We start from the raw sequence: 128,678 nt of genomic DNA, 5'->3' as shown, positions 1-128,678 counted from the left end.
TCTTTGGACATGCCACAACACCACCCCGCATGTATGAGGGCGCGGTACGACGCTCCGGTGGCATTGCTACCCCAGGGCCCCCGTCCCGCCTAACCCTGGAGCGGTTGACCACGAGATCTAGCCCTTTGACTTCCCACGGACGGGCTTTGACCAGTGGACCTCTCCACCCGGTTGTGTCAGGTCGGCCCAGAGGGACACCGGGGAGCAACATCCGGGCCAAACCCACAGCTAAATTCACTCCATGTACACCCGACGCGTCCGTTCCCCCCCTCCAGGTGCCGGCGGCGGCGCCGTCCGTGGCGGGGCCACACCCCGGAGATGCGTGCCGCCTCTTCGGACATGCCATAACACCATCCGGTTGTGGTAGGTCATCCGATATATATATAAACACTTGGAGCAAAGTCCCCTTCGTATAGACCCGATGCGGTTGTTCCCCATTCCAGTTGCCGGCTGGCGGCGGAACCGTTCGTGAGGGGGGTCACAACGCTCTGTACAGAACCGAAAAATAATGTATGTATGCTTATTAACACATACTGTATGTAAGTTAGTTAAATAAAAATAATAAATAAAACAGTGAAGAAAAAGAAAAAAAACTATATGTATGCTTATTAACACATACTATATGCTTATTAACATACTATATGCTTATTAACACATACTATATGTATGCTTATTAACACAATCTATATGTATGCTTATTAACACATACTGTATGCTTAATAATAATAATAATAATATATGGAAAAAAAGAAAAAAAAGAAACTATGCCGACGGCAAAGCCGTCGGCATAGGTGCGGCCAGGGCAGATGGACAGCGCCGCGGATCGATGACGTGTCGGCTATGCCGACGGCCGCCGTCGGCATAGCTCCTGATCGGTGCGCTCTCGATCGGTGACGTGTCACCCGTATCTATGCCGACGGCCACCGTCACGGCCATCGGCATAGATTTGACGTCGTTAGCCGGCCGTGATGACAGTTGTCAGCGGGCCCGCATCTATGCCGACGGCCTATATATGCCGACGGCAGCTGTAGGCGTAGTCTGGGATAAGCCGACGACCTATATATGCCGACGGCTGCTGTCGGCCTAGACGCGGATAGCCCGACGGCCATTGTACGCCGACAGCCAGGAGCTAGCTGTCGGCATAGCTCGGACTAGGCCGACGGTAACCGTCGGCATATATTTGGCTGTCGGTGTAAAGCCCTGTTCCGGTAGTGCATGTCCGCCGTCGGACCGTTCTGCCGCAGGTAGGATCGCCCAGAAGGATGGCCATGCCTGAATCTGACAATGTCTCTTACAAGGACGACCATGGTGGCTCTGCCGCTGGCTTGGATCACGTAAACCTGATCACATGCTCCAAGAACTGGTGGCTCTGCCGCACATGATGCCTGGAGGAAGAGAACAAGGAGGAGGCCAGGAGGATGGCTGGATTAGACAGCCGCAATGATAGGAAAATGGGTGCAGCAGTGATCCAAGACTTGACGCAGTGCTTGACATGCACGCTTTCCTCTTCGAGTCCGACTCCACCTCAGCGACCTTCCGCTGGATATAAGCCTAGGGGCGGCTCCCTCAGGGCACTCGCAACACAAGAAACATCCTCGCCGAGCCCTCGTCTCGCTCCTCCGCGCAGCCTTCAGCACGCCCGCTCTCATGGCGCAGTGCTCTTCCTCGGCGTTGCGCGACCAGATCCGTCGTGACCTTGAGCGCCGCAGGACGGTCCTCAACGTGGCCAAGGAGAGAGTTGCAAGGAAGTCCTTTGCGTCGCCCTCGCCGTCGCCACGCCAATCGGCGCTGATCTCCTCCACATCAGACGGCGCTGTCATCATGAACCGGACCAAGGCTACGAAGGAAGGGGTAGCAAACAAACGCTCTGCACCGCAGCCGCGGCCGCACCGACCCGCGCTTATCCCGTTCGCTAGAATCGCCACAACCAATGCTGCCGGCAAGAAGATCGCTTACTTGGACCTAGGAGAAGCTCCGAAGAGGACGATGAGGACCTTGACCTCGTCCACCATGAAGGTTTCCGGCATAGCGAGCGTGAGAATTCCCGACAAGTCATCTGCCTCTCTGTCAGCATGCCGATCCGCGATGATCTCTTCCATCTCAAACGGCCCTGCAGCCGTCAAGTCCGCGGCAAACGGTACCAAGGAAGCGGTTGGAAAGAAACGCTCTGCTCCGCCGCCGTCGCTGACGCACCAATTCGTTGCAACGACCAATGCAACAGTTGTCCAGGAGAGCAATCAGCTCTACACTGATACAACAGTTGTCCAACACCAAATTTACAAAATTTGACATTCCTAGGCCAAGTCTACTCCATCAGGAAGCATGGAGTCTTCTCCAAAGGTTTCCTCAGCACCTGTTTTGTTGCAGTATTGTACTTGAGGGTCTTAGTCCAGCGGAGCGTGGCTGCTGAACGAGTATGTGTTCGCTCTTTGTTCCCTCGTCCCTCACGGTCGTGGATTTGACAATTTCTCCTTGAAGTCTGCCACAAGCTTTTATACATGAAGCTGCTCCAAGATAGTAAAGGACATGCACAGAATGTGAGTTTGGTCATGTACGTACTTGACACACAGCAGAAAAATCATTGGAATTGTATATACTATAAGCAGGCAAGGTTCATATAAACAAATACAATAATCAGATACGAGGCATTGAACTTTTCCCCTTATGCTTCCTCTGTTTATTCTATCATGCAGTCGAGTTACAGAACAAGAATTTGTGTTCACTGCCCAACAAATGAATACGGAGCACATCTCATACAAGGTAATTGAATCATTCGGATTGTTGTCTATTTGTTTCGCTCAAAATCCGAATAAATTTTGAAGTTGTCTTTTATATAAGAAAAAACTTTCATTGGACAATGAACGGCATTGTGGCAGCGTGCTCCAGATTCAGTGCTGTTTGTAAATTGGTGGTCTGCATTGGTGAACACTATGCATGATTTCCTGAATCAAATGCTATCTAAGGCTCTGCGCAAGAAAAAAAATACTGCTATCTATGGCTGTCTTATACACTCTGACTATTTTCAGTAACAATGCAAGCGCAGCAGGAGTCACCACCGGATAAGCAATTGAAGGAAAAATTTCAATGTTCAGAGTGCCATAATGAATCAGGACAACGATATCAGCCCATGTTATGTACAGAACCACCAATAGAATCGACAGTTTGTAAACCACAATTCACTATCTAACAACCGTGCCAACCTTGGAACAGCACATATACTTAAATAAGACCTTTTTTTATAAGATTTGTGGTCAATTGGGGTGTTTAGGGAGGGGGATTGCCAGTTTTGGGTGAGATGCATTAGGTGCCCGTGGTGGAGTGAGAGGCCGCCGCCTGAGGCGGAGAAGGAGGGGGCGAGCGGCGAGGCCATCAATCATTTGAGGAAGCCACCTACTTGATACGGGTTCGCTCGGGATCGGGCGCGTCCTGTCCTCCATCGTGGCGCACGAGGCGGCGGGGCAGGGGACTCCGGCGGCTGGGAGAGAAAGGAAAGGGATGCCCTGAGCCGACTCGGCTGCGTGGGCCTCGTCTCGTCAAGGAGCCGGGATCGCATGTAGTTTGGAGCCGAGCGTTTGTTTCCGAGCCGAGAGAAGCCACGAAGGGAGCGGAGGAGCAGATATCGTCAGATGGGGAGGTGGGACACGTGGGAGCATCTGGGAGAGGGTATGCACAAGATTGAGTTTACAAACGATAACGGGGACCTCAGGCCCTGTTTGGTTCATAAGTCCTAGGACTTTTTTTAGTCCCAACTTACAAGTCACAAGTCTCTAAAAAGTCCCTACTTGTTTGGTTCCTGGGACTTATAAGTCCCTATAAGACCACATTACAACTATAAGTCCATATAAGACTTTTCTTGAGAGTCTTATTTCATAAGTCTCAAATGCCCACTTTAAGTCCCTATAAGTCTCTCCTGTTTGGTTTAGATGGGACTTATAGGAACTTTTTTAAGTCCCTAAACCAATAAATCCCTGAAAACAAACACCCTCTCAATACCATTAGTCTTGAGCTGAGTAATAAGGTACCAAGGTCTGTCCAACCAGCAAACACTTTGAATGATTGCCAGGCAGAAATTTCTGCGATCACGCAACAACATATCTTGTGCTAAATCTAGCTTTCCAGCTAGCTAGTTTGTGATTTGGTGAGAAGAAGTTGCATGGTAGCTATAGGCTATAGCTGCTGGGACTTAACCCGAGGTCGGCATCCGCTTTCCACCACTGCTGCAGCTCGTGCGCGTGGAACCGCCGGTGGAGCCAGTTGACGTCCTTGTCCATGCTTGAGTTCCTCCACAGCGTCGCCGACGGCAGAAGGTGCGGCAGCTCCTTCTCCTTGGAACGCACGAACGAGTAGAGCATGTCACGGTACGAAAGCTTTACGGCGGACCCGGCGAGACCGTGGAAGCTCTTATCGAGCTGCCTCCGCTGCTCGAAGTGGTCGATAAAGCCCTGGCACACGATGTCCTTGTCATGGACGTACAGACTGGGCACCCACGGCGACAGCTTCTGGAAGACCTCCTCCATGTGCCTCCGGTGGGGACTCAGGACCAGCCCGAGACCAGCCTTCAGGAGGTTGTTGGCGTCATGCAGCTTCGTCTTCACCGGCTCCGACAGGAGCAGCTTGTTGATCACCGGAGCCAGCGACACCTGAGGCGGGTTGAAGAGGAAGGTCGGCAGGTTGCGCCCTTGCTTGCTGTCCAGCATCATAGCCCGCCCCACGTCTAGTGCCACCGAGGCGCCGAGAGAGTGGCCCGTGAGCCAGACGTCGGAGTCGGCGGGCAGGTCCGGTCCTGAGATTTTGGGGGCCCGGGGCGAACTAAAAATTGGGGGCCCTTAATATATATACACTCATTGTAATATATGTATATTTATGTATTTTTTTCTCAAAAATGTATATATAAATTATTACCAGTAACACTTAAATGCATCCAAAATTAGTATATGCATGAAATAATTTATACATATTACCTTGAAATTTCTTCTAACATTCCTCGATGCAAAGTCACATATGATGGGGTCGATGTTAATCCCATCCAATAATTTCTTCTCGATGCATAATGTAGCCAAGCCATTTAATCTCTTTTGAGTTATTGTTGACCTCAAATAATTCTTCAATAATTTAACTTTGAAAAGCTTCTTTCGGCCGATGCGACCGTCACAAGCACAGTAAGTAAGATGTGATAGACAATGGAGATATTGGGATAACAATCAACTTCTCTGGCATGCCCGAAAATCTCCATAGCAGACATTACACCATCTGACAAAGTGAATCTTATAATCATCAATTCAAAAATAAGATTGTTTTTTTTAGGGAAAAAGCAGGTGTACTGCTATTGCATTCAGAAATAAGATTGTATACCTCAACATTAGATGAACCATTAAGAGAAAGTTTCTGCAAATTTTATGCAACATTCTTCAAGTTCATTGTCACTTAATGACATCAGGTTGCCCGATAAAAATCAGAATATATCTTTAAACACCATGAATTATTTGAATCTATCATTCAAATAAGTGATCGCCGTATCAGTCAAAAACATTAAAATATTTCCTCTTACTGGAGGACGTCATAATAACACACACAATGCTGAAAACAAAACAATTTGTTCTATCAGTTATTGAACAGTGCCGGCTATGCATCAAAGAAATTTTTTTTTTGTATCAATATTATATGAATATATCGCAATACCTGACGGAGTGCTGATCAAACTTCAGTGCGTGTGTGTATACAGTACACAGGGGGTCTGCACAGCGCCTAGAGTCTACAGACGATTGAGGGAGAACAATTGAGCAAATGCCAAACAGGGCCCGGAATTGAAATCAGGGGCGAACATACACAAATTAGGAAGGATATTACCATGGGGTTGGGGGCGGCGAGGCGGCCAGGCGGGAGTGCGTGCGTGTGTGCACGGCGGCGTCGGCGGCCTGCAGCTAGGCTGGGACCCGGGAATCGTTGCGTGATCGACCCTACCTGATGGAATGGTCGAACAGAATAGGAAGGAAATCACCCGTGCAGCTAATTGGTCGCTCTTTTTTTTACGTTAAAGGAAATTCCGCTGATCTCTCTATCAAACACTCGATCGTTGGGATCGGGAGATCGAGCTGCTGCTCCCTAGCGCGCGTCTGCCTAGTATGGGCCATAGGCCTATAACCTAACTATCGGGGGGGCCCCTGGATTTTGGGGGCCCGGGGCGGCCGCCCCCCCTGCCCCTCCCCAGGGCCGGCCCTGTCGGCGGGGATGGTGGCGAGGAGGCTCTCCACCCCGAGGCGCGCGCGCTTGCAGCGCTTTGAGTCGGGCAGCGTGTTGAAGATGACCTTGAAGTCGAGGCAGAAGTCATGCACCGCCTTGGGATGCAGCGGCATGGTTCCTCGGAAGGCGACGATGTAGCGCGGAGCGGATGGGTGGCGAGGAGCCGGGGCCACGTGCTCAAAGATGGCGCCGAAGATGAATTGATCACGCCTATGCATGAACGAGCGGTCTGTGAGCACGTCCACCAGGTCGAAGTGGAAGCTCTTCCACCACGCCGGCGCCAGCGCTTTCGGCTCTATCCTGCACAGTGTCCTGTCGTTCTCGAGCACGTACGTCCCTTTGACAAGGCAGGCGGCGATGCAGCGCCGGTGCTCCTCCCTGTCCCTGTGAGCATACACACACGATATATATGGATCAGTTTGATTGATTACGACTCATAAAATGATGAGTTCTGTATGTAACTAAAACATGCTACCTCTGCCCTGATATACTAGTCTATGGTATTTTAGGTCATATTTTGATCATGATTTTAACTAATAATATTAAATTATATATAGAAAAAATAATATCATTAAGAAATATGTTCGAATAAAGATCCAATAGTATGATTTCTGATTAAATGCATTAATGTGGTCAAACTTTAACAAAAATACGATGAACACTAATGATCCTAGACGGAGGTAGTACCAGTCGATCCTAGTTCCCGGAGAAATCATACGCATCGGCACGGAGACATCGAAGCGGTCGGCGTCGGCGGGGTGAACGTGTGAAGCCATTGGTCAATGCTCCGCTCTGGATCTGGATCGAGCTAGCTAGCTAGCTAGACGAATTAAGCACAAGGTAGCTTACAAGTTGAGCTTGCTTTTGCTTTTTGTTCTCTTGCTGCGTAAACTTGCTACAACAAGACGCACATATATAGGTGGGCTTGAACTCCTAGTAGTAGTTTACGAGTAGTGGAACCTGCTAATGATGCTTCCCGCAATGGTTTAGTTATGTCCACTTGGTTTAATAAAATTAACCATCGACTTTTCTCCGCAAAAAGAAAAACATCGGCTTAATTCAGTCCAATCGAGGTCCACCGCATATGGACCCAGTCGAGTGGTACGTAGGACGTACCCGTTGCAATTGTATAACACCATACGCGCACGAGATAACACCCCTTGCAATTGTATAACACCATACGCGCACGAGAGATAACGTCAATACGAGACCCGGTCGAGTGCATGTGTTTGGTTAATTGACTCTGCTCTGTGCTCTCAAAGACTTTCAGGCCCCCGATACTCGGCCGGCCGACCCGATCAAATGGCTGGCGCACTCGCACAGACTCACGTTGGTCACTCAAGCTTTATTAAGGTTCCATATGTTCATTAGATTTTTCTAAAAAACACGCTATAGAATAATCCAAGACGCGTAGCACAAGACACGATACCGAGATTTGTTAATGAGGTTCATCGATATGGCTACATCTCGAGGGCCTGACTACAGATGCTCCTTCCCGTGACACCATCACAATATCGCATACCAGTCACCCGGGCACCGGCAGACGCCGCCGGCTCCCCTGCAAGCCTATGCTATTATGTTGGCATATGTTACATCATTGTCTACCCCTGCATTATATAAGAGGTTTATAATACAAGTGTCCTAATAGAACAATACATCATACCCTGTCTATACACTGTACGACTCCAAGTCCAACTGTTACCTACCTTGTACAAATATATTCGACACAATTCTAACAAACTTCATCTCGGCGAATATTCTCCACCACCTTTTATGTTGAATCTTCATGTATATTGGATTTGAGATTAGACCATGCACACCGCTGCTACTCACAGACTCCATGTGACTCCATCTGCAACTATAGTCCCTTCTCGTCTTCTTCACAGTCAACATTCCAGGAAAATTAAGTTACTCCTTTACTCTAGATTACGCTCCCAACTTCCAGAATATCCATTCAACGCCATCACATACTGATCGTGAAAATAAACAACTCACATATTGGACGCATATAAGAGTTACTCGAACTCAACATCCTCGCCCGTCTTGACTGTTTGTCTCAAATACCCAAACCCACATATGGCTCCCTTGGTTGGGACCAAGCATCATCATCTTCGTCACCATGTGCACTACCGCCAAGAGCACCTACTCTGAGTTCAATCTCGGTAGGTCCAGTAGCAGCTCTCCAAGTGTCTATGTCAGTTAGAGTATGACTCTTTGACTGCACAAAAACAATTGGTTCAACGGGCGATAGTAGGGACAGATGACACCCCTACAACACGACCACCATATATAGAAATCCTTCGAGGATCCGGTTGTGTGAAACAAAAAGGCGGCACATAATCTCCACCGTCGACAAGGAGAGCTTCCGATGTTTCATCGTGTGGCGGCTCATTGAGACTGCGAGTTACCTCATTTAGGTCAGGATGCAGCTTGTTGAGATCAGTCATTTTTTCTCCACCTGCATATATAACAGAGGAAGGAGAACAAACACACCAATCAGCACTAGGGGAGCTACAGCCAAGCCAAATGGGACATGGCCCGCCCAAACCTTAGCTAAAACAATGAGGGATTAAGACCAGACTGGATCATGAGAGAACAAGTAGTGGGCTTTGCTTTGTAGTGGCTCACCCAGGTTTAGTATTGTAGCTCAGTTGCTACCAAAAAGTAGCGAGTTTGCAACTAATAAAACGGAAACAAATTTCAAAGCACTTGTTATTATGTATACCTACTAATAAAGTATGGAGCGCTTATGCCCGTCCGTCGTCATATGTTCTACAAAAAAGCCACTGATTTTTTCTTCGAATAACCCACGGACCAACATCAAGTGCCCTTTCTCTATTGGGCTTTGGCCCAACTGCGGCAGCCGCTATCACGCGCGCCTGGGCGCCATTTAGTATTCAGTGTTCAGCTGCAGTAGGCCCAGTTCGCTACGTTTTCAGCCTGTTATGTCCCTGACTTTTTTATTTACATAGAATATGTTAAACATGATTATACTATAACTTTGCAACCGTAAATCGGATTAAAATAATTTGTATATGTAATTTGGTCAAAAAAATGTGTAGTTTTCAATTATGCTATTGTTTGTTCCTGTTAACCACTTTAAAGTTCAGTTCAGGCCATAAAATCGATTATCCTAATTAATTATTATGGTGTATTTTGGGAAATGCTAACACATAATATAACTTTTATATCATCTTTATATGTATGAAATACGTTATGAGGGACTATATGGATCGGAGGGAGTATGAATGATCGATTTCAAGAGAGCAGCGATATGGCTCGTACTTGCATATAGTATCATTATCTGGACCGTTGGATGGGCCTCTTTAAGGAGGCCTCTACACAGGTTACATCGAAATAACTTTTACAATTTGATTCACAATTATGGGTTCAAAAATCCTCCTCGTGTGCACCTGCTTCGTCCAAGAGAAAGTGATGGAGGGACAAACTCATGGGGACCAGAGAATAAACATATTATGGCCGAAGTAGAGAAGAACACTGAGTTACTTCACCGAGCTCTTCGAGAGATTCAAAGCTTGAAGGAGGTACTCGTGAATTTATTGGAGAATAAGGCAACACCACCATCATCATCATCTTCACCACCAAAGGAGATTTGAGTATATATCAGGTATGGCCACTGCCCTTGGCTTGTGCCAAGCTTGGGGGAGGTACCCCGGTATCATATCATCACCACTTTCTTTGCCTTTATCTATTTTAGTCCGATCTTTAGTTATCCTATGATTTAGTTAAATAAAAGTTTAGTTTGATCTATCTTCAAGTGCTTGCTTAGTGATCTTTTCTTTCTATGTAATCGTGTGCGAGATATATAATAATGAGCAGTTTGAGTTTTGTTTCTTTACTTTTTTGTTTCAATAAAAGGAAAATAAAATGAAAAATATCATATGCTAGTCTTATGGTAAGTAATGACATCACATAAGGAAAAGTATAAGTAATAAAATTATTGAAGATTGACAAACATAGCATTGGTCAATGATGCAATTCATGACAGAATTAATAAGGAGGAAGAGAAGATTCACATGAAATACACTATATTGGATGTCTTCTATGATTGTGAGCCCCATTAAATATGCCAAAATTGTTGACGTTGGACAAGGAAGACAATGTAATGGTTTATGTTTGTTCATATTCACATAGAAGTTATATTGTCATAGATCCTTCAACATGTGGTGCTTGCTCAAAATCTTTGCTAACCAAAAATTCCGCACTAAGTACTACTTGTGCATCCAAAAGCCCTTAACCCAAAATTTTATTTTAAGAGTTCACCATACCTACCTATGGATTGAGTAAGATCCTTCAAGTAAGTTGTCATCGGTGCAATAGGGTAATAAAAATTGCTTCTAGATGTGTTGGATCATTAAGTGTAAGAGAAAAGTGAGCGTTGTACGAACTTGTGATGGCAAAGTAATAAAAGCGACGGACTGCATAATAAAGGTTGCTATCATAAGGGGCAATATAATGTGACATTCTTTTGCATTAAGGGATTTGGCATACAAACAAAAAGCGCATGGCAACCTCTGCTTCCCTCTGCAAAGTGCCTATCTTTTACTTTTATGTATTTACTTTTATGCAAGAGTCAAAGTATTCTTCCCTATTTCTTTTTATTTTCTCTTTTTGCAAGCATCATGTGGTGAGGAAAGATCTAGGAACATATATCTAGTTGGATATGAGTGAGCATGAGTTATTATTGTTGGCATCACTCTTGAGGTGAATACGTTGGGAGGCGAAACCATAACCCCCCTATCTTTCTATGTGTCTGGTTGAAACTTTTTGCTCATTGGTATGCTGTGAGTGTTAGCAATCATAGAAGATTAAAAGATGGTTGAGTATGTGGACTTGCCAAAAGGCTCCGATACGTGACCCTTCCTGAAAATATGATGAATTGTAGTTGCAAAGTTGACTGAGAACATAGTTTGTTGATTTTCAATAGAGTTTATGTTTTATACTTCAATGTTGTGATGAATTGTTACTTGTTCATTAGTAGTTATATGATAAAAGTTATATGATAAAAATTAGGTGATAAAAGTTTTATGATAAAGTTTGTTGCTGTTATAATAATATGCATGATGCTTCTATGTCAGTATTTTGTTTTTATCGACTCCTCTCTCTCTCTAAGCATGTGGGCATGCTTTTCGATTTCGGTTTTCGCTTGAGGACAAGCAAGGTCTAAGCTTGAGGGAGTTTATACGTCCATTTTGCATCATGTTTTCCTACTGTTATTTATACTGTTTTTATGCATAATGAAGCTTTATGGAGTAATTCTAATGCCTTTTCTCTCATCACACACATTAACGTGCGAGAGAATGGCTGCGAGCCAGCACGGCCACGTGGTGCATGATGGTTGGCCGCGGTGAGAGACTTTTCAATTCTTTTTGGTGATCTTCCTGAAGAATGATGTCCTGATGATCCCCGAGGCCATCATGATCGATGGAATTGCGGGCGTCGTCTTTGATTATATTGATGGGCTTAGTTTGTTGTGGTATTTGATTAACTTCTTCGAGAATTGTGGTAAACAGTTTAGCTTGCTTTGGTAGTATGATTGCCTGAGTTGGTAACCATGCCTTGGTATTATGATTTGTAATATGCGTTGTTGTGATGTGTATCATCCTTGACCTGCATTAATTACATGAATTCCTAAATCCCAAAGAGCTCAATGAATGAATTTCTGAGTGGCTTTCATGTTTGATTAGCTTTATCAACTAACAGGAGCAAGCTCTCATGTTGCCATGTCCTGAGTTGTCGGTTATTCTTGTCTTGGACGCATAAATACTTGGTACGCATACATACTTGCATAAGCTCTCATGTTGCCATGTAAATCCACACTCATTCCCGTGGATATTAACTTCATGTAGCACATTTATTTATTTTATCGGATGTTTGATGGATACAAGGATACAAGTTGTACTAAATGAAAGACGTTTATTTAGAGATCGAGAGAGTACTTAGTTGTGTTGGCACATTTTGTTTTATTGTATGTCTTGTGGCATGGCACCAAATTGAATTAATGTCCAAATAATTAGACAATCATCTGATATGGTCGTCCACCCCAAGGGTTGTAAAACTATAGCCATTATGACATCAAATGTGAGCAACCTCGCCTTGGGTTTGCTCAAATTATATATATTTGCCAAATCCTCAAATCTGGCCGACCCAAATCAACACAGAAAAGAAATGCTAGGATCATCATAGCTCACATCAAATCATAGATGCCAGCAAGTACTAGTAGACAAAATGTGAAAAGGAAGAAAGAAGTGACAACAACAACAAGCCGGCAGCAAAAGGGGGAAAAGAGGAAGGAAAGGAGCATATAGTGCAGTGCCAGACATTTTTACCAATTTGATTTGTGTTGCCAAAAACATAGGCCTGATCAGGACTTGTTTGATAATGTGTCGGTCATATCCCATACGATCTCATCACAGCACCACTCTTATGAGATCATAGACAATACTCTCTCTCTATAGGTATACTGTTGGATCGTGACGGAATTTTTTCTAGATATGATTCATTTGCTTGCTGCTTATTAGGAGTAGTATACCTACTCCCTCCGTCAGTATTAATTAGGATTGATTAACAATTAACAGGATTGATTAGGGCGCCTGCATGAAAACTCTGGCTGGCGATATTTTAGGGAGTCTCACCTCGTAGTTGCTTAGACTAGCCACAATGGGCAGTAACATAGAGTAGTAACATGCCCATGTTACTATTCTATGTTACTACCTCTATAGTGGGGAGTAACATATGTGTGATAACATGCAACACTTCATTTATTATGCTATAGACTCATCTTGCCTTGATATGTGTGATGTTACTCATACTAGTAGTAACTAGCTATGTTACTACATGCCTCTCTTTCTTCATTTATTGCTTGCCACATCATCTATTTTATCTAGATATATGTGTGATGTTACTACCTATGTTACTCCCATTGTGGGTAGTCTTATTAGTAGGAAACTTAACAGACCGTCTTTCATCTTCCTTTTCTTGGAAGATGATTACCCGTAGCACGAGGCACATCTTCATCAATTATCTCATAATTGAACCATTGGCTCCCTTCCTCCCCGTAGTTTATCCGCGATCCAATCTACTATTGGCCCTTCCTCGCCTCACGCGGATCAGGCTCAGATCCGACGCCTCCCCTCGTTCCTTGCCCGCTCCTCTCGGTGTTGCGCTTCCTCCTCTCTCTCTATAAATGGCCTTGCTCTCCACCCCCCTACTCCTTTCTCCTCAATCCAACGCCTTGCGCGCCTCATCTACAACACCAACTACAGCCGGCCGAGGGGAGATGGAAACTCCCCATGTAGCTAAGAGCATCTCCAGCCGCGCCCCCAACAGGCCTCCCCAGGCGACTTTTTTGGCGCAGGCGCCAAAAAAATGCCCCAGTCGCGCCCCCGGGACGACGGAAAGCGCCGGTTCGGACCTTTTTTATGCCCGGCGGGCGCAGGCCGAACCCGGCGCGCTCAGAGCGCTTGGGGGCTCCGTCGCAAGGGAAAAGCGCGGCTGGCCCATGTCGTCAGGTGAAAAGTCAAGATTTTATTCCCCGACTCGCCTCCCACCCCCCGCGCTCTCGGCCGCCACTAGCTATATCCCGGCGCCGCCCGCCGCCCTTCACCGGTAGATAGCCATTCGTCGCCGGAAAAATAGTAGAGGTTCACCGCGGCAGCTCCTCGGACAGCAGCTGGGCGTTTTCGGCCGCCGTTTCCGGACGCGGAGGGGCAGTTTAGCGGCGGGTGCATGCCCACCGGGCGCAAGGTGTTCGGTGATTTGCCTGCCTCGGCGATGGAATCGGATGACGGGGAAGTGCTCGCCGCGCTGCTGGAGGAGGAAGCCGAGGCCGACGTCCAGGAAGAAGAGCATCTCATGGTGCTCGCCGCCCTCGCCCAGCTGCTGGCGAGCAATGAAAAGCCACGGCGAGGTGGCTCGGCGCCGGGGTGGGTGAAAGAAAAGAACCAGCAACTCGAAGGCTACTGCATGCTCTACGCCGACTACTTCGCCGATGCTCCACTTCACGGCGACAGAACATTTCGGCGCTGATACGCCCATTTTGCATCATGCTTTTATATCAATATTTAGTGCATTATGGGCTGTTATTACGCATTATATCTCAATACTTATGGATATTCTCTCTTATTTTACAATGTTTACCATGAAGAGGAGGAATGCCGGAAGCTGGAATTCTAGCTGGAAAAGGAGCGAACATTGGAAACCTATTCTGCACAGCTCCAAAAATCCTGAAACTCCACGAAACATGTTTTTGGAATTAATAAGAATTATTGAGCGAAAGAAATACATGAGGGGCCCACACCCTAGCCAGGAGGGTGGGGGGCGCGCCCACCCCTACTGGACGCACCCCCTGTCTCCTGGGCCCCCTGGTGGCCCCACGGTGTCCATCTTCTGCTATATGAAGGCTTTTACACTGGAAAAAATTGTGGGCAAGCTTATGGGACGAAACTCCGCCGCCACAAGGCGGAACCTTGGCGGAACCAATCTAGGGCTCCGACGGAGCTGTTCTGTCGGGGACACTTCCCTCCGGGAGGGGGAAATCATCACCATCGTCATCACCAATGATCCTCTCATCGGGAGGGGGTCAATCTCCATCAACATCTTCACCAGCACCATCTCCTCTCAAAACCCTAGTTCATCTCTTGTATCCAATCTTGTATCAAAACCACAAATTGGTACCTGTGGGTTGCTAGTAGTGTTGATTACTCCTTGTAGTTGATGCTAATTGGTTTACTTGATGGAAGATCATATGGTCAGATCCTTGATGCATATTATTACTCCTATTATTATGAACATGAATATGCTTTGTGAGTAGTTACGTTTGTTCCTGAGGACATGGGTGAAGTCTTGCTATTAGTAGTCATGTGAATTTGGTATTCGTTCGATATTTTGATAAGATGTATGTTGTCTTTTCCTCTATTGGTGTTATGTGAATGTCGACTACATAACACTTCACCATTATTTGGGCCTAGAGGAAGGCATAGGGAAGTAATAAGTAGATGACGGGTTGCTAGAGTGATAGAAGCTTAAACCCTAGTTTACGCGTTGCTTCGTTAAGGGCTGATTTGGATCCATATGTTTAATGTTGTGGTTAGGTTTACCTTAATACTTCTTTTGTAGTTGCGGAGGCTTGCAATAGGGGTTAATCATAAGTGGGATACTTGTCCAAGTAAGGGCAGTACCCAAGCACCGGTCCACCCACATATCAAATTATCAAAGTACCGAATGTGAATCATATGAGCGTGATGAAAACTAGCTTGACGATAATTCCCATGTGTCCTCGAGAGCTCCTTTCTCATTATAAGAAATTGTCCAGGCATATCCTTTGCTACATAAAGGATTGGGCCACCTGGCTGCACTTAATTTACTTTATTTACTTGTTACTTGTACAATTTATCTTATCACAAAACTATCTATCACCTACAATTTCAGTGCTTGCAGAGAAAACCTTACTGAAAACCGCTTATCATTTCCTTCTGCTCCTCGTTGGGTTCGACACTCTTACTTATCGAAGGGACTACGATAGATCCCCTACACTTGTGGGTCATCAAGACTCTTTTCTGGTGCCGTTGTCGGGGAGTGTAGTGCTTTTGGTGAGTGGAACTTGGTAAGTAAACATTTATATAGTGTGCTGAAATTTTCCGTTGCTTGTCACTATGGAAACTAATCATTTGAGGGGCTTGTTTGGGGTATCTTCACCCCGACCAGAAAAGCAAAGAGTTGCTCCTCAACCTACTGAACTTTTTGAAAATATTTACTTTGAGATTCCTTCGGGTATGATAGAGAAACTGCTAGCTAATCCATTTGCAGGAGATGGAACATTGCATCCCGATTTACACCTTATCTTTGTGGATGAAGTTTGTGGATTATTTAAGCTTGTAGGTATTCCCGATGATGTTGTCAAAAGGAAGGTATTCCCTTTATCTTTGAAGGGAGATGCATTGACATGGTATAGGCTATGTGATGATACGAGATCTTGGAATTATAAACGATTGAAGTTGGAATTTCACCAGAAGTTATATCCTATGCATCTTGTTCATCGTGATCGTAATTACATATGTAATTTCTGGCCTCGCAAAGGAGAAAGCATCGCTCAAGCTTGGGGGAAGCTTAAATCAATGTTATATTCATGCCCCAATCATGAGCTCTCCCGGGAAATGATTATTCAAAAATTTTATGCTCGACTTTCTCTTAATGATCGCAACCTGCTCGATACTTCCTGTGCTGGTTCTTATATGCTTAAGACTATTGATTTCAAATGGGACTTATTGGAAAGAATTAAACTCAACTTTGAAGATTGCGGTTCCGACGACAGTAAGGAGTCAGGTATAACACCTAAGTTCGATTGTGTTAAATCTTTTATGGATACCGATGCTTTTCATGGATTTAGCGCTAAGTATGGACTTGACTCTGAGATAGTAGCTTCCTTCTGTGAATGTTTTGCTACCCACGTTGATCTCCCTAAAGAGAAGTGGTTTAAATATAATCCTCCCGTTGAAGTAAAAGTAGTTGCACCTATTACAGTTGAAGAAAAGACTATCACCTATAGTGATCCTATTGTTCCTACTACTTATGTTGAGAAACCTCCTTTTCCTGTTAGGATAAAGGATCATGCTAAAACTTCGACTATTGTTCGTAAGAGTAATACTAGGACTTATACACCTGCTGAGCAAATGAAAGTTGAACCTAGTATTGCTATGGTTAAAGATCTCTTGGATGATGATTTAGATGGGCATGTTATTTATTTCTGTGATGAGATTGCTAATATTGCTAGACCAGATACTAAGATACATAGACCTGTCGTAGGCATGCCTGTTATTTCTGTTAAAATAGGAGATCATTGTTATCATGGCTTATGTTATATAGGTGCTAGTGCAAGTGCAATAGCGTATGACTTATATAAAGAGATTATGCACGACATTTCACCCGTTGAATTGGAAGACATTGATGTTACCATTAAGCTCGCTAATAGGGATACCATTAAACCAGTTGGGATAATTAGAGATGTTGGAGTCATGTGTGGAAAGGTTAAATATCCTGCTGATTTTCTTGTTCTTGGTTCCCCACAAGATGACTTTTGTCCCATTATTTTTGGTAGACCCTTCTTAAATACAGCTAGTGCTAGGATTGATTGTGAAAAAGATACTGTCACCATTGGCTTAGATGGTATGTCTCATGAGTTTAATTTTGCTAAGTTTTGTAGACAACCTCGTGATAGGGAACCACCTAGTAAAGATGATATTATTGGTCTTGCTTCCATTGTCGTGCCTCCTACTGATCCGTTAGAACAATATTTGCTAGACCATGAAAATGATATGTTTATGAAGGAAAGAAGGGAAATAGATGAAATGTTCCTTAAACAGGAACCTGTGCTGAAACATAGCCTTCCCATTGAAATTCTTGGGGATCCCCCTCCACCCAAGGGTGATCCCGTGTTTGAACTCAAACCATTGCCTGATAATCTTAAGTATGCTTATCTTGATGAAAAGAAAATATATCCTGTTATTATTAGTGCTAACCTTTCAAAGCAAGAAGAAGAAAGATTATTGAAAACTCTGAAGAAGCACCGAGCTGCTATTGGATATACTCTAGATAATCTTAAGGGCATTAGTCCCACGTTATGCCAACACAAATTACAATGGAGAAAGATGCCAAACCAGTTAGAGATCCTCAACGACGACTGAATCCCAAAATGAAAGAAGTGGTAAGAAAGGAGATACTAAAGCTCCTTGAGGCAGGTATAATTTATCCTGTTGCTGATAGTGATTGGGTAAGCCCTGTCCATTGTGTTCCTAAAAAGGGAGGCATTACCGTTGTTCCTAATGATAAAGATGAATTGATCCCGCAAAGAATTATTGCAGGTTATAGGATGGTAATTGATTTTCGTAAATTAAATAAAGCTACTAAGAAAGATCATTACCCTTTACCTTTTATTGATCAAATGCTAGAAAGACTATCCAAACACACACATTTCTGCTTTCTAGATGGTTATTCTTGTTTCTCTCAGATACCTGTGTTAGTGGGGGATCAATCAAAAACTACCTTTACTTGCCCTTTCGATACTTTTGCTTATAGACGTATGCATTTTGGTTTATGTAATGCACCTGCTACCTTTCAAAGATGCATGATCGCTATATTCTCTGATTTTTGTGAAAAGATTTGTGAGGTATTCATGGATGACTTCTCCGTTTATGGATCCTCTTTTGATGATTGTTTGAGCAACCTTGATCGAGTTTTGTAGAGATGCGAAGACACTAGTCTCGTCCTGAATTGGGAAAAGTGTCACTTTATGGTTAATGAAGGCATTGTCTTAGGACATAAGATTTCCGAGAGAGGTATTGAAGTTGATAAAGCCAAAGTTGATGCTATTGAAAAGATGCCATGTCCCAAGGACATAAAAAGGTATAAGAAGTTTCCTTGGTCATGCCGGTTTTTATAGGAGGTTTATTAAGGACTTTTCTAAAATCTCTAGGCCTCTGACTAATTTATTGCAAAAAGATATTCCTTTTGTCTTTGATGATGATTGTGTAGAAGCATTTGAAATACTTAAGAAAGCTTTGATCACTGCACCTATTGTTCAGCCACCTGATTGGAATTTACCTTTTCAAATTATGTGTGATGATAGTGATTATGCTGTAGGTGTTGTTCTAGGGAAAAGAGTTGATAAGAAATTGAATGTTATCCAGTATGGTAGTAAGACTCTTGATACTGCCCAGAGAAATTATGCTACTACTGAAAAAGAATTCTTAGCAGTTGTATTTGCATCTGATAAGTTTAGACCTTATATTGTTGATTCCAAAGTTACTATTCACATTGATCATGCTGCTATTAAATATCTCATGGAAAAGAAAGATGCTAAGCCTAGGCTCATTAGATGGGTTCTCCTGCTCCAAGAATTTGATTTGCATATTATTGATAGAAAAGGAGTTGAGAACCCCGTTGCAGACAACTTGTCTAGGTTCGAAAAATAACTTATTTAAGCATCTTAATAGAGGACACCACGCTGGAGATAGAACTGCACACAAGGTACTGCAATCTGGTTTTTATTGGCCTACTCTCTTCAAAGATGCTCGTAAGTTTGCCTTATCTTGTGATGAATGTCAAAGAATAGGTAATATTAGTAGAAGTCAAGAAATGCCTATGAATTACTCTCTTGTTATTGAACCGTTTGATGTTTGGGGCTTTGATTATATGGGACCTTTTCCCGCCTCTATTGGTTATACACATATTTTAGTTGCTGTTGTGTCAGGACCCCGACTCAATGTCACATCGATCTAGCCTGTAACACCTCATATCACTTTGCGGCCTCACGCACGGTATTCCCACGGGTGTCGCCTTACCTTTGCCCGGGACCGTTTGCGCCTTTTGGCTCACGTATATGATGATGTCGCTAGCATCCATATGATAAGGAGTCCGGGCTGACATGACTAGTTGTAAACCCAAAGTGGCACAGACCTACAGGGACAGGCATCCATGACCCAGCATCGAACGTGTCGGTCATCAGCAAGTGGGTCCGGGCTGTAGCACTGGGCTAGCAGGACTTCGGTAAACCGGGCTGTAGCGGGCTAACAGGGCTTCGGTACTCAATGCGTGACATTTCCCCGAAGGGACAGGCACAGGAACGAAGAAGGACACATGCCGGCCAGCCTAAGTGTTCCGGAGCAGTAGCAAGCTACCATGGCTCAATGGAAACACTAGGAGACATTTCCCGGTAAGAGAGGCTACTAAAGATAAACAACTAGATAGTCAGATCCCACACATACCAAGCATTTCAATCATACACACAATATGCTCGATATGTGCAAATACAACAAGGCATCACAACACGACTCTACAACACAAGTACTTTATTTAAGGCTCAGAGAGCCATACATAACATACACATAAGTATGGGTCACACGACCCAGCATTCAAGTCATACAGTCATACAAACCAGCAGCGGAAGTAACTTGTCTGAGTACAGACAACTAGTAAAATAAAAGAGGCTTGGAAAGCCTAGCTATACTACGTGGTCCTTCACAAGCTCAGGATTACCACCTGGGCCTCAGTCTACTCATCGATGTCAATGTCTACGAAGGACCCATCAGAAGGGGTTGCAGCGTCTTCTGTAAAATGTAAATTATAGCAACATGAGTACAAAGGTACCCAGCAAGCCTTACATCAGATCCTACATACATGCACATTATCAAGAAGGGTTGGTGGAGTTATTGCAGCAAGCCAGCTTTGACTCTTGGCTAAGCTAACTTACGAGACACCAACTTGAAATGGTTTTGCGCACACGAGTCCACTACTCACCACTTCAATACACTACCGAGAATCCACCTCCGTCTTCCTACGGAGGAGCCATCCTCGGCACTCACGCTTATCTTGAGGCTTTTAGTAGTTTCCAGTTTACTTGTCTATGAACTGTATAGGCAACCAAGTAGTCCTTTAACGCGGACGCGGCTATTCGAATAGATCATGTTAACCCTTCAGGGGTGTACTTCTTCATACATGTTTCCACCACTTAGCGTCTGCACACAACATGTGCTCGGCAGACTTCAAGCGAAAGCCGACGTGGGTGTAGACCACGACCTACCTAAACACCTAAGTCTCTAGTCCAGGTTTATCGCCTATCCAGGTTCCATCCGCAGGGAGTCCGGCCGAAGTTTCCCATACGGCCCCGAACGATGTGTACAGGGTTCCCGAGATACCTAACGGGTATTCGGTACACCGTGCCACGTACCTACCGCATCACAGCCCACCTCGCGGTCAGCGCTGTCCACGACCTCCAGTAAGCTACAAACACCAGAGACTACTTGCAACTCCTGGACAGAGGACTAGGGTGAATAAGAAGTCGAGCGGGGTCATATTTCAGGGCCCAATGCATGGTAGTAGCTGAATCTTAAATCACGCATACAGATCTCAGTTCTTAAGGTCGGCTTCAATGAAACAACCCACCATGTACTCCTACATGGCCTCCCATCGATACCTTTACCAAATCGTGTTCACCACATCACTCTCATTACCGAAATGATCATTTCACTCTAGCCCATCACCCAGATGAACCAAACCTGACACGACTCTAAGCATAGCAGGCATAGCAAGGTAGGAACAACACATACATATGGCTCAATCAATTCCTACACATGCTAGTGGGTTTCATCTAATTACTGTGGCAATGACAGGTCATGCAGAGGAAATGGGTTCAACTACCGTAGCACACAGCAGTTTGAAACGCGTTGTCTTAATGCAGTAAAAGAGAGCAAGAGTGAGAACATGGGATTGTATCGATATGATCAAATGGTTTGTTGCTTGCCTGATGGATCGATGCACGGATACGGTTCTTCGCTAGGGTAATCACGGTACTCCTCGGAGGCAGAACCTGCCGCAAAGAACACCGATACACAACCATCACCAAACAATGTGCGACAATATGATGCATGCATGAAACATGGCAATATGAGTGTGTTGGGCTAATGCAACTAAAACCAGATGGGTTTGAATCAATTTGAACCAAAGATTCAAATTTCAAACTCATAAATGGCCCTTTAAAGTGTTTTATCTTGTTCTGCACTAAACCTCAAGTTAGCTAGTTTAAACATGCATGAAACTAGTACAAATGGATAGATTGGATTTTTCTGATCATTTTTCATATATAATTTGTTTGATTTGGAGCTACGGTTGAATTTATATGAATTTTTAAAGTTTGGGTTATTTTCTGGAATTTATAAATCATTTTAGATTTATTTTAATTTCAGAAAAGGTTTACTACGTCAGCATGAGGTCATGCTGACCTCAGCAAGTCAACAGACCGGCCCAGGTCAAACTGACCAGTGGGTCCAGGGTGTCAGTGGATAATTAACTAATTTAATTTAGTTTAAACTAATCTGGATAATTAGCAGAAGGGGGCCCCACCTGTCATTGACTCAACAGAGTCAACCAGGGCCCACTCGTGGTCAAAGTAAAAACGGCTGCACCGGCGTTTAGCCGCCAGCGAGCCCGACGCGGCGGCGGAAGTGGTTTTGGCCGTTCCGGACACCAAATGGGGTGCGGAAGGCATCTACGTGGAGCTGGGGACGAACCGCAGCTCTTGGTGGAGCGAGTTGAGGTCGGGGTGGCCGGAGTTGGCGCCGGCGATGACCTAGGCGGTCACCGGAGTTCGGGTGAAGGCGAACTTGGGGCTAGGGTGTGCGATGAGGTGCGGGGAGTGCACGGTTGGACTCAACGCAACGTGGTGAGTGCGTTGGACACCGTGAGTTGGCCGGGAGCACGTCGGCGACGAGATCCGCGGCGGTGCATGCGGGTGATCTTCGTGCGGTGGCTACACGGCTCGGGGCGAGAGAGGAAGGGTAGGAGGGGTAGCTAGGCTCACAGAGCACCCGTAGAGGCCACCGGCGGGGTCGGGGACGAGCTGATGCGGCGACGGCGTTGAAGGGGATCTCCGGCGATGGCGAACTCGGCGAGGTCGGTGTGGTGGACTCGGGCCACACGAGCACACGGGGCTCGGCTTGCTCGAAGGAGAGGAGGGTGGCGGAGCTCGTGGACACGGTGGCGCGGCGTGGGGTTGACGGAGAGCGCGTCTACGGCGTAGGCACGGCGGCGGTGACGTCGGCCACGGCGTGGAAGAGCGAGGGAGAGGAGCTGGAGAGGAGAGGAGGTGTTTGGGGGGTTCGGGAGGGCGAGGGGGAGCGATCCACGTCGTTAGCCGGGCGAGTGGAGCGGCGAGGCGGCGAGCAGGTGCGTGGCACCCATGCGGTGCTCGTCATCGAGCACCTGCATGCCTGCCTGGCCGAGCCAAGCAGCTCGCTGGCGCAGCAGCTGGGCTGGGCCGGCAGGTGGGCCGGTTAGTAGGCGCCAGGTAAGTTTTTCCCCTGTTCTTCTGTTTTTTATTTATTCTGTAAGTTTGTTGAATTATTAAAAATACTTAGGCAAGTCCTAAAATCACCAAACTGCTCCTGGTCCATAGTTGCATTATTTCCAACATGAAACATTTTAGTTTGGAGATATTTGAGCATTTGAAATATTTTATAAATTTAAAATGCCCAAATTCAAATAATTATGAATTAACTCAAAGACCTTAGGATGACCTAGAAAACTGTGCATCACTTTTGGCAGAGGTTCTGAACGAGGACAAAAATGATGGACATTTTAGAAGGGCATTTCAGGTTCATTGAAATTATTTTTAGTAAACCCTAGTTGTTTCAGAGGGGGCTGGGGGTTCTGACATCCCCATTTCAGGTTTCTGTTGAAAGAATAAACATGATGCAACACTCTAATGCATGAACTAGCTAGGGTGTGACAACTCACCCCCACTTAAAAGAATCTCGTCCCGAGATTTGGGTTCCTCCGGGAAGAAGGCGGGATACTCGAGTCGAAGACGATCCTCCCTTTCCCAAGTTGCTTCATTCTCAGAATGGTGCGACCATTGAACCTTGAGAAACTTGATATTATGACGTCGAGTGGTACGCTCAGCTTGATCGAGGATACGAACGGGGTACTCTTGATACGTGAGATTATCTTGGAGATCAAGCGTTTCGTGGTCTACTCCACGGATAGGATCCGAGAAGCAACGCCTGAGTTGAGAAACGTGGAAGATGTCGTGGACTCTGGAGAGATGCGGAGGTAGTTCCAATTGGTAGGCAACTTCTCCTCGTTTTGCGAGAATGCGAAAGGGTCCAATGTAACGAGGAGCCAATTTGCCCTTGATACCGAAGCGATGGGTTCCCTTCAGAGGAGTAACCCGAAGGTAAGCCTTCTCGTCAACCTCAAAAGTCATAGCCTTATGTTTTCGGTCGTATTGACTCTTTTGACGAGATTGGGCTATTTTCAACTTTTCACGAACAATGCGAACTTGCTCTTCCGCTTCCTGGATCATGTCCGGGCCAAAGAATTGTCTTTCCCCGGTCTCTGACCAGTTAAGAGGCGTTCGACACCTTCGTCCATAGAGAACTTCAAAAGGGGCTTTACCCAAGCTAGATTGATAGCTGTTGTTATAAGTGAATTCGGCAAATGGAAGGCACTTCTCCCAATCCATTCCGAATGAGATAACAGAGGCTCGAAGCATGTCTTCTAGAATCTGGTTGACGCGTTCCACTTGACCACTTGATTGAGGGTGGAAAGCGGTACTAAAAGAAAGGCGGGTTCCCATAGCATTTTGGAAACTTTCCCAAAATCGAGAGGTGAAAAGACTTCCTCGATCCGAGTTAATTTCCAAAGGAACACCATGGAGAGACACTATTCGAGAGATGTACAAGTATGCTAACTGACTAGCAGTTATACTCTCACGAACAGGCAGGAAATGGGCCACTTTGGAAAGACGATCGATAACGACGAAGATAGCATTATTCCCTCTCTTGGTCCTGGGAAAACCGGTGATGAAGTCCATACCAATTTTATCCCATTTCCATTCAGGGATAGCTAGAGGTTGAAGGGTGCCAGCAGGCCGTTGATGCTCTGCTTTTACACGACGGCAGACGTCGCAATTAGCAATATACTGAGCAATTTCTCTCTTCATCCTAGTCCACCAGAACCTCTGGCGTAGGTCCTGATACATCTTGGTACTACCGGGATGAATGGTGAGAGGAGATTCATGAGCCTCCTTAAGGATCAACTGCCGTAGATGCTGGTTCTTGGGAACCACTAAACGGTTCTCAAAGTACACAACACCATGATCATTTGTGGAGAAACATCTAGCACCTCCGCTAGCAATGTTCTCCTTGATCTTAGATATTCCCTTATCTCGCTTTTGGGCAGCGATGATTTGATCCGTAAGAGTAGGTTTCGCCACCAAGGTGGAAAGAAATCCTTGAGGAACAATGTGAAGGTTAAGCTTCCGAAATTCCTCATGGAGAAGCGGTTGACTTTGTTGTAACATCAGGTTGTTACAATAAGATTTACGACTTAGCGCATCAGCCATGACGTTGGCTTTCCCTGGGGTGTAAGTTATTCCTAAGTCAAAATCTGTGATCAACTCGACCCAACGTCTTTGCCTGAGATTCAAATCCGGTTGGGTGAAGATGTACTTTAGACTTTGGTGATCAGTGAATATTTCGCAACGATTACCGAGGAGGTAATGTCGCCGGGTTTTAAGTGCATAGACTACAGCTGCAAGCTCTAGATCATGAGTAGGATAATTCTCCTCATGTGGGTGTAATTGCCGTGAAGCGTAAGCAATTACGTGTCGATCTTGCATGAGAATGCAACCTAGTCCTTGTCGCGAGGCGTCGCAGTAGATAACAAAGTCCTTAGAGAAATCTGGCGGTACCAATACGGGAGCAGATGTCAGGCGTCTTTTCAGTTCCTGAAAGTTGTGCTCACATTGTGGAGTCCACTCAAACTTTTTATCTTTCTTGAGGAGTTCGGTTAGAGGTTTTGCAACTTTGGAGAAGTTCTCGACAAAGCGACGACAATAGCTCGCTAGGCCAAGGAAACTCCGAACTTGCTTGACCGATTCAGGTGGAGTCCAATTAAGGACGGCTTGAACTCGCTAAAGGTTAACAACAATACCTTTACCAGAAATTACATGTCCAAGGTAGGTCACTTCTGACAACCAGAATTCACATTTAGAAAATTTGGCATAAAGGCGATGCTCTCGAAGTTTCTTCAACACTAGCCTTAGGTGTTCGGCATGTTCTTCCTCGTTCTTGGAGTAGATGAGTATATCATCGAGGTAAACCATGACGAATTTATCCAAATACTCCATGAAGATTGAGTTCATCAGCCGAGAGAAGGTGGCTGGAGCGTTGGTTAAACCAAAGGACATGACGGTGTACTCGTATTGGCCATAACGAGTAACAAAGGCCATTTTCGAAATGTCCCCGTTCCTGATTTTCATTTGATGGTAGCCCAACCTCAAATCCATTTTAGAGAAGACTGAGGATCCAGCGAGCTGATCATACAGGTCGTTGATCCTGGGGAGCGGATATTTGTTCTTAATTGTGACCAAGTTGACAGGTCGATAATCTACAACCATCCGGGCCGTACCATCCTTCTTCTTGACGAAGAGGACGGGGCAAGCCCAAGGAGATGAACTAGGTCGGATGAAACCCTTTTTCAAGGACTCATCGAGTTGTTTCTTAAGCTCGGCTAGTTCAAAAGGTGCCATCTTGTAGGGTCTTCTGGAAATCGGGACAGTTCCTGGAATGAGATCTATCACGAATTTGACATCTCTGTCAAGTGGAACACCTGGCAATTCCTCTGGGAAGACATCCGGAAAGTCACGGACTACCGGAACGTCCTCAAGGTCTGGCAAAGGGCTGGCGTTAAGAGAATATAACTGTCGCTTGGCTATTCGGGTCAAGACATTGACTATCTTCCCCGAAGGATGGGTGAGTTGAACAGTCCTAGAGAAGCAATCAATTTTGGCATGATGGGCTGACATCCAGTCCATACCCAAGATGATATTAATATCCGAAGATTTGAGGGCTATCAAAGATGCGAGAAAAACAAGTCTGTCGACTTGAATTTCATTTCCATGGCTTACTCTAGAAGTTTGCCATTTGGATCCCGGAGTTTGAATTACCATAGAGGTGGGCATCTCACAGAATGTGGTGTTATGCAGACGAGCATAGCTCTCGGATATAAATGAATGAGATGCTCCTGTATCGAAAAGAACAGATGCCGGGTGGCAATTAACAAGGAGCGTACCGAGAACGACGTTGGGATCTTCTTGAGCCTCTTCCGCAGAAACACAATTAACATGGCCACGGGCAGTGGTGGCCGGCTTGGCGTAGAACACTTTCCCTGTTGGCTTGCCGCGGCCAATAGTTTTTGCTGTCTGGTTGGGGTTGGTTTGGGGACACTCGCGCATATAGTGGCCTGATTCCCCACACTTGAAGCACGTCACGGAACTGGTGCGTGGGGGAGCATTGTTGGTTGGACCACCATAGGGCTTGGCTGGTGCATATTGCTGAGCTGGGCGAGGCGCCTGATAGGATGGCCTCGGTGTAAACCTAGGTGGAAGGGCAATGTTAGGCACCCATACACGGCGCTTCTGTGGTCCAGCACCGGATGAGGAACCCAAGTCACGGCCATGCTTGCGTGATGCGTCGAAATCAGTCTGTCCCGTCTCAGCACTGATGGCTTTATTCACAAGCTTCTGAAAAGAGGTGCACTCATGCAGACGGAGGTCACAACGGAGCTCAGGACTAAGCCCCTTACGGAACCTTGCCTGCTTCTTGGCATCAGTAGAAACTTCCTCCGTTGCATAACGAGCAAGGTTACCAAACTCCCTGCTGTAAGCGTCAACAGAGAGTCGACCTTGAGTGAAACTACAGAACTCCTCACGTTTACGGTCCATGAGACCCTACGAAATGTGATGTTCACGGAAAGCCTCGCTGAATTCAGCCCAAGTAGTGACGTGGCCCGCTGGGCGCATAGCTTCATAATTCTCCCACCAGAGACTGGCGGGGCCTTCGAGATGATATGCAGCAAAGGTGACCCTATCAGCCTCAGCTACGAGTGCAGAACGCAGTTTGTGAGTAATACTGCGAAGCCAGTCATCGGCGTCGAGAGGCTCGACGGAGTGGTGGAAGGTAGGTGGATGTAACTTGATGAAATCACTGAGTGACACCAAGTTAGTCCTCTGATGGTGTGCTGTGTTCTGTTCAATACGCTCCAACAAATGGTTGGTCTCCCGCTTGTTTCTCTCATCCTCTAGCATAACTTCTGCCAGAGAGGGAGGGTGAGGCAGATTTCCATTCCCGACTTCACTGCCTTCGGCCTGCTCTTGGGGAACAGGGTTATTGCGCGTGTTGACCATCCTAGGAGAACAAGACAATGGTTAAGTCCAAAATGATAAGATTCCGACATAGAATGTAGAATGTAATGGACAACTCAGAATGCAAGATGATCATCCGTATGACATGGCAGATACAGAACTACTTCATTTATTCCATCGTCATACACACCATACAAGGTTTAGTACAGAACCAAACAAAGTACTACTACGGTGAAAAGAGGATTACAGCTCATCGGAGGCATCCCAAGCTTCTATACATTATTTTTCCTACACCCCCGGAATTACTACACGCTAAGTCCTATTCCACAAGTCACGCAGGACGGTGGAAATACAACTATTACAATACCTAGTGGAACTACTACTATCTCAGTCATCTCCGTAGTAGTTCTCATAGAAGTCTCCTCCATAGCCTGGAAGTTCAACGTGAGCATCCGAAAACAAACGGTCCTGAGGAGCCTGTGGACCAAAAGGGCTAGGGTGAGGTCTTGGACCAACAAACGGTGGCCTGCGAGGACCACGAGGTGGGGTGATGCCTCCCACATCACGCCAATTCATCATGTCCGGCAGAGCAGACCTAACAGAATACAGATCTCTCATATCCATGCATCCAGCTTGCACAGCCGGTGCAAACCGAGTCAAGGTGGCCCAATGATCGGCGCGGGTGTTGAAAAGCTCCATTCTCAAGGCCCGATTCTCTCGGTCCTTATCCTCGAGAAACTCAGCAGTGGAGCGGGTTAGTGAGTCCTCCTGATTGGAGTCAGCATAGATAGCCCGGAGATAACCGTGCGCTCCAGGAAGTGAAGCTCGCATATACCGAAAGTCGGTGTTGCGAAGTAGGCCAGTCCTGACTCGCATGATGGTCATCATAGAATAAGCCGCATCTTGCACGGCCATCTCAATAGTAACACCGAGCCCATAGGAGCAGTGAAGAGCCTCGGTAGAACCAGGATAAGAGGGAAATATCCGGACGGTGCAAAGATACTGGCTTTGGTTAAAATCTCGAAACTGCTCTTCGACCGTGTATTCGGGATACCAACGGTAACCCGTCTCGATCATCACTCGGACTAACATGGCCGTATGACCGGTCACAACAATGCATCGGGTCAGGCGAACCACTTGATTTTGGTCGCGAGTGGCCATCTGAAAGCACAACCATAATGCAAAGGCATTAGAATTTCTAGCAATTCGACAGCATAACGGCTGTAAATGCTCAAGAAGGGTTTGAGACATTTATCAAAAAAATTGCATAGACACTCAACAATATCTTATCAAGGTTCTGGGTCCAACTTATCAGCATAACAAGGTAGTAGAACTGAACTAGGCTTGTAGTCATCAAACCTATAAGGTACTACTGATTAGTAACACATGAACCTAATAGAGAGAGAAGATCCTAATCCTTAATCCCCGGTAGAAGAATGGACTGACTCAGATCAGAATGCCATGAGATAAAGAAGTAAAAAGAGCCTTACGTACCATCCCACAATCGATTCCCCTACATATAACTAAAGCATTTCTAGACTCAACATCGACCAGTTTGGCTTGGAGAACCTACAGGCAGTCCAGCTCTGATACCAACGCTGTCAGGACCCCGACTCAATGTCACATCGATCTAGCCTGTAACACCTCATATCACTTTGCGGCCTCACGCACGGTATTCCCACGGGTGTCGCCTTACCTTTGCCCGGGACCGTTTGCGCCTTTTGGCTCACGTATATGAGGATGTCGCTAGCATCCATATGATAAGGAGTCCGGGCTGACATGACTAGTTGTAAACCCAAAGTGGCACAGACCTATAGGGACATGCATCCATGACCCAGCATCGAACGTGTCGGTCATCAGCAAGTGGGTCCGGGCTATAGCACTGGGCTAGCAGGACTCCGGTAAACCGGGCTGTAGCGGGCTAACAGGGCTCCGGTACTCAATGCGTGAAATTTCCCCGAAGGGACAGACACAGGAACGAAGAAGGACACATGCCGGCCAGCCTAAGTGTTCCGGAGCAGTAGCAAGCTACCATGGCTCAATGAAAACACTAGGAGACATTTCCCGGTAAGAGAGGCTACTAAAGATAAACAACTAGATAGTCAGATCCCACACATACCAAGCATTTCAATCATACACACAATATGCTCGATATGTGCAAATACAACAAGGCATCACAACACGACTCTACAACACAAGTACTTTATTTAAGGCTCAGAGAGCCATACATAACATACACATAAGTACGGGTCACACGACCCAGCATTCAAGTCATACAGTCATACAAACCAGCGGCGGAAGTAACTTGTCTGAGTACAGACAACTAGTAAAATAAAAGAGGCTTGGAAAGCCTAGCTATACTACGTGGTCCTTCACAAGCTCAGGATTACCACCTGGGCCTCAGTCTACTCATCGATGTCAATGTCTACGAAGAACCCATCAGAAGGGGTTGCAGCGTCTTCTGTAAAATGTAAATTATAGCAACATGAGTACAAAGGTACCCGGCAAGACTTACATCAGATCCTACATACATGCACATTATCAAGAAGGGTTGGTGGAGTTATTGCAGCAAGCCAGCTTTGACTCTTGGCTAAGCTAACTTACGAGACACCAACTTGAAATGGTTTTGTGCACACGAGTCCACTACTCACCACTTCAATACACTACCGAGAATCCACCTCCGTCTTCCTACGGAGGAGCCATCCTCGGCACTCACGCTTATCTTGAGGCTTTTAGTAGTTTCCAGTTTACTTGTCTATGAACTGTATAGGCAACCAAGTAGCCCTTTACCACGGACGCGGCTATTCGAATAGATCATGTTAACCCTGCAGGGGTGTACTTCTTCATACATGTTTCCACCACTTAGCGTCTGCACACGACATGTGCTCGGCAGACTTCAAGCGAAAGCCGACGTGGGTGTAGACCACGACCTACCTAAACACCTAAGTCTCTAGTCCAGGTTTATCGCCTATCCAGGTTCCATCCGCACGGAGTCCGGCCGAGGTTTCCCATACGGCCCCGAACGATGTGTACAGGGTTCCCGAGATACCTAACGGGTATTCGGTACACCGTGCCACGTACCTACCGCATCACAGCCCACCCCGCGGTCAGCGCTGTCCACGGCCTCCAGTAAGCTACAAACACCAGAAACTACTTGCAACTCCTGGACAGAGGACTAGGGTGAATAAGAAGTCGAGCGGGGTCATATTTCAGGGCCCAATGCATGGTAGTAGCTGAATCTTAAATCACGCATACAGATCTCAGTTCTTAAGGTCGGCTTCAATGAAACAACCCACCATGTACTCCTACATGGCCTCCCATCGATACCTTTACCAAATCGTGTTCACCACATCACTCTCATTACCGACATGATCATTTCACTCTAGCCCATCACCCAGATGAATCAGACCTGACACGACTCTAAGCATAGCAGGCATAGCAAGGTAGGAACAACACATACATATGGCTCAATCAATTCCTACACATGCTAGTGGGTTTCATCTAATTACTGTGGCAATGACAGGTCATGCAGAGGAAATGGGTTCAACTACCGTAGCACACAGCAGTTTGAAACGCGTTGTCTTAATGCAGTAAAAGAGAGCAAGAGTGAGAACATGGGATTGTATCGATATGATCAAATGGTTGGTTGCTTGCCTGATGGATCGATGCACGGATACGGTTCTTCGCTAGGGTAATCACGGTACTCCTCGGAGGCAGAACCTGCCGCAAAGAACACCGATACACAACCATCACTAAACAATGTGCGACAATATGATGCATGCATGAAACATGGCAATATGAGTGTGTTGGGCTAATGCAACTAAAAGCAGATGGGTTTGAATCAATTTGAACCAAAGATTCAAATTTCAAACTCATAAATGGCCCTTTAAAGTGTTTTATCTTGTTCTGCACTAAACCGCAAGTTAGCTTGTTTAAACATGCGTGAAACTAGTACAGATGGATAGGTTGGATTTTTCTGATCATTTTTCATATATAATTTGTTTGATTTGGAGCTACGGTTGAATTTATATGAATTTTTAAAGTTTGGGTTATTTTCTGGAATTTATAAATCATTTTAGATTTATTTTAATTTCAGAAAAGGTTTACTGCGTCAGCATGAGGTCATGCTGACCTCAGCAAGTCAACAGACCGGCCCAGGTCAAACTGACCAGTGGCTCCAGGGTGTCAGTGGATAATTAACTAATTTAATTTAGTTTAAACTAATCTGGATAATTAGCAGAAGGGGGCCCCACCTGTCATTGACTCAACAGAGTCAACCAGGGCCCACCCGTGGTCAAAGTCAAAACGGCTGCACCGGCGTTTAGCCGCCGGCGAGCCCGACGCGGCGGCGGAAGTGGTTTTGGCCGTTCCGGCCACCAAATGGGGCGCGGAAGGCATCTACGTGGAGCTGGGGACGAACCGTAGCTCTTGGTGGAGCGAGTTGAGGTCGGGGTGGCTGGAGTTGGCGCCAGCGACGACCTAGGCGGTCACCGGAGTTCGGGTGAAGGCGAACTCGGGGCTAGGGTGTGCGGTGAGGTGCGGGGAGTGCACGGTTGGACTCAACGCAACGTGGTGAGTGCGTTGGACACCGTGAGTTGGCCGGAGGATGGCCGGGAGCACGTCGGCGACGAGATCCGCAGCGGTGCGTGTGGGTGATCTTCGTGCGGTGGCTACACGGCTCGGGGCGAGAGAGGAAGGGTAGGAGGGGTAGCTAGGCTCACAGAGCACCCGTAGAGGCCACCGGCGGGGTCGGGGACGAGCTGAGGCGGCGACGGTGTTGAAGGGGATCTCCGGCGACGGCGAACTCGGCGAGGTCGGTGCGGTGGACTCGGGCCACACGAGCACACGGGGCTCGGCTTGTTCGAAGGAGAGGAGGGTGGCGGAGCTCGTGGACACGGTGGCGCGGCGTGGGGTTGACGGAGAGCGCGTCTACGGCGTAGGCACGGCGGCGGTGGCGTCGGCCACGGCGTGGGAGAGCGAGGGAGAGGAGCTGGAGAGGAGAGGAGGTGTCTGGGGGGTTCGGGAGAGCGAGGGGGAGCGATCCACGTCGTTAGCCGGGCGAGTGGAGCGGCGAGGCGGCGAGCAGGTGCGTGGCACCCATGCGGTGCTCGCCGTCGAGCACCTGCCTGCCTGCCTGGTCGAGCCAAGCAGCTCGCTGGCGCGGCTGCTGGGCTGGGCCGGCAGGTGGGCCGGTTAGTAGGCGCCAGGTAAGTTTTTCCCCTGTTCTTCTATTTTTTATTTATTCTGTAAGTTTGTTGAATTATTAAAAATACTTAGGCAACTCCTAAAATCACCAAACTGCTCCTGGTCCATAGTTGGATTATTTCCAACATGAAACATTTTAGTTTGGAGATATTTGAGCATTTGAAATATTTTATAAATTTAAAATACCCAAATTCAAATAATTATGAATTAACTCAAAGACCTTAGGATGACCTAGAAAATTGTGCATCACTTTTGGCAGAGGTTCTGAACCAGGACAAAAATGATGGACATTTTAGAAGGGCATTTCAGGTTCATTGAAATTATTTTTAGTAAACCCTAGTTGTTTCAGAGGGGGCTGGGGGTTCTGACATCCCCATTTCAGGTTTCTGTTGAAAGAATAAACATGATGCAACACTCTAATGCATGAACTAGCTAGGGTGTGACATGTTGATTACGTTACTAAGTGGGTAGAAGCTATTCCAACTAGTAGTGCTGATCATAACACTTCTATTAAAATGCTTAAAGAAGTTATTTTTCCGAGGTTTGGAGTCCCTAGATATCTTATGACTGATGGTGGTTCACATTTTATTCATGGTGCTTTCCGTAAGATGCTTGCTAAGTATGATGTCAATCATAGAATCGCATCTCCTTATCATCCGCAGTCTAGTGGTCAAGTAGAGTTGAGCAATAGAGAGCTCAAATTAATTCAGCAAAAGATTGTCAATATATCTAGAAAGAATTGGTCCAAAAAACTTGATGATGCATTATGGGCCTATAGAACTGCATACAAAAATCCTATGGGTATGTCTCCATATAAAATGGTTTATGGAAAAGCGTGTCATTTACCTCTTGAACTTGAACATAAAGCATATTGGGCTATTAAAGAGCTCAACTATGACTTCAAACTTGCCGATGAGAAGAGGTTGTTTGATATTAGCTCACTTGATGAATGGAGAACCCAAGCCTATGAGAATGCCAAGCTATTCAAAGAAAAAGTCAAACGCTGGCATGATAAAAGGATACAAAAGCGTGAGTTTAATGTAGGAGATTATGTGTTATTATTCAACTCTTGTTTAAGATTTTTTGCAGGAAAACTTCTCTCTAAATGGGAAGGTCCTTACGTTATCGAGGAGGTCTATCGTTCTGGTGCCATAAAAATCAACAACTTCGAAGGCACAAGTCCGAGGGTGGTGAATGGTCAAAGAATTAAACATTATATTTCAGGTAATCCTATCAATGTTGAAACTAATATTATTGAAACCGTAACCCCGGAGGAATACATAAGGGACACTTTCCAGAACATTCTAGACTCCGAAAAGGAATAGGTATGTGGTACGGTAAGTAAACCGACTCCAAAACAACTCCAATGGCAATTTTTATCAGTTTTGGAATATTTAAGAATTTTTGGAAGAAAGAAGTAGTCCGAGAGGGACACGAGCCCCCCATGAGAGTGAAGGGTGCACCCACCCTTACTGGGCGCGCCCCCCTGTCTCGTGGGCACCTCGTGTGCCTTCCGGACTCCATTTTCTTGCACGTTACGTATTTTGGTCGGTAAAAATTCATTATATATACTCTCGAAGGTTTTGACCACCGTATCATGCAAATATCCTTTGTTTTCGTTTCGAGCTGTTCTGTTACAGATTTAGAGCAATATGTCGTCTCAGGACTTGGAAGGGGAAAATTATGTGGCTGATTACCTCGGAGACCCTAAGGTCTATGGGGACTTGGAGCATGATGGCTGGACCTCTAAAGAAGAGGAAGACTATGAGCCTAAAGTAAAGGAGGAGACGAGTTCAGACGAAGACGAAGCCCCATTACCTCAGCCTGGGGACATGCATGTGGAGTTTAAAAAGTCAAGCCTCCCATATAGAGCAAAGAAGCCAAAGATCGAGTTTATCCCTTTTCATCTCTTGCAGGAAAATAAACAGGAATTATGCAAAATAGTATTAAGCCTTGAGCAGGAGATCGAGGACCTAAAGAAGCAAAATATTATACTCAAGCGTAAATTGAGGAACAAACCCACATCTGCAACAACTCCTACTTCATCACCTCCGAGGACATAATCACATGGGTATGGGCACTCCCCTTGGCAACTGCCAAGCTTGGGGGAGGTGCCCCGGTATCTATCACCATCACAGTCCTATTTTTTCCGTTTTATTTAGTTCGATCCTTTTAGTAGTATCTTGATCTAGTAGATTGAAGTTTTGATATCAAGTAGTTTTTGAGTTTTGCTTTGTGATCTCTTTTTGTAATCGAGTCCGTAAGCTATCTATAATAAAGATTAGTGTTGAGTAAAGGGCTTTGCTTTGTTGCTATGATCTTGAGAAAGTAGAAAGAATAAAACAGTTCATATTGATCTTATGGTTAGTGATGACTTCACATATAGAAAGTATGAGGCATAAAAGTTGTTGAGAGTTGATAAACGTAGTCTTGGTCATCATTGCAATTTATAGGAAGTGATAAGGAAAGAGAAGCTCACATACAAATATATTATCTTGGACACCTTTTATGATTGGGAGCACTCATTAAGTATGACATGCTAAAAGAGTTGACGTTAGACAAGGAAGACAACGTAATGGTTTATGTTTTCTCACATCTCAGTTAAAGTATATTGTCATTGACCTTCCAAACATGTTGAGCTTGCCTTTCCCCCTCATGCTAGCCAAATTCCTAGCACTAAGTAGAGATACTACTTGTGCTTCCAAATTTCCTTAAACCAGTTTTGCCATGAGAGTCCACCATACCTACCTATGGATTGAGTAAGATCCTTCAAGTAAGTTGTCATGTTGCAGGCAATAAAAATTGCTATCTAAATATGTATGACTTATTAGTGTAGAGAAAATAATCTTTATACGATCTTGTTGTGGAAGTAATAAAAGCGATGGACTGCATAATAAAGGTCCACATACAAGGGGCAATATAAAGTGACGTTCTTTTGCATTAAGATTTTGTGCATCCAACCCTAAACACACATGACAACCTCTACTTCCCTCTGCGAAGGGCCAATCTTTTACTTTATGTTTTTGCTTTATGCTTGAGTCAAGGTGATCCACACCTTTCCCTTTTTCATTTTATCTTTTGGCAAGCTCCTTGTGTTTGAAAGATCATGATATATATATATCCAATTGGATGTAAGTTAGCATGGGTTATTATTGTTGACATCACACAAAGGTGAATATGTTGGGAGGCAACACAATAAGCCCCTATCTTTCTCAGTATCCGGCTGAAACTCCATAACCACAAGTATTGTGTGAGTGCTAGCAATTGTAGAAGACTACAAGATAGTCGAGTATGTGGACTTGCTGAAAAGCTCTATTGTTGACTCTTTCTGATGTTATGATAAATTGCAATTGCTTCAATGACTGAGATCATAGTTTGTTAGTTCTCAATGAAGTTTTTGAACCATACTTGACATTGTGAATTGATTGTTACTTGAGCATAAGAAATCATATGATGAAATCTATTTATGTTGTTGTTATAGGAATGATCATGATGCCCTCATGTCCGTATTTTATTTTTATCGACACCTCTATCTTTAAACATGTGGACATATTTTTCGATATCAGCTTCCGCTTGAGGACAAGCGAGGTCTACGCTTGGGGGAGTTGATACGTCCATTTTGCATCATGCTTTTATATCAATATTTAGTGCATTATGGGCTGTTATTACACATTATATCTCAATACTTATGGCTATTCTCTCTTATTTTACAAGGTTTACCATGAAGAGGGGGAATGCCGGAAGCTGGAATTCTGGCTGGAAAAGGAGCAAACATTGGAAACCTATTCTACACTGCTCCAAAAATCCTGAAACTCCACGAAACATGTTTTTGGAATTAATAAGAATTATTGAGCGAAAGAAATACATCAGGGGGCCCACACCCTGGCCAGGAGGGTGGGGGCGCGCCCACCCCTACTGGGCGCGCCCTCCTGTCTCCTAGGCCCCCTGGTGGCCCCCCGGTGTCCATCTTCTACTATATGAAGGCTTTTACCCTGAAAAAAATCGTGGGTAAGCTTACGGGACGAAACTCCGCCGTCACGAGGTGGAACCTTGGCGGAACCAATCTAGGGCTCCGACGGAGCTGTTCTGTCGGGGACACTTCCCTCCGGGAGGGGGAAATCATTACCATCGTCATCACCAACGATCCTCTCATCAGGAGGGGGTCAATCTCCATCAACATCTTCACCAGCACCATCTCCTCTCAAAACCCTAGTTCATCTCTTGTATCCAATCTTGTATCAAAACCACAAATTGGTACCTGTGGGTTGCTAGTAGTGTTGATTACTCCTTGTAGTTGATGCTAATTGCTTTACTTGGTGGAAGATCATATGTTCAGATCCTTGATGCATATTATTACTCCTCTGATTGTGAACATGAATATGCTTTGTGAGTAGTTACGTTTGTTCCTGAGGACATGAGTGAAGTCTTGCTATTAGTAGTCATGTGAATTTGGTATTCGTTCGATATTTTGATAAGGTGTATGTTGTCTTTTCCTCTAGTGGTGTTATGTGAACGTCGACTACATGACACTTCACCATTATTTGGGCCTAGAGGAAAGCATAGGGAAGTAATAAGTAGATGATGGGTTGCTAGAGTGATAGAAGCTTAAACCCTAGTTTATGTGTTGCTTCGTTAGGGGCTGATTTGGATCCATATGTTTAATGATGTGGTTAGGTTTACATTAATACTTGTTTTGTAGTTGCGGATGCTTGCAATAGGGGTTAATCATAAGTGGGATGCTTGTCCAAGTAAGGGCAGTACCCAAGCACCGGTCCACCCACATATCAAATTATCAAAGTACCGAACGCGAATCATATGAGCGTGATGAAAACTAGCTTGACGATAATTCCCATATGTCCTCGGGAGCTCCTTTCTCATTATAAGAAATTGTCCAGGCTTATCCTTTGCTACATAAAGGATTGGGCCACCTTGCTGCACTTTATTTACTTTATTTACTTGTTACTCGTTACAATTTATCTTATCACAAAACTATCTATCACCTACAATTTAAGTGCGTGCAGAGAAAACCTTACAGAAAACCGCTTATCATTTCCTTCTGCTCCTTGCTGGGTTCGACACTCTTACTTATCGAAAGGACTACGATAGCTCCCCTACACTTGTGGGTCATCAGGCGCCGTTATCGGATGAGCAGAAAGCTTTTCCTCAGGATTGTGAATTCCATTCGGGAGTTCGAGAACTACTTCAAATGCAAGATGGATTGCACCGGCAAACTTAGATTCACCTCGATCCAGAAATGCACGACATCAATGAGGATGCTTGCATACGGAGCTCCCGGTGACTCACAGGACGACTATGGGCGCATGGCCGAGTCCACCAGCATAGAGTGTTTCTACAAGTTCTGTCCGGCAGTGGTGGCAGTGTTTGGACCGCAATACTTGAGAACACCCAATGCAGAAGACACTGCTCAGATCCTAGCACAGAATGCAGCAAGAGGATTTCCTGGGATGCTTGGAAGCATCGACTGTATGCATTGGAAATGGAAGAATTGCCCATTTTCTTGGCAGGGGATGTACAAAGGCGCCAAAGGCAGTTGCAGTGTGGTACTTGAGGCGGTGGCCACACAGGTCCTCTGGATTTGGCACTCCTTCTTTGATATGCCAGGAACTCACAATGACATCAATGTGCTGTAGTGCTCTCCTGTCTTTGCCAAGCTTGTTGAAGGTCATTCTCCTCCAGTGAACTTTGAGATCAATGGGCGGCACTACAACAAGGGGTACTATCTAGCTGATGGCATCTATCCGAGATGGTCGACATTTGTGCAGACCATCAAAAACCATGTGCCTGGAGGCAAGAACGCCTGGTTTGCGAAGATTCAGGAGGCTTGCAGGAAGGATGTCGAGCGGGCATTTGGTGTGCTCCAATCTCGATTTGCTATTGTCCGGTACCCTGCTCAGACCTGGTTGAAAGATCAAATGTGGGAGATCATGACCTACTGTGTCATCTTGCACAACATGATCATTGAGAGCGAGCAGGAAGAGCCAGTGTTTGACACTAAACCATACCACAGGCAGGGTCTTCTTGCCCAAGTTGATCACTAGCTACCGGCAACCTGGACTGCCTACCTCAGTATGCGTCAGGAGATCCGAGATCCACAGGTACATCATCAACTGCAGAAAGATCTGATAGAGCACCTGTGGAGGCTCAAGGGCGACGCCGGGCGCGACGTGTGATGAAATATGAGTTTTTATTTGTTGAACTATATAATTTGTATTGAACTATTTGTTGTTGTACTATTTTGTTGAAGTATTTGATTTTTCTGTGATTAAATATGTGATAAAAAATATTTATGTTGATAATTGAACGCCGAGCCACGGCGAACCACGCCTAATATGGGCCTATTCTCTCCCATATGGGCCCTTTTTGCCGAAATGGGGCTTCAAAAGTGGGCCAACATCGGCGCCTGGGGGCGAGCTGGGGGTGACGACTGGGCGCAAAACCGCCCCCAACGCCGAACGAATCACCGGCTCGCCCCCAGGGGGCGATTTTTATGCATCCTGGGGGGGCAACGACTGGAGATGCTCTAAGCAATCCATCCATATGCTTCCATTCATCCATGTAGAGATCTTTTTTTTTAATTTGGCACAGGGAACTGCTCCCTCTGTATATTCTCCAAGAAGGCCCCCTCTCGCTAGATCCCCCTAATGTCTATTACACAACCTTCTTCTTGTAGACGTTGTTGGGCCTCCAAGTGCAGAGGTTTGGAGGACAGTAGCAAATTTCCCTCAAGTGGATGACCTAAGGTTTATCAATCCGTAGGAGGCGTAGGATGAAGATGGTCTCTCTCAAACAACCCTGCAACCAAATAACAAAGACTCTCTTGTGTCCCCAACACACCCAATACAATGGTAAATTGTATAGGTGCACTAGTTCGGCGAAGAGATGGTAATACAAGTGCAATATGGATGGTAGATATAGGTTTTTATAATCTGAAAATATAAAAACAGCAAGGTAACTAATGATAAAAGTGAGCGTAAATGGTATTGCAATGATAAGAAACAAGGCATAGGGTTCATACTTTCACTAGTGCAAGTTCTCTCAACAATAATAACATAAATAGATCATATAACAATCTCTCAACATGCAACAAAGAGTCACTCCAAAGCCACTAATAGAGGAGAACAAAAGAATAAATTATGGTAGGGTACGAAACCACCTCAAAGATATCCTTTCTGTTCTATCTATTCAAGAGTCCGTAGTAAAATAACATGAAGCTATTCTTTCTGTTCAATCTATCATAGAGTTCATACTAGAATAACACCTTAAGACACAAATCAACCAAAACCCTAGTGTCACCTAGATACTCCATTGTCACCTCAAGTATCCATGGGCATGATTATACGATATGCATCACACAATCTCAGATTCATCTATTCAACCAACACAAAGTACTTCAAAGAGTGCCCCAAAATTTCTACCGGAGAGTCAAGACGAAAACATGTGCCAACCATTATGCATAGGTTCATGGGCGGAACCCGCAAGTTGATCACCAAAACATACATTAAGTGGATCACGTGATATCCCATTGTCACTATAGATAAACATGGCAAGACATACATCAAGTGTTCTCAAATCCTTAAAGACTCAATCCGATAAGATAACTTCAAAGGGAAAACTCAATCCATTACAAGAGAGTAGAGGGGGAGAAACATCATAAGATCCAACTATAATAGCAAAGCTCGCGATACATCAAGATTGTGCCATAGAGAGAACACAAGAGAGAGAGAGAGAGATCAAACACATAGCTACTGGTACATACCCTCAGCCCCGAGGGTGAACTACTCCCTCATCGTCATGGAGAGTGCCGGGATGATGAAGATGGCCACCGGTGAGGGATCCCCCCTCCGGCAGGGTGCCGGAACGGGCTCCCGAGAGGTTTTTGGTGTCTACAGAGGCTTGCGGTGGCGGAACTCCCGATCTATCTTCTATATCGATGTTTTTAGGGTACGTAGGCTTATATAGGCGAAAGAAGTCGGTTGGGGGAGCCTCAAGGGGCCCACGGGAGTGGAGGGCGCGCCCAGGGGGTGGGCGCCCCCCCTATCTCGTGGCTTCCTCGACATTTCCCTGGCTTGCACTCCAAGTTCCTGGGATTGCTTCTGTTCCAAAAATAACTTTTCCGAAGGTTTCATTCCGTTTGGACTCCGTTTGATATTCCTTTTCTTCGAAACACTGAAACAGGCAATAAAACAGCAATATGGACTAGGCCTCCGGTTAATAGGTTAGTCCCAAAAAGTAATATAAAAGTGTATAATAAAGCCCGTAATCATTCAAAACAAATAATAAAATAGCATGAATGCTTCATAAATTATAGATACGTTGGAGACGTATCAGCATCCCCAAGCTTAATTCCTGCTCGTCCTCGAGTAGGTAAATGATAAAAGAAAGAATTTATGAAGTGTGAATGCTAGAAGGTGCACAAGTTTGATCAATGATAATTTCAGTCACCTTTTCTAGCATGATTATATGTCATAACAGTAGTTCATCTCATAAAACTTCTCAAGATCAAGTAACAAGCTATTCACATGTCAAAGCATAGACCATAAACTTTCTTGAAAACTAGCAAACTTCATTCTTAGTCATCAAACAATTACAATTCATCTTATTTTCAGGAAGGGTCTATGTCAGAGCAAACTCCACATACTCAACTATCATATAGTCTTCCACAATTGCTAACACTCACGTGATACTAATGGTTATGGAGTTTTAATCGGACACTGAGAAAGATAGGGGCTTATAGTGTTGCCTCCCAATGTATTCACCTTTGGGTGATGTCAACAATAATAGTTCATGCTAACTTACATCCAATTCGATATATATATCAGGATCTTTCCAACACGAGGTGTGATACGTCTCCAACGTATCTATAATTTTTTATTGTTCCATGTTATTATATTACCCCTTTTCGATGTTTATGGGCTTTATTTTACACATTTATATTATTTTTGGGACTAACCTACTAACCAGAGGCCCAGCCCGTATTGCTGTTTTTTTTGCCTATTTCAGTATTTCGAAGAAAAGGAATATCAAACGGAGTCCAAAGGGAATGAAACCTTTGGGAGCGTGATTTTTGGAACGAACGTGATCCAAAGGACTTGGAGTGCAAGTCAAGAAGCAGCCGAGGCGGCCACAAGAGGGGAGGGCGCACCCACCCTACATGGCGCACCCACCCCTATAGGGCGCGCCCCCTATCTCGTGAGCCCCTCGGGCGGCCACTGACGTACTTCTTCCTCACCCCAAAAACATCCAGGGAGCCAACGAAACACAATTTCTACCAGAGGGGGAATCGACCACGGAGGGCTTCTACATCAACACCATAGCCCCTCCGATGAGTTGTGAGTAGTTTACCACAGACCTTCGGGTCCATAGTTATTAGCTATATGGCTTCTTCTCTCTTTTTGGATCTCAATACAATGTTCTCCCCCTCTCTTATGGAGATCTATTCGATGTAAACTCTTTTTGCGGTGTGTTTGTCGAGATCCGTTGAATTGTGGGTTTATGATCAAGTTTATCTATGAGAAATATTTGAATCTCCTCTGAATTATTTTATGTATGATTGAGTTATCTTTGCAAGTCTCTTCGAATTATCAGTTTGGTTTGGCCTACTAGATTGATCTTTCTTGCCATGGGAGAAGTGCTTAGCTTTGGGTTCCATCTTGCGGTGTCCTTACCCAGTGACAGAAAGGGTTGCAAGGTACGTATTGTATTGTTGCCATCGAGGATAAAAAGATGGGGTTTATATCATATTGCATGAGTTTATCCCTCTACATCATGTCATCTTGCTTAATGTGTTACTCTGTTCTTTATGAACTTAATACTCTAGATGCAGGCAGGAGCAGATCGATGTGTGGAGTAATAGTAGTAGATGCAGGTAGGAGTCGGTCTACTTGTTGCGGACGTGATGCCTATATATATGATCATGCCTAGATAATCTCATAATTATTTGCTTTTCTATCAATTGCTCGACAGTAATTTGTTCACCCACCGTAATACTTATGCTATCTTGAGAGAAGCCTCTAGTGAAACCTATGGCCCCCGGGTCTATCTTTTATCATATTTGCTTTCAATCTACTTTTATTTGCATCTTTACTTTTTGCATCTATATTATAAAATACCAAAAATATATTTATCTTATCATATTATCTCTATCAGATCTCACTTTCGCAAGTGGCCGTGAAGGGATTGACAACCCCTTTATTGCGTTGGGTGCGAGTTCTTTGTTTGTTTGTGTAGGTGCATGGGACTTTTGAGGAGCCTCCTACTGGATTGATAGCTTGGTTCTCAAAAACTGAGGGAAATACTTACGCTACTATTGCTGCATCACCCTTTCCTCTTCAAGGAAAACCAACGCAAGCTCAAGACGTAGCAAGAAGGATTTCTGGCGCCGTTGTCGGGGAGGTCTTCGCTCAAGTCAAGACATACCAAGTACCCATCACAAACCCATCTCCCTCGCATTTATGTTATTTGCCATTTGCCTCTCGTTTTCCTCTCCCCCACTTCACCCTTGCCGTTTTATTCGCCCTCTCTTTCCCAATCTTTTCCTCTCTTTTCCGTTTGCCTTCCTGTTGCCATGGCCGAATCAAAAAGAACTAAGGGCCCTTTCCTAGGTTCTAGTACCTTGGATAACCCCTCTATCCTCTCTAAGCTCATGAATAATGATGCTATAGAAAGACCCTCCAGGGTCACCAATGAGAGCTTAAATAATTTTGATGAGGATGACTTTGGAAGTTTTAGTTATTTACTTGATGAGTCTTTAAAAGATGCTTGGGATAGGTTATTAAGGATTCGGGCCAGCTATGTGCCACAATATCAAATTGAAGTTTACTTAAAAGGTTTCTATGTTGGCTTGCCTGCTTCTTTCAAACAAGTTTGAATTCTATTTTTGAAGAAGGTTTTCTTGAAGGGGATGCTATAGATACTTATGAAAAAATGAAAACCATATTTGGGCACCCTATGAATGATAAGGTTGAATCAACTACTCTCTTGTTCTTTTATCAAAATGAAATTATCAAAGAGATGAAGTCTAGCCTAGATGCAAATTTCCGTAATATGCTTAATCTTACTTCATCCATTAATGGCAATGTGCTTACCCTAAATATAAGAATGAATGCCATTGAAAGGAGATCCTCTTTTTCCTTTCCAAGTGCCAAAGATGGCACTACTTAGATCTATCTTCGCTTTTATGCCTAGCTAGGGGCGTTAAACGATAGCGCTAGTTGGGAGGCAACCCAATTTTTTTTGTTTTTTTGTTTTTGTTCCTGTTTAATAATAAATCTTGCATCTACCTTCTGTTTAGATGTGTTTTTATCTTTTAATTAGTGCTTGTGCCAAGTAGAACCTATAGGATAATCTATGATGTTAGTTGATTTGATTCTGCTGAAAAACAGAAACTTTGCACGCACGAATTTAGTTTTGTTAAATCGTAGAAACGTGCTTTTGCGTTGATTATTTTTGCTGATGATCAATGGCAAATTTTCCAAGACTTACTATTTTGGTAGGAGTTTTGACAGATTCTGTTTTTCGTGTGTTGTTTGCTTATTTTGATGCATCTATGGCTTGTAAAATAGTTTATAAACCATAGAAAAGTTGGAATACAGTAGGTTTAACACAAAAGTAAATAAATAATGAGTTCATTACAGTACCTTATGTGGTGGTTTTGTTTTCTTTCACTAACGGAGCTTATAAGATTTCCTGTTGAGTTTTGTGTTGTGAAGTTTTCAAGTTTTGGGTAAAGCTTTTATGGACTATGGAATAAGGAGTGGCAAAAGCCTAAGCTTGGGGATGCCCATGGCACCACAATATATTCAAGAAGAGCCGAAAGCCTAAGCTTGGGGATGCCCCGGGAAGGCATCCCCTCTTTCGTCTTCATTCATTGGCAACTTTACTTGGAGCTATATTTTTATTCGCCACATGATATGTGTTTTGCTTGGAGCGTCGTGTATTATATTAGTATTTGATTTTTAGTTTACCACAATCATCCTTGCTGTACACACCGTTTGGGAGAAGCCTACTTGATTAGAATTTGCTAGAATACTCTATGTGCGTCACTTATATCTTTTGAGCTTGATTGTTTTTGCTCTAGTGCTTCACTTATATCTTTTAGAGCACGGAGGTGACTTATTTTTGTAGAAATTGCTAGTCTCTCATGCTTCACTTATATTATTTTGAGAGTCTTTTAGAACAGCATGGTATTTGCTATGGTTATAAAATTGGTCCTAGAATGGTAGGCATCCAAGTTGGGTATAATAAAAACTATCATAGAAGTGAATTGGATGCTATGATCAATTTGATACTTGATAATTATTTTGAGATACGGAGGTAGTGATATTAAAGTCATGCTAGTTGGGTGATTATGAATTTAAAGAATGCTTGTGTTGAAGTTAGCAAGTCCCGTAGCATGCACGTATGGTTAAAGTTGTGTAACAAATTTCAAACATGAAGTGTACCTGGCTTGTGCATCCTTATGAGTGGCGGTCGGGGACGAGCGATGGTCTTTTCCTAATCTATCCCCCTAGGAGCATGCGCGTAGTGCTTGATTTTTGATGACTTCTAAATTTTTGCAATAAGTATATGAGTTCTTTTGACTGATGTTGAGTCCATGGATTATACACACTTTTACCTTTCCACCTTTGCTAGCCTCTTTGGTACCGTGCATTGCCCTTTCTCACCTTGAGAGTTGGTGCAAACTTCGCCGGTGCATCCAAACCCCATGATACGATACGCTCTATCACACATAAACCTCTTTATATCTTCCTCAAAACAGCCAACATACCTACCTATTATGGCATTTCCATAGCCATTCCGAGATATATTGCCATGCAAGTTTCCACCGTTTCGTTCATCATCATGACATACTTTAGTTTTGTCATATTGCCATTGGATGATCATGTAGTTGACATCATATTTGTGGCAAAGCCACCATGCATAATTTTTCATACATGTCACTCTTGATTCATTGCACCATCCCGGTACACCGCCGGAGGCATTCATATAGAGTCATATCTTGTTCTAGTTTCGAGTTGTAATTCATATGTTGTAATCAATAGTAGTGTGATGATCATCATTATTAGAGCATTGCCCAAAAAGAAAAAAAGAGAAAAAAGGAAGAAAGGCCAAAAAAGGCCCAAAAAAAGAAAAAAAAAGAAAAGAAAAGAAAAGAAAAAGAAAATAAATAAAAGGGGCAATGTTACTATCTCTTTTTCCACACTTGTGCTTCAAAGTAGCACCATGTTTTTCATATAGTGAGTCTCATAGGTTGTCTTTTTCATACTAGTGGGAATTTTTCATTATAGAACTTGTCTTGTATATTCCTACAATGGGCTTCCTCAAATGCCCTAGGTCTTCGTGAGCAAGCAAGTTGGATGCACACCCACTAGTTTTCTTTTGTTGAGCATTCATTTATAGCTCTAGTGCATACCTTGCATGGCAATCCCTACTCCTCATGTTGACATCATGATGGGCATCTCCATAGCCCGTTGATTATCCTCGTCAATGTGAGACTTTCTCCTTTTTTGTCTTCTCCACACAATCCCCATCATCATATTCTATTCCACCCATAGTGCTATATCCATGGCTCACGCTCATGTATTGCGTGAAGGTTGAAAAAGTTTGAGATTATTTAAGTATAAAAAAATTGCTTGGCTTGTCATCGGGGTATACAAGTTGGGAACATCTTTGTGTGACGAAAATGAAGCATAGCCTAACGATATGATTTTGTAGGGATGAACTTTCTTTTGCCATGTTATTTTGAGAAGAAATGATTACTTTGATTAGTATGCTTGAAGTGTTACTATTTCTTTTATCAATATGAACTTTTATTTTGAATCATTTGGATCTGAACATTCATGCCACAATAAAGAAAATTACATTGAGAATTATGCTAGGTAGCATTCCACATCAAAAATTCTATTTTTATCATTTACCTACTCGAGGACGAGCAGGAATTAAGCTTGGGGATGCTTGATACGTCTCCAATGTATCTATAATTTTTGATTGTTCCATGCTATTATATTACCCCTTTGGATGTTTATGGGCTTTATTTTACACATTTATATCATTTTTGGGACTATCCTACTAACCGGAGGCCCAGCCCGTATTGTTGTTTTTTTGCCTATTTCAGTATTTCAAAGAAAAGGAATATCAAACGGAGTCCAAACGGAATGAAACCTTCGGGAGCGTGATTTTTGGAACGAACGTGATCCAGAGGATTTGGAATGCAAGTCAAGAAGCAGCTGAGGCGGCCACGAGAGGGGAGGGCATGCCCACCCCTACAGGGTGAGCCCCCTGTCTCGTGGGCCCCTCGGGCGGCCACCGACGTACTTCTTCCTCCTATATAAGCCTACGTACCCCGAAAACATCCAGGGAGCCAACAAAACACAATTTCCACCGCCGTAACCTTCTGTATCCGCGAGATCCCATCTTGGATCCTTCGTCGGCGCTCTGCCGAAGGGGGAATCGACCACAGAGGGCTTCTACATCAACACCATAGCCCCTCCGATGAGTTATGAGTAGTTTACCACAGACCTTCAAGTCCATAGTTATTAGCTAGATGGCTTATTCTCTCTTTTTGGATCTCAATACAATGTTCTCCCCCTCTCTTGTGGAGATCTATTCGATGTAAACTCTTTTTGCAGTGTGTTTGCCGAGATCCGATGAATTGTGGGTTTATGATGAAGTTTATCTATGAGAAATATTTGAATCTCCTCTAAATTCTTTTATGTATGATTGAGTTATCTTTGCAAGTCTCTTTGAATTATCAGTTTGGTTTGGCCTACTAGATTGATCCTTCTTGCCATGGGAGAAGTGCTTAGCTTTGGGTTCAATCTTGTGGTGTCCTTACCCAGTGACAGAAAGGGTTGCAAGGCACGTATTGTATTGTTGCCATCAAGGATAAAAATATGGGGTTTATATCAAATTGCATGAGTTTATCCCTCTACATCATGTCATCTTGCTTAATTCGTTACTCTGTTCTTTATGAACTCTAGATGCAGGCAGGAGCCGGTCAATGTGTGGAGTACTAGTAGTAGATGCAGGCAGGAGTCGGTCTACTTGTTGCGGACATGATGCCTATATACATGATCATGCCTAGATAATCTCGTAATTATTTGCTTTTCTATCACTTGCTCGACAGTAATTTGTTCACCCACCGTAATACTTATGCTATCTTGAGAGAAGCCTCTAGTGAAACCTATGGCCCCCAGGTCTATATTTTATCATATTTGCTTTCAATCTACTTTTCTTTGCATCTTTACTTTTTGCATCTATATAATAAAATACCAAAAATATATTTATCTTATCATATTATCTCTATCAGATCTCACTTTCGCAAGTGGCTGTGAAGGGATTGACAACCCCTTTATTGCGTTGGTTGCGAGTTCTTTGTTTGTTTGTGCAGGTGCGTGGGACTTTTGACGAGCCTCCTACTGGATTGATACCTTGGTTCTCAAAAACTGAGGAAAATACTTACGCTACTATTGCTGCATCACCCTTTACTCTTCAAGGAAAACCAACACAAGCTCAAGACGTAGCAAGGTGCTTGCCAAAGGATAAAATGTAAAAGGGAAAGGTGAAGATCACCTTGACTCTTGCATAAAGTAAAAGACATAAAGTAAAAGATAGGCCCTTCACAGAGGAAAGCAGGGATTTGCAGAGGTGCCAGAGCTCAATTTTGAAATAGAGATAAATTATTTTGAGAGGTATGATCTCATTGTCAACATAACAACCAAGAGTTCCCAATATCTTCCATACTACATACATTATAGGCGGTTCCCAAACAGAATGGTAAAAGTTTTTACTCCCCCTCCACTAACAATCATCAATCCATGGCTTGCTCGAAACAACGGGTGCCTCCAACTAACATCAAACCTGGGGGATTTTTGTTTGCAATTATTTTTGATTTGATTTTGATCTTTTGATCATGGGACTGGGCATCCCGGTTACCATCCGTTTTTCTCATGAATGATGAGCGGAGTCCACTCATCTTGAGAATAACCCACCTAGCATGGAAGATACTGACATCCCCTAGTCGCTACATGAGCGATTCAGGCATACAAAACAGATTATTGTTTGAAGCTTTAGAGTTTGGCACATGCAAATTTACTTGGAACGGCAGGTAAATACCGCATATAGGTAGGTATGGTGGACACTCATGGCAAAAACTGGGTTTAAGGATATTTGGAAGCACAAGTAGTATCTCTACTTTGTGCAAGGAATTTTGGCTAGCATGAGGGGGAAAGGCAAGCTCAACATGTTTGAATGATCCATGACAATATACTTTAACTGGGATGTGAGAAAACATAACCCATTACATTGTCTTCCTTGTCCAACATCAACTCTTTAGCAAGTCATACTTAATGAGTGCTCACAATTATAAAAGATGTCTAAGATAGTATATTTATATGTGAAATCTCTCTTACTTTAATATTCTTTCATGAATTGTTCAAATGACCAATACAATGCTTGCTAACCTTCAATAAATTTACAACCTCTACTTCTTAGATGTGAAGTCATTACCCCCAATGGGATAAGCAAATGAGACATATATAATTTCAGATTTATGACAATCAACTCATTCAACAATTTTTTTGAATTAAAACTCATTCAACAATTTACTCATAGGAAATAAGTGAAGCACATGAGTAAATGAAAACTACTCCAGAAAGATATAAGTGAAGATCAATGAGTAGCGAAATAATTATGTAACTATGTGAAGACTCTCTCTCATTAAATAATTTCAGATCTTGGTATCTTATTCAAACAACAAGCAAAACAAAATAAAATGACATTGCAAGGATAGCACAACTCATGTGAAGAAGCAAAAACTTAGGCTCAACTGATACTAACCGATAGTTGTTGAAGAAGAAAGGCGGGATGCCTAACGGGGCATCCCCAAGCTTAGATGCTTGAGACTTCTTGAAATATTATCTTGGGGTGCCTTGTGCATCCCCAAGCTTGAGCTTTTGTGTCTCCTTAATTCCTCTCATGTCATGGTTTCTCTTTTTATCAAAAGCGTCATCCACACCAAACTCAACAAGAAATCATGAGATAGGTTAGTATAAACCAATGCAAAACCTTATCATTTTCTACTGTAAAAAATCACTAAAATTATTATTCAACATTGCATACTAAATGCCTCTGCATATTTAATACTCTTATCCTCAAATAGAATCATTAAACAAGCAAACATATGCAAACAATGCAAACATAACAGTAATCTGTCAAAACAGTACAGTCTGTGAAGAATGCAAGATTCATCATACTTCCCTAACTCAAAATTATTAAATAAAATTCCCACTGTAGTAAATTTATCAGAGATTATTATTCAAAAGGTTTCAACATTATATCATTCTCTGACTTTTCTAGGGAATTTTTGCAACAGCGGTAAACTTTATGTTTTCAAACAGCAACATGTATACTAGCAAAATAAGCATGGCAAAGGCTATCCTTGACATTTTTATTGAAAATAAAGATACAAAACACTATTCTAAATAACAGCAAATAAATACTAACAAAAGGAAATGACTCTCCAAAAAAGACACATATCATGTGGAGAATAAAAATATAGCTCCAAGTAAAGTTACCGATGAATGAAGATGAAAGAGGGGATGCCATCTGGGGCATCCCCAAGCTTAGGCTTTTGGCTATTCTTGAATATCTTGGGGTGCCATGGGCATCCCCAAGCTTAGGCTCTTGCCACTCCTTATTCCATAGTCCATCAAATCTTTACCCAAAACTTGAAAACTCCACAACACAAAACTCAACAGAAAACTCGTAGGCTTTGTTAGTATAAGAAAATAAAAACCACCACTTAGGTACTGTAATGAACTCATTCTAAATTCATATTGGTGTAATATCTACTGTACTCCAACTTATCTATGGTTCATACCCTTCGATACTACTCATAGATTCATCAAAATAAGCAAACAACACATAGAAAACAGAATTGTCAAAAACAGAACAGCCTGTAGTAATCTGTATCAAACGTATACTTCTGGAACTCCAAACATCCTACCAAATTAGGAAGTCCTAAGTAATTCATGTACCAATTCATAGCAAAAATAATCAGATCAGAATCACGTTTCCGTGAATTAAAAAAACTAATTTACTGGGTGCAACAGTTTCTGATTCTCAGCAGGATCAACACAACTATCACCACAAGCTATCCTAAAGGTCTTACTTGGCACTTTATTGAAACAAAAGCTATAAAACATGATTACTACAGTAGCATAATCATGTGGACACACAAAAACAGTAAGGGTAAATGTTGGGTTGTCTCCCAACAAGCGCTTTTCTTTAATGCCTTTCTAGCTAGGCATGATAATGGCAATGATGCTCACATAAAAGATAAGAATTGAAGCATAACGGGAGCATCATGAAGCATATGACTAGCACATTTAAGTCTAACCCACTTCCTATGCATAGGGTTTTTGTGAGCAAACAACTTATGGGAACAATAATCAACTAGCATAGGAAGGTAAAACAAGCATAGCTTCAAGATTTTAAGCACATAGAGAGGGGACTTGATACTATTGCTACAAGCATATATTCCTTTCTCATAATAATTTTCAGTAGCATCATGAATGAATTCAACAATATAACCAGCACCTAAAGCATTCTTTTCATGATCTACAAGCATAGAGAGTTTACTACTCTCCACATAAGCAAAATTCTTCTCATAAATAGTAGTGGCAGCAAACTCAACAAAATAATTATCATGTGAGGCATAATCCAATTGAAAACTAAAATCATGATGACAAGTTTCATGGTTATCATTATTCCTAATAGCATACAAGTCATCACAATAATCATCATAGATAGCAACTTTGTTCTCATAATCAATTGGAACCTCTTCCGAAATAGTGGAATCATCACTAAATAAAGTTGACACTCTTCCAAATCCACTTTCATGTTCATCATAATTAGATTCAACATCCTCCAAAATAGTGGGATCACTACTTCCTAAAGTTGACACTCTTCCAAACCCACTTTCATCAATATAATCATCATAAATAGGAGGCATGCTTTCATCATAATAAATTTGCTCATCAAAACTTGGGGGACTAAAAATATCATCTTCATCAAACATAGCTTCCCCAAGCTTGTGGCTTTGCATATCATTAGCTTCATGGATATTCAAGGAATTCATACTAACAACATTTCAATCATGCTCATCATTCAAAGATTTAGTATCAAACATTCTATAGATTTCTTCATCTAGCACTTGAGCATAATTTTCCTTTTCACCATTCTCACGAAAGATATTAAAAAGATGAAGCGTAAGAGGCAAACTCAATTCCATTTTTTGGTAGTTTTCTGTTATAAACTAAACTAGTGATAAAACAAGAAACAAAAAGATTCGATTGCAAGATCTAAAGATATACCTTCAAGCACTAACCTCCCCGGAAATGGCGCCAGAAAAGAGCTTGATGTCTACTACACAACCTTCTTCTTGTAGATGTTGTTGGGCCTCCAAGTGCAGAGGTTTGTAGGACAGTAGCAAATTTCCCTCAAGTGGATGACCTAAGGTTTATCAATCCGTAGGAGGCGTAGGATGAAGATGGTCCCTCTCAAACAACCCTGCAACCAAATAACAAAGAGTCTCTTGTGTCCCCAACACACCCAATACAATGGTAAATTGTATAGGTGCACTAGTTCGGTGAAGAAATGGTAATACAAGTGCAATATGGATGGTAGATATAGGTTTTTGTAATCTGAAAATATAAAAACAGCAAGGTACCTAATGATAAAAGTGAGCATAAACGGTATTGCAATGATAGGAAATAGGCATAGGGTTCATACTTTCACTAGTGCAAGTTCTCTCAACAATAATAACATAAATAGTGTTGGAAATATGCCCTAGAGGCAATAATAAAAGGATTATTATTATATTTCCTTGTTCATGATAATTGTCTTTTATTCATGCTATAATTGTATTATCCGAAAATCGTAATACACGTGTGAATACATAGAACACAATACGTCCCTAGTAAGCCTCTAGTTGACTAGCTCGTTGGTCAACAGATAGTCATGGTTTCCTGACTATGGACATTAGATGTCGTTGACAACGGGATCACATCATTAGGAGAATGATGTGATGGACAAGACCCATTCCTAAGCATAGCACAAGATCGTGTAGTTCGTTTTGCTAGAGCTTTTCCAATGTCAAGTATCTCTTCCTTAGACCATGAGATCGTGTAACTCCCGGATACCGTAGGAGTGCTTTGGGTGTACCAAACGTCACAACGTAACTGGGTGACTATAAAGGTGCTCTACAGGTATCTCCGAAAGTGTCTGTTGGGTTGACACGGATCGAGACTGGGATTTGTCACTCCGTGTTACGGAGAGGTATCACTGGGCCCACTCGGTAGTGCATCATCATAATGAGCTCAAAGTGACCAAGTGTGTGGTCACGGGATCATGCATTACGGTACGAGTAAAGTGACTTGCCGGTAACGAGACTGAACAAGGTATTGGGATACCGACGATCGAGTCTCGGGCAAGTAACATACCGTCTGACAAAGGGAATAGTATACGGGGTTGCTTGAATCCTCGACATCGTGGTTCATCTGATGAGATCATCGAGGAGTATGTGGGAGCCAACATGGGTATCCAGATCCTGTTGTTTGTTATTGACCGGAGAGCCGTCTGGGTCATGTCTGCATGTCTCCCGAACCCGTAGGGTCTACACACTTAAGGTTCGGTGACGCTAGGGTTGTATGAATATGAGTATGCAGCAAACCGAATGTTGTTTGGAGTCCCGGATGAGATCCCGGACGTCACGAGGAGTTCCAGAATGGTCCGGAGGTAAAGAAAACTATATAGGAAGTGCTGTTTCGGCCATCGGGAAAGTTTCGGGGTCACCCAGTATTGTACCGGGACCACCGGAAAGGTCCCGGGGGTCCACCGGGTGGGGCCACCTATCCCGGAGGGCCCCGTGGGCTGAAGTGGGAGGGGAACCAGCCCCTAGTGGGCTGGTGCGCCCCCCCCCCCTTGCCCCCCCCTGCGCCAAGGGTTGGAAACCCTAGGTGGGGGGGCGCACCACTTGCCTTGGGGGGCACTCCACCCTCCCTGGCCGCCGCCCCCTTGGGACATTGCATCTCCCAGGGCCGACGCCCCCCCTGGGGGCCTATATAAAGGAGGGCAAGGGGAGGGCAGCCGCACCCTTGTGTCTTGGCGCCTCCCTGCCCTGCTACACCTCGTCCTCCTCCCGCAGCAGCTTGGTGAAGCCCTGCCGGAGTTCTGCTGCATCCACCACCACGCCGTCGTGCTGCTGGATCATCATCAACCTCTCCTTCCCCTTGCTGGATCAAGACAGAGGAGACGTCACGCTGACCGTACGTGTGTTGAACGCGGAGGTGCCGTCCGTTCGGCGCTAGGATCTCCGGTGATAGGATCACGACGAGAACGACTACTTCAACCCCGTTCTTTTGAAAGCTTCCGCTTGCGATCTACAAAGTGGTATGTAGATGCATCTCCCCTTTCACTCGTTGCTTAGATGAACTCATAGATGGATCTTGGTGAAACCGTAGGAAAAATTTTATTTTCTGCAACGGTCCCCAACAGTGGCATCATGAGCTAGGTCTATGCGTAGTTCTCTATTGCACGAGTAGAACACAATCTTGTTGTGGGCGTAGATCTTGTCAACTTGCTTCCTGCTACTAGTCTTTTCTTGCTTCAGCGGTATTGTGGGATGAAGCGGCCCGGACCGACCTTACACGTACGCTTACGTGAGAAAGCTTCCACCGACTGACATGCACTAGTTGCATAAGGTGGCTAGCGGGTGTCTGTCTCTCCTACTTTAGTTGGAGCGGATTAGATGAAAAGGGTCCTTATGAAGGGTAAATAGAAGTTGACAAAATCACGTTGTGGTTATTCGTAGGTAAGAAAACGTTCTTGCTAGAACCCAATTGCAGCCACGTAAAAGATGCAACAAAAATTAGAGGACGTCTAACTTGTTTTTGCAGCAATTGTCATGTGATGTGATATGGCCAGAAGTTGTGATGAATGATGAATGATATATTGTGATGTATGAGATAATGTTCTTGTAATAGGAATCACGACTTGCATGTCGATGAGTATGACAACCGGAAGGAGCCATAGGAGTTGTCTTTATTTTTTTATGACCTGCATGTCATTGAAGAACGCCATGTAAATTACTTTACTTTATTGCTAAACGCATTAGCCATAGAAGTAGAAGTAGTCGTTGGCATGACAACTTCATGAAGACACAATGATGGAGATCATGATGATGGAGATCATGGTGTCATGCCGGTGACGAAGATAATCATGGAGCCCCGAAGATGGAGATCGAAGGAGCTATATGATATTGGCCATATCATGTCACTACTATATAATTGCATGTGATGTTTATTATGTTTTATGCATCTTGTTTACTTAGAACGGCGGTAGTAAATAAGATGATCCCTTATAATAATTTCAAGAAAGTGTTCCCCCTAACTGTGCACCGTTGCTAAAGTTCGTCGTTTCGAAGCACCACGTGATGATCGGGTGTGATAGATCCTTACGTTCACATACAACGGGTGTAAGACAGATTTACACATGCAGAACACTTAGGGTTAACTTGACGAGCCTAGCATGTACAGACATGGCCTCGGAACACAGAGAACGAAAGGTCGAACATGAGTCGTATGGAAGATACGATCAACCTGGAGATGTTCACCGATTATGACTAGTCCGTCTCACGTGATGATCGGACACGGCCTAGTCGACTCGGATCGTGTAACACTTAGATGACTAGAGGGATGTCTAATCTGAGTGGGAGTTCATTAAATAATTTGATTAGATGAACTTAATTATCATGAACTTAGTCTAAAACTTTTGCAAAATATGTCTTGTAGATCAAATGGCCAACGCTCATGTCAACATGAACTTCAACGCATTCCTAGAGAAAACCAAGCTGAAAGATGATGGCAGCAACTATTCGGACTGGGTCCAGAACCTGAGGATCATCCTCATAGCAGCCAAGAAAGATTATGTCCTAGATGCACCACTAGGTGAAGCACCCATCCCAGAGAACCAAGACGTTATGAGCACTTGGCAATCACGTGCTGATGATTACTCCCTCATTCAGTGCGGCATGCTTTACAGCTTAGAACCGGGGCTCCAAAAGCGTTTTGAGAAGCACGGAGCATATGAGATGTTCGAGGAGATGAAAATGGTTTTCCAAGCTCATGCCCGGGTCGAGAGATATGAAGTCTCCGACAAGTTCTATAGTTGTAAGATGGAGGAAAATAGTTCTGTCAGTGAGCACATACTCAAAATGTCTGGGTTGTACAACCGCCTGTCCCAGCTGGAGATCAACCTCTCGGACGGGGCGGTCATTGACAGAATCCTTCAGTCGCTCCCACCGAGCTACAAGAGCTTTGTGTTGAACTACAATATGCAGGGGATGGTGAAGACCATTCCTGAAGTATTCTCAATGCTGAAGTCAGCAGAGGTTGAAATCAAGAAAGAACATCAAGTGTTGATGGTCAATAAGACCACTAAGTTCAATAAGGGAAAGGGTAAGAAGAACTTCAAGAAGGACGGCAAAGATGTTGCCGCGCCCGGTAAGCCAGTTGCCGGGAAGAAGTCAAAGAATGGACCCAAGCCTGAGACTGAGTGCTTTTATTGCAAAGGGAAGGGTCACTGGAAGCGGAACTGCCCCAAATACTTAGAGGATAAGAAGGCCGGCAACACTAAAGGTATATTTGATATACATGTAATTGATGTGTACCTTACCAGTACTCGTAGTAACTCCTGGGTATTTGATACCGGTGCCGTTGCTCATATTTGTAACTCACAGCAGGAGCTGCGGAATAAGCAGAGACTGGCGAAGGACGAGGTGACGATGCGCGTCGGGAATGATTCCAAGGTCGATGTGATCGCCGTCGGCACGCTACCTCTACATTTACCCACGGGATTAGTTATGAACCTCAATAATTGTTATTTAGTGCCAAGTTTGAGCATGAACATTGTATCTGGATCTCGTTTGATGCGAGATGGCTACTCATTTAAATCCGAGAATAATGGTTGTTCTATATATATGAGAGATATGTTTTATGGTCATGCCCCGATGGTCAATGGTTTATTCTTAATGAATCTCGAACGTAATGTTACACATATTCATAGTGTGAATACCAAAAGATGTAAAGTTGATAACGATAGTCCCACATACTTGTGGAACTGCCGCCTTGGTCACATTGGTGTCAAGCGCATGAAGAAGCTCCATGCTGATGGACTTTTGGAGTCTCTGGATTATGAATCATTTGACACATGCGAACCATGCCTCATGGGCAAAATGACCAAGACCCTGTTCTCCGGAACAATGGAGCGAGCAACCAACTTATTGGAAATCATACATAATGATGTGTGTGGTCCAATGAGCGTTGAGGCTCACGGAGGATATCGTTATGTTCTCACTCTCACTGATGACTTGAGTAGATATGGGTATGTCTACTTGATGAAACACAAGTCTGAGACCTTTGAAAAGTTCAAGGAATTTCAGAATGAAGTAGAGAATCAACGTGACCGAAAGATAAAATTCTTACGATTGGATCTGGAGGAGAATATTTAAGTCACGAATTTGGTACACACTTAAGAAAATGTGGAATCGTTTCACAACTCACGCCGCCTGGAACACCTCAGCGTAACGGTGTGTCCGAACGTCGTAATCGCACTCTATTGGATATGGTGCGATCTATGATGTCTCTTACCGATTTACCGCTATTATTTTGGGGATACGCTCTAGAGACAGCTATATTCACTTTAAATAGGGCACCGTCTAAATCCGTTGAGACGACACCGTATGAATTATGGTTTGGGAAGAAACCTAAGCTGTCGTTTCTAAAAGTTTGGGGATGCGATGCTTATGTCAAGAAACTTCAACCTGAAAAGCTCGAACCCAAGTCAGAAAAATGCGTCTTCATAGGATACCCTAAGGAAACCATTGGGTATACCTTCTACCTTAGATCCGAAGGCAAGATCTTTGTTGCCAAGAACGGATCCTTTCTGGAAAAAGAGTTTCTCTCGAAAGGAGTAAGTGGGAGGAAAGTAGAACTCGATGAAGTACTACCTCTTGAACCGGAAAGTAGTGCAGCTCAGGAAAATGTTCCTGTGGTGCCTACACCGACTAGAGAGGAAATTAATGATGATGATCAAGGTACCTCCGATCAAGTTGCTACTGAACTTCGTAGGTCCACAAGGACACGTTCCACACCAGAGTGGTATGGCAACCCTGTCCTGGAAATCATGTTGTTAGACAACGGTGAACCTTCGAACTATGAAGAAGCGATGGCGGGCCTAGATTCCAACAAATGGCTTGAAGCCATGCAATCCGAGATAGAATCCATGTATGAAAACAAAATATGGACTTTGACTGACTTGCCCGATGATCGGCGAGCGATAGAGAACAAATGGATCTTTAAGAAGAAGACGGACGCAGATGGTAATGTAACCATCTATAAAGCTCGACTTGTCGCTAAGGGTTATCAGCAAGTTCAAGGGATTGAGTGCGATGAGACTTTCTCTCCAGTAGCGAAGCTTAAGTCTGTCTGAATCATGTTTGCAATTGCCGCATACTATGATTATGAGATATGGCAGATGGACGTCAAAACGGCATTCCTTAACGGGCATCTTAAGGAAGAACTGTATATGATCTAACCGGAGGGTTTTGTCGATCCTAAGAATGCTAACAAAGTATGCAAGCTCCAGCGATCCATTTATGGGCTGGTGCAAGCATCTCGGAGTTGGAACATTCGCTTTGATGAGATGATCAAAGCGTTTGGGTTTATGCAGACTTATGGAGAAGCCTGCGTTTACAAGAAAGTGAGTGGGAGCTCTGTAGCATTTCTCATATTATATTTAGATGACATACTATTGATGGGAAATGATATAGAATTCTTGGACAGCATTAAGGCCTACTTGAATAAGTGTTTTTCAATGAAGGACCTTGGAGAAGCTGCTTACATATTAGGCATCAAGATCTATAGGGATAGATCGAGACGCCTCATAGGTCTTTCACAAAGCACATACCTTGATAAGATTATGAAGAAGTTCAAAATGGATCAGTCCAAGAAAGGGTTCTTGCCTGTACTGCAAGGTGTGAGATTGAGCTCGGCTCAATGCCCGACCACGGCAAAAGATAAAGAAGAGATGAGCGTCATCCCCTATGCCTCAGCCATAGGATCTATTATGTATGCCATGCTGTGTACCAGACCTGATGTAAACCTTGCCATAAGTTTGGTAGGAAGGTACCAAAGTAATCCCAGCAGGGAACACTAGACAGCGGTCAAGAATATCCTGAAGTACCTGAAAAGGACAAAGGACATGTTTCCCGTTTATGGAGGTGACGAAGAGCTCGTCGTAAAGGGTTACGTCGACGCTAGCTTCGACACAGATCTGGATGACTCTAAGTCACAAACCGGATACGTGTATATGTTGAATGGTGGAGCAATAAGCTGGTGCAGCTGCAAGCAGAGTGTCGTGGCGGGATCTACATGTGAAGCGGAGTACATGGCAGCCTCGGAGGCAGCGCATGAAGCAATTTGGGTGAAGGAGTTCATCACTGACCTAGGAGTCATACCCAATGCGTCGGGGCCGATCAAACTCTTCTGTGACAACACTGGAGCTATTGCCCTTGCCAAGGAGACCAGGTTTCACAAGAAGACCAGGCACATCAAGCGTCGCTTCAACTCCATCCGTGAAAATGTTCAAGATGGAGACATAGATATTTGCAAAGTACATACGGATCTGAATGTCACAGATCCATTGACTAAACCTCTCTCACGAGCAAAACATGATCAACACCAGAACTCTATGGGTGTTCGATTCATCACAATGTAACTAGATTATTTACTCTAGTGCAAGTGGGAGACTGTTGGAAATATGCCCTAGAGGCAATAATAAAAGGATTATTATTATATTTCCTTGTTCATGATAATTGTCTTTTATTCATGCTATAATTGTATTATCCGGAAATCGTAATACACATGTGAATACATAGACCACAATACGTCCCTAGTAAGCCTCTAGTTGACTAGCTCGTTGGTCAACAGATAGTCATGGTTTCCTGACTATGGACATTAGATGTCGTTGACAACGGGATCACATCATTAGGAGAATGATGTGATGGACAAGACCCATTCCTAAGCATAGCACAAGATCGTGTAGTTCATTTTGCTAGAGCTTTTCCAATGTCAAGTATCTCTTCCTTAGACCATGAGATCGTGTAACTCCCGAATACCGTAGGAGTGCTTTGGGTGTACCAAATGTCACAACGTAACTGGGTGACTATAAAGGTGCACTATAGGTATCTCTGAAAGTGTCTGTTGGGTTGACACGGATCGAGACTGGGATTTGTCACTCCGTGTTACAGAGAGGTATCACTGGGCCCACTCGGTAGTGCATCATCATAATGATCTCAAAGTGACCAAGTGTCTGGTCACAGGTATCACAAGTAAAGTGACTTGCCGGTAACGAGACTGAACGAGGTATTGGGATACCGACGATCGAGTCTCGGGCAAGTAACATACCGTCTGACAAAGGGAATAGTATACGGGGTTGCTTGAATCCTCGACATCATGGTTCATCCAATGAGATCATCGAGGAGTATGTGGGAGCCAAAATGGGTATACAGATCCCGCTGTTGGTTATTGACCAGAGAGCCGTCTCGGTCATGTCTGCATGTCTCCCGAACCCGTAGGGTCTACACACTTAAGGTTCAGTGATGCTAGGGTTGTATGAATATGAGTATGTAGCAAACCGAATGTTGTTTGGAGTCCCCGATGAGATCCCAGACGTCACGAGGAGTTTGGGAATGGTCCGGAGGTAAAGAAAACTATATAGGAAGTGCTGTTTCGGCCATCGGGAAAGTTTCGGGGTCACCCGGTATTGTACCGGGACCACTGGAAAGGTCCCGGGGGTCCACCGGGTGGGGCCACCTATAACGGAGGGCCCCGTGGGCTGAAGCGGGAGGGGAACCAGCCCCTAGTGGGCTGGTGCGCCCCCCCCCCCTTGCCCCCCCTGCGCCTAGGGTTGGAAACCCTAGGTGGGGGGCGCACCACTTGCCTTGGGGGGCACTCCACCCCCCCTGGCCGCCACCCCCTTGGGAGATTGCATCTCCCAGGGCCGGCGCCCCCCTGGGGGCCTATATAAAGGAGGGCAAGGGGAGGGCAGCCGCACCCTTGTGTCTTGGCGCCTCCCTCCCCTGCTACACCTCGTACTCCTCCCGCAGCAGCTTGGCGAAGCCCTGCCGGAGTTCTGCTGCATCCACCACCACGCCGTCATGCTGCTGGATCATCATAAACCTCTCCTTCCCCCTTGCTAGATCAAGACGGAGGAGACGTCACGCTGACCGTACATGTGTTGAACGCGAAGGTGCCGTCCGTTCGGCGCTAGGATCTCCGGTGATAGGATCACGACGAGAACGACTACTTCAACCCCGTTCTTTTGAACGCTTCCGCTCGCGATCTACAAAGTGGTATGTAGATGCATCTCCCCTTTCACTCGTTGCTTAGATGAACTCATAGATGGATCTTGGTGAAACCGTAGGAAAAATTTTATTTTCTGCAACGTTCCCCAACAAATAGATCATATAACAATCCCTCAACATGCAACAAAGAGCCACTCCAAAGCCACTAATAGAGGAGAACAAATGAAGAGATTATGGTAGGGTATGAAACCACCTCAGAGTTATCCTTTCTGTTCTATCTATTCAAGAGTCCGTAGTAAAATAACATGAAGCTATTCTTTCCGTTCAATCTATCATAGAGTTCATACTAGAATAACACCTTAAGACACAAATCAACCAAAACCCTAATGTCACCTAGATACTCCATTGTCACCTCAAGTATCCATGGGCATGATTATACGATATGCATCACACAATCTCAGATTCATCTATTCAACCAACACAAAGTACTTCAAAGAGTGCCCCAAAGTTTGTACCGGAGAGTCAAGATGAAAAAATGTGCCAACCCTTATGCATAGGTTCATGGGCGGAACCCGCAAGTTGATCACCAAAACATACATCAAGTGGATCACGTGATATCCCATTGTCACCACAGATAAACACGGCAAGACATACATTAAGTGTTCTCAAATCCTTAAAGACTCAATCCGATAAGATAACTTCAAAGGGAAAACTCAATCCATTACAAGAGAGTAGAGGGGGAGAAACATCATAAGATCCAACTATAATAGCAAAGCTCGCGATACATCAAGATTGTGCCATAGAGAGAACACGAGAGAGAGAGAGAGAGAGAGAGAGAGAGAGAGAGAGAGAGAGAGATCAAACACATAGCTACTGGTACATACCATCAGCCCCGAGGGTGAACTACTCCCTCCTCGTCATGGAGAGCGTCGGGATGATGAATATGGCCACCGGTGAGGGATCCCCCCTCCGGCAGGGTGCCAGAACGGGCTCCCGAGAGGTTTTTGGTGGCTACAGAGGCTTGCGGCGGCGGAACTCCCGATCTATCTTCTATATCGATGTTTTTAGGGTACGTAGGCTTATATAGGAGAAAGAAGTCGGTCGGGGGAGCCTTGAGGGGCCCACGAGAGTGGAGGGCGCGCCCGGGGGGGTGGGCGCGCCCCCCTATCTCGTGGCTTCCTCGACGCTTCCCTGGCTTGCACTCCAAGTTCCTGGGATTGCTTCTGTTCCAAAAATAACTTTTCCGAAGGTTTCATTCCGTTTGGACTCCGTTTGATATTCCTTTTCTTCGAAACACTGAAACAGATAATAAAACAACAATATGGGCTGGGCCTCCGGTTAATAGGTTAGTCCCAAAAGTAATATAAAAGTGTATAATAAAGCCCGTAATCATTCAAAACAGATAATAAAATAGCATGAATGCTTCATAAATTATAGATACGTTGGAGACGTATCACCCCCCTCCATGAAACTACTCACCAGGTACTGCTAATTCAGTTCTTCAGAAGTTATTAATGTTGCAGTCACCAGCTAGTTCATCTGTCTGCTTGATAATCCTTCTCTGAATGTTTGTTTGTCTGTCAAATCCTAGCTAGCAAGCTACTCATTCACAATTGCACATCTGATTGACCATGTAATCTAGCTCTCTAATAACATCTCAAAAATAATTAATCTGGGTACTAGCACAATTCATACAAGTGTGCTATAAGGGAAATGTGGCTTCTCTAAAACTCCGAATGATCGACACTCCTATAACAAATGTTCCTGTTGAGTAGGATTAATTAGGTGTTTGTTTTACAACAACTAGACTGAATGTGTTGAGTTCTTGCTGGAGGCTAGCTGGTGCAAACCCAAATTGTCTACCTTGTCTTTTGTTTTCCATAACATCGTTGTGAGCTGCTTCACTTTATAGTTGTATAACTCATGTATTTTCCGGAAACTATGAATGGGAGTACAAGTCTATATGTAACATGAACCAAAGGTGAAAGCCAAGTATAGTTTTGACAAAAGTAATTGCTTGAGTTTTAAAGCATCTAGGCATTAATTTAATGGGCTAGTCTTGAATTACTACCTCCTTTCCGGTTTATAGGGCTCAATTCAAAAATCTCACCAACCAAGGTAGATGATGAGTGGTGGAACAATTTTTATAGTTTGCAAAACCACTCAATTAATGCGCTTGTTTTTTCCTCAAAAATTGTGTTTACCAATGCATGCATGCATAAAGTACATGCATTGGTCAATTTTCTCTTAATACTTGCATGCAATGATTTATTGCACCTTGAAATCTGAACATGTGATGGGGAACAACCAAATTGAGACTTATAAAATGGGAAAACTAAAATTTTGAGATAAGCCCTATAAACCGGAAAGGAGGGAGTAATAAGATATTCGTATGTTTGTCAGTGTGTGTGGTATGATTAGCTTGACTACTATCAGTTGCCTTTTGTAGCACAAGCATGCATGTTAATGTTTTACCTAGAAAAAAAAGCTTGTTTATTAATGTTTCCTTCTTCATTTGTCATGCTTTTTTTTCTTTGTGTGGTCAGATATGGTATGCGCAGAAAATTATAGGATGATGTCTTGCCCTATCTTAACAGTACCAAACTGATAATTTGGGATATAAACAACAAGTACAAGTTGCATTCTAGACTACTAGATTTATTAGGCATTTCTTTGGTTGTGTTCCAAACATGCATCTTTCAAGAGTCTTCCTTTTGGCAAACATATATAGTGATCCTTACTTTCATAGATCACCAAGGAACCATTCCGTCATTTTGTTATTGTTGTTGTTGTAATCTTCGCTATTGCTTTCTTCATTTGCTTGACAGTGTGGTAGAATGCAAATAGAGTTAGCTGCTGCGTATGTCACAAGAGTAAGTTGCCATGATAAAAGAAGAAAACAATGCCATGGAAGTTTCTGCACTGGTGCATAGGCCTTGCTTGGATGTGAAATACATGCATGGCTGTGTTGAGTTGAAACCTTGAAATTTTTTTGATGATTCGGTAGGATGTTGAGGGTGTGCTGCATTAATTAATCTGGGATGATGCATGTGTTTGCTATGTATGCATCCTACATGCGTGGGAGTTGAAGCTCGGTTTAATTCTGAACTGTGTGTCCATTTGAGGAGAAACAAGTTAAGTTGCTCATCGTCGACAATGGAGGTTCGATGTTGACGGCGAGGTACGTTCTTCCAAATGGTTATGCCACCGAAATTTTCGGCAAAAACTCATGCGACTTGTCAAAAATTTGGACTTGTTTGTAAGAAAACGAAAACTTTAGGGTGTCAACCGCAAAATTCTAAGGACTTGGCTGTGAGAATGTGTTCTTTTTGAGGATGAAATAAGAAAAGGATTCCGGCTGCACGAATATTTAACACTGGCTGAGAAAGAAGAAGAAGAAGAAGAAGATTGTATGTATGTTTTCTTGATTTTGGACGTTCGTAGTACGTGCGGAGTGCACGTAGTATACACGCGCGCACACACGCACGCAAGTCCCGATGCAGCAGGGTACGTTGAACCACGTCACGGGCTCCATTTGTGTCTCTGCAGCAGTACGGCGAGGCGAGGCTAATTTCTGTCAGTTGCACAGATGGACACACAAGTTTTTTTTTGCGGGGTAGATGGACACACAAGTTGCACATACATATGGTCCAACGCTCGAAGAGTACAAAAGATACACGTTTATTACAACTACACAAGCACGGTGAAACTGGTGCTTCTGAAATTGAAGTGACTGCAAAATGTTTAGTTTCCGAAGAAACTGAAGCTTCTGCAACTGGACAAGCGCGAGTCGAGCAGCATGCTGATCCCGAGCACCTGTTTCTCCAGGTCGAACACCAGCAGGTTGTTCTCCAGCTGCTTCCCGCCAACCACCACCGCCGGTTCGCCCTCCACCGGCATGCCGCCGGGCACCATCGGCAGGATCGCCAGGCACGTCGCCCCGTCCACCTTCACCATGTAGTTGTCGTTGAACAGCGTCCAGTTCCCCGTGGCGCCGTCGCCCAGTTCCAGGTTGATGCGCGGCACGTCGCGGCTCACCGGCCGCTTCAGCATCCAGAACCCGCCCTTGTAGCACGAGCCCTGCTCCGGTGCTCCCCCTAACCTAATTTCGAAGGGGTATTTTTGTCCCCGTGAGTTTTTTTTCTGGCCCGCCGTAGCCCAGATCCAAGCTCTGTCTAGCCCTGCCAAGCCTTGTATAGCCCAGACCGTATACGTACAGTATCCTGGTCCGAAAAAACACACACGATCCCACGACCACGTAGGACCTGCCGGATCCAATCATTCGCGCAGCTCCATCAATCTCGCGAGCATTCACGCAGCTCCATACTTCACGCGGTAGATCTCCAGCGGCGCGCGGCTATCTCGTCGCCGGCGATCTCGTCGGACAGCGGGCGCGGCAACGTCGTGAATCTCCAGCGCTCACAGATCTCCAGCGCTCACAGGTACCGCATCCCGCATCCCCCCGCACCCCTCTAGTCTCGCTAGCGGCAACATCGAACGAACTGCCGCCGTCAGAGATAGTGGTCAAAATAGCGGGGCGGGTAACCTACCTACCCGCCGGCGCATGCGATCGTGGATCTTGTTCCGGTAGTGCTGCAGCTCGTGATCTGGGTTTCTTCAGTGTAGGGTTCACGTAGCGTTGGTTGCCGTTGGCTGTGTCCACCAGGACCATCATTATTTGATGTGGCGGCTAACCTAGGTATCCGACGGCAGAGGTAATCACAGATCTAGCTAGGGTTTGTAGTGCTGCTCCTCGCGATTGAAAGTGATCACGACGGGTGCCGTGGCTATCTTCCTGACTTGGTTTGGCAGATCTGAACGGCCTCGGTTGGGGTTGTTTACATAACATCCGTGATCGTGTGCTATGTGTTGATATTTCATCATTGATAATGCTTTCATCATTTGTTGTAGGAAATGGCGGACGAGGAGTTAACTGATATGATGGTAGACATGGAGTTTGGAGAACTGATGAAAGACTGGATAGAAGATTGGTCAGATGATAAATATTCAGATCTTGGAGATCAGTCAGAGAATGGGAAGGAATGGGGAGATTTTAATGTGAGTGGCATTATCATGTTGTAATTTTTTGGTGCCATCCGACAACATTATATTTTTGTGTTGAAAATTTGTAGATGGATGAGCATGATGATGGTTAGGACAACAATTCGGAGCTCTCAAATGAAGATTACATTAGTCAAGTACGTAAGTGAAAAAATTTATTGGCATGCAAATTGAATTCATTCTGGAATATTATATGATAAGTAATTATGTATTTGTGTTGTATTTGCGTACGACTATTACGGTGAATCCGACGCAGAGACATGCCTTAACGACGAATCATCAGATGCACCTGATTCTGGGGATTCGCAGTCATCGGTCATCATGAGTGAGGTATTTGTGTAATCAATGTTCTATGAAAGTAATGTTAAACCATACAAAATAGTTTTCATGGCTATGTTTTGATTGTTTAGGTGACAGAAGATGGTGGGGTAATAAATGTCCAAGATACTGTCAGTGCAGATGATAAGAGGGATATGTTCATGCAGATAATGGACATGACTTTTATGACTCACGATGTTGCGTATGATTTCTACAACAGCTATGCTAGAGTTAATGGTTTCAGCATTAGAAAGAATAAGGCCAGGTATACAAAAACCGATGCACATCTTATGCGTTATAGGAAGTTTGTTTGTTCCAGACAAGGGAAACATGACAACAAGTTACTAACCGAGGAAGGGCATAGCCGTAGGCTCAGAGCCGAGACACGCTGCTTTTGCGAAGCACACCTGACCGTCAAGCTTGACCAAAAACGTGGGGTTTGGTATGTTTCAAGTTTTGAGGACAAGCATAGCCATATGTTGGCAGGACCGGACGAGGTACCTTTTCTTTGGTCCCACAGAAAAATCAAAGAGTTCCAGAAGCATGAGATAATGTCCATGGGAGCTGCAGGGATTAGAATTCACGACATGATGGATTCCCTCATCAGCAAACATGTATGGTATGGCGGTGTTGGTTTTACCAGGCGTGAAATATACAACCTTTGTGCCAGGGAGAAGAGGAAGCTGCTTTCAAAAGGTGATGCTGCCACAGCCATAGGCAGCATGGCCAATAGAAAACAGAGGGATCCTAGCTTCTTTTTCGAGTACATGCTAGATAAGGAAGAACACTTGAATAGGATGTTCTGGTGTGACTCCCAGTCTTGTCATGACTATAAGGACTTCGGCGACGTGCTTGTATTTGACAGCACGTACAAGATGAACCGCTATGGTATGCCATTCATACCTTTTGTTGGTCTTAACAATCACTGGAAGACCACTGTTTTTGGTTGTGCCATAGTTTCGGACGAGACCGAACAGACATACGTGTGGCTGCTGCAGACTTTTTTGAGGTCCATGTGTCAAAAGATGCCAAAGAGTGTAATCACAGACGCCGACGCTGCAATGATCAAGGCAATTCGCGAAGTCTTGCCAGACATGTGGCACCGTATATGTACGTGGCATATAGAAAAAATATGAAGATTCACCTCAGTCCCAAGTCCTCGAAGGAGTTCCGAACTCTTCTGTACTACAGCACGTCCACGGCCATGTTTGAGGAGAGATGGCGCGCGTTTACCAAAAGATGGCAGTCGGAAAAGACAATAACATGGTTGAGATGGATGTATAAGAAGAGGAGACTGTGGGCCGCGGCTTATCTGACAGAGGGGTTTTGGCTTGGCATGAAAAGCAACCAACAGAGTGAAAGCCTAAACTCATGCCTTCACCTCCACCTAGATGGTGAAATAACCCTGGTGGATATGATGAGAACGTCGTTGTACGTATCCGTGAAAACAAGGTGCGAGATGACTGCACGGCCTCACGGAGTTTACCGGTGCCAGTTACTAGCTCGAGGGAACTTGAGATAGTTGCTTCTCACGTCTTCACTCCAGCAAACTTCTATATGTTGCAAGATGATCTTAGAAAAATTGATGGCATGGAGATTGTAGAAATTAAGCTGGGAGACGGATCACAGGAGTACATCGTGGCCTGGAAGAATAACCGGAATAGCCGTTTTTGGGTGGAGTATACACCGGTAAATTCCACAGAACCTATACGGTGCAGCTGCAGAAGAATGATTCAAAAGGGTCTACCTTGCAAACACATATTCCACGTACTGAAGTACTTGAACATATCTGAAATACCATAGTGTTTAGTTCTTGTTCGGTTGACAAAACAAGCAAGGTTGGGACTGTCCGCGAGGTGCACAAGCGATATGTTGGGATATGGTTGGACTGGGGCAGAGGAAAGAATGAAATATAGCCAGGTCAGTGTGTTAGCGTCAGAAGCTATGCATGCGGCATGCAAACACCCAGCTTTGTGGGATCAGTTACAGGATAGTTTGTAGGCTGTGATAGCTAAGAGTCATGAGTATGATCTGCTACAGGGAAATTTGAGCAAGAATACAAATGACTTCAGTAAGTGTGCAGTTGAATATGTAGACGATGATGAAGACAACATGGTCGCAGTTAAAGATCCTATGAAAGTGTCAAGCAAAGGTTCAACAAAGGTAGATGAGAACCGCCCTGTCTCGAAAAACGGTAGACCACTCTCTTTTGATGAGTTGAAAACCCGGTGCGGCGCTTGCAAATTGCTAGGACACACTAAACGTAGCAAGAAATGCAAACTAAATCAGAAGTAAGTGTTTGTATGCATTGTGGATTATTGAAAAATTTATCATTCATTAACTTATCTTGTCTTCTATGATGTGCAGAACAGTGGAGAAGGAAGAAGAGTAGAACACTTGCTTCAATATTTTACGGATGAATCGAGTGAACAGGACAGTATATCATTTTCACATTATGACATCAAATTTAGTTCGACGTTTAACATCATGTTTGGATCCTATATATCTTCTATACCTAAATAGCTAGCCCCCACTACTAGATTTGTCTACACATGCGTGCTTCCATATCACCTCAATTATTTACAGCCTTCCGATCAAAATTGTGTGGCATCAAGGAATCTTGCATGTGCTCATAAGTTACTTTTTGCATTAATGTAAATTATGCCACCTCATTGTCATGCATGTCTTTTTTTCCTAACGCATGCATGCATTTTTTGCATTAACCTATCAACTCAAACAACGCCACTTCATCAATCATGTCTTCTTTTTGTGGGGATTTTTTTCTCTTTTATACATCATTTTGCCACACACACTTCTTTTATGTTTTATCATTTTAAATATGTAAAACTCTTACATTTGTTTTCATTGGTTTTAAGCACTCATTTATGCATTGGTTTTAACACGGTTCCCGCAGCAACGCGCGGGGCATCATTTAGTTGTAGCAACTCGATCGGCACTTTGTTTAGTGGGAGTGTCAAATTTTTACATCTCTAAATAAACAACAAAATCCGACCTAAATAAATTAGTTATACATGGTAGACAGAATTGTACATTTCCCCTCCCCACGTCCTAACAACCATTAAATAAGAAACTTACCACTCCCCACCACACATTCACCCACCTACCTCGCACGCCGGTCCGAACTCCCCTTATCCCCACCTACAGTAGATCGAGAAAACCCTCGCCGGCGACCGCTGCAACCGCCTCCGTGGAGAAAAGCCTCGGCTGGCAGAGAGCGATGATGGAGCTCGCCGGCGATGACGAGGGGTGGCGCGCCCAGTTGGCGGAGGTGTGCGGCTGGTTCCCCAGCACGGAGATGTTGGTCAACCTCACGCGTGGCCTCGTCAAAGTCCTCACCGACGCCGATAAGAAACGCGCCTTCCCCTACGGCTGCGGTGTCCCGCCGGCTCTCCTCCTGGCCTGGGCAATGCGAGAGGCCACACTGAGCGACTCCCCTGTTCAGCGCGCAAGGTGGTGGATGTACCGCTCCACCATCATGATGCTGCGGCCAGATCCAGCACGCGTCGCGTCGAGGGCGAAGCGCATCGACGTTGAGCTCACTCTCCTTGCGCCCGTGAGCCCGGACTACCAGGTCCGCCACGTGCCGAAGCCAGTCCTGCCGTTGGGCTCTAACATCGTGAAGGACGACGTGGACGAGGTACTGCTCATCCCTGATGACCATGAGGAGGGCGAGGAGGACGCCGTGCAGATGGTAGCGCCGATCACCGTCGAGGGTGGCAAGACAATGCCCATCGACGCCGAGCTCCTTCCCCTCCACCCTGACATAGTGAAGGTGGAAGAAGAGGAGGTGGCTCAGGATCAAGTGGCTTAGGATCCGGTGGCGCAGCTGTCGAACAGGACGGCGGTCAAGAAGAAGGCTTCTCCGTGTGTGGTGCGTCGCTCACGCCGCCTCAAATTTCTGAAGAAGTGAAGATGGGCACAATTGCTGACTGAGGAGGAAGCTGCTGGTTATCTTAAGTTAGGTATGCTGTTATATGTTTCAGCATATAAGTTAGCATTATTTTGGGCTTGTTGTTGGTTAGGTGTGCTTTTCTCTAGGTAATTATATAAGTTATGCAATCGGTACGGTTTGGTCAGGTTCTTTGTGGCTAAAGAACTGAATATCTACTGCTTACCCTAAGTGTGAAGTTCAGTTAAATTTCAGAATATTGAATATGTACTGTTGTTTTTCTTCAGTGTTGAATCAAAGGTGTAGGTGCTGCTAGACGTTGCTCCTATGTTGCAACAAGACAATGAAGTGGGCTGCTGCACAAATCAGTAGTGTTGCTATGTGATGTGCCCATGTGCATCACTCACCAAATATAGAACATGACAAAAGTGTAGTGTCTGCCAAATGTAGAACATGCCAAAAGTGCATTGTTTACCAATCATGATGGCCCCATGTTATTTCTGCTGCAATGTCTATTACACTTTGCCCATAAACTGAATAGCAAATAATTCATCAGGATTTCATCATGTCAATAACTTTATGAACAATCTACTTGGTAACTATGACAGGAATCATAGTGGCAAGCAGGCCAAGATATAGAAGACCTCCAAATCCTAAAATCCTATCCCTATAGAGCAATATTTCCTTGTGCATCTTAACCATTGCCCTCTTTTCTTTCTCATTCCTTTTAATTTCAGCTTCATATTATGTAATCTTAGTCTCCAGTTTCTTGTTCTTCATGGCAAGATACTTAATGACTGACTTTGCTTTGCTATCCCACTCCCCATCAAACCATTCAACATACTCAGAAGTGACATCATCCCAAATAAATCATGAGCAATTCAAGTCAATTTATAATTGAACTTGTCACTGCAAGCGTTAAACACTGAACTTTTTTGCAGCTTGACCGCAGTAGCAGTACTAGTTTGAAGATCATGCTTAGTACACTAACCTCAAACACACAACCCACTAATGCGCTGTCAAAATTGTCTGCATTTATGCACAACGGCCACCCGGAGTTTCCTGATGACCAAATAGATGGAGCTTGTAAGGGCCATGGGTCATGATTTGTGGGCGACAATGTTGGGATGCAAAGAACAACAGTAAAGAACTTACCTTTTTGCCACCAAAGTGTAGCACTGAAGAAACCCTAGCCGTCGGTTCTCCCGGCCCTCCGCCGCCCACGAAACCCCCCTCCCCTGTTCCACTCGATCCGCCGCCGCTGCCTCCTGTTCCACCGAATCCGCCTCACCTGCTTCCAGGACCCAGGGTTTGACCTAACTCGATACTAGCTAGTTGAAAATATGTGGTAAACCTAAGCCCATGAAAGCAAAAAGACGGAGGAATTAGCTTGCTATGAAGGCGCGAGGTAAGGAGGACAACTTACTTGATCGGTCGACGAAGATGAAAGAAGTCGGTGATGCGTTGTCGACGTAGTTCGTCGAGGGAGGCCAGCATGTGCGGACGACCTTGATCTTCTCGGGGTTTTTGTGGCGTGTGGGATGTGGCGGACGGAGCTATCGACGACTCGCCGGCAGGAGGAGATCTAGACAATGACATGTGCGAGCAGGTGGAGATTATATACGAGGTCGTCTCCTAGGTCGTCGTAACTTCCCTGTGGACAATCTCGCGATCTATATTTTCCTCCGTTGAATCGAGGCTGAACGTGCTCCTCAATCATAGGGATTAGGAACATATGGATTAGCACGATCCGGAATTGTGTAACAGAACGGCATCTACTCCCGTGATCGACGTGCATGTGATCGACGTGCATGGAAAGCACAGCGTGGTGGGCCCCCACAATATGGATCCGACAGTTATTTGCGGTCTGGGCCGGCCCACCTACCTCTACATTGTTTTTTTCTCAAAATAAATATCATTGGTTCTTCCCTCAATAAAAAATATTTGTGACACCTATTAGTTATTGTATACTTGTATATGTTCAACAATATTAATAGTATCTCTATCATTTCTGCAATATTATATATTCAAATGTATTGTTCCTCTTTCCCTTTTAATTTGGTTTTCCTGTTATTTTATGTTTTCTCCTTCTTATTCCTAATTGTTTTTTCATGTTTCATAATTCCATATCACTTCTTCTCATAGTTTTCAAATTCATTTCAAATATGTATGATTAAATGTTGTCCTATTTATGACTTGCTAATTGGTGGGACCGGCAACGAAAACCACTTTCAGACCTGCCCTCCGGCAGATCCGAATGGTCCTGCTTGTACATGGTGCATGTGGAGGCATGCATGAGATGACCCCAACTTTCGGGACCATGTGAGGGTAGTGTTGTAGGGTTTTTTCGCCGGAAAAACCCTAGAAAATGCATCGAGTGTCGGAAATGAACGATACTTGTCATGCATGCATGCCATGATCATCATTGGGTATGCATAAAGTTTGGGATCATTCGGTGGGACCGGGAAGGTAAACCTACTTCTAGTTCATGGTGCGTGTGAAGGCATGCATGCGATTGTCCCGACTATATTTGATTTAATAATATTTCAAGTATGAAACAGAAAAGAAAATTTATAATTAGGAAAGACAACCATGAAAAGTGAAATAAAAGACAAAATTATATCATACATTATTTAAATTTATAACCGTCAGAACAAAGAAAAGAGGAGAATATACAAAACAGAAGAAAAATTTGAATGAATAAGTGCAATAAAAGACAACATATTATCTTACATTTAAAAAAACAACTCAAATATAAAAAAGATAAGATCTATTAGAATGAATAAGTGAAATAAAAGACAACATATTATCTTACATTTTGAAAATATTTCAAATATAAAGAAGAGAACAAATATTAGAATGAAGAAGTCAAATAAAACAGAACATTTTATCTTACAAACTAAAAATATTTTAAATATAACAAAGATAAGAAATATTAGAATTGGGCCCAAGGCAGCCCTGGGCCAGATCAGTGCGCCGCGGGTAAGGCTGCCCTGGGCCAGCCCTCCCAAATTGGGCCCAAGGTAAAGCCGCGCAGGGCGAAGCGCAGCGCACAGCCGTGGGGTGGTGGGAGTTTAGTCCCACCTCACCAAGCGAGAGAGCGCCGCACCGGTTTATATACTCGACTGCGACTCCCCTCCCAAGCTCCTATCATATGCAGACATTACATTGGCTAACTCTAGTCACCTCTGCCCCGTGGGGCCTACTAGCAGCATAGATATTCTGCACAACGGGCCTGCATCCTGTCCCATGAACTGCTGGGTTCCTAGTCGTATGCAGGGCGTGGTGTATGAATTATCCTGCTCTGGTAGGTGGGCACTTTTTTCGCATATTGCTAGGTGTTTTGATATTCAAATCACAAACTAAATTATACACATGCTCACTTGCATTCAATACACATTTTCTTTTTGCATATATGCCAAGTTAATGTTTTGACCTTCAAATCACATAATAAATTTTACACATGCTCACTTACATGTAATACACATGGCTATTAATGGGATTTCAACAAAATGAGGCTGTGGTGTATGAATTCTCCTCCCAGATGCATGCCATGGTCATGGTAGGGTGTGCATAAAGTTTGGGATCATTTGGTGCGACCGGCAAGGAAAACCTCTTTCAAACTTGCCCTCCGGCAAACCCGAATGGTCCGGCTTGTACATGGTTCATGTGGAGGAATGCATGAGATGACCCCAACCTTTTGGGAGCACATGGGCATGGCCAATGTGGTCCCCCAGGCAAGGTGTGCACGAATTCGGACACAATACGCACGTTGCGTCACATCAGGGCACTGTTATAGGGTCGATGCAAAACACCTACAAAATGCATCGAGTGTCGGAAATGAACGATAGTTGCCATGCATGCTTGCTATGCTCATCACAGGGTGTGCATAAAGTTTGGTATCCATTGGTGAGACCGAGAAGAAAAACCTGCTTCTAGTACATGCTGCAAGTGGAGGCACACATGCGATTGTCCCAACTAGATTTGATTTAATAATATTTCAAGTATGAAACAGAAAAGAAAATTTATAATTACGAAAGACAACCATGAAAAGTGAAATAAAAGACAACATTATAGCATACATTATTTCAATTTATAATTGTCAGAACAAAGAAAAGAGGAGAATATAGAAAACAGAAGAAAAATTTGAATGAATAAGTGCAAGAAAAGACAACATATTATCTTACATTTTGAAAATATTTCAAATATAAAGAAGAGAACAAATATTAGAATGAAGAAGTGAAATAAAACAGTACATTTTATCTTACAAACTAAAAATATTTCAAATATAATAAAGATAAGAAATATTAGAATGAAGAATTGAAATAAAACACACCATTTTAGTTTATATTTCGTAAATATTATCAATATAAAAAAGAGAACGAACAAATGAAATAAAACAGAACAAAATTTGGCATACTTTTATTTTATTTTAGTAAACACTGTTAGAAATAATATAGAAAAAAGAGATTTGATTTTAAATATTAGAAATATAAACAAGAAAATAAATTTTGGAGTTAAGAAGTGATAAACAAAGTAATTTATAAAACAAATCAGCGCAACACGGGTAAGGCTGCCCTTGGCCAGCCCGCCCGAATTGGGCCCAAGGCAGAGCCGCGCAGGGCACAACGCAGCACACAGCAAGAGAGCGCACAGCCGTGGGGTGGTGGGAGTTTAGTCCCACCTCGCCAAGCGAGAGAGCGCTCCACCGGTTTATATACCCGGCTGCGACTCCCCTCCCAAGCTTCTATCATATGCAGGCAGTACATTGCCTAACTCCCGTCCCCTCTGCCCCGTGGGGCCTACTAGCAGCACAGATATTCAGCACCAAGGGCATGCATCCTGGCCCATGAACGGCTGGGTTCCTAGTCGTATGCAGGCCGTGGTGTATGAATTCTCCTGCTCTGGTAGGTGGGCACTTTTTTTTGGCATATTGCCATGTGTTTTTGGCATATTCTCCTGTTCTTCAAATCACACACTAAATTTTACACATGCTCACTTGCATTCAATGCACATTTTTTTTTGCATATCTGCCAAGTTAATGTTTCTACCTTCAAAACACCTAGTAAATTTTACACATGCTCATTTGCACACATGGCTATTAATGGGATTTCAACAAAAATGAGGTCGTGGTGTACGAATTCTCCTTCCACATGCATGCCATGGTCATGGTAGGGTGTGCATAAAGTTTGGGATCATTTGGTGGGACCGGCAAGGAAAACCTCTTTCAGACTTGCCCTCCGGCAGACCCGAATGGTCCGGCTTGTACATGGTGCATGTGGCGGCGGCATGCATAAGATGACCCCCCCCCCCAACTTTTTGCGCACATGATCTCTTGCACAAATTAAGATAGGTTTCCAAGGTTTTATATTTTTTTTGAATTTTTGTGAATTTATAATGACCTATAGATTAACTGGTCAAAACCTCGGTCTATACCTCAAGGGGGCATTGTAAAATATTATTTTTCCAAATTTTCTTTCATAGCCATGTTTGGCACATGTGGGTCACCATCTACAAGAAAATTTGGGTGATTTGGAGGTGGTGGGAAAAATCACCTTTGTTCAAAAAACTGACTGAAGTTAGACCAAATGGCCCCTCCGGAATGCGGTGATTTTTTCGACCACCTCCAAATCAACTCAACTTTTGCACACATGACCTCCTGCACAAACAAAGCTAGGTTTCCAAGGTTTTATATTTTTTAAAATTTATAATGACCTATAGACTGACTGGTCAAAACATCGATCTATACCTCAAGGGGGCATTGTAAAATATTATTTTTCCAAATTTTCTTTCATAGACATGTTTGGCACATGTGGGTCACCATGTACAAGAAAACTTGGGTGATTTGGAGGTGGTGAAAAAAATCACCTTTGTTCAAAAACTAGCTTAAGTTAGATCAAATGGCCCCTCCGGAATGCGGTGATTTTTTCGACCACCTCCAAATCAACTCAACTTTTGCACACATGATCTCTTGCACAAACTAAGCTAGGTTTCCAAGGTTTTGTATTTTTTTGAAATTTTTTTAATTTATAATGACCTATAGACTGACTGGTCAAAACATCGGTCTATACCTCAAGGGGGCATTGTAAAATATTATTTTTCCAAATTTTCATTCATAGCCATGTTTGGCACATGTGGGTCACCATGTACAAGAAAATTTGTGTGATTTGGAGGTGGTGGAAAAAATCACCTTTGTTCAAAAAACTGGCTTAATTGACCAAATGGCCCCTTCGGAATGCGGTGATTTTTTCGACCACCTCCAAATCAACTAAACTTTTGCACACATGATCTCTTGCACAAACTAAGCTAGGTTTCCAAGGATTTATATTTTTTGAATTTTCTTTGAATTTATAATGACCTATAGACTGACTGGTCCAAACATCGGTCTATACCTCAAGGGTGCATTGTAAAATTTCTTTTTTCCAAATTTTCTTTCATAGCCATGTTTGGCACATGTGGGTCACCATGTAAAAGAAAATTTGTGTGATTAGGAGTTGGTGCAAAAAAATCACCATGTAAGCTAGACCAAATGGTCCCTCCAGAAGGCGCTGATTTTATCGACCACCTCCAAAATTTCCACTTTTTAAAATATATTATTAATGGAACATTCAATCTTGCTAATTGATGAACATTGACAAAAAAAGATTTTCAAAAATTTCTAATTCTTATAATATATTTCAAATAGAATATTCAATCATGCTCACTTATGAACATTATCAAAAAAAATCAACATTTTCTAATTTTAAAAATATATTTGAAATGGAATATTCAATCACGCTAACTTATGAACATTGACAATAAAGGATTTCCAACATTTTTCAATTTTCTATAATATATTTGAAATGGAATATTCAATCATGCTAACTTAAGAACATTGACAAAAAATGATTTTCAACATTTTCTAAATTCAATAATATATTTGTAATGGAAGATTCGATCATGCTAACTTATGAAAACCTCAAGTCAATGTTTTTACTATCTATCCTATGTAGATAAGGTTTATTATTTGCACACACCATTACCAAGCACATGCCCACTGTATGCAGCATGTCTCATCAGTCAAGCAACATTGAAGCACCTACTGTGATCATTGCAGCATCAGAATATAAACACTGCAACAAAGTAGACAGTTGACATACTTCAGAGACATACTAGATTAATTAAGTCTCTGTCATACTTAAGAGTCTGCCATACTACTTAATAGTCTGTCATACTACTTAACAGTTCACAAACACTTCCACCTTCCAGATTCACAGTTCACAACCATACTAGCGCAAAAGTTAAACATCATCAACTATATTGATGATTAGTACCACTACCAACTTCACAGAGGGTGACTAGATGGGACCCATAGCCTTCAGGAGGGCTGCATGCTCTGCCCTAATCTTCATGTCGCTCCCACTCTTGGTTAAACCGCGTGCATGCGACATAAGGTGCTCATACAGCCCATCCTTGGGAATTGGCTTAGTGGTGCAGTATGGGCACCTGAACTTGCCCCACTTGTAGTACACCGCCTTCCCCTTCTCCTTGATCTTATTGGCTTCATGCTCAATGAAGGACTTGTGGTTCCACTTTTCCACCTCATCTCCAGAGTTGTACTGCACATACAAATGATTTGCATAAATACATACTTTCCATTTAGAGTAATGTAATTAACAAACATCAGAGAATTGCCATTTGCTGGAATGTAATGAACAAAAAACATAATGGCCCATTTACAGCTACTTAATGCACAATCAACAGAATAGTTCCATTTAGAAGAATTTAATGGATAAACAACAGAATAGTTCATTCATATGCATTCATATATGGTTTCATGAAAAAACATCACAGATATCCTATTTACAGCTAAGTAATGCACAAACATCACAACTTTCAGAGAAATTAATTAAAAGTATAACAAAACTTTCCATTTTAGAATAATTCAATGGATAAACAACACAATATTTCCATTTATGTGCATCCAGATATGGTTTCATGATCAAAGACTACAAATATGCCATTTACAGCTAATTAATGACCAAATAGCACAACTTTATGATATCAATGAATAAACTACATAACATTCCTATTTTGAGGCATTCATATAGGGCATCATCAACAAACAACATCGAACATAGATTAATAAACAGACAAATAACAGCTTGGGGTTACCTCCTCGTCGTCGTCAGAATCAAACGGGTCGTCGAACCCAGCGATGTCCAGCTTCCTCTTGTTCCCAGCAGGTTTCTCATTCTGCAATATATATAAGTAATTAATTCAACTATACTACTAACTACATAACATAGTATGCAAAGGTCAAGCAATCTGCAATGTGCTTCTAATAACCTAAAATGATACTTTAACATAAAATTAAACTATATCCAATGGTCAAGCATTCTACAATGATAGCTTGGTCAAACTAAAATTTTAGATCATGCTCGCTATGGTCCTTCAAACTATAATGCCAGCCTGGGCACCAACAATAATCTTTTGAGTGCTCAAGTCTGCCAATGGAGGTAGTACATTCTTTGATATACCCTGCAACTATATCGGTGACCCATTGTGATTGACAACAAGTAATTGCTAGGTGTGAAACTATTTCATGTGAAATATATGCATGGAGTTATGCATAATAAATTTAATATGACTCGGTCATCTCGCATAGTTGCATGTCTACCAAACCTACTTATGGTTTACTTTATAACTACAACAATCCTACAGATCAAAAATAAACCTAGCAACAATTTTAGTTTATGGATAATGAAGTGAAACTCCTAACTATTTTAAAATTGCGCAGTAGTTAAACATACTGTGTTCATTTCAACAATTAATTGATACACTTCTGTCACATAAAGTAGGATTTAAACCTCATTTCTACAATATGAACTTCAATAGATACACTAGGTGGCTGCTCAGCCCCTATCGTGCCCACTAAGGGAATATGCATAACAGCATATACAGCACAGAACAGAATCTGAGCACATGCGGCAATCCAGATTCTAATATAAATAACCTAACTCTCATTATGATGTCTCTAGCATTCAAGCACGAATCAACCAGAAAAAACCCTAACTCTGAAATGGGGTTCGCCATTCAATCAAAAAAACCTAACAAGCAGAAGGGGGTGCCGCAATCAATCACAAATCTACTATAAAAAACCCATCTACTGAATCTTCTGCTTATCTACTACAAGTATGAAAGGAGGGGAATGAGGCAATCCAGATTCTAATAGAAATAACCTAACTCTCATTATGATGTCTCTAGCATTCAAGCACGAATCAACTAGAACAAACCCTAACTCTGAAATGGGGTTCGCCATTCAATCAAAAAACCCTAACAAGTAGAAGGGGGTGCCTCAATCAATCACAAATCAACTATAAAAAAACCCATCTACTCAATCTTCTGCTTATCTACTACAAGTATGGAAGGAGGGGAACGAGAAGCATTGCCACATCCACCACCTGCTTGTCGCTGGCCTCCGCACCCACATCCAGTGCGTTGCCACACGCCGTCACCACCAGGTCTGCCACGACGGAGTCCAATCCCACCACCCCCTGCGCCACCAGATCCGCCGCCGCAGGGACCGATCCAGCGACTGCGGGTGTAGCATCTCCCGCACCGCCGACGGTGGCCACTTCCTGGACGGCATCTGCCGCGGTCTCCGCGCTCTCGACCACATCTCCGTGCGCAGCGGCGGCAGCGCCACGACCTTGCTCCATCGAAGCCTGAGAGAACCCGCCGGAGAGAGGTAGGTGGTGGGGTTGAGCAAGTAGGTGTGGTGATGGGGCGATGGAGAAGAGGGGGAGACAAGGAGGGAGTGAGCCGATTTGGGGGGAAATGGTGGGCGGATGTGGCCGGTGGTGGTTCCCCTCCCCTCTTATAGGATGGGACATTTTTGGAATTTTTCGTGCGTGGCGTGGCCCGCGGCTAGCCCACGACCGCAGCACGTGACAACAGGCACGTGACAAGGGAAACCGAAACGCCCACGTATAATACGTGTATACCCTCAGCATACAAAAGTAATCGGGCTGGTGCGGGCTCGTACCGGGCTCTACGCGTGCTCTACGCGGACATTGAAAGTCGATCGTGCTCCTCTTCACGAATCGTTTTTGACAGATCTCAGCCATCCTTGTGTTTCACGCGCCGAGCGTTCAGTCCAGGGGGGAGCACCGGAGCAGAAACGTAGCTCGAACGGCTTCGGCGCCGGCACCACCCGCTTCATCGTGCTCGTCGGATTCTTCCCCCTGCACGCCATTTCCGGCGCCGGCGAGCTTAGTTTAGCTATTTTAATTAGCATACTTGCCTGTGATAGCGCCGTGGTTCATGATGAAAGGATGGGTACCTGGTAATGGCAAGGTCGAATGCCTTGGCGAACGCGCGGAACACGTCGGGACGCATGATCATGTACGGCATGGAGGTGCTCAGCACGACGCCGTCGCGGCCCGTGGCGGCGTCGAGGTCGAGCGCGCCGCGAATCAGGGTCGCTGGAGCGTCGGCCTCACGCCACGACACAGAGATGCCCTTGACAGGGATGTAGTAGCCGGCAGCGTTCGCCGGGTTCGTGAGGAGCGGGGTGAGTACGGGTCCGGAGGCACATCGCCGTAGCCCAAGGTCGCGAAGTCGGGGAGGCACGGGACGAACTTAGCTCCGAAACCGCGTTGTGCGGTGAACTGCGATGGCAGCGAGCGAGGGCGCCGAGATAACCCCGCAATGCCGGTGGCGCCCGCGGGGAGCGACCTCAGCAGGCTGCCCGGCGCGCACGCGCCGACGACGGCGAACGACTCTTCCGGGAGGAGCTCCATCCTGCCGTCGGTGGTGTTGGCTGACATCGCGAAGCTCGTGAGGCCGCCGGTGGAGTGGAGCACTCGCGGGTCACCTGGTTGTAGGCGCAGGCGCATCCCAGAGAAGCGCCCTTCACTCCTCAACAACAGACCCAGCTTCGATGTAGCCATGTCGGTCATTGACCTCCACCATGCCGCCATCTCCGACGATCGCCAGCGCCACATGATCGTCGTCAAGATCATCAAGACCTGCAAGGAGTTCAGCATCTTCCAGGCACGTCGGTTGATTCACACTTAGGTATGGAAGTTATGTTGCTTGAGCTGAGCTAGCTGACTGGTTGATCTTTCTATAGGTGGTGAACCACGGCGTGGCAGAGGACGTGGTGCAGGGGTTCTGCGAGGCGGCGGCGGGGTTCTTCGAGATGTCGGCAGAGGAGAACTTACCGAAACGGACCGCTATTGGCTCGACTAACTCAAAATCACCTGCCACCCCGTCACCGACGAGCACATCCGGCAGTGGCCGGACAAGCCGGGAAGCTTGGAGCTCCCTCGCCGAGTACTCCGCCGCGGTGCACGAGCTTGCACAGACGCCGCTCCGGCTCATTGCAGAGGGGCTCGGCCCCAACGGTGGATTCTTCGCCGGCGCGCATTGCAGCCCAAAACTGGAGTGGTGCTCATTCATTCAAGGAGGGTCACCATTAACACCACCTGTGCGCATTGCAGCCAAAAATCAAGCCCATGCATGCATGCACCGTCGTGTCGGAGGTCAAAGCCTGACATCAGATACAGCAGGGGGAGATGACGGGGTCGTCACGTCTCTCTAGCGACTCGCTGGGAGCGTATGCTTTGCAGCGATGGTCGGCCACGTTCGCTGTCAGTTTCCGGGCGCCGACGACCCTCAGGCCGTGTCGAGGGGAGGTGGTGCTCGGCTCACATTTGGACTCGGTGGATCTCGTGGATGAGCGGGGGTGCACGGTTGATACGTCCATTTTGCATCATGCTTTTATATCAATATTTATTGCATTATGGGCTGTTATTACACATTATATCTCAATACTTATGGCTATTCTCTCTTATTTTACAAGGTTTACCATGAAGAGGGGAATGCCGGCAGCTGGAATTCTGGCTGGAAAAGGAGCAAACATTGGAAACCTATTCTGCACAGCTCCAAAAGTCCTGAAACTCCACGAAACAACTTTTTGGAATTAATAAGAATTTCTGAGCGAAAGAAATAGGCCAGGGGGACCACACCCTGTCCAGGAGATAGCCCCCCCCCCCTATAGGGTGCACCCCCTATCTCCTGGGCCCCCTAGTGGGCCTCCGGCATCCATCTTCTGCTATATCATCACTTTTACCCTGGAAAAAATTGTGGGCAAGCTTATGGGACGAAACTCCGCCGCCACGAGGTGGAACCTTGGCGGAATCAATCTAGGGCTCTGGCGGAGCTGTTCTGCCGAGGACACTTCCCTCCGGGAGGGGGAAATCATCACCAACATCATCACCAACGATCCTCTCATCGGGAGGGGGTCAATCTCCATCAACATCTTCACCAGCACCATCTCCTCTCAAAACCCTAGTTAATCTCTTGTATCCAATCTTGTATCAAAACCACAAATTGGTACATGTGGGTTGCTAGTAGTGTTGATTACTCCTTGTAGTTGATGCTAATTGGTTTACTTGGTGGAAGATCATATGTTCAGATCCTTTATGCATATTATTACTCCTCTGATTATGAACATGAATGTGCTTTGTGAGTAGTTACATTTGTTCCTGAGGACATGGGTGAAGTCTTGCTATTAGTAGTCATGTGAATTTGGTATTCGTTCGATATTTTTATGAGATGTATGTTGTCTTTTCCTCTAGTGGTGTTATGTGAACGTCGACTACATGACACTTCACCATTATTTGGGCCTAGAGTAAGGCATGGGGAAGTAATAAGTAGAAGATGGGTTGCCAGAGTGACAGAAGCTTAAACCCTAGTTTATGCGTTGCTTCGTTAGGGGCTGATATGGATCCATATGTTTAATGTTGTGGTTATGTTTACCTTAATACTTCTTTTGTAGTTGCCGATGCTTGCAATAGGGGTTAATCATAAGTGGGATGCTTGTCCAAGTTAGGGCAGTACCCAAGTACCGGTCCACCCACATATCAAATTATCAAAGTATCGAACACGAATCTTATGAACGTGATGAAAACTAGCTTGACGATAATTCCCAATGTGTCCTCGGGACCTCCTTTATTATTATCAAAAAATTTCCAGGCTTATCCTTTGCTACATAAAGGATTGGGCCACCTTGCTGCACTTTATTTACTTTATTTACTTGTTGCTCGTTACTATTTATCGTATCACAAAACTATCTATTACCTACAGTTTCAGTGCTTGCAGAGAAAATCTTACTGAAAACCGCTTATCATTTCCTGCTGCTCCTCATTGGGTTCGACACTCTTACTTATCAAAAGGACTATGATAGATCCCCTACACTTGTGGGTCATCAAGACTCTTTTCTGGCGTTGTTTCCGGGGAGTGTTGCACTTTTGGTGAGTGGAACTTGGTAAGGAAACATTCATATAGTGTGCTGAAATTTTCTGTTAGTTGTCACTATGGAAACTAATCCTTTGAGGGGCTTGTTTGGGGTATCTTCAACCCAACCAGAAGAGCAAAGAGATGCTCCTCAACCTACTGAACTTTATGAAAATATTCACTTTGAGATTCCTTTGGGTATGATAGAAAAACTGCTAGGTAATCCATTTGCAGGAGATGGAACATTGCATCCCGATTTACACCTTATCTTTTTGGATGAAGTATGTGGATTATTTAAGCTTGCAGGTATTCCCGATGATGTTTTCAAAAGGAAGGTCTTCCCTTTATCTTTGAAGGGAGATGCATTGACATGGTATAGGCTATGTGATGATACAAGATCTTGGAATTATAAGCGATTGAAGTTGGAATTTCACCAGAAGTTCTATCCTATGCATCTTGTTCATCGTGATCGTAATTACATATATAATTTCTGGCCTCGCGAAGGAGAAAGCATCGCTCAGACTTGGGGTGTTGGGGAACGTAGTAATTTCAAAAAATTTCCTACGCACACGCAAGATCATGGTGATGGCATAGCAACGAGAGGGGAGAGTGTTGTACACGTACCCTCGTAGACCGTAAGCGGAAGCGTTATGACAACGCGGTTGATGTAGTCGTACGTCTTCACGATCCAACCGATCCAAGTACCGAACGTACGGAACCTCCGAGTTCAGCACACGTTCAGCTCGATGACGATCCCCGGGCTCCGATCCAGCAAAGCTTCGGAGATGAGTTCCGTCAGCACGACGGCGTGGTGACAATGATGATGCTCTACCTGCGCAGGGCTTTGCCTAAACTCCGCGACGATATGACCGAGGTGGAATATGGTGGAGGGGGGCACCGCACACGGCTAAGGAACGATCCGTATATCAACTTGTGTTGTTGTGCCTAGAGGTGCCCCCCTGCCCCCGTATATAAAGGAGCAAGGGGGGAGGGGGCGGCCGGCCTAGGAGGGGCGCGCCAAGGGGAGTCCTACTCCCACCGGGAGTAGGACTCCCTCCTTCCTTGTTGGAGTAGGAGTAAGGGGGGAAAGAGGGGGAGAGGAGGAAGGAAAGGGGGGCCGCACCCCTTGTCCAATTCGGACTAGAGGGGGGCTGTGCGCCTCCTTCCTTTAGGCCTCTCTCCTCTATTCCCGTATGGCCCAATAAGGCCCATATACTCCCCGGCGAATTCCTGTAACTCTCCGGTACTCCGAAAAATACCCGAATCACTCGGAACCTTTCCGAACTCCAAATATAGTCGTCCAATATATCAATCTTTACGTCTCGACCATTTCGAGACTCCTCGTCATGTCCCCGATCTCATCCGGGACTCCGATCCTTTGGTACATCAAAACTCATAAGCTCATAATAAAACTGTCATCGAAACCTTAAGCGTGCGGACCCTACGGGTTCGAGAACTATGTAGACATGACCTAGAACTATTCTCGGTCAATAACCAATAGCGGAACCTGGATGTCCATATTGGTTCCTACATATTCTACGAAGATCTTTATTGTTGGGGAACGTAGCAGAAATTCAAAATTTTCCTACGTGCCACCAAGATCTATCTATGGAGAAACCAGCAACGAGGGGAAGGAGAGTGCATCTACATACCCTTGTAGATCGCTAAGCGGAAGCGTTCAAAAGAACGGGGTTGAAGGAGTCATACTCGTCGTGATCCAAATCACCGGAGATCCTAGTGCCGAACGGACGGCACCTCCGCGTTCAACACATGTACAGCCCGGTGACGTCTCCCACGCCTTCATCCAGCAAGGAGAGAGGGAGAGGTTGAGGAAGACTCTGTCCAGCAGCAGCACAATGGCGTGGTGGTGATGGAGGAGCGTGGTAGTCTAGCAGGGCTTCGCCAAGCACCGCGAGATATGAGGAGAAAGAGAGGTAGGGCTGCGCCAACAGGAGAAGAAACTCATATGTTGGGCTGCTCCAATGCCTCCACTATATATAGGGGAAGAGGGGGCTGCGCCCCCACCTAGGTTTCCACCCCTAGGGGGCGGCGGCCAGCCCTAGATGGGACTTGGAGGGGGCGGCCAAGAGGGAGAGAGAGGGGGCGCGCCCTAGGGTGGGCCTATAGGCCCATCTGCGCCTAGGGTTTCCCCTCTCCCCTCCAAGCTGCGCCTTGGGCAAGGGTGGGAGGCACACCAGCCCACTCTGGGGCTGGTCCCTTTCCACTCTAGGCCCATGCAAGCCTCCGGGGCCAGTGGCCCCACTTGGTGGACCCCCGGGACCCTCCCGGTGGTCCCGGTACGTTACCGATAAAACCCGAAACCTTTCCGGTGACCAAAACAGGACTTCCCATATATAAATCTTTACCTCCGGACCATTTCGGAACTCCTCGTGATGTCCGAGATCTCATCTGGGACTCCGAACAACATTCGGTAACCACATACAAACCTCCTTTATAACCCTAGCGTCATCGAACCTTAAGTGTGTAGACCCTACGGGTTCGGGAACCATGCAGACATGACCGAGACGTTCTCCGGTCAATAACCAACAGCGGGATTTGGATACCCATGTTGGCTCCCACATGTTCCACGATGATCTCATCGGATGAACCACGATGTCAAGGACTCAATTGATCCCGTATACAATTCCCTTTGTCTAGCGGTATTGTACTTGCCCGAGATTCGATCGTCGGTATGCCGATACCTTGTTCAATCTCGTTACCAGCAAGTCTCTTTACTCATTCCGTAACACATCATCCCGTGATCAACCCCTTGGTCACATTGTGCACATTATGATGATGTCCTACCGAGTGGGCCCAGAGATACCTCTCCATTAACCGGAGTGACAAATCCCAGTCTCGATTCGTGCCAACCCAACAGACACTTTCGGAGATACCTGTAGTGCACCTTTATAGCCACCGAGTTACGTTGTGACGTTTGGTACACCCAAAGCATTCCTACGGTATCCGGGAGTTGCACAATCTCATGGTCTAAGGAAATGATACTTGACATTAGAAAAGCTTTAGCATACGAACTACGATCTTTGTGCTAGGCTTAGGATTGGGTCTTGTCCATCACATCATTCTCCTAATGATGTGATCCCGTTATCAACGACATCTTAATGTCCATGGTTAGGAAACCGTAACCATCTATTGATCAACGAGCTAGTCAACTAGAGGCTTACTAGGGACATGGTGTTGTCTATGTATTCACACATGTATCTGTGTTTCCTATCAATACAATTATAGCATGGATAATAAACGATTATCATGAACAAGGAAATATAATAATAACTAATTTATTATTGCCTCTAGAGCATATTTCCAACAGTCTCCCACTTGCACTAGAGTCAATAATCTAGTTCACATCGCCATGTGATTAACACTCACATGTCACATCGCCATGTGACCAACATCCAAAGAGTTTACTAGTGTCATTAAACTAGTTCACATCATCATGTGATTTAGACTCAATGAGTTCTGGGGTTTGATCATGTTTTTCTTGAGAGAGGTTTCAGTCAACGGGTCTGCAATATTCAGATCCGTATGTACTTCGCAAATCTCTATGTCATATTGTAAATGCTGCTTCCATGCTCCACTTGAAGCTATTCCAAATGGTTGCTCCACTATACGTATCCGGTTTGCTACTCAGAGTCATTCGGATAGGTGTGAAATCTTGCATCGTCGTAACCCTTTACGCCGAACTCTTTATCACCTTCATAATTGAGAAATAAATCCTTATTACTCCAAGGAAAATTTTTGACCGCTATCTGGTGATCCACTCCTTGATCACCTTTGTACCCTCTTGCCAGACATGTGGCAAGGCACACATCAGGTGCGGTACATAGCATAGCATACTGTAGAGCCTACGTCTAAAGCATAGGGGACAACCTTCGTCCTTTCTCTCTTTTCTGCCGTGGTCGAGCTTTAAGTCTTAACTTCATACCTTACATCTCAGGTAAGAACTCCTTCTTTGACTGATCCATCTTGAACACCTTCAAGATCATGTCAAGGTATATGCTCATTTGAAAGTATTATTAGCATTTTGATCTATCCTCATAGATTTTGATGCTCAATGTTCAAGTAGCTTGATCCAGGTTTTCTATTGAAAAACACATTTCAAATAACCCTATATGCTTTCCAGAAAATTCTACATCATTTCTGATCAACAATATGTCAACAACATATACTCATCAGAAATTCCATAGTGCTCCCACTCACTTCTTTGGAAATACAAGTTTCTCATGAACATTGTATAAACCCAAAATCTTTGATCATCTTATCAAAGCGCACATTCCAACTCCGAGATGCTTACTCCAGTCCTTAGAAGGATCGCTGGAGCCAGCTTACCTTTTAGCATCCTTAGGATCGACAAAACTTTTCTGATTGTATCACATACAACCTTTCCTTACGAAAACTGGTAAGGAAACTCGTCTTGACATCCATCTGCCAGATTTCATAAATGCAGCTAATGCTAACATGATTCTGACGGACTTAAGCATCGCTACGGATGAGAAAATCTCATCGTAGTCAACTCCTTGAACTTGTGAAAAACTCTTCGCCACAAGTCGAGCTTCATAGACGGTGACATTACCGTCCACGTCCGTCTTCTTCTTAAAGATCCATTTATTTCAATGGCTTGCCGATCATCGGGCAAGTCCACCAAAGTCCATGCTTTGTTATGATACATGGATCCTATCTCGGATTTCATGGCTTCTAACCATTTGTCGGAATTTGGGCCCACCATTGCTTCTCCATAGCTCGTAGGTTCATTGTTGTCTAGCAACATGACCTTCAAGACAGGATTACTGTGCCACTCTGAAGTGGTACGCATCCTTGTCACCCTACGAGGTACGGTAGTGACTTGATCCAAAACTTCATGATCACTATCATAAGCTTCTACTTCAATTGGTGTAGGTTCCACAGGAACAACTTCCTATGCCCTGCTACACACTAGTTGAAGTGACGGTTCAATAACCTCATCAAGTCTCCACCATCCTCCCACTCAATTCTCGAGACAAACCTTTCCTCGAGAAAGGACCCGATTCAAGAAACAATCCCTATTGCTTTCGGATCTGAATTAGGAGGTATACCCAACTGTTTTGGGTGTCCTATGAAGATGCATTTTATCCACTTTGGGTTCGAGCTTATCAACCTGAAACTTTTTCACATAAGCGTCGCAGCCCCAAACTTTTTAAGAAACGACAACTTAGGTTTCTCCAAACGGTGTCGTCTCAACGGAATTACGTGGTACCCTATTAAAGTGAGTGCGGTTGTCTCTAATGCCTAACCCATGAACGATAGTGGTAATTCGATAAGAGACATCAAGGTACGCACCATATCCAATAGGGTGCTACTTATGATGTTCGGACACACCATCACACTATGGTGTTCCAGGCGGTATTAATTGTGAAACAATTTCCACAATGTCTTAATTGTGTGCCAAAACTCGTAACTCAGATATTCATCTCTATGATCATATCATAGACATTCTATCCTCTTGTCACGAAGATCTTAAACTTCGCTCTGAAATTACTTGAACCATTCAATAATTCAGACTTGTGTTTCCTCAAGTAAATATACTCAACATCTACTCGAATCATCTGTGAAGTAAGAACATAACGATATTCACTGCATGCCTCAGCACTCATTGGACTGCACACATCAAAATGTGTTACTTCCAACAAGTTGCTATCTAGTTCCATCTTACTGAAACCGAGGCTTTTCAGTCATCTTGTCCATGTGGTATGATTTGCATATCTCAAGTGATTCAAAATCAAGTGAGTCTAAATGATCCATCTGTATGGAGTTTCTTCATGCGTATGCACCAATAGACATGGTTCGCATGTCTCAAACTTTTCAAAAATGAGTGAGTCCAAAGATCCATCAACATGGAGCTTCTTCATGTGTTTTATACCAATATGACTTACATGGCAGTGCCACAAGTAAGTGGTACTATCATTACTATCTTATAATTTTGGCATGAAAATGTGTATCACTACGATCGAGATTCAATAAACCATTCCTTTAGGTGCAAGACCATTGAAGGTATTATTCAAATAAATAGAGTAACCATTATTCTCCTTAAATGAATAACCGTATTGCGATATACATAATCCAATCATGTCTATGCTCAACACAAACACCAAAGGACAATTATTCAGGTTTAATACTAATCTTGATTGTAGAGGGAGCGTGCGATGTTTGATCACATCAAACTTGGAAACACTTCCAACACGTATCGTCAGCTCACCTTTAGCTAGTCTCCGTTTATCCCGTAGCTCTTTTATTTCGAGTTACTAACACTTAGCAACCGAACCGGTATCTTAATACCCTGGCGCTACTAGGAGTACTAGTAAAGTACACATTAACATAATGTATATCCAATATACTTCTATCGACTTTGCCAGCCTTCTCATCTACCAAGTATCTAGGGTAATTCTGCTCCAGTGGCTGTTCCCCTTATTACAGAAGCACTTAGTCTCGGGTTTGGGTTCAACCTTGGGTTTCTTCATTAGAGCAGCAGCTGATTTGCTGTTTCATGAAGTATCCCTTCTTGCCCTTGCCCCCTTTTGAAACTAGTGGTTTCACCAACCATCAACAATTGATGCTCCTTCTTGATTTCTACTTTCGCGATGTCAAACAACACGAATACCTCAAGGATCATCATCTCTATCCTTGATATGTTATAGTTCATCACGAAGCTCTAGCAGCTTAGTGGCAATGACTTTGGAGAAACATCACTATCTCATCTGGAAGATCAACTCCCACTCGATTTAAGTGATTGTTGCACTCAGACAATCTGAGCACAAGCTCAACGATTGAGCTTTTCTCCCTTAGTTTGCAGGCTAAGAAAATCGTCGGAGGTCTTATACCTCTTGACGTGGGCACGAGCCTGAAATCCCAATTTCAGCCCTCGAAACATCTCATATGTTCTGCTACATTTTGAAAACGTCTTTGGTGCCTCAACTCTAAACCGTTTAACTGAACTATCACGTAGTTATCAAAACGTGTATGTCCGATGTTCGCAACATCCACAAACGACGTTTGGGGTTCAGCACACTGAGCGGTGCATTAAGGACATGAGCTTTCTACTGTCCGCATAAACGCTACTGTCGACTTTCAACTATATTTTCTCTAGGAACATATCTAAACAGTGGAACTAAAGCGCGAGCTTATGACATAATTTGCAAAGGGTCTTTTGACTATGTTCAGGATAATTAAGTTCATCTTATGAACTCCCACTCAGATAGACATCCCTCTAGTCATCTAAGTGATTACATGATCCGAGTCAACTAGGCCGTGTCCGATCATCACGTGAGACGGACTAGTCATCATCGGTGAACATCTTCATGTTGATCGTATCTACTATACGACTCATGCTCGACCTTTCGGTCTCTTGTGTTCCGAGGCCATGTCTGTACATGCTAGGCTCGTCAAGTCAACCTAAGTGTTTCGCGTGTGTAAATCTGTCTTACACCCGTTGTATGTGAACGTAAGGATCCATCATACCCGATCATCACGTGGTGCTTAGAAACGACGAACTTTCGCAACGGTGCACAGTTAGGGGGAACACTTTCTTGAAATGTTAATGAGGGATCATCTTATTTACTACCGTCATTCTAAGCAAATAAGATGCATAAACATGATAAACATCACATGCAATCAAATAGTGACATGATATGGCCAATATCATTTTGCTCCTTTTGATCTCCATCTTCGGGGCTCCATGATCATCATCGTCACAGGCATGACACCATGATCTCCATCATCGTGTCTTCATGAAGTTGTCTCGCCAACTATTACTTCTACTACTATGGCTACCGGTTAGAAATAAAGTAAAGTAATTACATGGCGTTGTTCAATGACACGCAGGTCATACAATAAATAAAGACAACTCCTATGGCTCCTGCCGGTTGTCATACTCATCGACATGCAAGTCGTGATTCCTATTACAAGAACATGATCAATCTCATACATCACATATATTCATCACATTCTTCTTGGCCATATCACATCACATAGCATACCCTGCAAAAACAAGTTAGACGTCCTCTAATTGTTGTTTGCATGTTTTACGTGGCTACTATGGGTTTCTAGCAAGAACGTTTCTTACCGACGCAAAACCACAACGTGATATGCCAATTGCTATTTACCCATCATAAGGACCCTTTTCATCGAATCTGTTCCGACTAAAGTGGGAGAGACTAGCACCCGCTAGCCACCTTATGCACCAAGTGCATGTCAGTCGGTGGAACCTGTCTCACGTAAGAGTACGTGTAAGGTCAGTCCGGGCCACTTCATCCCACAATACCGTCGAAACAAGATTGGACTAGTAACGGTAAGCATATTGAACAACATCAACGCCCACAACTACTTTGTGTTCTACTCGTGCAAAGAATCTACGCAATAGACCTAGCTCTGATACCACTGTTGGGGAACGTAGCAGAAATTCAAAATTTTCCTACGTGTCACCAAGATCTATCTATGGAGAAACCAGCAACGAGGGGAAGGAGAGTGCATCTACATACCCTTGTAGATCGCTAAGCGGAAGCGTTCAAGAGAACGGGGTTGAAGGAGTCGTACTCGTCGTGATCCAAATCACCGGAGATCCTAGTGCCGAACGGACGGCACCTCCGTGTTCAACACACGTACAGCCTGGTGACGTCTCCCACGCCTTGATCCAGCAAGGAGAGAGGGAGAGGTTGAGGAAGACTCTGTCCAGTAGAAGCACAACGGCGTGGTGGTGATGGAGGAGCGTGGTAGTCCAGCAGGGCTTCGCCAAGCACCGTGAGATATGAGGAGAAAGAGAGGTAGGGTTGCGCCAACAGGAGAAGAAACTCATATGTTGAGCTGCTCCAATGCCTCCACTATATATAGGGGAAGAGGGGGCTGCGCCCCCACCTAGGTTTCCACCCCTAGGGGGCGGAGGCCAGCCCTAGATGGGACTTGGAGGGGGCGGCCAAGAGGGAGAGAGAGGGTGCGCGCCCTAGGGTGGGCCTATATGCCCATCTGCGCCTAGGGTTTCCCCTCTCCCCTCCTAGCTGCGCCTTGGGCAAGGGTGGGAGGCGCACCAGCCCACTCTGGGGCTGGTACCTTTCCACTCTAGGCCCATGCAAGCCTCCAGGGCCGGTGGCCCCACTTGGTGGACCCCCGGGACCCTCCCGGTGGTCCCGGTACGTTACCGATAAAACCCGAAACCTTTCCGGTGACCAAAACAGGACTTCCCATATATAAATCTTTACCTCCGGACCATTCCGGAACTCCTCGTGACGTCCGGGATCTCATCCGGGACTCCGAACAACATTCGGTAACCACATACAAACTTCCTTTATAACCCTAGCGTCATCGAACCTTAAGTGTGTAGACCCTACGGGTTCGGGAACCATGCAGACATGACTGAGACGTTCTCCGGTCAATAACAAACAGCGGGATCTGGATACCCATGTTGGATCCCACATGTTCCACGATGATCTCATCGGATGAACCACGATGTCAAGGACTCAATCGATCCCGTATACAATTCCCTTTGTCTAGCGGTATTGTACTTGCCCGAGATTCGATCGTCGGTATGTCGATACCTTGTTCAATCTCGTTACCGGCAAGTCTCTTTACTCGTTTCGTAACACATCATCCCGTGATCAACCCCTTGGTCACATTGTGCACATTATGATGATGTCCTACCGAGTGGGCCCAGAGATACCTCTCCGTTAACCGGAGTGACAAATCCCAGTCTCGATTCGTGCCAACCCAACAGACACTTTCGGAGATACCTGTAGTGCACCTTTATAGCCGCCCAGTTACATTGTGACGTTTGGTACACCCAAAGCATTCCTACGGTATCCGGGAGTTGCACAATCTCATGGTCTAAGGAAATGATACTTGACATTAGAAAAGCTTTAGCATACGAACTACGATCTTTGTGCTAGGCTTAGGATTGGGTCTTGTCCATCACATCATTCTCCTAATGATGTGATCCCGTTATCGGCGACATCTTAATGTCCATGGTTAGGAAACCGTAACCATCTATTGATCAACGAGCTAGTCAACTAGAGGCTTACTAGGGACATGGTGTTGTCTATGTATCCACACATGTATCTGTGTTTCCTATCAATACAATTATAGCATGGATAATAAATGATTATCATGAACAAGGAAATATAATAATAACTAATTTATTATTGCCTCTAGGGCATATTTCCAACATTTATCGGTCAAACCACATAACAACATACGTTGTTCCCTTTGTCATCGGTATGTTACTTGCCCGAGATTCGATCGTCGGTATCCAATACCTAGTTCAATCTCGTTACCGGCAAGTCTCTTTACTCGTTACGTAATGCATCATTCCGTAACTAACTCATTAGTTACATTGCTTGCAAGGCTTATAGTGATGTGCATTACCGAGAGGGCCCAGAGATACCTCTCCGACAATCGGAGTGACAAATCCTAATCTCGAAATACACCAACCCAACATGTACCTTCGGAGACACCTGTAGTACTCCTTTATAATCACCCAGTTACGTTGTGACATTTGGTAGCACCCAAAGTGTTCCTCCGGTAAACTGGAGTTGCATAATCTCATAGTTATAGGAACATGTATAAGTCATGAAGAAAGCAGTAGCAACATACTAAACGATCAAGTGCTAAGGCTAACGGAATGGGTCAAGTCAATCACATCATTCTCCTAATGATGTGATCCCGTTAATCAAATGACAACTCTTTTGTCCATGGTTAGGAAACATAACCATCTTTGATAAACGAGCTAGTCAAGTAGAGGCATACTAGTGACACTATGTTTGTCTATGTATTCACACATGTATTATGTTTCCAGTTAATACAATTCTAGCATGAATAATAAACATTTATCATGATATAAGGAAATAAATAATAACTTTATTATTGCCTCTAGGGCATATTTCCTTCAGTCTCCCACTTGCACTAGAGTCAATAATCTAGTTCACATCATCATGTGATTCAACACCAATATTCACATCTGTATGTGATTAACACCCATAGTTCACATCGTCATGTGACCAACACCAAAAGGGTTTACTAGAGTCAATAATCTAGTTCACATAGCTATGTGGCTAACACCCAAAGAGTACTAAGGTGTGATCATGTTTTGCTCGTGAGAGAATCTTAGTCAACGGGTCTGTCACATTCAGAGCTGTATGTATTTTGCAACTATTCTATGTCTACAATGCTCTGCACGGAGCTACTCTAGCTAATTGCTCCCACTTTCAATATGTATCCAGACTGAGACTTAGAGTCATCTGGATCAATGTAAAAGTTTGCATCGATGTAACTTTTACGACGAACTCTTTTATCACCTCCATAATCGAGAAACATCTCCTTATTCCACTAAGGATAATTTTGACCAATGTCCAGTGATCTACTCTTAGATCTCTATTGTACTCCCTTGCCAAACCAGGGCAGAGTATACAATAGGTCTGGTTCACAGCATAGCATACTTTATAGAACCTATGACTGAGGCATAGGGAATGAATTTTCATTCTCTTTCTATTTTCTGCCATGGTCGGGTCTTGAGTCTTACTCAACTTCATACCTTTGCATTACAGGCAAGAACTCCTTCTTTGACTGTTCCATTTTGAACTATTTCAAAAATTTATCAAGGTATGTACTCATTGAAAAATCTTATCAAGCGTCTTGATCTATCTATATAGATCTTGATGCTCAATGTGTAAGCAGCTTCACCGAGGTCTTGCTTTGAAAAACTCTTATTCAAGTATCCTTTCATGCTATCCAGAATTTCGATATCATTTCCAATCAACAATATGTCATCCACATATAATATTAGAAATGCTACAGAGCTCCCACTCACTTTCTTGTAAATACAGGCCTTTCCAAAAGTCTGTATAAAACCATATGCTTTGATCAACTCATCAAAGTGTATATTCCAACTCCGAGATGCTTGCACTAGTCCATTGATGGATCGCTGTAGCTTGCACATTTTGTTAGCACCTTTCGGATCGACAAAACCTTCTGGTTGTATCATATACAACTCTTCTTTAAGAAAACCATTAAGGAATGCAGTTTTGACATCCTTTTGCCAGATTTCATAAAATGTGGCAATTGCTAACATGATTCTGACAGACTTAAGCATCGATACGAGTGAGAAAATCTCATCGTATTCAACACCTTGAACTTGTCGAAAAACTTTCGCAACAAGTCGAGCTTAGTAGATAGTAACACTACTATCAGTGTCCGTCTTCCTCTTGAAGATCCATTTATTTAACATGGCTTGCTGATCATCGAGCAAGTCAATCAAAGTCCATACTTTGTTCTCATACATGGATCATATCTCAGATTTTATGGCCTCAAGCCATTTCGTGGAATCTGGGCTCATCATCGCTTCCTCATAGTTCGTAGGTTCATCATGGTCTAGTAACATGACTTCCAGAACATGAGTACCGTACCACTCTGGTGCGGATCTTACTCTGGAAGACCTACGAGGTTTGGTAGCAACTTGATCTGAAGTTTCATGATCATCATCATTAACTTCCTCACTAATTGGTGTAGTAATCACTGGAAGTGATTTCTGTGATGAACTACTTTCCAATAAGGGAGAAGGTACAATTACCTCATCAAGTTCTACTTTCCTCCCACTCACTTCTTTCGAGAGAAACTTCTTCTCTAGAAAGGATCCATCTTAGCAACGAATAACTTGCCTTCGGATCTCTGATAGAAGGTGTACCCAATACTTACTTTTGGGTATTCTATGAAGACGCACTTCTCCGATTTGGGTTCGAGCTTATCAGGTTGAAAACCCTTTTCATATAAGCATCGCAACTCCAAGCTTTAAGAAACGACAACTTTGGTTTCTTGCCAAACCACAGTTCATATGCTATCGTCTCAACAGATTTAGATGGTGCCCTTTTAACGTGAATGCAGCTGTCTCTAATGCATAACCCTAAAACAATAGTGGTAAATCAGTAAGAGACATCATAGATCGCACCATATCCAATAAAGTGTGGTTACGATGTTCGGACACACCATAACATTGTGGTGTTCCAGGTGGCGTGAGCTGTGAAACTATTCCACATTGTTTTAATTGAAGACCAAACTCGTAACTCAAATATTTGTCTCCACAATCAAATCGCAGAAACTTTATTTTCTTGTTACGATGATTTTTCCACTTCACTCTGAAATTCTTTGAACCTTTCAACTATTTCAGACTTCTGTTTCATCAAGTAGATATACCCATATCTGCTCAAATCATCTTGTGAAGGTCAGAAAATAATGATACTTGCCACGAGCATCAACACTCATTGGATTGCATACATCGGTATGTATTATTTCCAATAAGTCAGTAGCTTGTTCCATTGTTCCGGAGAACGGAGTTTTAGTCATCTTGCCCAAAAGGCACGGTTCGCAAGCATCAAATGATTCATAACCAAGTGATGCCGAAAATCCATCTTTATGGAGTTTCTTCATGCGCTTTACACCGATATGACCCAAACGGCAGTGCAACAAATAAGTTGCACTATCATTATTAACTTTGCATCTTTTGGCATCAATATTATGAATATGTGTATCACTACAATCGAGATCCAACAAACTATTTTCATTGGGTGTATAACCATCGAAGGTCTTATTCATGTAAACAGAATAACAATTATTCTTTAACTTCAAATGAATAATTGTATCGCAATAAACATGATCAAATCATATTCATGCTCAACGCAAACGCTAAATAACATTTATTTAGGTTTAACACCAATCTCGAAAATATAGGGAGTGTGTGACGATGATCATATCAATCTTGGAACTATTTCCAACACTCATCGTCACTTCTCCTCAACTAGTCTCTGTTTATTATGTAACTCCTGTTTCGAGTTACTAATCTTAGCAACCGAACAAGTATTAATTACTCAGGGGTTACTATAAACACTAGTAAGGCACACATCAAACACCTGTATATCAAATATACCCTTGTTCACTTTGCCATCCTTCTTCTCCACCAAATATTTAGGGCATTTCCGCTTCTAGTGACCATTTCCTTTGCAGTGTAAGCACTTAGTTTCAGGCTTTGGTCAAGCTTTGGTCTTCTTCACGGGAGTGACAACTTGTTTGCCATTCTACTTGAAGTTTCCCTTTCTTTCCCTTTGCCCTTTTCTTGAAACTAGTGGTCTTGTCAATCATCAACACTTGATGTTCTTTCTTGGTTTCTACCTTCATTGATTTCAACATCACGAAGAGCTTGGGAATCGTTTTCGTCATCCCTTGCATTATAGTTCATCACAAAGTTCCACTAACTTGGTGTTGGTGACTAGAGAACTCTGCCAATCACTATCTTATCTGGAAGATTAACTCCCACTTGATTCAAGCGATTGAAGTACCCAGACAATCTGAGCACATGCTCACTAGTTGAGTGATTCTCCTCCATCTTTTAGCTATAGAACTTGTTGGAGACTTCATATCTCTCAACTCGGGTATTTGCTTGAAATATTAACTTCAATTCCCGGAACATCTCATATGGTCCATGACGTTCAAAACATCTTTGAAGTCCCGATTCTAAGCCGTTAAGCATGGTGCACTAAACTATCAAGTAGTCATCATATTGAGCTAGCCAAACGTTCATAACGTCTGCATCTGCTCCTGCAATAGGTCTGTCACCTAGAGGTGCATTAAGGACATAATTCTTCTGTGCAGCAATGAGGATAAACCTCAGATCACGGATCCAATCCGCATCATTGCTACTAACATCTTTCAATACAATTTTCTCTAGGAACATATTAAAATAAACATATGAAAGCAACAACGCAAGCTATTGATCTACAACATAATTTGCAAAATACTACCAGGACTAAGTTCATGATAAATTTAAGTTCAGTTAATCATATTACTTAAGAAATCCCACTTAGATAGACATCTCTCTAATCATCTAAGTGATCACGTGATCCAAATCAACTAAACCATGTCCGATCATCACGTGAGATGGAGTAGTTTTCAATGGTGAAAATCACTATGTTGATCATATCTACTATATGATTCACGCTCGACCTTTCGGTCTCCGTGTTCCGAGGCCATATCTGTATATGCTAGGCTCGTCAAGTTTAACCCGAGTATTCCGCGTGTGCAACTGTTTTGCACCCGTTGTATTTGAACGTAGAGCCTATCACACCCGATCATCACGTGGTGTCTCAGCACGAAGAACTTTTGCAACGGTGCATACTCAGGGAGAACACTTCTTGATAATTAGTGAGAGATCATCTTAAAATGCTACCGCCAATCAAAGCAAGATAAGATGCATAAAGGATAAACATCACATGCAATCAATATAAGTGATATGATATGGCCATCATCATCTTGTGCTTGTGATCTCCATCTTCGAAGCACCGTTGTGATCACCATCGTCACCGGCTCGACACCTTGATCTCCATCGTAGCATCGTTGTCTTTACGCCATCTATTGCTTCTACGACTATCGCTACCGCTTAGTGATAAAGTAAAGCAATTACAGGGCGTTTGCATTTCATACAATAAAGCGACAACCATATGGCTCCTGCCAGTTGCCGATAACTTCGGTTACAAAACATGATCATCTCATACAATAAAATATAGCATCACGTCTTGACCATATCACATCACAACATGCCCTGCAAAAACAAGTTAGACGTCCTCTACTTTGTTGTTGCAAATTTTTACGTGGCTGCTACGGGCTTAGCAAGAACCATTCTTACCTACGCATCAAAACCACAACGATAGTTTGTCAAGTTGGTGCTGTTTTAACCTTCGCAAGGACCGGGCGTAGCCACACTCGGTTCAACTAAAGTGAGAGAGACAGACACCCGCCAGTCACCTTTAAGCACGAGTGCTCGTAACGGTGAAACCAGTCTCGCGTAAGCGTACGCGTAATGTCGGTCCGGGCCGCTTCACCTCACAATACCGCTGAGCCAAAGTATGACATGCTGGTAAGCAGTACGACTTGTATCGCCCACAACTCACTTGTGTTCTACTCGTGCATATGACATCTACGCATAAAACCTGGCTCGGATGCCACTGTTGGGGAACGTAGTAATTTCAAAAAAATTCCTACGCACACGCAAGTTCATGGTGATGGCATAGCAACGAGAGGGGAGAGTATTGTCCACGTACCCTCGTAGACCGTAAGCGGAAGCGTTATGACAACGCGGTTGATGTAGTCGTACGTCTTCACGATCCGACCGATCCAAGTACCGAACGTACGGCACCTCCGAGTTCAGCACACGTTCGGCTCGATGACGATCCCCAGGCTCCGATCCAGCAAAGCTTCGGGGATGAGTTCCGTCAGCACGACAGCGTGGTGACGATGATGATGCTCTACCGGCGCAGGGCTTCGCCTAAACTCCGCGACGATATGACCGAGGTGGAATATGGTGGAGGGGGGCACCGCACACGGCTAAGAAACGATCCGTAGATCAACTTGTGTTGTTGTGCCTAGAGGTGCCCCCCTGCCCCCGTATATAAAGGAGCAAGGGGGGAGGGGCGGCCAGCCTAGGAGGGGCGCGCCAAGGGGAGTCCTACTCCCACCGGGAGTAGGACTCCCTCCTTCCTTGTTAGAGTAGGAGTAAGGGGGAAAGAGGGGGAGAGGAGGAAGGAAAGGGGGGCCGCACCCCTTGTCCAATTCGGACCAGAGGGGGGATGCGTGCCTCCTTCCTTTTGGCCTCTCTCCTCTATTCCCGTATAGCCCAATAAGGCCCATATACTCCCCGGCGAATTCCCGGAACTCTCCGGTACTCCGAAAAATACCCGAATCACTCGGAACCTTTCCGAACTCCGAATATAGTTCTCCAATATATCGATCTTTACGTCTCGACCATTTTGAGACTCCTCGTCATGTCCCCGATCTCATCCGGGACTCCTAACTCCTTCGGTACATCAAAACTCATAAACTCATAATAAAACTTTCATCGAAACATTAAGCGTGCGGACCCTACAGGTTCGAGAACTATGTAGACATGACCTAGAACTATTCTCGGTCAATAACCAATAGCGGAACCTGGATGTCCATATTGGTTCCTACATATTCTACGAAGATCTTTATCGGTCAAACCGCATAACAACATACGTTGTTCCCTTTGTCATTGGTATGTTACTTGCCCGAGATTCGATCATCGATATCCAATACCTAGTTCAATCTCGTTACCGGCAAGTCTCTTTACTCGTTACGTAATGCATCATTTCGTAACTAACTCATTAGTTACATTGCTTGCAAGGCTTATAGTGATGTGCATTACCGAGAGGGCCCAGAGATACCTCTCCGACAATCGGAGTGACAAATCCTAATCTCGAAATACGCCAACCCAACATGTACCTTCGGAGACACCTGTAGTACTCCTTTATAATCACCCAGTTACGTTGTGACGTTTGGTAGCACCCAAAGTGTTCCTCCGGTAAACGGGAGTTGCATAATCTCATAGTTATGGGAACATGTATAAGTCATGAAGAAAGCAGTAGCAACATACTAAATTATCACGTGCTAAGGCTAACGGAATGGGTCAAGTCAATCACATCATTCTCCTAATGATGTGATCCCATTAATCAAATGACAACTCTTTTGTCCATGGTTAGGAAACATAACCATCTTTGATAAATGAGCTAGTCAAGTAGAGGCATACTAGTGACACTATGTTTGTCTATGTATTCACACATGTATTACGTTTCTAGTTAATACAATTCTAGCATGAATAATAAACATTTATCATGATATAAGGAAATAAATAATAACTTTATTATTGCCTCTAGGGCATATTTCCTTCATGGGGGAGGCTTAAGTCAATGTTATATTCATGCCCCAATCATGAGCTCTCTCGGGAAATGATTATTCAGAATTTTTATGCTCGGCTTTCTCTTGATAATCGCAACCTGCTCGATACTTCCTGTGTTGGTTCTTACATGATGAAGACTATTGATTTCAAATGGGACTTATTGGAAAGAATTAAACACAACTCTGAAGATTGGGGTTCTGACGATGGTAGGAGTCAGGTATGACACCTAAGTTCGATTGTGTTAAATATTTTATGGATACCGATGCTTTTCGTGGATTTAGCTCTATGTATGGACTTGACTCTTAGATAGTAGCTACTTTTTGTGAATCTTTTGCTACTCACGTTGATCTCCCTAAAGAGAAGTGGTTTAAATATAATCCTCCTGTTGAAGTGAAAGTAGTTGCACCTATTACAGTCGAAGAAAAGACTATTACCTATAGTGATCCTATTGTTCCTACTGCTTATGTTGAAAAACCTCCTTTTCCTGTTAGGATAAAGGATCATGCTAAAGCTTCGACTGTTGTTCATAAGAGTAATACTAGGACTTATACACCTCTTGAGCAAATTAATGTTGAACCTAGTATTGCTATGGTTAAAGATCTCTTGGATGAGGACTTAGATGGGCATGTTATTTCTTTCTTGGGTGAGACTGCTAATATTGCTAGACCTGATACTAAGACACGTAGACCTGTCGTAGGCATGCCTGTTATTTCTGTTAAAATAGGAGATCATTGTTATCATGGCTTATGTGATATGGGTGCTAGTGCTAGTGCGATACCTTATGATCTATATAAAGAAATTATGCACAACATTGCACCCGTTGAATTAGAAGACATTGATGTTACTATTAAGCTTGCTAATAGGGATACCATTAAACCTATTGGGATTGTTAGAGATGTTGAAGTTTTGTGTGGGAAGGTTAAATACCCTGCTGATTTTCTTGTTCTTGGTTCCCCACAAGATGATTTTTGTCCCATTATTTTTGGTAGACCCTTCTTGAATACTGCTAGTGCTAAGATTAATTGTGAAAAGAATATTGTCACTGTCAGCATAGATGGTATGTCTCATGAGTTTAATTTTGCTAAGTTTAGTAGACAACCTCGTGAAAGGAAACCACCTAGTAAGGATGAGATTATTGGTCTTGCTTCCATTGTTGTTCCTCCAACTGATCCGTTAGAACAATATTTGCTAGACCATGAAAATGATATGTTTATGAAGGAAAGGGAAGAAATAGATGAAGTGTTCCTTAAACAGGAACCTATCCTGAAACATAACCTTCCCGTTGAAATTCTTGGAGATCCCCCTCCACCCAAGGGTGATCCCGTGTTTGAACTCAAACCATTACCTGATAATCTTAAGTATGCTTATCTTGATGAAAAAGAAATATATCCTGTTATTATTAGTGCTAACCTTTCGAAGAAAGAAGAAGAAAGATTATTGAAAACTCTGAAGAAGCACCGAGCAGCTATTGGATATACTCTGGATGATCTTAAGGACATTAGTCCCACATTATGTCAACACAAAATTTCAGTGGAGAAAGATGCCAAACCAGTTAGAGATCCTCAAAGACGTTTAAATCCCAAGATGAAGGAAGTGGTAAGAAAGGAGATACTAAAGCTCCTTGAGGCAGGTATTATTTATCCCGTTGTTGATAGTGAATGGGTAAGTCTTGTCCATTGTGTCCCTAAAAAGGGAGGTATTACCGTTGTTCCCAATGATAAAGATGAATTGGTCCCACAAAGAATTATTACAGGTTATAGGATGGTAATTGATTTCCATAAGTTAAATAAAGCTACTGAGAAAGATCATTACCCTTTACCTTTTATTGATCAAATGCTCGAAAGACTATCCAAACACACACATTTTTGCTTTCTAGATGGTTATTCTGGTTTCTCTCAGATACCTGTGTCAGTGAAGGATCAATCTAAAACTACTTTTACTTGCCCTTTTGGTACTTTTGCTTATAGACATATGCCTTTTGGTTTATGTAATGCACCTGCTACCTTTCAAAGATGCATGATGGCTATATTCTATGATTTTTGTGAAAAGATTTGTGAGGTATTCATGGATGACTTCTCCGTCTATGGGTCCTCTTTTGATGTATTCATCAACATCTTCACCAGCACCATCTCCTCTCAAAACCCTAGTTCATCTCTTGTATCCAATCTTGTATCAAAACCACAAATTGGTACCTGTGGGTTGCTAGTAGTGTTGATTACTCCTTGTAGTTGATGCTAATTGGTTTACTTGGTGGAAGATCATATGTTCAGATCATTTATACATATTATTACTCCTCTGATTATGAACATGAATATGTTTGTGACTAGTTATGTTTGTTCCTGAGGACATGGGTGAAGTCTTGCTATTAGTAGTCATGTGAATTTGGTATTCGTTCGATATTTTGATGAGATGCATGTTGTCTTTTCCTCTAGTGGTGTTATGTGAACGTCGACTACATGACACTTCACCATTATTTGGGCCTAGAGGAAGGCATGGGGAAGTAATAAGTAGATGATGGGTCGCTAGAGTGACAGAAGCTTAAACCCTAGATTTTGTGTTGCTTCGTTAGGGGCTGATATAGATCCATATGTTTAATGTTGTGGTTAGGTTTACCTTAATACTTCTTTTGTAGTTGCAGATGCTTGCAATAGGGGTTAATCATAAGTGGGATGCTTGTCCAAATTAGGGCAGTACCCAAGTACCGGTCCACCCACATATCAAATTATCGAAGTACCGAACGCGAATCTTATGAACATGATGAAAACTAGCTTGACGATAATTCCCAATGTGTCCTCGGGAGCTCCTTTATTATTATTAGAAATTGTCCAGGCTTATCCTTTGCTACATAAAGGATTGGTCCACCTTGCTGCACTTTATTTACTTTATTTACTTGTTGCTCGTTACTATTTATCTTATCACAAAACTATCTATTACCTACAATTTCAGTGCTTGCAGAGAAAACCTTACTGAAAACTGCTTATCATTTCCTTTTGCTCCTCGTTGGGTTCAAAACTCTTACTTATCGAAAGGACTATGATAGATCCCCTACACTTGTGGGTCATCAACGGTTGATAGACAGTCTAGGGGAGGGCTCGTGTTGGCCTCGGGCGTCACAATCGTATTCCCCTGTCATATCGCACGCATCGAGGATGAAGACCTGGACAGGAGCGGCACCTCGGGAGCCGGCGAGGGAGAAATTGCGGGCGGTGAGGGAGGAATTGCGGCCTGTGGGGGAGTAAATTCGGGCAGTACTAATGCCCGGGCTCCGCTCCCTCTCGACCATTCACTTCCTTCCCCAACCATCTCATTCTCCTCTCTCCAGATCGGCGACCGCGGCGGCAATGGTGGAGATCGGCGAAGAGAAGCTGAGGCGGTTTGTAGGCAGGGATGCGCGGCTGCGCGCTTTCCTGAGGGAGATCGGCTCGTGGTACACCAGGAAAAAGGAGATGTACAGCGAGGCGGAGGCGATTTTCGAAGGAATGACGGCGGCGGAGGAGAGGTCGCTGTTCGGGAGGGGTGGGCACAACCATCCACTCCAGGTGCTGCTGTGGGCGATGGATCAGGCGGACTCGTCGGTGCCAGCCGTGGCGAGGAAGTGGGTGGCGTTCACCTCCTTCAAGATGGCGAACCTCGCCCCGGCCATGCGAGAGTCGGCGCTCAGATATCGCGAGGGGGTGCTGGCTCTCCCAGTGCCAGGGTCGGCTATGGCGCCGATCGTGATTCCTGAAGACCCAGTGGTGCAGCCACCGCGGGAGGAACTAATGCAGATGGAGGTGCAGATCCCACGATGTTTAGCTCGGGCCCCGCCTCCAACTCCACCGACTCCTCGCCGCTCGGCTCGCCTCGACGGAATCGATGCCTGAAGTCCTCGCTAGCCCGCAACTGCTTCTGGGTGTTGGCTAGCGATGGTTCAGGCTTCGATTCTGTTGAGGTTGACTTAGCAGGTAAATTTTGCATTACTGCTTGTTCTTATTCTCCTCCTGTCAGTAGATACAGTGGGGATTCTGAGAATATTGATACACAGAGCCAAATCAGGCTTGTGAATAAGAAAATGAAGAAAAAAAATGCATATATATGTTCAGAGTTTGCTTTTGCAAAATGAGGGGGATACTATTGATAAGAAATGTGATGGAAAACAGATTGAATCCAGTAGTGAAATGATACATATAGATTCTCCTAGGTGGGGGGTTTATCATTGCAACAACATTGATACAACACTCATAAAAATGAAACCTAGAAATCCAAAAATCTGGGATTATGCCAGATTTCCCGAATTCCTTAGTGACATTGAACCCGAAGATAATATCCCTCCCTGAAATAACAATGATGGAATTGGGGGGAGTGGAGATAAGATTGATAAGGAAGTTTTAGGTTAGATATCCCTGAAAATTACGCGTTGGAGGAAGTGGCTGATGAAGTTCAGAGAAGGGAAGAGGTTCAGAGTTTAGGGAGAAAGGCCAGAGAGGATGGCAGGAGAAAAAAATGGTCTCAGTACAGTTCTGGTGAGTTGGGCCTCAAGGGCTTATGGCCCAGTAGGGAGAAAAGTTTTGGGGGCCCAGATGGGGGAGTAGGAGGGATGGATGTATATAACAGAGGCATTCCGCCTGCGGTCCCTGAACCTGATTTTCTCCACTCCCCAAACCCTAAAAATCCCAAGGCGGTGGCGAGTAGGGAAGTTGAATCTGAGGAAGAAGATTTCGCTGGAGGAGGAGAAGAGAACATGGCCAGCAGACAGGAGAGCTGGCGTCCCAGGCCAGGAAGAGGGGCTGGTTTTGGAGGAAGAGGTAACTTTTTCAACAAACCCAACAATTCTAAGAGAGGATTTAGTAGGCCTGATGGGAGAGACCAGGAGAGCTTTGAGTGGAGAAATAGAGATGGTAATTACAGAGGGGGATCTAGGACAAACAGCAGTGGATCTGGAGGTGAAGGGACATCTATGGGAAGCGACAGAGATCTGGATAACAGGGTTGGAAACTTTGGCCCCAACAGAGGGGGAGGACAGCAAGAGAGAGTTCTTGGGGGGACTGGAGAAATGGGATCTGGTAGTGGATTTGCAACAGATAGTCCTAATGCCCCACAGATGGGTATGCAAGGGGGGCAAATGCAGTTGGCAGGTGGTTTCCCTGTGATGAACAACCCTAGTTTCCCCCAGCTAGTGCCAGTGAGAATGGGGCTTGGTCAGTTTGGTTTCATGCCCCAGGAGCAAATGGCACAACAGTACCAATACCTGCTATCCAACATGGCAAAACAGGAGACCTTGAATCTGCAGGGTCATCAAAAGGATGAAGAAGAAAAAGGAACGTCAAAGAAGAAAGAGGCAGGGAGCAATAGCAAGGAACTGTTCTATGTGAAGTGCAAGGAGCAGGGTCATCTGAAGATTGATTGCAAGAATAAGCTTTTCTGTGTGGTGTGCCAGAGAGCATCACATAACGCTGAAGATTGCATAGTCTTGAAACAAACCAAACCAGTGGCCAAATATGTTGGATATGGAGCTAGGGGCTTGCGGTGTCTTCTGGTGCAACACACTAAAGATATGGTGGCTAATGAACACACAAATCCTATGGCATTGGTGACTGTTCACTCTGGACAGTTGAATGAGACTATAGTTGCTTTTGGATTTTCCAAGATGTTTGAGTGGGGGTGGACCTGGAGAGCCAAGTTTCAGAGTCCTGCAATATTTCTGATGAGATTCCGCAAGAAGGCCAAATTGGTGGAGTTAAAGAACTTTGGTAAATTTACTCTGTTGGGGACAGGAGCAATGGTGGAGGTTGACTTCTGGAGCCCAGATGATAAAGCCAAAGGGAAGTTGCACTCAGTGTGGATAAAAATGTGGGGTGTGCCTAATACATTGAGACATTATCTGGAAATTTGTGAGATTGGTTCTGCTTTGGGACCAGTGGTGGAGGTGGACATTGAGCACATCCATTTCAGGGCGGAGATCAAGGTGAAAGTTGGAGTGAGGGATATACACAAGATACCAGCAGGGACTGAGATAACCACCAAGGATTTGCTCCTATATGATATTTTCTTTGAATTTGACTCAGTAGCTGAACAGGGATGGTACAAGTTTGAGGAGGGGAATAAAATGAAAATGTTTGAATATTTGGAACTGGAACACTTTGAGGCACAGAGAGAGAATGACATACAGAAGAAAAGCAAGCAAACAGACACTGGGAAACAGAATGTGAGTTTGGGAAGCTTGGGGTTAAAACAGTATGAACAGGTGGTTCTGAAGTCTGGAAACAGTTGTCAAAACACTAACACTGCTAAAGTAAGTGAGAAAATAGGGATTAGTGCAGAGAGGCAGGGGAGAGAAGATGATATGTTATCTAGGTTGCAAAAAGCAGAAGAATTGGCTACTAGACAGACTGCACAGTTGATGTTGGAAGAAAAAAAGAGGAAAGAGATGGAGATCATTAGGAAAACCCTTGAGAAAGAGGTGAAGAGACAGCATGAGCTACTCCAAATTAATCTGAAAGGGAATGAAGATGTGAAAGGGTCTCAATCTGGAGAGAAAAATACTGCTGAGGGAGAGGAAATGGAAAACCTGGATGAAGATATGCAGATTGAGGACAAACAAGAGGGGGAAGGAGAGATGATAGATCAGGAACTGATGGAACAAGCCATTGGACTAGGGTATGTTGAGCCACTGGATTACACAGCTAGTCAGGAAACTGATTCTTTTGAGACCAAGATTATGAAGGCTAGGAAAGGTGATGCTGAGTTAAAGGAAGAAGAGGAAGAGTGGAGGAGATGTCTTAGGCTGAAAGGAAAAGAAGATCGAAATATCACTGAGCTGGCAAAAGAGAGGGCTGCTAAGAAGGACAATTATGGTAAGCTAAATTGTAGTGAGAGTTTTCCTAATTCTGATAACTTTTTTCAGAAAGTTGCTGAAGGGGTTGGGGTGAAACTTGGGAATAATCCTGATATGATTAAACATAATGTTGAATTGATAAAAAAAGTTGAACAGGCTAGGATTGATTTGTGGTTGTCTGACTTTAATAGAGAACAAAAACAAGCTATGATGCTTGAAGAGGCTGAGATCATTGATACTGGGGATTATACCCTGAAAGATCTCTTAAACCAGGGGGAATATGGGGAGGATGATAGAGAGGATGATGATTGGGAGATAGTCAGAGAGCTTTTTTCATTTAAGAAAAGAGATGGGAGGAAGAATAATAATAAAACCACCAGGGGTTCTGGGGTTAAAACTGCCTGTGCTGTTAAAATTTTGGAATCTTCGGTCAAGAAAAAGAAAAAGAAGAAATGAGAGGTATTTTTTGGAATATGAGAGGTTTTGGGGGGGATATTAAAAAAATATTCTTGAGAGAGATGATCATGGATAAGAAAGTGGACTTTCTGGGACTACAAGAGACCATGAGGCAAGAGATTTCTAGAAATGAACTATAGCAAATATGTGCTGGTAGAGATTTTCACTAGCATTTCACCCCAGCTAGGGGGAAATCTGGTGGATTATTGCTAGGGGTTAACTATACTACCCTTGATGTTATATCTCAAGATGAAGGAGATTATCACATTAAAATGACAGTCCAGGATAAAAAAATAGATTTATCTAGGATTTAGTGGTGGTTTATGGGGATGCTCAACCAGAGAGGAAAGCTAAATTTCTAGCTGAGCTCTCTAGAATTTTCCAAAATAGTGTAAATCCCATTCTAATTGGAGGGGATTTTAACATTATTAGGAAAGCCAGTGAAAAAAATAAACCTGGTACTCCAGGTCATTGGAGTTTCTTGTTTAATGCTATTCTAGAACAAGCTGGAGTTAGGGAGTTTGAAATGAATGGCAGGAACTTTACATGGGGGAATAATTTACCTGCCCCTACCTTTGAAAAACTAGACATGATTTTGTGTAATAATGAATGGGAAGATGTATACCCTTTGACTCATGTTATAGCTTTGACTAGAGAAAAATCTGATCATACTCCACTCTTCCTAGATTCTGGTGATATTCAAAAATCTGATCCTCTTTTCAGATTTGAAAATGCTTGGTTTCTCAGGGAGGGGATTGATAAGATCGTGCATGAAGTTTGGAAGGATAGTAACATCACTGGGGATAGTGTGGATAGACTCCTGGGGAAATTTAGACTTTTTAGACCCAAACTAAAAGGGTGGAATAGAAACATGAATGTCTGGTATATTGAGTTGAAGAAAGACATTCTACTCAAATTGGATAATATTGATAAACATTGTGAACTTAATGGTCTTACTGCTGCAGACAGAGTAGAGCAAAAAGAACTTAGAGCCCAGTTGGATAGACTCCTGCAACAAGAGGAGGCTAGATGGAAGCAGAGAGCTAAGGTGGATGAATTGTTGGAAGGTGATAGTAATACAAAAAAAATCATGCCAAGGCCAATGGGAGGCTGAGGAGAAACAAAATTAATAAACTTGAACAGGATGAGGGAGTTGTTGAGGGTGAGAAAGATATAGTGGAATATATCACTAATTTCTACAAAACCCTATTTGGGCATCCTGATAATTCCACTATATCTCTAAATATAAATAATCCACAAAAGATCCAAGATCAGTACAAGGCTATGCTGACAGAGGAGTTCTCAATGGAAGAAATTAAAAATGTGGTCTTTAAAATGGCTCATAATAAATCGCCTGGCCCTGATGGCTTTACAGCTGAATTCTATCAACATTATTGGGAGTTGGTTAAAGATGATCTCAAAGACCTGTTGGATGATTTTGCTAATAGGAAAATCGATATTACTAGGTTGAATTATGGTATTATCACGTTGGTGCCTAAAAGAAAAAAATGCAAATAGAATACAAAACTTTAGACCCATGTGCTTGTTGAATGTGTGCTTCAAAATCATTACAAAAGTCTTAATGAATAGGCTAAATATATAGTGGCAGCTAATGTTATCTCTCCTGTTTAGACTGCTTTCATAAAAGGCAGATACATTATGGAGGGGGTTTTGATCTTGCATGAAGCATTGGATAGTATTAAAAGGAAAAAACAAGGTGCTTTGCTGTTAAAAATAGATTTTGAGAAAGCTTATGATAATATTAAATGGACCTTTCTTTTTCAAATGCTCAAAATCAAAGGATTCCCAGATAAATGGATAGACTGGGTGATGGATACCATCAGGGGTGGAAAAGTGTGTGTGAAAGTTAATGAAAACTTGGGGAAATATTTTCCTACTCATAAGGGGCTGAGACAGGGGGATTCTCTGTCACCTCTTAATTTTGACCTGGCAGCTGATGCCTTGGCCATAATGCCAGATAATGCTAGGAAAAATGGGTTAGTTAAGGGGGTTTTAGAATAATATGTTGAAGATGGGATCAACATGCTCCAGTATGCAGATGATACCATCTTCCTTATACAAGATGATGTAGAGAGTGCTCAAAACCTTAAATATACTCTGCCTCTTTGAGCAAATGTCTGGGTTGAAAATTAACTTTCATAAAAGTGAACTTTTCCTTTTTGGAGAAGCTGATAGCAGAAAAGATGAGTATGCTAAAATATTCACTTGTCCTGTTGGCACTTTGCCTATGAAATACTTAGGTCTACCAGTTGATAAGGGGAGAATCAGGAACCAGCATTGGAAACCTACAGAGAATAAGATGGAAAAGAAATGTGAGACCTGGCAAGGAAGGCTTATTGCTAGTGCTGGGAGGGTCACTTTGATCCAGTCTTCCTTGACAGGCATCCCTTACTTTATGATGTCCTTTTTATGGACTTCCTGTGGGGGTGGAAAAACGGATGGACTTTTTTAGAGCTAGGCTTTTATGGCAGGAAGATGATAAAAACAAAAAATATCATCTGGTAAAATGGGCTGATGTTTGCAGGCCCAAGGACATGGGTGGTTTGGGGATTCACAATTTAGCTTGTATGAACAACGCTTTATTGAGTAAGTGGTGGTGGAAAATTTACAATACAGAAGGCTTGTGGCAAGACATAATTCTGGAAAAGTATCAAGGGTGTAAAGCAATTGGAAATATAGTGGCTAAGCAGGGAGATTCCCAATTTTGGAAGGAATTATTAAAACATAGAGATCATTTTACTTCTCCGTGTAAATTTGTTGTAGGAGATGGGGGGAACACCATATTTTGGGAAGACTGGTGGATTGGATCGGCTCCTTTATATAAAAACTTCCCTAGATTATATAATATATGTTTTGATAAAAGAAAGACAGTTAAAGAGGTCCTTGAGGGGGGATTGACAACATCCAGTTTAGGAGAAATCTGACAGGAGATTCTAGAGAGCTGTGGGAGCATATAAAAGAGGCATGCAATTCGGTGGTGCTGAAGAATGTAAAAGATAAGATCAAATGGACCCTTACAAAAAAAGGGACATACACAGTAAAGTCCTATTATAGGCACTTAATAGAAAATGGGATCAAATATCCACATCTTTATATGTGGAAGATCAAGATACCACCTAGGGTTAAAGTCTTCATGTGGCTAGCTCTTAGAAATAGCATTCTCACCAAAGACAATCTACTACACAGGGAGTGGAAAGGGGATGATAAATGCCCATTTTGTGGGAGAATAGAAACTATCAATCACTTGTTCTTGACTTGCTCGGTAGCCAGATTGTTATGGATTATTTTGAAATGTGCTTTTAATCTAAAAGACATACCAGATAATCTAGATTTGATAATGAGGGATTGGACAAAAACTTTTGATAAGGATGAAAGGGTTTTAGTTTGGATAGGGATTTCAGCTTTTTGTTGGACTATGTGGAAATTGAGAAATGGTGTTATTTTTGATAATAACAGGGTGAATGATCCTTGTGTGCCTGTTAACTTGTTGCTCAAACCTTACAGGATTGGAATATTTTGCAGAAAAACCGCGTAAGAAGTAGAATGATGGAAGCTGGAATAAAGCAGATTAGTGAAGTGGCTGAAGAAGTGTTCCGAACAGCACATGGGTGGCGCCTGGAGACCAGGAGGATTTTGGGGTGAACCTCAGAACCTATGACGATGTGATGAACTCTGCTTCTTCAAGCCTCTTTGCTAGTTTACTTGCTGTTTCTACTTTCCCCCCGATGAAGACTTATTTTGTGAATCTGCTTGTAATAGCCTATCATAGTTCTATGTTCTAGACTGCTATAACTTTGTAATGCTGGTGCTGGGACCGTTTTGAGCCCACGCCTTAGATCTCCCCCCTCGGTAAAAGTCTACCTGTTTCGGAGGATTATGGATGGAGGGAGGGATGGCTCCTTACACCCCCTCTAGAAGCAGAGTTGACAAAGAACCAAGGGAGATAGCCTCATTTCTCTCTTTATCTTTCTGTTTTTTAGTTTGTAAGACGCGGTGATTTCTATTAATGGAAATTGGAGAGGAAGCTCTCTTTTATCAAAAAAAATCGACGAGCACGTCCGGCAGTGGCCGGACAAGCCGGGAAGCTTCAGGAGCTCCCTCGCCGAGTACTCCGCCGCGGTGCACGAGCTTGCACAGACGCTGCTCTGGCGCATTGCAGAGGGGCTCGACCCCAACGGTGGATTCTTCACTGGCGACCTCAGCAGCGGCAGCACCCAAATGAACGTCAACTACTACCCGCCGTGCCCGGACCTGAGCCTCACGCTGGGCCTCCTCCGGCACTGCGACCGACACCTCCTCACCGTGCTCTCCAAGGGCGACGTTGCCGGGCTGCAGGCAAGGCACGGCGGGCGGTGGCTCCTCCGCCCCGTCCCCGGGGCCTTCATCGTCAAAGACATCTAGGAATTCATATTTGAGAAATTTATCAAATCTTCTTATAAATTAAATAACTAGTTGATTTTTTGCACTAAACCACACATGGCAAAACTATAGAAATATGGATTGTATACCATCGAAAATCTAAATTCCATCAAATTGTGCACGCCTCATACCAACTCTGCTTATGTGTATCACACCTGCAAAGTACCCATAAACACTGCCTCGTTGGGCTTTGTTGTTAAGGCCATCTCTATTTTTAGGGTGATCATAAGTGATTCAGCACATAGAAAAAGATACATTGGTAAAGAAATTTATGGCCTCAGTTCTGATTGCCTTTGGTATGGACCCAGTCATACAATAAGGGAGTAGACAATTGTTGGTCGTGCTACCAACCTTGCTCTAAATATGTTCCACGATCAGGTAACACTCGTTAGTGGGTACAGTTGAGAATCAAATAATTTCACATGTGGGGACGTGGACAGTAGTAAATGGTACTAACGAATGACGCACACATGCGTCTATCATAGTAACATTCGATTTTTTTGTTGAAAAGGACCACCTGCACGAATGAATTGACAAAAAAGACCACTTGCTGATAAATTTGACAAAAAGGACCCCCTCGACTGTGGCGACAGGTGCGGCAGGTGACACATGGCACCTGCCACCAAACAGCGACGCAGCAGCACTGTACCAACAAGAATCGGCGCTGGCGACGAAACGGCAGCGGCGTGTGGGGCCCGGCCGCCAGGGAGCGTGGCGGCAGTACTGTACCTAGGGCGCTGCCGCCTCGCGGGCTGGCGAGATCCCTGTTCATGGCCCTGCTGCTCTATTGCACGCTACGTTGATTGCTACTGCTGTTGCATGCGATTTTAGCCGGCCATTGCTGCTGATTGGTACCGTTGCTGCATTCGCTGTTAGGACCCGCTTGGAAGCCCTGTAGAATGTTACAACCGGATATAAATGTAAGGGATGGTATGGGATTCACTCGAACTAGCTTGATCTCACTTACGAATTCAAGTCTGTGTCTCGACTACAGAGGAATTAGGTTTACAGAATGGGGAATATCTAAAGAGGAGAACTAGGGTAAGCCGCCGTCGCCGTTTGCCTTGATCCACCGGATGACCTGATCTCCGAGGGGTGTGCCTTAAGTAGTCGGCCGGGCGGTTGGGCTCAGCGGGCCCACTGCGGCCCAGAGTTGGTTGGGTTGGGCTTCTTGGTCCTGTTGGGTCGAGAGGCAGCGATGGAGTCGCTACCGCCTGGGTCCTTCCTGTCAGCGATCAGAGTAGGGTCACCTGGGCTAGGGGCGCTGACATCCCCTCCTCCTTGCGACGAGGCTTGCCCCCAAGCCTCTGCTGCAGGGAAGCGGGCTTGAAGAGCCACTCGATCCTCCCAAGTATCTTCCAGGGCAGATTCATCCGACCAACGAATGCGGACTTGCTCAATCATGGTGCCATTCTTTTTGCGCCAGCGTCGCTGCAGAACTGTGACTGGAACAACATGAGCATCAGTACATTGAGGAAGAACAGAGTGAGTCATCATACCCAGGCGCAAGCAGTGCCTCAGCTGGGAGACATGGAAGACCGGGTGCACTTGGGCTTGCGGAGGTAACTCCAGCTTGTAGGCTGCATCATTGATCTTGGCGATGATCTGGTACGGTCCATAATACTTGATCGCCAATTTGTGGTTGGCACGCCTCGCAACCAAAGTCTGAATATAAGGTTGAAGTTTGAGATAAACCGAGTCGCCCACCGAGAAGGTGCACGGGGATCGACACTTGTCCGCTTGAGCCTTCATGTACTGCTGTGCTCTGTTCAAGTGCTGTTGCAGCAGGTCCTCGATGATGACACGCTCGTCCAACCAAGAGTGCAGTGTCGGCACCGTGCACTCACTGATCAGAGTGATCCCCCAGTGTCTTGGTTCATGCCCGAACATAGCTTTGAATGGTGACATGCCGATGCTGGAGTGGTGCGAGGTATTGTACCAAAACTGCGCCAATGGTATCCAATGACTCCACCTGGTCGGGCAGGCGTGCACGAAGCAGCGGAGGTAAGTTTCGAGACACTGATTGACTCGCTCCGTTTGTCCGTCTGTTTGCGGGTGATTTGCCGTACTCAGTCGCAGTTCGGTGCCCGCATACTTGAAAAGTTCCTGCCAGAAATGGCTGGTGAAGACAGGGTCGCGATCAGACACGATCGACGCTGGGAAACCGTGGATCCTATAAACACTGTTCATGTAGAGAAGCGCAACCTTGGCTGCAGTATAGGGGTGCGCCAGAGGGAGGAAATGGGCAAACTTGGTGCGTTTATCGACAATGACCCAGATGCAGTTGTGTTTACCGGATTGCGGGAGTCCGTCGATGAAGTCCATCGTGATCATCTCCCAAGGCTGCTGTGGGATTGGAAGAGGTTGAAGGAGGCCTGTAGATGCTTCTTTGTCCGGTTTCGCTTGCTGACAGATTGAGCAACATCGCACGTAATGCAGCACGTGTGTCTTCATCTTGGGCCACGCGAACAGACGACGGATGCGCCGGAAGGTAGCTGGGAACCCAGAGTGCCCTCCCAGGGGGCTATCATGAAATGCCCCCATGATCTTTTGTTGAAGTGTCGTGGAACCCCCGAGCCAAATACGCCCACGGAAACGAATGACGCCATTCTGCAATGTGAAACGCCCTTTGGAATCTTCTTTGATAGCTAGTTGTTCCAGCAGCTTCTGCGCCTCAGGATTGCAATTGTAACTTGCCACCACATCTTCGAGCCATGTTGGTTGACACGAAGTGACAACCGAAAGAATCTCGGAAGACCCCGCGCGCGACAGCGCGTCTGCGGCTGTGTTTTCGGTGCCTTTCTTGTACCGAATGGTGTAACGCAAACCCAAAAGTTTTGTGAAAGCTCGCTGTTGCCATGGGGTGGAAAGGCACTGTTCCTCCAGATGTATTAGACTTTTTTGGTCTGTGTAGATGACGAACTCGTTGTGCTGCAGGTATGGTCGCCATTGGTCCACCGCAACCACAATGGCGAGATACTCCTTTTCATAAGTTGAAAGGCCTTGGTACCTGGGACTAAGGCGTTTGCTCATGAAAGCGATAGGGTGCCCCTCCTGTTGCAAAACTGCCCCTATCCCTTTGTCACAGGCGTCCGTTTCAATCGTGAATGTCTTGGTGAAGTCCAGCAATGCCAAAACTGGAGCTGTGATCAGTTGTTGTTTGAGCAGTTGGAATGCTTGAGCTGTGTTGTCTGTCCAGACGAACGGGATGCCCTTCTTGAGAAGATTGAACAGAGGTCTCGTGATGATGCCGAATCCACGCACAGAACGGCGATAATAACCCACAAGGCCGAGGAATTGCCGGACCTGCTTGGCGTCTTGTGGGGTTGTCCACTCTTGGACCGCACGGATCTTGCTGGGTTCCGTGGCCACACCTTTCTCGCTGATGACGTGGCCCAAGTACGACAACTGTTGCTGACCAAATTCACATTTAGATCTCTTAACTTTCCGTTGATCCTTGCGCAGAAGCTCGAGAACCTGACGAATGTGAGAAACATGCTCTTCCCAGGTACGGCTGAACACCAATATATCATCAAAGAACAGGAGTACGCAGTGCCGAAGCAGTGGTTGCAGAGTGTCCGTAAGCACACTAATGAATGTTGCCGGCCCGCCTGCTAGACCGAAGGAGAGCACTTTAAACTCATAATGGCCCAAGTGCATTTGAAACGCGGTCTTGAATTCTTCCCCTTCTGCCAGCCGGATCTGATGATATCTTGCGCGCAGGCCAAGTTTGGAGAACCACTTCGCTCCATGTAATTCATCAAGCAGATCCTCGATTACAGGGACAGGGAATTTGCTAATGCGCGTCATGGCGTTGAGAGGGCGGTAGTCAATGCACAGACGCCACGTCCCGTCCTTCTTCTTGACCAAGATCGCAGGCGACGAAAAGCTACTGTGGATGCGCTGAATGACCCCTGACTGCAGCAGTTCAGCTACTTGCCGCTCAATTTCTGTCTTGTGCTCCGGCTTGTGCCGATATGGCCTGACATTAACTGGTTGCGCGCCCGGCATCAGTGGTATGGTATGGTCATACGCACGACGCGGTGGCAGGCCTGTGGGCTTCTGGAACACATCCTCAAATTCAGTTAGCACTTGCTGCAGCTCTGGCGATTTCTTTGAAACAGATGACTCCCCCTTGATCGGGCAGAGCAGGATGATGTGAAGGAGAGAGCCTTGGCGGTGCAGGTTCATCAGCTGCACCCGATTGATCACATGGCATGTTGTGGAGTTGGCTTCGTGGCCGAACAGGTGAGCTCGTCCCATAGCAGTGGGGAATTGGATGTACTTGGCGCGCCAATCGACAGTCATAGGTGAAAGAACATGCGGTGCCCCCATGTTTGGTTTTGGTAATTGATGACAATCTCTATGGACTAATGGTTGTCTTGAGTTATATTTGAAGGATTTGTCCATAGGATTTTCTTGAAGTCCATGTGTTGGTTTCAAGGAGTTTATGAGTTGACTAAGGTGGTATTAAGGAATTATCCAAATATTGGTCATGCGAGTGTTGAGCTTATTGCAAGCATGTCTTGAAGAAGAAGGTTGTGTGATCATTCATGTTTACCTTCAATACATATCCCAAATGAAGAGAGTTGCAAAGATTTAAGGTTGATCAAGACTAAGTCAATAGTGAATCAAGTTGATCAACTCAAGTGGTGATCGTCATCAAGATTGCCGTGTGCAAGTTCAAGTGGAGCATCACGAAGAGATCAAGTGCTTGAATCTTGCCATCCATTGTGGTGTCAATGGACTTGTGAAGATGAGCCGAAGAGTGGCTCACCCATAGTGGATTATGGGGGAGCAATCATCTAGTCTTCATCGAGCCAACGCAATCAAGAAAGGTGGTCCATCTTGAGGGAGTCAAGATCGTCATCATCTAGCTCAAGTGGACCATGTGCAAGGCAAAGGTTTGCCCTTGATAGGTTTTCTATTTTACCGGTCTCATGGTGGTAGTAGGGAGACCGGGTTATATGATCGTTTGTCGTACTATCAAGGGGGGCTCTCAAGTTGGTAGCTTGATCGTATCGTTAGTAGAGAGCTCAAACCCTTGCATCCTTGCATCATGTTTCTTGGTTCTTTTTTGGTTCTCTTTGTGAGTCTTAGAGCTTATGGTCATCTTGATGACAAGCTTGAGTTCATCGAAAACGGAGTTCACATGCGTCTTCTATGATGTTTTCGGTGTTGGAGGTTTTACCGGTCTTTTCCGAGGAAGGGTTCTCACCATTTTCCTTTGGGACTTTTCTCATTTTCTTATTCTTGATATTTCTATCAATATTGTGTTAGCCCATGTCGTTAGCTTTCCAACAAACTTGGTTTCGTTGAATTCGGAGTCCGTTTGCAAAAGTTGTGGCTGTTTTGGTAAAGGCTGCAGCGGTACTACCGCGACTAGAGCGGATGTAATTTTTTACTACCGCTCCAGAGCAGTACTACCGCGGCTCCTGAGCGGTAGTACCGCCCCAGAGCAGTACTACCGCGGCTCCTAAGCGGTAGTACCGCTCCGGACCAAAATCTCGTGTTTTGCTCAGCGGAAGTAGGCACAGAAGTATTTTTTTAGTACCGCTCGCAAGCAGTAGTACCGCTACCATTTGCGGTAGTACCGTGAGGTCGAGCGGTAGTACCGTGAGGACAAGCGGTACTACCGCTCCGAAGGTTCTTTTGGCCTTTTTGCCTCCTCGCTGTTGTGTTTCGAAGGGGTACTACCGCCCTAGCGGTAGTACCGCTCCTTGGAGCGGTAGTACCGCTCTGTGCGGGCTGTGAGCATAACGGTTGGATTCGGGAGCTCCTATAAAAGGGGGTCTTCTTCCCCATTCAACCTTATCCTTTGAGCTCGTGTTCTTCCCCCATTGTTGACCTTCTTCGAGCTTGCTAACTCTCAGTCCCTCCATGGATTCTTGCTAGTTTTTGAGGGAAAAGAGAGAGGATCTAGATCCACATTTCCACCAATCACTTTCTCCTCTATGTGAGGGGAACCGCTTGGATCTAGTTCTTGGAGTTCTTGGTGTTCTTCTTCTTGTTCTTCCTCTCATTTTCCTCCCTAGCATTAGTTGCTTCGGTGGGATTTGAGAGAGAAGGACTTGGGCACTCCGTGGGCCCTTGCCATTGCATTTGGTGCATCGGTTTGAGTTCTCCATGGTGATACGTGGAAGTTACAAGTTGAGAAGCTTATTACTCTTGGGTGCTTGGTGCCCTTGAGCTTGTTCCTCTTGGGTGCTTGGGCGCCCTAGACGGTTGGTGGTGTTCGGAGCTCAATCATTGTGGTGTAAAGCTCCGGGCAAGCGTCGGGGTCTCCAATTAGGTTGTGGAGATCGCCCGAGCAATTTGCCGGGTACCGGTGACCGCCCCCAAGGGTTGCCAAAGTGTACGGGTTCGGTGACCGCCCCCAAGGGTCACCATTTGTACGGGTTCGGTGACCGCCCTCAAGAGTCCCTTAGTGGAATCACGGCATCTTGCATTGTGCGAGGGCGTGAGGAGATTACGGTGGCCCTAGTGGCTTCTTGGGGAGCATTGTGCCTCCACACCGCTCCAAACGGAGATTAGCATCCACAAGGGTGTGAACTTCGGGATACATCATCGTCTCCGCATGCCTCGGTTATCTCTTACCCGAGCCCCTTTACTTATGCACTTTACTTTGTGATAGCCATATTGTTCTTTGTCATATATCTTGCTATCACATAGTTGCTTATCTTGCTGAGCATAAGTTGTTGGTGCACATAGGTGAGCCTAGTTGTTGTAGGTTTTGTGCTTGACAAATTAACCACTAGGTTTATTCCGCATTTGTTCAAACCTAAACCGTAATTATTTTAAAGCGCCTATTCACCCCCCCCCCCCTCTAGGCGACATCCATGATCTTTCAGTTGGTATCAGAGCCTCGTCTCTCTTTGTTAGGATTAACCGCCTAGAGAGTAAGGATGTCGACTAGGGGCTTAGGATTCTCTGACACTCTTAGTTTCGATGGCACAAATTTTGATGTTTGGGTAATTCGCATGCTTAATCCCTTTAGGGTCATGGACCCAAATTTAGAGCGAATTGTAGATATGGGTTTTTCTCCTCCAAAGGATCCCCAAAGATTATCTTTAGAGGATGAGAAAAACTCTTATATCAATGCTCAAGCTTCTAATGTGCTTTTTGATGCTTTGAGCAATGTAGTTATTTTCCAACTCATGCCGTTCCGGGATGCTCATGAGTTGTGGACAAAGCTTCAAGTTAAATATGGTGTATCCAATATTTGTGGGGATGATTGTTCTCCCTCCACCTCCGGTCGTATATTCTTCTCAACTTCTTCTACTACCTACATGTGGTTTGCCACAAGGTAATGACATGGTGAGTAGTGTTGGTCATTGCAATGATGATAGTATGCTTATTGTGGATGATCCTTCATCACTATATTATTGCAATGCTCCTTCTTTGGGCTTTAACACTTTGAGCACTCCAAATGTTTCACATGCTTGTGTTGATAGTCCTTGCATATCATGTAGAAATTGCTTGACTAAATCTCATGATGATATGCTTGCTATGTCTTGTTGCCATGATAAAAATGCATCTATTTCCTCAAATTGTTGTGCTAACAATGTAGTGGAAACCGAACACTCCATGGAACAAGATGTGGTGTTTAATGGTGCCTCAAGGGATCCTACATCATCATCTATTCCTTTTTGCCTTATGGCTAAGGCGTCAAAGGTATCTCCTACTTTGTACCCCAATATGTCTCTTGATGATGATGTTGATGCTAATGATGATGAGGATAATGATGAAGAGAATGATAATGTTGCCTCCTTAAAAACTAAGGGGGAAATGATTTTTAAATCTCTTCATAAAAATAAAATTGCTCGTTCCAACTTCATGGAAATAATGTCCATTGCCATTGATGGCAAGAAATACATTGAGGAGTTGGAATCTCATCTAGAGGAGCATGAGGCCACCATTGATAAAATGGAAGGTCATGGGCGTGATTACGCTAATGAGATTGCGGACCTCTCTCAAGCTCTTGAACTTGAACAAACCACCAAGGAATCTCTTGAGGAGACTTTTGCTCTAGAATTGTCTAAAGTGAAGGAATCTACTGATAGAGCTCTTAAGGTGGCCAATGTTTTTGAAACTAAAAATGCTAAGCTTGAAGTTGCTCATGCTAGACTCCTTGAGGATTTTGAGCACCTCGAAAATGGCTCAAGGGTCATCAAGGGTGAGCTCATCAAACTCACCGAGTCTCATTCTCAACTTGAAGCTTCTTATTTAAAAGAGCTTGCCAAGTTGCCTTCTCCTCTTGTTGTTAATGATGATGCTTGTGCTACTAATTCTATTACTTGTGAAGCATCCATTTTGAAGGAGAATGTTGAGCTACGGGCTCAACTTGAGGTGCTATCTTGCAATTATGGGAAATTGGAAGAAAGTCATGAAAAGCTCTCAAGATCTCATGATGATCTTCTAGTATCCCATAGTGTGCTAAAGATAGCTCATGAGGCCATGATTGCTAAGGTAACATCTAGTGAGCCTCATGTGGATACTAGCACTACTTCTAGTCAAAATAGTATATTGCCATGTGCTAGTCCTTGTAATTCATCTACTCACAATGTTGGTACATCTTGTGATGAATTGCTTTCCTTGCCTTGTTGCTCTAACGATGAAGCTTATACTTCCTCTAGTACTTGTGTTGAGACTAACCATGTAGAGGAAATCAAAGAGCTCAAGGCCCAAGTCACTTCTTTGAAGAAAGACTTGGAAAAGTGTCATGAAGGGAAGGCCACACTCAACAATATCTTGAGTGTGCAAAAATCCCCCAATGACAAAGGTGGACTTGGATTCAACTCCAAGAAGAAGAAGAATTCCAAGTTGAACAAGAAGAAGGGCCAAGAACAAGTCAAGAATTCGGCCAAGATTGTTTGCTTCAAGTGCAAAGTTGAAGGGCATCATGTTAGATCTTACCCATTGAAGAAGAAGGCCATTAGTGTCAAGCAACAAGGGAAGTGGGCACAAGTTCAATCTCATGCTCAACATCAAGTTGAAGAAAGGCCTCTTCCCAAGAAGACTCAAGTTAATGCTTCTCAAATTGAGAAATCAAGTGAGAAGAAAGTGAAGAGTAGACATTGCTACTTATGTCGTGAGAAAGGTCACGTCGCTTCTTCATGCACTAGTGGTAACTTATCCAACCCAATTATTATTGATGATATCTATTCTCTTGGTAAGGATAAGGTTGGCAATGTGTTTGCCAAGTTTGTTGGTACTCAAAGTGGTGTCAAGCAAAGAACCATTTGGGTAGCCAAACCTATTGTGACTAACCTCTTAGGACCCAACTTGGTTGGGGACCAACAAGCTCAAACTTGATCAATAGGTGTTGTTGGTGGGCATTGGAGACTTGGCTACATTATGAAGAATTAAGGGGACTTCATCATTCTCTTTGTCTCAAGCCAAGTCAATGGGATTATCAAGTTTCTATCTTATATCCAATGTGCCTCCTTGCGGTAACTTGTACTTAAATTGTTTACCTTGAAAGTTACTTGCCCCCTTGCATGTTTTGGTTTTGTTCCTTGCATGTGTTTGTATATGTTGCGCTTCCAACTTGCTTATCTTGAGCAATCAAGTATGTGTGTGTTGGTTTGCACATCATGTACGTGTGTGTCGTGCGTTGAGCCTTTTTGCTTCCTGTTTGTATCCTAGTTGGCTCGTGTGAGAGATCAATGGAACATCCCATTTTGGGGGAGTGATGTGCTTTGTGCACCTCACAATCCTATAAATGTGTGTACATGAGGAATACCATCTAGTACTGATATTACAAGATTATCTAGGCGCTAGGTGGTATATCTCTCATGAGAAATTCAAATTCTAAAAATTCCATTGATTATCTCGTGTTGGATCCTCTTATTGCCTCTTGTTTAGTTCTTATTGGTATCACATTATGGGGGAGTAATATGCTAAGTGCATATTACAAGCCTAGAAAATGTGTACATTTGAGATATTGTCACATAGAATTGATATTGTAAATTATCTTGTTCCTAGGTGGCATGTTAGCTCTACAAGTTGCAATTTGCTTGTGTGTGGTGTGAAGATGATGTTGGATATCCTTGCTATCTACCACCGGGAATTCTTTCCATCTACTTCTTGTCTTTTGACAATTGGTAGTCACTTATGTGTGGTAGAATTTAATTGATCATCTTTACATTCGCTTTTGTTTATTTGCCTTTTTCACTTGCAAAGGTTTGTGTTAACTCTCGTTGTCTTCCATACCACTTTTGGATCTTGTTTATTTCTTGTTCTTGTCTAGTGTTTTCTAGATATAGTGAAAGCAGTGATCCCACCTTGTGCCTTTTGTATTCAAATACAAATCCTATATAATGCACAACTCGTGGGGGAGCTATTCTATTTTCTTCACTCTTCTTGTGATCCTTATCAAGTGTGTTTTGGTGGAAGGCAAGCCATTTCTTTTTGGTACTTTGTGCCATCATGAAACTTTGTTGAGAGCTTGGTATGTTTGGAACCATCCTCTCTTTGGGAGTTTGACATCTTTAGTTTAGTGTGTATCAATGGATATCTCATTCCTTGATGTATCTTTAATGATATCTTCCAAGTGATGATTTCTCCATTTGGTATCCTTTTCACTTGGCATTTATTTGTCTTTTGGTTTTGGGTTTTGAAAGTCTTGAGCATGCATGTTTACTTCATGTATTTCATTTGGCATGCTTTCTTTCTTTGACTCAATATATAGGGGAAACTCCACCTAGTCTCAATTTGGATGAGATGTGCATGAAATTCATTTTCATATCTATATGCACATATTTATGTCGAGTTTGTCCTATGTATTGGTGTTTCTAACTATTTGGTCCCGGTGAGTTTGGGTACCGTTTAGTTTGTGTTGTTCTTCTAGGAACATTTGGAGATGCATTGGATGCTCGGCTCACTCACAAGGAAGGTGTTGTCACCATGTGCATATTGGAGTCAAGCTAGGATGATCAATGAACTACTATCTACCTTCAATTGGTATCTACTACATCCTTCCAATGATATCTCGATAACAAGTATCTATTCATGCTTTCTCCTCTTGCATTCAACCTTGTGTAGGTTGCATCTTGGCATGATTTTCATTTCATATCTTGTGATACTTGTTTCCTTTCTCAAAGCATCCCAACGATGATCTCTTGTTGCTAGTTGTGATGCCCTTGATGGATGTGTGTTTGGACTTCATTTATATACAATAAGACCATATCTAGCCAAGCGCTATGCTTTCAAGCAAATATCTTGTTGGTATATTTATGACTTCCTTGTGGATATCTTGTTCCTTCGTGTTGTAACTATTTCGGGTGTACATTCTTCTTTGTAGATATATATATCATCATGATTTCGTCTACATAGAACCTTATACACTTGAGAGAAATTACATCTCTAGTTGATATCCTTTCTTTCACGTCCACCTTGTCTTTCTTATGTTATTTCTTTGGTGGCTCCGTGAAAGCTTTTGCCTTGAGTGCGTGTCCTCTATCGTTGCATCTTGATGCACTCTTGTGTGGTGAAGATTATTTTCCTCATGCTTATCGTTACGAGGCTTTTGCCATCTTAATTGGCATCCCTCGTCTTGATGAGGCTTTCATCTTCTATCTTCACCATGGGTTGTCACAAGCATAAGTTCTTTATATGCTTATTAGTAAGCTTGTGAACCCATTTGCTAGTTGTGTGTGGGAATGACAGGCCTTGCACCATGTGCCTCATTCTTTGAAGACTATGTTGATGCTTAATGCTCATCCTAATTTTAGTCTTCTCAAGTGCTTCGCCATGACTCACACACGTCATTTTGGTTGAGCCCATTCTTAAGTTGCCTCTTTTACTTGTTGCTCAACCATGTGTTTGTTGCAAGTACTAGGCTTTGTTTCCTATATGCTCACTTGCACTTGTTGTAAGTTTCTATTTATTTTGGGGGAGCTATGATCCTATTTTGTGCACTTTGTATCCAATTACAAAACATTCCTTTTTGTGCACAAATCATGGGGAGCTTCTCTAGTTTCTTTAGAACACTCCTCGTCTCATATCATAATATCCTTCATTCATGTGGCTCATAGGATCTTTGGTCTAGTTGGTTCAATTGATATCCTTTAATTGCTTGCTTCAATTGGTATCTTTTGATTGCTTGTTTCTCTCTTTGTTATGTCTTTGTGGCATATCATTCTTTTGCAATCTTTGGGCCTCAATATAGTTTGTGTTCCTCCAAGTATTAACCGTTGCATATGTGTATTGCATTCCACTCTCTTGTTGAGAAATACACAATTTATGGAGGACCACAATTTATATTGGTCTTCTTAGCTTTTCGCCCATTTTGGCAATCGATGCCAATGGGGGAGAAGTTTCAGAGAGTTTTGTGGAGAAGTTTAGAGAGTTATCTCCTCTTGCTTTGGTTTTGTTCCTTAGCATTTGCATCTCATACGCATGCAATTTTGGTTGTTGCATTGCATAGTGAAGCATAATTCCTTATATAAACTCTCTTGAAAGTGATTGTCATCAATTACCAAAATGGGGGAGATTGAAAGAACATGCGGTGCGCCCATGTTTGGTTTTGGTAATTGATGACAATCTCTATGGACTAATGGTTGTCTTGAGTTATATTTGAAGGATTTGTCCATAGGATTTTCTTGAAGTCCATGTGTTGGTTTCAAGGAGTTTATGAGTTGACCAAGGTGCTATTAAGGAATTATCCAAAGATTGGTCATGCGAGTGTTGAGCTTATTGCAAGCATGTCTTGAAGAAGAAGTTTGTGTGATCATTCATGTTTACCTTCAATACATCATCCAAATGAAGAGAGTTGCAAAGATTTAAGGTTGATCAAGACTAAGTCAATAGTGAATCAAGTTGATCAACTCAAGTGGTGATCATCATCAAGATTGCCGTGTGCAAGTTCAAGTGGAGCATCACGAAGAGATCAAGTGCTTGAATCTTGCCATCCATTGTGGTGTCAATGGACTTTTGAAGATGAGCCGAAGAGTGGCTCACCCATAGTGGACTATGGGGGAGCAATCATCTAGTCTTCATCGAGCCAACGCAATCAAGAAAGGTGGTCCATCTTGAGGGAGTCAAGATTGTCATCATCTAGCTCAAGTGGACCATGTGCAAGGCAAAGGTTTGCCATTGATAGGTTTTCTATTTTACCGGTCTCATGGTGGTAGTAGGGAGACCGGGTTATATGATCGTTTGTCGTACTATCAAGGGGGGCTCTCAAGTTGGTAGCTTGATCGTATCGTTAGTAGAGAGCTCAAACCCTTGCATCCTTGCATCATGTTTCTTGGTTCTTGTTTGGTTCTCTTTGTGAGTCTTAGAGCTTATAGTCATCTTGATGACAAGCTTGAGTTCATCGAAAACGGAGTTCACATGCGTCTTCTATGATGTTTTCGGTGTTGGAGGTTTTACCGGTCTTTTCCGAGGAAGGGTTCTCACCATTTTCCTTTGGGACTTTTCTCATTTGCTTATTCTTGATATTTCTATCAAGATTGTGTTAGCCCATGTCGTTAGCTTTCCAACAAACTTGGTTTCGTTGAATTCGGAGTCCGTTTGCAAAAGTTGTGGCTGTTTTGGTAAAGGTTGCAGCGGTACTACCACGACTAGAGCGGATGTAATTTTTTACTACCGCTCCAGAGCAGTACTACCACAGATCCTGAGCGGTAGTACCGCCCCAGAGCAGTACTACCGTGGCTCCTAAGCGGTAGTACCGCTCCGGACCAAAATCTCGTGTTTTTCTCAGCGGAAGTAGACACAGAAGTATTTTTTTAGTACCGCTCGCAAGCAGTAGTACCGCTACCATTTGCGGTAGTACCATGAGGTCGAGCGGTAGTACCGTGAGGACGAGCGGTACTACCGCTCCGAAGGTTCTTTTGGCCTTTTTGCCTCCTCGCTGTTGTGTTTCGAAGGGGTACTACCGCCCTAGAGGTAGTACCGCTCCTTGGAGCGGTAGTACCGCTCTGTGCGGGCTGTGAGCATAACGGTTGGATTCGGGAGCTCCTATAAAAGGGGGTCTTCTTCCCCATTCAACCTTATCCTTTGAGCTCATGTTCTTCCCACATTGTTGACCTTCTTCGAGCTTGCTAACTCTCAATTCCTCCATGGATTCTTGCTAGTTTTTGAGGGAAAAGAGAGAGGAGATCTAGATCCACATTTCCACCAATCACTTTCTCCTCTATGTGAGGGGAGCCCCTTGGATCTAGTTCTTGGAGTTCTTGGTGTTCTCCTTCTTGTTCTTCCTCTCATTTTCCTCCCTAGCATTAGTTGCTTCGGTGGGATTTGAGAGAGAAGGACTTGGGCACTCCGTGTGCCCTTGCCATTGCATTTGGTGCATCGGTTTGAGTTCCCCATGGTGATACGTGGAAGTTACAAGTTGAGAAGCTTATTACTCTTGGGTGCTTGGTGCCCTTGAGCTTGTTCCTCTTGGTTGCTTGGGCGCCCTAGACGGTTGGTGGTGTTCGGAGCTCAATCATTATGGTGTAAAGCTCCGGGCAAGCGTCGGGGTCTCCAATTAGGTTGTGGAGATCGCCCCGAGCAATTTGCCGGGTACCGGTGACCGCCCCCAAGGGTTGCCAAAGTGTACGGGTTCGGTGACCGCCCCCAAGGGTCGCCATTTGTACGGGTTCGGTGACCGCCCTCAAGGGTCCATTAGTGGAATCACGGCATCTTGCATTGTGCGAGGGATGAGGAGATTACGGTGGCCCTAGTGGCTTCTTGGGGAGCATTGTGCCTCCACACCGCTCCAAACGGAGATTAGCATCCGCAAGGGTGTGAACTTCGGGATACATCATCGTCTCCGCGTGCCTCGGTTATCTCTTACCCGAGCCCCTTTACTTATGCACTTTACTTTGTGATAGCCATATTGTTCTTTGTCATATATCTTGCTATCACATAGTTGCTTATCTTGCTTAGCATAAGTTGTTGGTGCACATAGGTGAGCCTAGTTGTTGTAGGTTTTGTGCTTGACAAATTAACCGCTAGGTTTATTCCGCATTTGTTCAAGCCTAAACCGTAATTATTTTAAAGCGCCTATTCACCCCCCCCCCCTCTAGG

The 128,678-nt window shown here is 44.1% G+C and overlaps 1 protein-coding gene and 2 pseudogenes across 1 annotated transcript; 1 reads left to right on the top strand and 2 right to left on the bottom strand.

Moving 5' to 3' along the window:
* Positions 1 to 4,160: 4,160 nt before the first annotated feature.
* LOC119279840 (GDSL esterase/lipase At4g10955-like) lies at positions 4,161 to 7,016 on the bottom strand. The gene is made up of 3 exons (XM_037560935.1): positions 6,928 to 7,016; positions 6,241 to 6,624; positions 4,161 to 4,776 (listed from the first exon to the last, which is right to left on the bottom strand). The coding sequence occupies exons 1-3, from the start codon at positions 7,014 to 7,016 to the stop codon at positions 4,161 to 4,163; spliced, it is 1,089 nt and encodes a 362-aa protein (XP_037416832.1).
* Positions 7,017 to 65,351: 58,335 nt separating this feature from the next.
* LOC119281908 lies at positions 65,352 to 81,680 on the bottom strand (annotated as a pseudogene).
* A 91-nt stretch (positions 81,681 to 81,771) lies between these two features.
* Positions 81,772 to 113,642, top strand: LOC119279838 (annotated as a pseudogene).
* Positions 113,643 to 128,678: the final 15,036 nt, after the last annotated feature.

Source organism: Triticum dicoccoides, chromosome 3B (genome assembly GCF_002162155.2).
Source record: "Triticum dicoccoides isolate Atlit2015 ecotype Zavitan chromosome 3B, WEW_v2.0, whole genome shotgun sequence".
Lineage (NCBI taxonomy): Eukaryota > Viridiplantae > Streptophyta > Magnoliopsida > Poales > Poaceae > Triticum > Triticum dicoccoides.
Note: the sequence above shows the minus strand (reverse complement) of the source record. Positions and strands in the feature narration are given on the sequence as shown.

Bases quoted from the DNA above. Each gene is read 5' to 3' on its own strand.
- LOC119279840 (XM_037560935.1), bottom strand. From the start codon at position 7,016: ATGGCTTCACACGTTCACCCCGCCGACGCCGACCGCTTCGATGTCTCC. The intron at 6,625-6,927 runs GTACTACCTCCG...GTATGCTCACAG, and splicing joins CCGGGAACTAGGATCGACTG to GGACAGGGAGGAGCACCGGC. The intron at 4,777-6,240 runs CCTCGCCACCAT...CTCAGGACCGGA, and splicing joins CGCCTCGGGGTGGAGAGCCT to CCTGCCCGCCGACTCCGACG.